Source organism: Acanthochromis polyacanthus, chromosome 1 (assembly GCF_021347895.1).
Source record: "Acanthochromis polyacanthus isolate Apoly-LR-REF ecotype Palm Island chromosome 1, KAUST_Apoly_ChrSc, whole genome shotgun sequence".
Classification (NCBI taxonomy): domain Eukaryota; kingdom Metazoa; phylum Chordata; class Actinopteri; family Pomacentridae; genus Acanthochromis; species Acanthochromis polyacanthus.
The window spans coordinates 44133199-44255094 of NC_067113.1; the positions used below are offsets into that span (position 1 = coordinate 44133199).

At 38.5% G+C, this 121896-nt stretch overlaps 2 long non-coding RNA genes across 2 annotated transcripts; both read right to left on the minus strand.

The window, feature by feature from the left end:
- Window positions 1-61796: 61796 nt before the first annotated feature.
- LOC127536800 (uncharacterized) lies at window positions 61797-64534 on the minus strand. The gene is made up of 3 exons (XR_007945989.1): window positions 64264-64534; window positions 62968-63517; window positions 61797-62224 (listed from the first exon to the last, which is right to left on the minus strand). It is a non-coding gene; the product is annotated as an uncharacterized LOC127536800 (long non-coding RNA).
- Window positions 64535-65820: 1286 nt separating this feature from the next.
- On the minus strand, window positions 65821-110493 carry LOC127536495 (uncharacterized). Its single transcript, XR_007945484.1, has 2 exons — window positions 110428-110493; window positions 65821-69977 (listed from the first exon to the last, which is right to left on the minus strand). It is a non-coding gene; the product is annotated as an uncharacterized LOC127536495 (long non-coding RNA).
- Window positions 110494-121896: the final 11403 nt, after the last annotated feature.

Sequence of the window (121896 nt, forward strand, 5' to 3'; positions counted from 1 at the left end):
CAGTTAGGAGGCAAGGAGAACCAGGGCTGAGCAGGTCTGGAGCTCCTGGCCAATCACTTCAGATGACTGCCAGGTGGAATCTGTAGCTCAGTCTTCATCCAGCTGTAATCAGTAAGGTCTCCAAAAGCCATCCAGGCACACAGAGGCTGTACAAAGTCCATTAACAATCACAGTAAGTAGCAGAGGACATAAAAAAAAGAGATGTTGTTGAAAAATCAGTTTTAATCTTAGATTTGGTGAAGTTTCCCAATGGAACAGCTTGTCACAGGTGATACTTGAAGGATCTTTGAAAAGCTAAAAATGTATTTGGTTTAGATAAATTGTGTAATCTGCCAGGTTTGGGGTATTTAATGCACCATACATGCAGGATTTTTCAAGTCAGTGCTTGGTAATTATTTGGAAATTCAACTCCTATGAGGACAGAAAGGCAAAACTCACAGGTGGCACAGTGATATGTAAATTTCCACTTGTGAAAAATGTATACGCATTCAAACAACACAAGATGCTTCCTGCCAGTCTGGGAAAACATAAATTACACATCAGGACGTAATATGAAGTGACACCTGTGTTTGGTGAGACAAGCAAGACTGCAGTGTTTGTAGCCGAGACGTGTTTTAATCCCCGGAGTGAATATAATCCAGCTAAGCCACCTCTGGATATGAAATGCATTTTGCAGCGTTGCCAGGTGTGGAAGAAACCTGTTGAGTCTGCCTGTCAGTCTGTCTCTTCTTCTGCCTTCCCAACAGTCTGTTATGTCTTTTCACTCTCGGTCTGCCTTCGTACAACCAGCGTCTCCATCTCCCATCTGCTTCAGTAACTCGACTCAGATTCGCAGGTTTAATTGTCTCCTGCCCTTTTGGACTCCTCAGTGCTCCCCTACTGGCAGATCGTCTCTGGGATTTTAGAGCTCCTTTACCCTTTTAAAACATTCATTCATCAGGGCCACGCTCGAGCCACTCTGACATCCTTTGGACAACTGCAATATAGCTGAGCTTAATACATTATTTAATCCCCTCCATTATGATAAGGACGGCACGGAGCAGAACGAACAGAGCGGGGGAGGAGAAGACGGACTTGAAAAGCAAGAAAGGGAAGACTCGACCTGACATGTTAGTGGCCGGTCTGAGCGTCTTTGATAGCGCCAGTGTAATGTTTGACCCCGGTGGGAGACAGAAGGAGGGGATGAGGGGGTTTGAGTGAGAGTGGGAGGATTTGTGTTTGACACGAGTTTGAACCCTTTCAGGAAGTAATTGGCTGCAGTCTTTTTCTTACACACAGACATGACAGAGGGGGCAAATGTGGTGGCGATAGGCAGAAACAAAACAACAATAGCAGAAAAAAGGAGAAGTAAAAGATAATTAGAGAGATATCTAAGAACTAGGGAGGAGGAGATTAGAAAAAAAAGTACCTTACAGATTATTATGCTATCAGCTTTAACCTTAATGGCCACTTCAGACAGTGAGACTGCAGGAGGTCCTGAAAATTAGCCAATATTGGCTCTAGTCGGGCTGCAAGAGAAGCTCCTGAATTGAAAAGAAGAGAGTAACTGGAAGAGGAGCAATCATGAAGAAATGAGAAAAGATGAGAAGCGTCTACACTGAAACTGAAAGTAAATAACACAGACTTGATGGCTTAGATTTCATTCTTATAAACAACCTCCACTACACACACACTCACACTTCACAGCTAAACAGGGGCAGACACGACTGAAAGCCTGAGAAATACGCAGACCTGATGGCAATTTTAGTGACCCGCCACGTGTGCACCGCCAGCATTTTCACTTCTCCGTCTCATGCATGCGTAATGCCACAGACACACTCCAGTTTTAACAAATCCGACTCCTTCCCCTAGCAACTCATTTGTGCTGCAGGCCTGTAAATTTGACCTGAAGCACATTTCTTACGCTCCAGGTTTGCTTTTATGCATTTTAAGTGCTTAACTACGGTGATTGATTATTGGGATCCGAGCACTGTTGGAGCTCCAGAGCTGCCGGTGTTCTGCTAATGTGCTGCTCACTCTGCGTCTTCTGTGGCGTTGCTGCATTCAGGCCAGCTTCATGGAAAAATGCAGTTTTGTCATTTTGAAGGTAAAATATGTAACATTGCTGCATTAAAAACAATTGGAAATAACAAGACCAATGTTATATATTTTACAACTCTTTTCCCACAACTGAACTGCATTCTTATTTGCATTTTGAAAGAAATGTAGAAAAATCTCACCTAGAATACTCGGGTTTGTGACCTGTTTGGAACCATTATTATGCTTAGACTGAAGTTCTGCTTTCACTTGTTCCGTTTTTGATCGTCATACTTCAATATTTTACCTTAAAATTACATAATGTGTCTTTATAATCTCATTCTGAATTCACTTTCACACCTATAGTTGAGAAAGATTAAATTAATTGGTTCCTTTTAAAGTTTGACTCCATTTATTCCTCATTTTGACTTCCTACACACCTAGACTGACATGTGTTGACATCGCGGAAATCACAAAGATTTTGTCGCCTGTCATCCTGCATCGTCACTGCATGAAGGAAACTCTGAACGCATTTAATTCCTGTGACTGACAACAAGTCAGACTGCAATTCATTGTATTTGAAAGCATCAATTATCTCCTCTAACGGTAACAAAGAGCTCGGATAGACGTTGATGTTTATGAGCATCATTAGCGAGTGCTTCAACTTGACCTTATCTGTCAGAAATGATGATGGACAAATAAACAGAGGATGAAAATAGGACATTTTCTCCCTGCTGCAAGTTTAACCGCTTCCAATAAAACCTGCAGGAATACATACAGCAGGAGAGCAATGCATCTGTTGAAACCAATTTTTTCTCTCAGTGATGTCTTGTATATCTTGACATATTAAAATGGGGACGCTGTTGTAGATCATCAGAAAACTACATAGGGGTTAACAAGCCTGAACGGTGCCATCATTATCAGACTAATTTAGATTTTCAATGACTTTGACTGTCACATACAGTCTTGTGAAGGGTCTGCTTTGAATCCCCACCCCTTCAAAAGGTTTTGCTTTAGTGTAGTTCCTGATTTTAACATTACTAAGTGCATGCGCTAAATTAGTGGGAGCGATACATCAGCATTAATGATTGGAAAGAGGTTAAAAGGAGACAAAAGGCAGAAAGGATGAGAGAAAGCTTGAAAGTAAAGCAAATCAAATGAACAAAGAGAAAGCAATAATCGGCAGACAGAGGGTGAGACTACAGACAGAATAGCAGGGAAGTGACTGTGTGATCCAAAGCTAACTTAATTGATGCTACGCGAGCACACTGCGGTCGACAGGGGTCTATCTGCAGCCATTCAATGGGGATTTATTAGCCAACACATAAATACCACACATAATATTAAATATCTTTCTGGAGACCTGGGAAACAATGCAATGAATTTAGAGTAGGGGAAGAAATATAGAGTAAAAACAGACCAAGTGGGAGAAATATCGTCATAAAAGAGAGTTAGTGGGGTTTATGACAATTTAGTGTTTTGGATTCATAGGTAGTTTTTACTTTTGTGTTGGTTTTACCTTTTTTTAAATGAACACAAAAGCACCTATTAACAAATAATCAATAAGATTCATGTAATGCCCTGTTTTCAGGGATTTTAAGTCTGTTTTGTGACTGTATTTGAATAGATAAATTTGTACAGTACTCATATACTCTGGAAAGGAAATAATTTTGTCCTTTATTTACCTTTAATGTTTGTTTTTTGATATTTGATTTTAATATCTAAGTGCACATTCAGTCACTGATTCAGCCTCTAAGAACTCTTATTCATGTGCCAAAATTTCATATTTAGAAGTTTTTCCCCTGAAAATAATCCCATCCTGCCTTAACCTTTACAAGGCCATGTTTCTGGAGAAGTACATATACTAAAACCACCTAAACCATAAAAATATCGATCAAATCTTGCGAGGTCGCATTGTCGTAGACGTTCGCCATTGTGAATTTTGGCCGTGTTATTACGGTACACGGCCCCGATAAAAGCTTCGTAATTACGGCTCATACGGATTTATTGTTTGAAATAAGCAAATTTGGGGCCAATGTTTATATCTTACCATTGGTCGACTTAAACATACGAGTGTGTGCATATTTTATGTTAATTAGCGAGCCGAGAATGTTCGGTTTCGGCTGTGTGTACGAGTAAGCGTGAACCGAGTATACTTGGTCCGGGCTTTTTAAGGGTTAACATGCTTTAGCTGAGACTCGATGCCGTTGTTTTTCTAAAATGTGCACATCTGCGTAACCCCTGCTTCTTTCTCTTGTCACCACTCTCCACTGGAGTGCAGCTCAAACACAGGAGGAACTAAAAAGACATGGCATTGTACTAAAAATCCCCTAAATTTGACCAGGTGTCAGAGCCAAAAATAGTAAAAAGGGAGATAATTGTACATAATAAATCTTTTTGAACAGTCTTTCAAATACTTAATTCTCACACATCTTTAAATTAATCCAAGTTGAAGCAGAAAACTGTGATATTAAATTAAAATCTTCTTCTGTATCTTTATTGTGCATGTCACTTTTAAGAATTTGCCAAAAATACAACTTTTATGCTAACCAGACACGTCACAAAACTCCAGACGCTGGGCTGAACTGCAGGCTGTGTTTTCACAGAACAGAGAGGAGACAAGTATGGGAACAAATTAAAACTGTAAGTAGTAAAATGTTGGCATTTAGAAAAAAAAATTGATTCCAGTTGTTTGTCAAATAAACAATCAAAGAATTTCAACTTAATTTTTTTATGATTTATGGCACACTGTTAAACTGCACAGAAGACATTTTTAATTGCCTCTACTTCTAGTCATAGTCGCATTGTTTCCATAGAGATTCAGGACTTTCTATTGCAACGAAATAGTTCTTAGAAATGTGACGGAAGCAAAGAAAACACCCAGAAAACTGCTTGGAGTTCAGAGGGTTAAACAATGTAATACTATAGGTCATCCATATGCAACCAATGCCACAGTTCATGGTGCATAATTGCAGTCTATTACAACACAAAGTAGCACAGTGATATCCAGGCACCTGTCGTTGGGAAAGTTTGGACACAGTGACCCTTGGTTACTAACCTGTCTGCATATTTGTGCCGGACACACATAATCCTCTAATTTACAGTCTTCTGTTCCAAGTGATGCACATCTTCAACTCGGGGACAAGTGGATGTCCAGATGCTCTTGTGCAACTTCACCCAGACTGCCTGTTGTATACACATAGTTTTAATGAGGGCAACCAGACAAAGAGGTGGAGAGAAGAGGGAGATGGAAGGGGAAAGGAATCCAGAAGCTGGATGCAGAGGCAGAGAACAAGAAGAAGAAAGACAGAGAGACAAGAGACAAAGCAGGAAAAGAATGAGGAAATGAGAGTGAAAATGATACAAGAGAGAACAAGCGACACGAATGTCAGAGAGAGAGAATCACATTGGCGGACAAATGAACGAGTGAGCAAGGACGGAGGAGGAGGTGTGTGGAGAGGGAAAGATGTTGGCGGTGTGCACATTTCTCCTCCATTACATTTTGAAAAGAGAGAAACAAGGGATGCACGGCAGAGATAAGACGAAGTTGATTAAAGAGGCACAGCCAAAGAAAAGAGGCCCTGTATTTAGCATTCTCCTGGCACTGTGGAGGCTTATTTTCATGCCCTAGTTTGTCAAAATGAGAGGGAGCCAGAGGGTAACGGCGGAGGAGATACAGGCAGCGAGCACACAGAGATAGTCATGTTGTGTGATTGAGACAGAGCGAAGGAACAAATGCAGAAAGGCGGACTGAGGCAGAGATAGCGAGAACGAGAGGGAGAGAGCACTTCATCTAATTATCAAACCCTCACCATCACTTCTCTGCCACACGCCAAGGGACAAAGTGTAAAATCACATTGTTACGCACAGATGTTGACAATTACATAAGAAAAGGCCCGAAAATAGGAGATATGTTCCTTTTTTTTTTTGCCTCATTTGTGACGACTGTATTGAATATTTTGAACCAGAGATATTACTTGGCAGGGAGGTTCGTCACGAGAAAGGAGCCCTGTGTGCGGTCGTCACCCTGATTTGATGAGACTGGGAGGAACAGAGGGGTGTTTTGCCATTGGCTTCACATTAATCACATTATATTTAGCCTTTAACACCCCAACTGCTGACTTTTTGGACTAATTTTTCTCTTAATTTCCCTGTATTTCTTGTTCTTTAATTTATCTTTTATCTAAACCTAAGAAAATCTTACCCACTGGGTTGTCATATCATGAAACAGATGGATTTTTCCACCGTTCTGTAACATTTTTGGGGTTGGACAGACAAATGATGCCATTCCCGAAGTGCAATGTTGTCCTTGTTTTGGCCCTGGTCTTCTGTGTGATGTCCGCGGTGTTTCTTGTGTCCTTGTTGATTTTAGCTCAGTCTTTATGTTTTTATGTTTTGTTGCTATTTCCACTATGGCATTGTGCTGCTGGAACGTCTTAATTTTCCCCTCGGGGATAATAAAGTTAATCTCATCTCGACAACTGTGTCTTTGACGTTGTTTGATAAATGTTGAGAACATGCAACTAAAGCATGTTAGCATTTTCCCGATAAGCATTTAGCCAAAGTCGAAGGGAGTGGATTGAGATTTTTGGTTAACATTTAAAAAGTGAATCATGATGAATTTCCATTTATCTTATTTTCTACTAAACCAACAATTAAACCCATTAACAAGCTGCTAAAACCTGAAAAAGTTTATTTCTTGGTGCTACATGAGCCCAGTGTAACCCCTTGGGAGGAGGCCTTCTTATGTTAGCTGTCAACCAGCCCGATCTCACGAGGATTCGTGAAACTGTCACGTAAATTTTTGTTTCGGCTTCGTGCGCACCAACACGATTTCGTCATGTTTTTCGTGCCGCTCACCACGAAATGCACACCAATGTATTTTAAACGGCGGACTTTTCGTGCCACTCAGAACGTATTTCAAAAGAATGTGTATATTATATTTGTATTGTAAAACCGCGGCGAATCCAACGCTATATTTTGCGTGACATCGTCCCTAAACATAACCCTAACCATAATCCTAACCATAACCTAACCATAAGCCGGTGGTACACTTACCAATTTGCATAGGAATTTCAAGAATGTCCGGCGGCCGGCGGCCGCAAACGCAATCACACAAGCAGTATACGCCGATGGACAGCTTAGATCGTCATGAATCCGCCGGTATAAACCACTTTCAGATGTGATTACCACAGCGAAAAACATTTCGTGGTGAGCGGCACGAAAAACATGACGAAATCGTGTTGGTGCGCACGAAACCGAAACTAAAACTTACGTGACAGTTTCACGAATCCCCGTGAGACCGTCAACATGTGTGTGGTTGAATATTTTGTCAGTGCTTTTTAAGTCTAGTTTGCTTATGTGATTAAATGTGATATACTGTAGCCTGAAAGTAGCTTAGGACTGCATCGGGTACCCTTAAGTGTCCTTTGTTAATGCACAGCTTAGTTTGATAGATCTATAAATTCAGTTAATGTCAGAAAACGATGGCATGAATCTGTAGCCAGATGTTCTCTGCTGGGTTCGTCACTGTTGCTCCTTTCAGGCAACGAGAAGATCAACTTCTAAGCTGTAGTTAATGCTGTGAAGGGATGTATTTTAAACAAAAATGTGTGTTTTTCAAAAACCAAACCAAGTAGTTTTGGTGCCTAAACCTAACCAAACAAGATAGAAGTGAAAAATAAATGGCTCATAAAAATAAATGGGGCGGCATGGCTCAGTGGGTAGAGTGGCCGTCTTGTAACTGGAAGGTTGCCGGTTCGATCCTCGGCCCGTCAAGCTCATGTTGAGGTGTCCCTGAGCAAGACACTGAACCCCTAATTGCTCCTGGTGGGTCGTGGTTAGCGCCTTGCATGGCAGCTTCTGCCATCAGTATGTGAATATGACATATCATGTAAAGCTCTTTGGATAAACGCGCTATATAAATACAACCATTTACCATTTCAACACCAGACAAATCTCAGTCCTATGACTTCTACCACCTCCACCATTTTCTTGTCAGCTCTGCAATACTTGTATACATCTATCAGTGTCCAATATTCAATATCAGCTTCTGTGCTGTCAAAGCAAACCTTGTGTATATGTCTAAGACGCTGGTGGCTTTGACAGAATGTCAATATTTGATTCTCTGGGAACAGGTTGTCTGTAGACCTCCATGTTGTCGAAGAACATGACAGTCCTCCTCAGGTGGCTGATTTAACCCTTATAACTCATCTCCATGTGCTAAAGTTACATACTTGAAGGGCTTTTTTTCCTGTTAAAAAGAATCCCTTTCTCCTATAAATTGCTTAGATGTGACTCTACTGTTCCTCCTGTACCTCGAGCACACTAGCTCACCTACAACAAACACTGTAAAACTACGCTACACAATGATCAGCTGTAATATCAATAATTCAAAACATAGCGCCATTTTTAAGGCAAAAGCTGATTCTGAAGAAAAATGATATGAAAAGTGCCACCCTGCAAGCGGACAGGATCGGTTCTTTAGGTTTGTTACGTATGAAACCCTGAAAGTCTAAATCTGGGGTTTGTATCTTTTTGACACACTGCAGTTTTAAGGTGGAAATGCTTGTTTAGCTCATGGTATGAGTTAAACATATGAAACACAGAACGTCAAAATTAGCCATGAAGTGACAAAAAAACAACAACAAATGAGATGCAACACAACATAAATCAATGCAAATGAAACAGAAATGGACCAAAGCGAGGCACAAAATGAAAAAAAACAAGACACAACACATTACAAATGAGACACAAAAGGACCAAAATAAGACAAAAATGATTAAAAACGAGACACAAAACGACAAATCTAGTAACCAAATGACAAAAGACAACAACAAACGAGCCACAAAACAACATCAAACGACACAAATGGACCAAAGCAGGACGCAAAATGGCAAAAACGTCACCCAAAACAACAAGGGGACAGAGAGTGACCTTGAAGAAACAAAATGGGCCATCTTACAGATAAAATCATTGTCTTCCAGCATATAAAAATACATTATGGACCTAGTACGAAGGTAAACAACTTCTTCCACCAGAGGAGGTCTTTAAAAACCCATCAGTGAGTCACATCTTTGCACTGTGTTCTGTTCCTTCACTGAGATGACTGTGACAGCCGCAGTTTGTTCTGAGTGAAACACAGTCCAGGCAGCAGTTACGCTTGCTCACAAATGTATCCAGCAAAGCAAATTAGTAGAGTATAAACGCAGTGTGTAGGACATCACTGCCACCTCAGTCCTCAACTCTTTCCTTCTTGCCTCTTCTTCAGATCTCCCCTGCTTCCTTTCATCCTCTCCTCCCACCTCCACGCTACTCCCCGCCTCACCTCCATCGTTTTCCCTCCCCTCCTTCCTCCCTTTGCAGCAGCAGCACCCGCGCCTCCCCTCTCCTCCCCCTGTTGCTCTCCGCTCGTCTCCTCATCCCCTCTGTGCAGCCTGTAGGTGGCACAGAGGCATGTGAATTGGCCATTTCTGCTCTACAGCCGTCATGAATGGCTCCGCTGTCATATCCCCTCCGTTCCACCGCACTCCTCTTAGCTTTCACTCTCAGCTTTGCTCATCCTGTCCTCTCTCCTCACTCCAATTATCTATTTTCACTCTCTGCTTTCTCTCCATCTCTTGTCACCCTCCTTTTTTTTTTCCATCCTCACTTGCCTCCTCTCATGTTCTCCGACATACACTTCCATCCTCTATCGACGCTTTCTCATCCTCCATTCACTCCCAGGTATTTGCTTTCCGTGTGACTTCCTTCTTCCACTTTTTGTCCTCTTTCTGCTGGTTGTCTGACTACTCTGGTGTGTATTAGTGACACAGTACTATTTGTGCATCTGGTTAGGAGGGGAGGGGGATGAGTGTAGGTACAGCAAAATAGATAAATCAAATGCCAAATGTCAATCAGACTCAATCAATCAGACTTTGTTAGCATAGCACTTTTCATACAATCACAAACGCAACACAAAGGTCTTTACAAAACTAAAAAAACAAAAAAGCAATAAAACAGCATCCCCACAGTCAAGATATCAAGAAAGGACTCTGAGGAAACCCTATCCTGGATAACACATGCAATGAGGAAACACCAGATGAGATAAAATAAAGTAAAATAAGATAAAATAAGCTAGATAAATAACTGCAATAAAATTAATGAAAAAATCTCATATTAAAATAGAGATATACATTAAAAAAAGACAAAATATATCTAAGCAGAATAAGAAATTATCAAAATGAAGGAGTAAATCGTTAAGTAGACTAAAATATGTAAAAGAAGAAGAGTAATAAATTCAATAAAATCTTTAAAATCAGTTAAAAGCCTGACTATAAATATCAACACCATTTGTTGCCGTCGGGTCTTCTGGTGACAAAGACAACAGCGATGATGGTTGTCTTGTGTATTTTTTCCACATATAATCTTTACTATTTTCAACAATTTCCATGGGAAAACGATGGAAAAAGCGCATTGAATTGGTAGATATTTCAATATTCTGAGGCCCCTACCTTATAAGAAGCACTCTGCTGAAGCTGAAGATATTTGTATTTGTATCATGTGCTAACAAAATTGCACAAGGGTTTTCTAATCATCAATGAGCCTTTCAGCACCATTAGCTAACACAATGTAGCATTAGAACACAGGAGTGATGGTTGCTGGAAATGTTCCTCTGTACCCCTATGGAGATATTCTATTAAAAATCAGTTGTTCAGAATAGTCATTTACCACATTAACAGTGTCTAGACTGGATTTATCATTCATTAAATGTTATCATCATTGAAAAAAAATGCTTTTCTTTTAAAGATAGGGACATTTCTAAGTGGCAGTAGTGTACATGTTTAAGAACAAGTTGCAAATATAATTCAGAATTTTAAACAATGTCCTTAAAACCCTTAAAAACCGCTGTAGTGTTAGCCAAACCTCACTAGCGCAAGACAAAATTGTAAATTTGATGGGGACCATTTTTCGGTGTTCACTTGAACAGTTTGATCAACAGTAGGTAAAACTGAAACAGCAGGATAACTTGATGACTTGACGTTAACTACAGTACCCAGTTCTACAGGATGACTCCTTGATGTGTGTTTAATACTTCAGTACCTCAGGCATCAATGGAAACTGCAGGGAAAGTGGAACAAACCCTATCAGGCTTACACAGTAGGATAAAATCACTGTTGAGTTTTGGTCTTTTCATGGGATCATTTGACCTTAATGATGATGTAGAATATTGCCAGAATTTTCATACGTATTTTCATTGAACAAGAGCACAACATGTGAAAAGCATAACTGAAAAAAATAGTTTTCAACATACTTCAACAACCAAAAACTTGACCCGAAATGAAACAGGGCCCACAGATACAGCTTGTATCCTCAAACAAATGACAGGTAAAAATCAACATTTTCTATTCATTTTCATAATTAAATTAAATAAAACCAGATCAGTCACATAGAAAATGAAATTAGGATACGAATGATTAGAAGTTCCTTGGAGAGTGACAGGATAAATCTGTTTTGTTAAACCCCTGACATTCACACTGGTGCTATTGAGGCATGTAGTGTTAATATCCCAAGATTCAAAGAGTTTTCTAAGGTCTTGATGAGACGTGGATTAAAGAAAAATCTGCAAATTATTTGAAAAAAATATCTTCACTGTTAGGAAAATCATCTACAATTGGATATCAGTGGCCATTCCAAATCTCCAAGAGCCCCAACATTTTTAGAGCACCTTAATGGACTAAAAGTGCATCTTTTCTTACTAATCAATTGGTTGCGTGTGAAAAAACAAATCTGCATGTTACATGTAGATTAACCAACCATAGTGCACAAGCTTTTTCTGTCAATGTGTAATTTACTCAGCCTAATATGGCTTTAGGTGAGTTGTACATCGACATAAAAAGCTCATATTTATACTGAAATGATGAAACTGTACCAGAGCAGAGCTCCACACACCTGTCCATGACTTTTAAAAGTAGAACTCTATCACATGTATCAACTCATGATCTATGTGAAGTGAGCATACTGTTATTCTTATTTGATATAACATGTTGGTTATTGAGCTGCTGTTTGCAAAGTTTACACTCGACTCTTTGGACATCAGTTATTATAAACTGCAACTCACTAGACTTGACTGGAACAAACAGGTAGAACAGGTAGTCAGTTCAGCCCATTTGTTCCACTGCCATAAAGTAATGGACTAATCCTAGACTGCTTTTAATTTAGCACTGACCAAAGCAACGCCCACTGTTTTCCAATGAATGAGAATCTGACACAATGAGAGCATATCATATATCAGTTGACCTGCACACTACGGCCCTAAAAACTTCATCACTGTATCTGTAGGAAACTCAGACAACTGTTGGAGTCAAAGTGCATGTGAATATGATTAGAAATAAATTGTTCAAATTTGACCTGTGGGGGAGGCGCGTCAGGAAAAAGCCTTTGATGCAACATTAGAGCAAAATCTCAGTCTGTTGGTGAACATGTACTGCAGGCAGATATGACGCCTTTTGGAATAGCGTGTTCTGAACTGTGAATTTTCAAAAAGTTTTACAAGCTGATGTCAGAGATTGGTGGACAGTTTTGCAAAACACATAGAAGAAGTAAGATCCACGTATTTTATGACAGTCTTGAGTTTCCAGTGACTCCCATAACCTTTTATTTTCTATGATGACTTTTGATTGGCACCGAAAACAATCATGCATTTTGGTTCTGTCACGTTTTTTACAGGTTCTCTGGAAATGGAGAGTTCCTCTGTGAAGAGTTGGTATCTGGGTGGACAACCAAAGGTCGCTCTCACCTATGTTACAAGGACATCTGCAACAGAGACATGAAGGCCCTCAACATCAACACCGAGTCCTGGGAGGACCTCGTAGCCGACCATATGAGGTGGAGAAGCACCCTCAACACCTCAACTCGGGAAGTGAAGCTGACTAACGCAGAGGCAGAAAAGAGTGCAACAACCCTAACAGACCGGGGACCACATACAAATGTGACTTTTTCAACAGAGACCGTCATTTCCGCATTGGTCTCCTTAGCCACAAGCGACGCTGCAACAGCCAAACAGACAGGACAAGCAGGATGTACACCCATGATCAAATCTGATCGATGGAGGCCTACTACTGGAAATGTGACAAAAATATACATACAGCAATGCTAAAATTTGTTTAAATGTCCCCTTGGCCGTTTTATTCTTTTCTAGTAGCCGTCCGCAAGCTTCTGGCCAATTTCTGGTTGTATCTTTGACCCTCCTCTTGACAGAACTGGTGCAGTGGAACTTAATTTGTTGGCTTTCCTACACAGACTTGTTTCTTCATCACACTCCACCTGTTCTTGATTGAGTTTAAGTGTGGGAAAGCTACTTTAAAACCTTTATTTTGGCCTGATGAGCCCTTTCTTTATCACTTTTGATGTGTGTTTGGAGTCATTGTTTTGTCTGAACACCCAACTACATCCAAGACTCTATCTTCTGATTCATGATTTTAGGTTTTCCTGAAGAATGTGAAGGCAAGCCTCTTTCGTTATTCTATTCATTTCATGTAAAAGCAGCTCTACTTGCAGCCCAACAGCTCCAAAGCATAATACTGCCACCACCATGCTTGACAGTAGGTTTGTGTTCTTCTGGTAAAAGGCTTCACCTTCACTCCTCATTGACTGCTTTTTGATGAATCTTTGTTGACTCTTGACTAACTGCCTTATATTTACAGTATGTGGCATTAAGAAAACCACAACCATTTTCCCACAACAATTTCTTTTCATATGACTGGTATTTACCAAGTAAGTGCAGATCTGAAAGCGTGTGAAAAATTAGGTTTAATTAAGTCACAGACAAGTTGAAAACCTAAATAGAAAAATAAATTAGTATACTATGCACAACAGGGGTCCATGTGTAATTCTAGATTAGTTTGATTGGAGTGTGCTGCTTTTCTTTTTAATTAATTAGCTTGTATCTTCTGTGCTCATACTTGTGGACATACGAGGAGCAAAAATAAAAGGAATTCACATAAAATGAGGCCGAGGGGAAGTCAAGTGGGTTAGCGAAACAGCATGAGGCGCACAAAGAGAAAAAAAATTGGTTAAACCGGGGAACCTCTGGATATCAGCACAGGAGCAGAGCTGGGCTTTAAGTTAATGGAGAAAGTTGAGAACAATGAAACGGCAGACAACACGGCGTGCAACCGCCTCTCACGGTCGTCCACGTCTTTCCCCCACTTTTATCCTCCTCTCTCCCCCACTTATGCTCACACTGCCTTCCTCTTCCCACCTTTATTTTCTGCTTTTCATCATCTCCCCCTCCTCGCTCCCCTTCGCTCCATCCCTTCGGTGGCAGCGCTGCCTTCATCTTTACTTTCGCCACCTTCATGTGGTGTACATCTTTCATCTCTCCATCCCCACCTCTTCTGCACTCCCTCCCTCCCTCTTTCTCTCTCCCCCTTCTCCCTTTTTCTGTCCGCATGCCTGCCCATTCATTCGTACACTCTCCTACCACCTAATGGGGTGCTGTTGCTATGGTAACGCAGGGCGAACATGCTTGCATTCCAGTATGGGAAAGACGATAGCTTGTAAAGTGTCTGTCTGTCTTTTTCACTCTGTTTCTCTTTTGCACATTACCTTCTGTCAAATTCACTTTTTGCATGGATTGGTGACGGCAATAGTTGCAGAAGGAAGTATAGGAGACGATTTTAAACAAAAAAATACAAAACATAACAACTACAAGAAATGAAGATAGACAGACAGACAGACAGGTTTAGGTAAATGCTGGTAAATACACACATATCTGTACTTTCAGTTTACAGAATTATTACACATCTGTTTCTCTCAGCTGATGGCAAATGAGCATTCACTTTTCTTTCATTTTTTTTCACTCAACACAATAGAGCAATGTATTTATTTCCTAATAAATTCAGTCACATATATTATGAAGATATAATGCTTGCTCAGTTTATACGTGGTTTTCCGAACTTATGAGCGAATTTTGTATTTCAGCTGAGAGTTAGACTGTATATACTTAATTTTTAATCTCATTTTGATTAGTAAAGTTCATTTCTTTGAGTTTTGCGGCTGTGGGTGGTCAAGATGGATTTAGCTGGTGTTTGTCGGCCAGCTGTTGGAGTACTTTGTCCCACAGCTTACTAATGAGAGTCTAAATCACGCGGAAAAAAGTGGTTCTTGATCTTTTTTCTCCTTTCTCTCAAAATAATATTGTAATCATTTGGAGGGGAAAAAAAAGTTTAGAGCATGGCTTCAAATCTGAATAAAACTCAACAGCCTGTGCGGGTGAATATCTTTGTTTAACTCTGCAGGTTGTGTTTAGGACAATAATATTAGGACTGATTAAGGAATGGCATTAAACCTGAAGTGGTCGCTTCAGTTTATATTTGAAAGTCATTTCTTTAAAGCTAGTCATGTCTTTTCAGGCAGCTTCTTCTTGGTAAACACAGTGCATTGTCCATCCACTGGTGTGTGAGCATTGTCATTCAACAGTAAAATTATAGGTCTGCATCTTTTCTGAAAGGCCATTACCATATCTCTCTCGCTTTTTAAAAACTTTTATATTTTCTCTATTTTTCCTCCTATTTTCTTCCGTCTTTCTCAGACATGAAATCCTATTATATTTCTTCAAAAGCAAGAAAAACACAAACACATTCCTGACACTAACCACAGGATCAATTAATACTCAAAAGCCTTTTATTTTGTCTTCAGCGTCATCGGCAGATTGGAGCAAATGTTCGAATGTGACTCAGGAGAACTTCGATGCCATTTCGATGTATTTTTGTCTGACAGGCTGTTATCTGAAAACAAAGTCAATAGTTTTCTAGTCACCAGACTCCAGGCATTATGCAGGATACAACAATGTTAAATATTGCCACAGTTTAAGCTATCAGTCAGCCAGTTATTTGAAAAGTTCATGATTGTGTGGCAGTAAAACTTCTGATGTAGGGACATTTCTGAAATAAATGATTTTGTTGTTGGTGCTATTGATGTACTTGAGGAAAAATAATTATTATACATGATAAACTGAATCAGTGAATGGCAACTGAAGACTTTATCGTGGGCACATTTGCCGAATAATAATATAGAAACTGATAAGAGGGTGTTTTGCAGCCTTTGTGGTAAAATAAAGGGCATTTTTTGTGTGTGTTTGGCTTCAATGTACGACAAAGAAAATACATTTTGTGTCACCTTTCTGTCTGGCACTTCTGCCACTGGCTGATGGAATGCTGGCTCTCCCCGAGGCTTTCACACCACAAAATGGATCAGTATCAAACCTCCTCTACTACCCACATTTTCTGACTTCAGGGGGAAAGTAGACAATACAGGCCTGCAGGTTGAGCAAACTGGTGTGTTAACTCTCAAATATTAATCCTTTTGTATAGCTGCAGGCAAACACACAGTTAGTAAATCAATCAGATGTAACATCATTAATCACTTTAGTAGCATTACCTAAAGGTAGCCACTGAAATGTTGACAGGTTAATGTATTATCATTATTTCTGTTGGTGTTCTGCCGCCTAACAGAGGGCCATGAACTGCACATGGAATTCAGTGTGGGAATTTTCTAGCCCTTATTTTTTTTTAAAAATCATACATATTTTTAGGATACTTATGTCATACAATGGGAGTAACCCAAGCAGCAGGCAGACGCAGGAAGATAAGATTCTAAGGATTTAATAAGGAAACCAAAACAGATTCTAAATAAGGAAGCAGGTGGGAAACAGCAACGAAATTGCCGGCCGCAGAAGACATGAGGAGTGTGACAACTTAAATGTGTAGAAATCAATAAAATACCTATAATATACCTATACCATGACTCAGGGCTGTAGTGAGACTCATTTTCAGCCCTGGACTTTCATGCCTCAGACCGGCCCACTTTAGATCACGACCTATTACTATTAAAATCATGTAATTCTTGCCTTGTCTTGTAATTCAGTGTGTTTTTCTAAAATATTTCAATTCAGTGCAAGTAAGGGTTGCTTCACAATGAGGATTTATTCCAACATGAGTGCACATCTCCAACATTATTCTTTACAACAATATCAGACTCTACATTCTGTTCAAATGAGTGTTCAAGGATATCCAAACCTTAAAAATGAAATAAAAGAAGAAATAAAAACATTACATTTAAAAAAATAAAACAAAAAATAAAAGGTGCTGCATTTTCTAATAACACTATCATCTCTTTTTCCTCTGCAAGGAAACAGTTCCATCACAACTTAAATTTCACAAATATCAGAACATCAGTTAAAGGGCTAATCTCAATCACAGTTCTTTACAGCATCACAATGTCCTTTTTTGCAGTATCAAATATCAAGCAAATTAGTGTTCACAGATATCTAATCCTCATAAATAAAGAATAATTATTGCACTGTTGTTTACAAGTTTGTTCTTCACAGTAAAACATAACTTTCTAATGATGCCATTATGGTCCGTGTATATTTTTCGAAATTGGACTTTCCGTTCTGAAACGAGTATTGATAAACAAAAAACGAGTGGTAATTTCATTTTCATCTTAAAATGGACAAATTAAAATTGAAATACAACGTGTTTTTCCTTTTCATGATCAAATAGGGATATATGAAATTTTAAAAATGCTTTGATTTTCATTTTATATTTACGATAACAAGAAAATAAAATCAGTAAAAGACAGAAAAGGTCCGTTTTTTATTTTCTGAGACCGGAAATGGTCATCAGCAAGTGTGGAGCCAAACTGTGCATAGACTGTATATAATTTTTTCATTAGTTTTCATAGTCAAAATGAGAGATCAGGTGGCCGATCTTTAAGTAAGGACACCATGGCTGGTTGGTGTCATTTCTGAGCAGATATGCAGAAAAAAAAAGACTGGAGACAAATGAAGCAGGAAGATACTGAGCTGCTCAGGTGTTCCTGATAACACCAAGCAAACTCCACTAACACTAAAGCCATTAAAACTGTACATTTGTGTAGTGTATTTAATGTTTTTCTGTAGTTTCTTGTTTGTGACCCCCTGGCAATACTTTTCTTTGTTGTTTGTTTTTTTTGTCTCTGTGTTGAATTGTTTTGTTCTATTTAATGTTCAATAAAGAAGGGAAGAAAAAAAAAACACCAAGCAGCCACCTGGACAGCCAATAGGAACGCAGCTTACAGGAAGTGCAGAGGGCTGGCTTAGTGAAGTAAAGTAGTGTAAAGTTGAAGCAGAAAGTTAACAAATTAAACAAGAGTTTAATCTTAGAGTTTGTAAAGCTGTTGAGTTTTTAGAGTCACATGTATTGTTTTGACATTTAATAACCGAGTCCTGAAATAAAATTGCAGTTGTGGATTTCTGTCATTTAGTCTGGACTAAACAAGTGACAGCAGCATAAATCTCAAACGTCATTATGAGGAGTCTGGATTGAGGTTTATCACTTGATAATGATCAAAACATGAAATTTAGGTTGGTTTAAAGGAATATTCCACCTTATATCTTTGAATGTTGACCTAAAAGGTTGGTTTCAGGAAGTATTCCACCGACAAGGTCCTCACACATCCACCTTAAAGGAACATTCCACCAGAAATCCCTGGACATGCACCTAAAATGTTGGTTTAACCGAGTATTCCATCCAAATCCTCAGAGAGACCTTAAAGGATGGTTAAAAGGAATATTCCACCCAAAACCTCAAATAAAGACCCGAAAGGGTGGTTTAGAAAAAAATCCTTCAATGTAGACCAAAAAAGATAGTATGGAGGAATATTCCACCTGAAATGTAGACCTGAGAAGTTGGTTTGGAAGAATATACCATCCTAAACATCCTTAAATGTAGACTAAAAGATGGTTTGGGAGAACATTCCACCTAAAATCCTCTAATGTAGACCTAAAAGGTCAGTTTAATGGTATATTCTAAGTAAAATTCACTACTGTAGACCTTGGAGGTTGGTCTGATGGTATATTCCACCCAACATCTTTTAACATAAACTTAAAAAGTTTGTTCAAAAGAATAGTCCACCTAAAATCTTTCAATGTAGACCAAAAAATCTTGGTGTAAATGAGTATTCCACCTTAAATGTAGACCTAAAGGATGGTTTGGAATAATATTCTTCTCTAAAATCTTCCAATGTAGACCTAAAAAGTTGATCCGATGGTATATTCTACCCAACATCCTGGAATATTTACTAAAAGGTTGGTTTAATGGTATATTCCCAGAAGAACCCTTGAACATTGAGCTTAATGGTATATTCCACCCTAAACACTTGTACATATACCAAGAAGTCAGTGTAAAGGAAATGTAGACCTAAAAGGATTGTTTAAAGGAACATTTAAACTATTGTTTTCATTATTTATATAATAATCTGTTATCAGTCAGAACCCTGGCAAACTTATTTTCATAATGTTTTAGTGGAAGTCACATATAAATTAACTCCTCTTTTTTCCCAGTGTTATTGAGTCAAAAGCTGCTGTTTCAACACAGATACGTTCACATGCATCCACAAACCTCTCAGCACTCAAACACCCACAGACAGGCGGCCGTCTGGGCCGAGGCTCGGCGGCGTCTTCAGACCCATGAGTCAGGGAGTCGGTGAACTTGTTGGTCCGGTTTGAAGACCTCCGTGTGGTCCAGTAGAAGTCCTCGTAGTGGGTGTCGGCTTTGAACCGCAGCGACTGGCCGGCATCAGGTGGACCAGCTCGTCCTCATAGGACTCGTCCTGTAGCCTTGAGGGAACCACAGGTAGCTGTTGGAGTTCTTCCTGTCAGGCTGGTGGTAGAACGGCTCTGAAGTATCTTGTACTTGTCTTATCTGGAACAATCTAACAGCCTAAACTGTTAACAGTGGTGTAAAGAAGCAAACACACAGGTATAGATTAGGACTCAAACTAGATTTATTTTAGAAAACAAATCGACTTAGAGGCAATTGTTCACATGTGGCTCAATAGGACGCCATCCAATCAGATTCGAGGTCTTCACTCTGTAGGTTGTTTGTTCGGTGAGACTCTTGGACCTCCATCAGCTGAAAATAGGTCATTTTCTTCATCTTTCTAGTGTTTTCTTTCTTTTTGCAATGATAAAGTAGCATTTACTTGAAATTCCCAGGTAAAATACAAATGTCAAAACTGTACTCAACTAACATACTTGAATGTAACTTTCTACCACTGAAAATAAGAGACTTGCTATGCTTTTATTTGCACCTGGCAAACTGCATCTAGGACGTGTGAAGTGTCTTTGGTTCATGCACTATCGCTGGTCTTTATGGTTGCACTGGTACAATAGCACTCTGTTAGCGGTGGTTGCTGCAAAGCTAACAATGGAATGATGGGAGCAAAAAGGTCAAAATAAGCAGGAGAGCTAATGGCGAAAAAACACAAAAGTTCTATAGCAAGACAAATTCATGATGGGCCTCCTATAATGGCTGTGGTCCCTCCCTGTTCAATGCAGCGCTGCCTTGGAGCTATTGTCATGCATCGGTATGGCAATGTAGAGTCCAAAGACAAGCTAGCAAATCACTGCAGATACAAATTCCATTATCATTGCTCGTATGCATTCCCAGTTCAATTTAAGATAACGGAGGTTTGCGCTGATTGATTTTTGAATGAATCACTTGGTGGAGACAGATGTGTATTTGTGACTCTGGATTTCCTCACCATTAAATGCATTTGTCAAGTATTTTTATTCTCCCTCGAGTGTAAACACTTTTTTTTTTTGAGAAATTCTTCTCCCTTTCCCTGTGAGTGTTTCTTTCTTCTTTTGGCTTGTTAAGTTGCAGCCATGACTCATTCACACCCATTCCAAACCAGCCTATTTTTTTTACATTTATTTTTGGCTAAAATATCCTTATCTCACCGATCCAGCACCTTCACTAAATGCACAAACTCCATTCATGTGTTGTCAGCAGTCACATTCTGCTGTGAGTCAGCATTTCTTCAGTCATGACCAACAACACAACCCCTTCACCTCTACGCAGGCCCAAAAAGACAGCCTGTACGCCCAAAGACGAGACAATAATACCCGCTAAGCTCAACCTTTCCTGCACTAGACAACCCCACTGGCCGTCTCTCTCACACACACAAACACACACACAGCCGAAGCAGACAGATCAGAGGGCAGTTTGTAATTCCATTAGCTGAAAGGTCAGTTTCTCTCCATTAGCTCCACACCATCTGTCTGGACACATAAACTCTGGTGTTAACTTTAACTTTATAAACAATCCATTAAAACATGAGTAACTACAAATAGACCGGCGCACAACAGCAACGAAGCAAGAAAATCAATGCGTAACATAACGTTTGCAGGAACACAGACTCGTGCATGCGTATGTGTTTGTCAAACGTCCGTCATACATCACAGATTGAATGTGCAGACATTCAAAGACATACTGTGACTCAGTTATTCCCCCACTTTTCTCTCCATCTCCAGCTAGGTGACATTTAATGGATGCACCTCAGCTGAATGCTAACAGAGCCCTGCAGCCACTGGGAAGGGATGGAGAGGGAAAAAGGAGGACAGTGCTGGCGTGGATGTGATTTTTTTATTTTATTTTTCTTAAACTTAAAACGGAGGAAGTAGAAATCCACAGGATGAGACCATAACCTTTGAGAGAAGGGAAATAACAGATATGAAAGTCAGAGACCTCTATCAAAGAGACGGATAGATGGATAGTTTAGGCAGGAAAGTGGAGAGAAAAGGTTGGAGGAGACTACTGACAAGAGAGAGAGAGTAAATTGAGGCAAAAGAGTAGGGTAAGAGACAGAAAGGAAAGAAAACAAATATAGAGTAGAGGCCTGTCAGGTTGAATCTTTATTTCCATATGCACTGTGTCCTATCTGTCAATGTCACAATTTCACAACCATGGCTCGAACTGGAAAAATTAAAAACTCCATTCACTTTTGCTTGGTGACAGTGATCCCTGACATAATAGTTAACTAAAAAGTGAAAATAATAATTACAAGAAGAGCACCCAGAAAATGAAGTACTCAAATATGCTCAGTCATATGAAATCAGATGGAGTCTTGAAAAAAATTGAGGCAGAAATCACAGCACTATAGAATGTGGACTTCTAATTTAGATGTACCCACAAACACAACTATCTTGCAGTGAACACAGGCATGTGTTTTGCATGTGTACGTTATGTACGGAAACCAAATTGCCTGATCTAAATATGTAGCGGGCAGCGGGAATTGATGGGAATCGGATCCTCCTCCACGATTCAATCAATTGTTCCTTCTATTATTCCCAACACAAGTCCTGAAAAGTTCACAGCAGTGATTTGCAGTAGGATCACAATCATGTAATCGCAGCAGGCAGCTGACATAGCGTTCATTTGTAGTCATAGTTACAATGACGCCATGCTGCTGTCCCGCAATGATGCAGAAATCTTTAACAAATCCTTGGATCCAGACTATAAGCCACATCACTGCCAAAATATAATCACTTGGTCCTTGTGTCATTTCTGACCTTTCCTGAAAATTTCATACAAATCTGTTGTTCCATTTTTGAGTAATGCTGCTGACAGACGGATGGATAGACGGACGGACAGACGGACCGACGGATGGACGGACGGACAGTCATCATTATGCCGATCATCATAACTCTGCCATTCCTTGGCAGAGTAATAATGACTTTATTTATACAGCACTTTTTAAATACAGAGTTTGCAAATTGCTTTACAGACAGGACAAAAAATAATAGAATACTCAGGAAGATCATCGAACAACAGAAGGCTGGTCAGTCCAAACATAATAAAAAGTCTGAAGATAAATTAGTCCAACAGCACCAGATAGTTTAATAAAAAGAATAAAATGCCACAACCAAGTAAGGAATAGAACAAATGGAATACAAAAGAAAAAATAGAGGGTAAATCCATGAACACAAGACTGAAAATGATAATAATAGCAGTGATAGTAAGTAAGGAAAATAATTACATATGTAAGTCAATAAATAAATAATGAAAGAGAATAAAATGAACAATGACATAAATAAAATTAAAAGCAATGAAATGGGGAAAATAATGATAATAAAAATATATAATGCTTACATGATGCTCTTTAAGACACTCAAAGATGCTTTTCAAAGTATCCAAGAAAACAAAAAAAGAACATAAGAAATATATAGTGGAGAAAAGAGCACAGAAAAATGGATGTATTTGTTGTAGGCGGCGTTGAAAGGATGTGTCTTTATGGACTTCTGCTATTAAATAAGGGCATCAACCCAAGGACTATTTTGATTATTTCAGGGAATAATTTGGATAATGATTATCACTATTCATAGGCTTCAAATCAACTGCCATCTTTTAAATTGAGCTTACGATTGATTTAGGCATGTACTAACTAAAAATAAATGCAATTAGGATGCTCTTTGTGTCCTTTTACATTTGCGGATGGGTGTGTTATTTATGATTTATTTGAGTTGCTGCAAAAACACTGCAATTTCCAACAACCACTTTCATTAAATGATGTTAAAACGTTGTCAAACCCAGCGGCTGACACCACATGCAGCACACTGGGTCGGTAAAGAGACAGACAGGCTCAGGAAACCTTGATGGATGTTTTGACATTCTGATGGACAGTACACCACTGCAGCTGGGTGTCTTTTTTGACGGGAGACCAGCATGGGCCAGAAATAGAAGACTGATGGCAGCATTAATGCAGGGCCCTATAGTTTCTATGGCAATTCATTGAGGACGGGTGCTCATCAGTTACGCTTCGTCAATCCAAGACTGGGCTACTGTTGCTGATTCGGTGGAAATGCAAATGTTAAATGACACTGATGACATTTCCAACCTTTACATCCATTTCCAGCCGAGCCACCTCAATGCAACTCTAGTTTAAAAAAAGCATCTTTCTCCATGCTTAGGCTCAGCCAGCCATAGGAAGTGCAATACAGTGGTGAAATCAGTGGATGATGTTTTATTTTCATCAGTGTTCCTCCAGTTCTCCTGTGCTGAATTAAAACTAAATTCAAGTTGAGGTAACATAATGAATAATAATGAGAACAGTAGGGAACTTGGTTTGTTAGTCTACAGATTGAAAGGTCATGTTGCTGGAAAAGAACATCGCCAAGCCCAGGATCGAGCTGATTGATTGTGGGATCGCTCATCAGATTAACCCTTTTGTTGTCCTTACCAAAAAATGTTGTTGCCTTGTCTGAAAAAAGTCCAAAAATTCAGAAAAAAACTTCCCCAAATTTATAAAAATTTGCAAAATCTTCAGGAAGAAAATTCCTGAAAAGTGTCCCTCAAAAGTTTAATTTTTTTAAATAAAAAAATCCCCAAATTTGACAGTGAAATTCACTGGATTTTGGTTGATTTTTTTCTGAATGTTCTTAAACATTTTTTAAAAATTTGTTTTTTTCCACCAAAAAATGTTCAAAAATTTCCTAAAAAAATTTTGGAAAAGGGTAAAGTTTTCACTGTGAAAATATATATATATATTTTCCACATTTTTAAAACTTTAAAACAGGTCAATTTGACCCGCAGGACAACAGGAGGGTTAAAGCAGGAAATGAGTCCAAGAACATCTTTAGAACACCAGTGTGTTGCTCTAGAAATCGGCAACTATGAGCCACTTGGGCGAGAGACGGATACGTGGAGCATCGGAGTAATCACATACATCCTGCTGGGTGGTGCTCCATCATTTCTAGGTGACACCAAGCAGGAGACTCTGACCAATATACACTATATTGCCAAAAGTATTCACTCACCTGCCTTTACTCGCATATGAACGTAAGTGATATCCCATTCCTAATCCATAGGGTTCAATAAGATGCTGGTCCACCCTTTGCAGCTATAACAGCTGCAACTCTTCTGGGAAGGCTGTCCACAAGGTTTAGGAGTGTGTTTATGGAAATTTTTGACCATTCTTCCAGAAGCACATTTGTGAGGTCACACACTGATCTTGGACCAGAAGGCCTGGCTCTCAGTCTCCGCTCTAATTCATCGCAAAGGTGTGCTATCGGGTCGAGGTCAGGACTCTGTGTAGGCCAGTCAAGTTCATCCACACCAGACTCTGTCATCCATGTCTTTATGGACCTTGCTTTGTGCACTGGTGCACAGTCACGTTGGAAGAGGAAGGGGGCAGCTCCAAACTGTTCCCACAAAGTTGGGAGCATGGAATTGTCCAAAATGTCTCGGTATGCTGAAGCATTCGGAGTTTCTGTCACTGGAACTAAGGGGCCAAGCCCATCTCCTGAAAAACAAGCCCACACCATAATCCCCCCTCCACCAAACTTTACACTTGGCACAATGCAGTCCGACAAGTATCGTTCTCCTGGCGCCAAACCCAGACTGGTCCATCAGATTACCAGATGGAGAAGCGCGATTGGTCACTCCAGAGAAGGCGTCTCCACTGCTCTAGAGTCCAGTGGCGGCGTGCTTTACACCACTGCATCTGATGCTTTGCATTGCACTTGGTGATGTATGGCTTGGATGCAGCTGCTCGGCCATGGAAACCCATTCCATGAAGCTCTCTGCTGAAGCACTGTTCTTGAGCTAATCTGAAGGCCAAATGAAGTTTGAAGGTCTGTATCGATTTACTCCTGCAGAAAGTTGGTGACCTCTTGGCATTATGCACCTCAGCATCCGCTGACCCCACTCCATCAGTTTACGTGGCCGACCACTTGGTGGCTGAGTTGTTGTCGTTCCCACACACTTCCACTTTCTTATAATACAGCTGACAGTTGACTGTGGAATATTTAGGAGCGAGGAAACGTCACGACTGGATTTGTTGCACAGGTGGCATCCTATCACAGTTCTGCGCTGGATTTCACTGAGCTCCTGAAAGCGACCCATTGTTTCACAAATGTTTGTAAAAGCAGTCTGCATGCTTACAGGCTTGATTTTATACACCTGTAGCCATGGAAGTGATTGGAACACCTGATTCTGATTATTTGGATGGGTGAGTGAATACTTTTGGCAATGTAGTGTATCTGCTATCAACTATGACTTTGATGAAGACTATTTCAGTAATACAAGTGAGCTGGCTGAAGACTTCATACGCTGTTTGTTGGTCAAGGATCCCAAGAAAAGAATGACTGCTGATGACAGTCTTGAGCACCCTTATATTAAGGTGATTAAGAGGTGTAACATGCGTCAGGAGGACAAAGACCACAAACCTGAGCGTCGGGTCTGAAGACCACTCGCCTGAAAGAGTACACCATCAAGTCTCACTCCCACATGCCTCCCAACAACACCTACATCTTCCATTCTTATACTACCGTTCAAAAGTTTGGGGTCACTTAGAAATGTCCTTATTTTTTAAAAGAAAAACTTTTTTTTTCCAATGAAGACAACATTGAATGAATCAGAATTACAGTCTAGACATTGTTGATGTGGTAAATTGATATTCTAGTTGGAAACAGCTAATTTTTAATGGAATATCTCCATAGGGGTACAGAGGAACATTTCCAGCAACCATCACTCCTGTGTTCTAATTCTACATTGTGCTAGCTAACGGTGTTGAACGGCTAACTGATGATTAGAAAACCCTTGTGCAATTATGCTAGCATATGAATAAAAGTGTGAGTTTTCATCGAAAACATGAAATTGTATTGGTGACCCCAAACCTTTGAGCAGTAATGTACAAATAATCATATTAGGCAGCAACTTGCATCAGATACTAATGTGCTTCACTAAGGTAAACATAATAATGTCTTTATGTCAGAGCATGTTGAGTCAAAAAAAACTTAATGCCAGCATGTAATAGAAAAAAAAAATATTTTCATCAGTTGTTGGCAATTATGTTGATTATGCATTGGATACCACCAATCTAAAAAGTAATGTTTGACCACAACAACGACAAAACTAGTAATGCAACAGTTTATACTGATCTTGCTGAGGTAAAACAACTTCTAATAAAATTCGGTTCAACCAACAAACTACAATTAGTTCGGGAAATTAGCTTTTCCTTTCCAGTCAAAGATATTTTTAATCACCATCTGACCAGGGATGCTAAGATAGAGGAATAGAATAATAGAATAGAATCACTTTATTCATCCCCGAAGGGAGATGAATAAAGGAGAGGACTTGCTTGCTCAATGGTCATCCAAATTAAACTTTGAATTTGTTGGGTTCTCTGTTTAAAATTTGTAAGTCTTCACATTACTTTGTAAAGTGCTATGAGATGACTTTTGTTGTGGGTTGGTGCTGGATAAGTAAAACTGAATTAAATTGAAATTCCCACATCAAGTCATCGAGCAAATTTTATTAAGTTGCGTCTACTTCAGTTTAGTTTTAAATCAAGCAACACAGAAATCTGAATTTAAATTGCACACAATAGTAAGTTGATGCAATTACCAACATTATTATGGAAACCCAGCCAATGTTTGCAACTTAAAGGATTATATAAATCAGGAATTTAGATCACGCATTTAATTAAGTGGTAGAAATAAGTCCCTTAAATTACTTTTTAGACTGTCTCTTAAGAGAATATACTGTGTATTTTAATAGCTTTCCACAGAAGATGGTTTGCACTCTGAATTATACTAACAGATAAATTAGCATGTTCATATTTTCATACTTTATGTTTGTTTGAGCTAGCGTTTCACAGATTGTTTTGATATTGACTTGACATTCTGTCTTTTGGGGAAACTTGAAAAGAACAGTTGAATATTCACTCACTAATGCACCAAAATTACATGTAAACAAGTTCAGGACCTATTTTTTTAAAATATCCCTTTGGTCCTATGGTGCTCCTGAAGGAAAGGATTTACTAATATTGAGGGTTAAGTGCAACAACAAAGGTCATTTTTGAGAAGAAATTACACGGAGTCCAGGAGAGTTGATCTAATTTCGTTGAGAGGAGGAAAGATTTTTATTCTGGGTTGTCTAATGTGACAATATTTTGTTTTCCCAAAATGGTCAGTGTCTTGTCCAACACCACAATAATACAATACAATATATGCAATACAATACCTGTGGGTTGTGGGGCATCCGTGGATTGGACTTGTTGTGGCGCATCCCATAGAGTTTCGATTAAATTTCGGAGGTTATAGGCTGGGTCGAAGCCTCAAGCGCTTGGTTGTGCTCCTCTAGCCAGTCCTGAGCATTTTTTTTGCATATGTGGGGTTGTGTGGGCTTGGTGTACAACAATCTTTAGGTCATAGTAACATCCACATGAATGCCAAGACCCAAAGTTTCTCTGCAAAACATAGCGTTGTAACAAAATACTTTATGGTTTTCACTTCACCTGTCAAGTGTTGCAGCCGATCAGTGTTTTTACACAAACCAAACTGCAAACATCATTACACAGACACAGTCTCACAACAACAGTATCAGCATGCACTCCCACACAGAAGCAAACCTCTTGCAAGCAAGTACCCACTGTACATACCTACCTGCTTGGTTACACATAATAAACCATCATATAAAGATAGCCTCGTTGCTTTCACATCCTAGTGAACCAACCACAAACAAAGCAGCATCATAAAAATAACAGCAGACATTATATATACCATACATAATACATCATTTCTTACAGCAAGCTGAAATTGTTAGCGGTCTTTTGATGATGAAGCTCTGAAGTTTGTGCTGCTAAAATACTTTTTCCAGCGACTAGCGTGAAGCACTCATGGTGGTTTTTTGTCACGCTTTTATCTCCCTGCGCATATACAAACACATGCATATTGATACATTTGGAATATCTGAAAGGTTGCGAGCAAAGGGTTTGTGTCAGAATCCGTCTGTTCTCTTGCCATTTATCAACGCTTTTCCCTCTGACTCTCATCTTTGTCGTTTTTAATTCCGTCTTTGTATCTGACTTTTCTTGTGAAGCAATCGCGCTGACATTTTTCATCCACCACGATAAAAAGCAATGAAATTAGCAGGATAAACGGGTCTGCTAGATGTCGCTGTTGGAAAAAAAAACATGGAGGGAAGACGAGTTGGCGAGTGACAGGTCTTGTGGTCTCTACATGGTACTGATTCACAGCCTCATATGTAGATTCATATTCACAGTGGTGCATATCAGCCTTATGTGTGCCTCTAGCAGAAATGAAAGGAAGAATATGTGAAGGAGTGCTGTATGCCAAAATGACAAAGACGGAGGGAGCGATAAGGAAAGAAGGTATAGAAGTCTCTCTTTTGCAGAGACAGAAATTACTGAAAGGAAGGGAATGAAGATGTGAGTGAAAGAGGAGCTGGGGAATCGGAACACCAGAGTGGAGGGTGGAACTCTCTTTTCAGTGCAAATTGATCCGAGCGGCTATGGGTTTTGCTGCATAAGAGGTCCATATGTGCAAGTATGTGTGTGTTCCTTATTTAAATAAAAATGTGTTTTATAGCCTGTGTGTGCTGTATGTATAGTGCAGTTTTTTATACTATATGAATCCCTGCTACCACACCCATATATCTGTGGAGGAGGGTTGTATTGGTGACTGTTTCTTTTCTTTGGGACTTTGTATGGTCCACATGTGAGTATATATGTTCTAGTGTTCCTTCATGAACCCATATGACTGTATGTGTGTGTGTGAGGATGCATGCGGCGTGTGTTGTGGACAGGAAGGAAAGTAGGGTCGTGGTAATGGGGAGACTGAGGGCTGTGGTCTATTGGTCTATTGGTATTCTGGTTCTCAGCCTGGCAGACGGAGAGAGAGTCTCTGTGTGACACAGGAGGAAGAAGATGAGACGAAAGAAGTGAGTGACAGAAGCAGAGAAACATCTTATCCTGTGAAGAAAAGCCTGAGAGACAAAGAGGTAAGGGCAGGAACACAGAGAACCAAAAAAATATTTCTCAGCAGAGGAACGTTAACAAGAATCATCCTGAAACGAAGAGAGATGGAAAATAAAAAGGGGCAGGGAGATTTGATATTAAACCACCTCAGCCATTATTGTAACTCCTGTTTCTCTGTCTATCTGCAGCAACTTGTTCCTCAACCAGGGGAGCAGCTAGTTTTGTTGCTACGTAAAAAAAATTATGAAACCGTCACAGACCGTTGAGCATAGGGCAGGTAGGTATGTTTGTCACACCTAAACCTTCACTTTAAAAAGATTTACAGGCAACAAGTTTGTGTAAAATTTGGAATGAATCTATTTAGTTTAACATTTGCATATTCTGATACTTAACCCCCTGAACCATAAGGAATTTCATGGAGTTTTTTTTTTTTTGCTCCCGTGGGCTCATTTTGCACTGCATATAAAGTTCTGCACCTCTATGGAAATGGCACAACCATGACTAGGAGTACAGAGAACTCACTTATGTCTTCCGTGCAGGAAGACAAAGGAAGAATGCTGTAAATCATTCAAAAAATACCAAAATGAAAGTGGAATATCTTTGATGAAAATGTAAAAATCCTGCAGTCAACATGCACAACATCTGATTAACTGCCCACAGGTCTTCCCGAAAAAATCCCAACTCTATATTCTGTAAGTATTTTATTGGCAACAGTCATATGACAAAACGTCAGGGATTCAGCTGTACTGCAAGCTGTGTACACCGAGCAGAGAAGACACACAAAGCACAGACCGCAAATCAAAATTGTAATAAGTAAATGCGTTAAAAATTGCTTGACAATCGATATTTTTTACTGGCATTGGCAGGTACTTGAAATGAAGTTGTACCTGTTGATTTCGGATTTTAAAATAATGAAACAACCTTTATTTTTCTTCTGTTTTGATTTACACCATTAAAAATATGAACTAGAGAAGCACTCAGAGAACAGAGTACTGTCAGAAATGCAAGATTTTTATTAGTTATTGATGATCTTAGATAACGGCAACATAGAATGTAGCCATTTAATAGAGATGTATCAACAAAAAAAATGATCTTGCACTGAGCATAGGCATGTGTTTTGCATATGTGACAGACTGGCGACCTGTCCAGGGTGTCCCCTGCCTTTGCCCGAGTCAGCTGGGATAGGCTCCAGCACCCCCCGCGACCCTAATGAGGATAAAGCGGTGTATAGAGGATGGATGGATGTATGTTATGTACGCACACCGAATCACGAGACCTAAATAGGTAGCGGGCAGAGAGAATTGATGGGACTCAGAAACACCCGCACAATTTAATAAATTGTTCCTTGTATCATTTCTGATGGATAAATCCTGATAAGTCCGCAGTGGTTTTTGGACGACATACGAAACTATGACGATTTTTTTGTTTTGACATTTTGGAAGACATACTAAACTATGACGCTTTTTGTCCATGTTTGGACGACACACTAAACTGTGACGTTTCTTGTCCATTTTCGGACAGCATACTAATCGATGACGTTTTGTCCATTTTCAGGCAAAAAATGCCATTTTTTTGTCCATTTTTGGGCAACATATTAAACTATGACGTTTTTTGTCAATTTTTGGACAACATACTGAACTATGACGTTGTTGTCCATTCTCGGACGACATACTAAACTATGACGTTTTTTGTCCATTTTCGGAAGAGAAATTAAGTGCTTTGTCCATTTTCGGACGACATACTGAACTATGACGTTTTTGTCCATTCTCGACGACATACTAATCTATGACGTTTTTTGTCCGTTTTCGGACGATATACTAAACTATGACATTTTTTGTTCATTTTTGGACCACACACTAAACTATGACGTTTTTGTCCATTTTTGGAAGAGAAATGATGTTTTATGTCCATTTTTGGACGACATACTAAACTATGACGGTTTTTGTCCATTTTCGAATGATATACTAAACTATGACATTTTTTGCCCATTTTTGGACCACATACTAAACTATGTTGTTTTTTGTCTATTTTTGGACGACATACTAAACTATTAAATTTCTTGTCCATTTTCATGCGACATACTAAACTATGACGTTTTTTGTCCATTTTCGAACGACATCCTATTCTATATAGTTTTTTCTCCGTTTTCAGAGGACATACTGTATTACCATTATTTTGTCATGTTTTTTGAAGACCAACTAAACTATGACAGTATTTTTCATATCTTCTGGACTGCGAACAAGAAAGCAGGGACAACATTGTGGTGAAGTATTCTGAGCTGGAATCGAACCAGTGACTCAGAGGCAGTCCTGTTTTTGAGTCAGCCTCTCAACCAGTTGAGCTACCTGGGACCCTGTTATCCACGTCTTGGAGGACGTACTAAACTATGACATTTTTGTCGAATTTTTGAAGCGAAATGATGTTTTTTATCCATTTTTGGACGACATATTAAACTATGACGTTTCTTGTCCATTTTCGGACAATATACTAAAATATGACATTTTTTGCCCATTTTTGGACCACATACTAAACTATGATGTTTTTTGTCCATTTTCGGACGACATACTAAACTATGACGTTTGTTGTTCGTTTTCGAACGACATACTATACTATGACTTTTTTGTCCATTTTCGGACGACATACTAAACTATGACCCTTTATGTCCATTTTCGAACGACATGCTAAACTATGACATTTTTGTCAATTCTCGGACGACATACTAAACTATGACATTTTTGTCCATTTTCGGAAGACATACTGAACTATGACTTTTTTGTCCATTTTCAGGCAAAAAAATGCCATTTTTTGTCCATTTTTGGGCAACATATTAAACTATGACGTTTTTTGTCAATTTTTGGACAACATACTGAACTATGACGTTGTTGTCCATTCTCGGACGACATACTAAACTATGACGTTTTTTGTCCATTTTCGGAAGAGAAATTAAGTGCTTTGTCCATTTTCGGACGACATACTGAACTATGACGTTTTTGTCCATTCTCGGACGACATACTAATCTATGACGTTTTTTGTCCGTTTTCGGACGATATACTAAACTATGCCATTTTTTTGTTCATTTTTGGACCACACTAAACTATGATGTTTTTTGTCCATTGTCGTGCAACATACTAATCTATGACGTTTTTGTCCATTTTCGGGCAAAAAATGCCATTTTTTGTCCATTTTTGGGCAACATATTAAACTATGACGTTTTTTTGTCCGTTTTCGGACGACATATTAAACTATGACGTTTCTTGTCCATTTTGGGACGTCATACTAAACTATGACGTTTTTGTCCATTTTTGGAAGAGAAATGATGTTTTATGTCCATTTTTGGACGACATACTAAACTATGACGGTTTTTGTCCATTTTCGAATGATATACTAAACTATGACATTTTTTGCCCATTTTTGGACCACATACTAAACTATGTTGTTTTTTGTCTATTTTTGGACGACATACTAAACTATTAAATTTCTTGTCCATTTTCATGCGACATACTAAACTATGACGTTTTTTGTCCATTTTCGAACGACATCCTATTCTATATAGTTTTTTCTCCGTTTTCAGAGGACATACTGTATTACCATTATTTTGTCATGTTTTTTGAAGACCAACTAAACTATGACAGTATTTTTCATATCTTCTGGACTGCGAACAAGAAAGCAGGGACAACATTTTGGTGAAGTATCCTGAGCTGGAATCGAACCAGTGACTCAGAGGCAGTCCTGTTTTTGAGTCAGCCTCTCAACCAGTTGAGCTACCTGGGACCCTGTTATCCACGTCTTGGAGGACGTACTAAACTATGACATTTTTGTCGAATTTTTGAAGCGAAATGATGTTTTTTATCCATTTTTGGACGACATATTAAACTATGACGTTTCTTGTCCATTTTCGGACAATATACTAAAATATGACATTTTTTGCCCATTTTTGGACCACATACTAAACTATGATGTTTTTTGTCCATTTTCGGACGACATACTAAACTATGACGTTTGTTGTTCGTTTTCGAACGACATACTATACTATGACTTTTTTGTCCATTTTCGGACGACATACTAAACTATGACCCTTTATGTCCATTTTCGAACGACATGCTAAACTATGACATTTTTGTCAATTCTCGGACGACATACTAAACTATGACATTTTTGTCCATTTTCGGAAGACATACTGAACTATGACTTTTTTGTCCATTTTCAGGCAAAAAAATGCCATTTTTTTGTCCATTTTTGGGCAACATATTAAACTATGACGTTTTTTGTCAATTTTTGGACAACATACTGAACTATGACGTTGTTGTCCATTCTCGGACGACATACTAAACTATGACGTTTTTTGTCCATTTTCGGAAGAGAAATTAAGTGCTTTGTCCATTTTCGGACGACATACTGAACTATGACGTTTTTGTCCATTCTCGGACGACATACTAATCTATGACGTTTTTTGTCCGTTTTCGGACGATATACTAAACTATGACATTTTTTTGTTCATTTTTGGACCACACACTAAACTATGATGTTTTTTGTCCATTGTCGTGCAACATACTAATCTATGACGTTTTTGTCCATTTTCGGAAGAGAAATTAAGTGGTTTGTCCATTTTCGGACGACATACTGAACTATGACGTTTTTGTCCATTCTCGGACGACATACTAATCTATGATGTTTTTTGTCCATTGTCGTGCAACATACTAATCTATGACGTTTTTGTCCATTTTCGGGCAAAAAATGCCATTTTTTTGTCCATTTTTGGGCAACATATTAAACTATGACGTTTTTTTGTCCGTTTTCGGACGACATATTAAACTATGACGTTTCTTGTCCATTTTGGGACGTCATACTAAACTATGACGTTTTTGTCCATTTTTGGAAGAGAAATGATGTTTTATGTCCATTTTTGGACGACATACTAAACTATGACGGTTTTTGTCCATTTTCGAACGATATACTAAACTATGACATTTTTTGCCCATTTTTGGACCACATACTAAACTATGTTGTTTTTTGTCTATTTTCGAACGACATACTAAACTATTAAATTTCTTGTCCATTTTCATGTGACATACTAAACTATGACGTTTTTTGTCCATTTTCGAACGACATCCTATTCTATATAGTTTTTTCTCCGTTTTCAGAGGACATACTGTATTACCATTATTTTGTCATGTTTTTTGAAGACCAACTAAACTATGACAGTATTTTTCATATCTTCTGGACTGCGAACAAGAAAGCAGGGACAACATTGTGGTGAAGTATCCTGAGCTGGAATCGAACCAGTGACTCAGAGGCAGTCCTGTTTATGAGTCAGCCTCTCAACCAGTTGAGCTACCTGGGACCCTGTTATCCACGTCTTGGAGGACGTACTAAACTATGACATTTTTGTCGATTTTTTGAAGCGAAATGATGTTTTTTATCCATTTTTGGACGACATATTAAACTATGACGTTTCTTGTCCATTTTCGGACAATATACTAAAATATGACATTTTATGCCCATTTTTGGACCACATACTAAACTATGATGTTTTTTGTCCATTTTCGGACGACATACTAAACTATGACGTTTTATGTCCATTTTCGGAAGAGAAATGAAGTGCTTTGTCCATTTTCGGACGACATACTATATTATGACGTTTTTTTGACGATTTTTGGATGACATATTAAACCATGACGTTTTTTGTACATTTTCGCATGACATACTGAACTATGACGTTTTATTTTCAATTTTTGGACAAAAAATTAAGTTTTTGTCCATTGTCAGATGACATACTCAACTATAACAATTCTTGTCCATTTTTGGACGACATACTAAACGATGATGTTTTTTGTCCATTTTCGGACGACATACTAAACGATGACCCTTTCTGTCCATTTTCGGATGACATACGAAACGATGACATTTTTGTTCATTTTCGTGCGACATACTAAACTATGACATTTTGTCCGTTTTCGGACGACATACTAAACTATGACGTTTTTGTCCATTTTTGGAAGAGAAATGATGTTTTTTGTCCATTTTGGACGACATATTAAACTATGACGTTTTTTGTCCATTTTCGTGCGATATACTAAACTATGACATTTTTTTTGTTCATTTTTGGACAACATACTAAACTATGACCCTTTTTGTCCATTTTCGAACGACATACTAAACTATGACATTTTTGTCCATTTTCGGACGACATACTAAACTATGACGTTTTTTGTCCATTTTCGGAAGAGAAATGAAGTGCTTTGTCCATTTTCGGACGACATACTATATTATGACGTTTTTTTGACGATTTTTGGATGACATATTAAACCATGACGTTTTTTGTCCATTTTCGGACGACATACTAAACTATGGCGTTTTTTTGTCCATTTTCGGATGACATACTGAACTATGACGTTTCTTGTCCATTTTCGGACATCATACTAAACTATGACGTTTTTTGTCCATTTTCGGACGATATACTAAACTATGACATTTTTTTTGTTCATTTTTGGACCACACACTAAACTATGATGTTTTTTGTCCATTTTCGTGCGACATACTAAACTCTGACTTTTTTTGTCCATTTTCGGACAACATACTAAACTATGACCCTTTTTGTCCATTTTCGAACGACATACTAAACTATGACATTTTTGTCCATTTTCGGACGACATACTAAACTATGACGTTTTTTGTCCATTTTCGGAAGAGAAATGAAGTGCTTTGTCCATTTTCGGACGACATACTATATTATGACGTTTTTTTGACGATTTTTGGATGACATATTAAACCATGACGTTTTTTGTCCATTTTCGGACGACATACTAAACTATGGCGTTTTTTTGTCCATTTTCGGATGACATACTGAACTATGACGTTTCTTGTCCATTTTTGGACAACATACCAAACTATGATGTTTTTTGTCCATTTTCGTGCGACATACTAAACTCTGACTTTTTTTGTCCATTTTCGGATGTCATACTAAACTATGATGTTTTTGACCATTTTCGGACAACATACTAAACTATGACCCTTTTTGTCCATTTTCGAACAACATACTAAACTATGACGATTTCGTTCATTTTCGGACGACATACTGAACTATGACTTTTTTTTGTCAATTCTCGGACGACATACTAAACTATGACATTTTTGTCCATTTTTGGACGACATACTAAACTATGACGTTTTTTGTCCATTTTCGGAAGAGAAATGAAGTGCTTTGTCCATTTTCGGACGACATACTATATTATGACGTTTTTTTGACGATTTTTGGATGACATATTAAACCATGACGTTTTTTGTACATTTTCGGATGACATACTGAACTATGACGTTTTATTTTCAATTTTTGGACAAAAAATTAAGTTTTTGTCCATTGTCAGATGACATACTCAAATATAACAATTCTTGTCCATTTTTGGACGACATACTAAACGATGATGTTTTTTGTCCATTTTCGGACGACATACTAAACTATGACCCTTTCTGTCCATTTTCGGATGACATACGAAACGATGACATTTTTGTCCATTTTCGTGCGACATACTAAACTATGACATTTTTGTCCGTTTTCGGACGACATACGAAACTATGACGAATTTGTCCATTTTTGGAAGAGAAATGATGTTTTTTGTCCATTTTTGGACAACATATTAAACTATGACGTTTTTTGTCCATTTTCGTATGATATACTAAACTATGACGTTTATTGCCCATTTTTGGACAACATACCAAACTATGATGTTTTTTGTCCATTTTCGTGCGACATACTAAACGATGACCCTTTCTGTCCATTTTCGGATGACATACGAAATGATGACATTTTTGTCCATTTTCGTGCGACATACGAAACTATGACGTTTTTGTCCATTTTTGGAAGAGAAATGATGTTTTTTGTCCATTTTTGGACGACATATTAAACTATGACGTTTTTTGTCCATTTTGGGATGTCATACGAAACTATGACATTTTTGTCCATTTTTGGAAGAGAAATGACGTTTTTTGTCCATTTTTGGACGACATACTAAACTATGACGTTTTTTGTCCATTTTTGGACCACATACTAAACTATGATGTTTTTTGTCTATTTTCGGACGACATACTAAACTATTATGTTTCTTGTCCATTTTCGTGCGACATACTAAACTATGACGTTTGTTGTCCATTTTCGAAGAACATCCTGTTCTATATCGTTTTTTCTCCGTTTTCAGAGGACATACTGTATTACCATTATTTTGTCATGTTTTTTGAAGACCAACTAAACAATAACAGTATTTTTCATATCTTCTGGACTGCGAACAAGAAAGCCGGGACAACATTGTTGTGAAGTATCCTGAGCTGGAATCGAACCAGTGACTCAGAGGTAGTCCTGTTTTTGAGTCAGCCTCTCAACCAGTTGAGCTACCTGGGACCCTTTTAGCCACCTCTTGGAGGACGTACTAAACTATGACGTTTTTGTCCATTTTTGGAAGCGAAATGATGTTTTTTATCCATTTTTGGACGACATATTAAACTATGAAGTTTTTTGTCTATTTTCGGACGATATACTAAACTATGACATTTTTTTTGTTCATTTTTGGACCACACACTAAACTATGATGTTTTTTGTCCATTTTCGGACGATATACTAAACTATGACATTTTTTTTGTTCATTTTTGGACCACACACTAAACTATGATGTTTTTTGTCCATTTTCGTGCGACATACTAAACTCTGACTTTTTTTGTCCATTTTCGGACAACATACTAAACTATGACCCTTTTTGTCCATTTTCGAACGACATACTAAACTATGACATTTTTGTCCATTTTCGGACGACATACTAAACTATGACGTTTTTTGTCCATTTTCGGAAGAGAAATGAAGTGCTTTGTCCATTTTCGGACGACATACTATATTATGACGTTTTTTTGACGATTTTTGGATGACATATTAAACCATGACGTTTTTTGTCCATTTTCGGACGACATACTAAACTATGGCGTTTTTTTGTCCATTTTCGGATGACATACTGAACTATGACGTTTCTTGTCCATTTTTGGACAACATACCAAACTATGATGTTTTTTGTCCATTTTCGTGCGACATACTAAACTCTGACTTTTTTTGTCCATTTTCGGATGTCATACTAAACTATGATGTTTTTGACCATTTTCGGACAACATACTAAACTATGACCCTTTTTGTCCATTTTCGAACAACATACTAAACTATGACGATTTCGTTCATTTTCGGACGACATACTGAACTATGACTTTTTTTTGTCAATTCTCGGACGACATACTAAACTATGACATTTTTGTCCATTTTTGGACGACATACTAAACTATGACGTTTTTTGTCCATTTTCGGAAGAGAAATGAAGTGCTTTGTCCATTTTCGGACGACATACTATATTATGACGTTTTTTTGACGATTTTTGGATGACATATTAAACCATGACGTTTTTTGTACATTTTCGGATGACATACTGAACTATGACGTTTTATTTTCAATTTTTGGACAAAAAATTAAGTTTTTGTCCATTGTCAGATGACATACTCAAATATAACAATTCTTGTCCATTTTTGGACGACATACTAAACGATGATGTTTTTGTCCATTTTCGGACGACATACTAAACTATGACCCTTTCTGTCCATTTTCGGATGACATACGAAACGATGACATTTTTGTCCATTTTCGTGCGACATACTAAACTATGACATTTTTGTCCGTTTTCGGACGACATACGAAACTATGACGAATTTGTCCATTTTTGGAAGAGAAATGATGTTTTTTGTCCATTTTTGGACAACATATTAAACTATGACGTTTTTTGTCCATTTTCGTATGATATACTAAACTATGACGTTTATTGCCCATTTTGGACAACATACCAAACTATGATGTTTTTTGTCCATTTTCGTGCGACATACTAAACGATGACCCTTTCTGTCCATTTTCGGATGACATACGAAATGATGACATTTTTGTCCATTTTCGTGCGACATACGAAACTATGACGTTTTTGTCCATTTTTGGAAGAGAAATGATGTTTTTTGTCCATTTTTGGACGACATATTAAACTATGACGTTTTTTGTCCATTTTGGGATGTCATACGAAACTATGACATTTTTGTCCATTTTTGGAAGAGAAATGACGTTTTTTGTCCATTTTTGGACGACATACTAAACTATGACGTTTTTTGTCCATTTTTGGACCACATACTAAACTATGATGTTTTTGTCTATTTTCGGACGACATACTAAACTATTATGTTTCTTGTCCATTTTCGTGCGACATACTAAACTATGACGTTTGTTGTCCATTTTCGAAGAACATCCTGTTCTATATCGTTTTTTCTCCGTTTTCAGAGGACATACTGTATTACCATTATTTTGTCATGTTTTTTGAAGACCAACTAAACAATAACAGTATTTTTCATATCTTCTGGACTGCGAACAAGAAAGCCGGGACAACATTGTTGTGAAGTATCCTGAGCTGGAATCGAACCAGTGACTCAGAGGTAGTCCTGTTTTTGAGTCAGCCTCTCAACCAGTTGAGCTACCTGGGACCCTTTTAGCCACCTCTTGGAGGACGTACTAAACTATGACGTTTTTGTCCATTTTTGGAAGCGAAATGATGTTTTTTATCCATTTTTGGACGACATATTAAACTATGAAGTTTTTTGTCTATTTTCGGACGATATACTAAACTATGACATTTTTTTTGTTCATTTTTGGACCACACACTAAACTATGATGTTTTTTGTCCATTTTCGGACGACATACTAAACTCTGACTTTTTTTGTCCATTTTCGGACAACATACTAAACTATGACCCTTTTTGTCCATTTTTGAACGACATACTAAACTATGACATTTTTGTCCATTTTCGGACGACATATTAAACTATGACGTTTCTTGTCCATTTTTGCACGTCATACTAAAGTATGATGTTTTTGTCCATTTTTGGAAGAGAAATGATGTTTTTGTCCATATTTGGACGACATATTAAACTATGACGTTTTTTGTCCATTGTCGGACGATATACTAAACTATGACATTTTTTTGTTCATTTTTGGACCACACACTAAACTATGATGTTTTTTGTCCATTTTCGTGCAACATACTAAACTATGACGTTTTTTTGTCCGTTTTCGGACGACATATCAAACTATGACATTTCTTGTCCATTTTGGGATGTCATACGAAACTATGACATTTTTGTCCATTTTTGGAAGAGAAATGACGTTTTTTGTCCATTTTTGGACGACATACTAAACTATGACGTTTTTTGTCCATTTTCGGACGATATACTAAACTATGACATTTTTTGCCCATTTTTGGACCACATACTAAACTATGATGTTTTTTGTCTGTTTTCGAACGACATACTAAACTATTATGTTTCTTGTCCATTTTCGTGCGACATACTAAACTATGACGTTTGTTGTCCATTTTCGAACGACATCATGTTCTGTATCGTTTTTTTCTCCGTTTTCAGAGGACATACTGTATTACCATTATTTTGTCATGTTTTTTGAAGACCAACTGAACCATGACAGTATTTTTCAAATCTTCTGGACTGCGAACAAGAAAGCAGGGACAACATTGTGGCAAAATATCCTGAGCTGGAATCGAACCAGTGACTCAGAGGTAGTCCTGTTTTGGAGTCAGCCTCTCAACCAGTTGAGCTCCCTGGGACCCTTTTAGCCACCTCTTGGAGGACGTACTAAACTATGACGTTTTTGTCCATTTTTGGAAGCGAAATGATGTATTTTATCCATTTTTGGACGACATATTAAACTATGACGTTTTTTGTCCATTTTCGGACGATATACTAAACTATGACGTTTTTGTCCATTTTCGGACGACATACTAAACGATGACATTTTTTGTCCATTTTCGGACGACATACTAAACTATGACGTTTTTGTCCATTTTCGGACGACATACTAAACGATGACATTTTTTGTCCATTTTCGGAAGAGAAATGAAGTGCTTTGTCCATTTTCGGACGACATACTATATTATGACGTTTTGTTGACGATTTTTGGATGACATATTAAACCATGACGTTTTTTGTCCATTTTCGGATGACATACTAAACTATGGCGTTTTTTCGTCCATTTTCGGATGACATACTGAACTATGACGTTTTATTTTCAATTTTTGGACAATAATTACGTTTTTGTCCATTGTCAGATGACATACTCAACTATAACAATTCTTGTCCATTTTCGGACGACATACTAAACGATGATGTTTTTTGTCCATTTTCGGACGACATACTAAACTATGACCCTTTCTGTCCATTTTCGGATGACATACGAAACGATGACATTTTTGTCCATTTTCGTGCGACATACTAAACTATGACATTTTTGTCCGTTTTCGGACGACATACTAAACTATGATGTTTCTTGTCCATTTTCGGACGTCATACGAAACTATAACGTTTTTGTCCATTTTTGGAAGAGAAATCACGTTTTTTGTCCATTTTCGGAAAACATACTCAACTCTGACGCTGCTTGTCCATTTTCTGATGACATACTAAACGATGATGTTTTTTGTCCATTTTCGGACGACATACTAAACTATGACTTTTTTTGTCCATTTTCGGACGACATACTAAACGATGACATTTTTTGTCCATTTTCGGAAGAGAAATGAAGTGCTTTGTCCATTTTCGGACGACATACTATATTATGACGTTTTGTTGACGATTTTTGGATGACATATTAAACCATGACGTTTTTTGTCCATTTTCGGATGACATACTAAACTATGGCGTTTTTTCGTCCATTTTCGGATGACATACTGAACTATGACGTTTTATTTTCAATTTTTGGACAATAATTACGTTTTTGTCCATTGTCAGATGACATACTCAACTATAACAATTCTTGTCCATTTTCGGACGACATACTAAACGATGATGTTTTTTGTCCATTTTCGGACGACATACTAAACTATGACCCTTTCTGTCCATTTTCGGACGACATACTAAACTATGACGTTTTTGTCCATTTTCGGACGACATACTAAACGATGACATTTTTTGTCCATTTTCGGAAGAGAAATGAAGTGCTTTGTCCATTTTCGGACGACATACTATATTATGACGTTTTGTTGACGATTTTTGGATGACATATTAAACCATGACGTTTTTTGTCCATTTTCGGATGACATACTAAACTATGGCGTTTTTTCGTCCATTTTCGGATGACATACTGAACTATGACGTTTTATTTTCAATTTTTGGACAATAATTACGTTTTTGTCCATTGTCAGATGACATACTCAACTATAACAATTCTTGTCCATTTTCGGACGACATACTAAACTATGACCCTTTCTGTCCATTTTCGGATGACATACGAAACGATGACATTTTTGTCCATTTTCGTGCGACATACTAAACTATGACATTTTTGTCCGTTTTCGGACGACATACTAAACTATGATGTTTCTTGTCCATTTTCGGACGTCATACGAAACTATAACGTTTTTGTCTATTTTTGGAAGAGAAATCACGTTTTTTGTCCATTTTCGGAAAACATACTCAACTCTGACGCTGCTTGTCCATTTTCTGATGACATACTAAACGATGATGTTTTTGTCCATTTTCGGATGACATAGTGAACTATGACGTTTTATTTTCAATTTTTGGACAAAAGATTTCGTTTTTGTCCATTGTCAGATGACATACTAAACTGTGACCCTTTTTTTCCATTTTCGGATTCCATTCGAAATGATGACATTTTTGTCCATTTTCGGACGACATATTAAACTATGACGTTTCTTGTCCATTTTTGCACATCATACTAAAGTATGACGTTTTTGTCCATTTTTGGAAGAGAAATGACGTTTTTTATCAATTTTTGGACGACACACTAAACTATGACGTTTTTTGTCCATTCTCGGACGACATACTAAACTATGACCCTTTCTGTCCATTTTCGGATGACATACGAAACGATGACATTTTTGTCCATTTTCGTGCGACATACTAAACTATGACCCTTTCTGTCCATTTTCGGATGACATACGAAACGATGACATTTCTTGTCCATTTTCGTGCGACATACTAAACTATGACATTTTTGTCCGTTTTCGGACGACATACTAAACTATGATGTTTCTTGTCCATTTTCGGACGTCATACGAAACTATGACGTTTTTGTCCATTTTTGGATGACATACGAAACTATGACCCTTTCTGTCCATTTTCGGATGACATACGAAACGATGACATTTTTGTCCATTTTCGGACAACATACTAAACTATGACATTTTTGTCCGTTTTCGGACGACATACTAAACTATGATGTTTCTTGTCCATTTTCGGACGTCATACGAAACTATGACGTTTTTGTCCATTTTTGGAAGAGAAATCACGTTTTTTGTCCATTTTCGGAAAACATACTCAACTCTGACGCTGCTTGTCCATTTTCTGATGACATACTAAACGATGATGTTTTTTGTCCATTTTCGGACGACATACTAAACTATGACTTTTTTTGTCCATTTTCGGATGACATTACTAAACTATGACATTTTTGTCCATTTTCGGACGATATACTAAACTATGACGTTTTTTGTCCATTTTGGGACGACATACTAAAGTATGACGTTTTATGTCCATTTTAAGAAGAGAAATGACGTGTTTTCTCCATTTTCGGACGATATACTATATTATGAAATTTTTGTCCAACATCCCATACTATGACTTTTTTTTCCGTTTTCCGATGACGTACTGAATTACGATGATTTTGTCATGTTTTTGAAGACCAACTTAACAATAACAGTATTTTTCATATCTTCTGGACTGCAAACAAGAAAGCAGGGACAATGTTATGGCAAGTTATCCTTAACTGGAATTGAACCCATGACTCAGACACAGTCCTGTTTTCCAGTCAGCCTCTCAACCAGTTGAGCTACCTGGGATCCTGTTATCCACATCTTGGAGGACGTACTAAATTATGGCGTCTTTGTCCATTTTTGGAAGGGAAATGACGTTTTTTGTCCATTTTTGGATGACATATTAAACTATGACGTTTTATGTACATTTTCGGATGACAAATTAAACTATGACGTTTCTTGTCCATTTTTGGGCGACACACTAAACTATGACGTTTTTTGTCCATTTTCGGACGACATACTAAACTATGACCCTTTCTGTCCATTTTCGGATGACATACGAAACGATGACATTTTTGTCCATTTTCGTGCGACATACTAAACTATGACCCTTTCTGTCCATTTTCGGATGACATACGAAACGATGACATTTTTGTCCATTTTCGTGCGACACACTAAACTATGACATTTTTGTCCGTTTTCGGACGACATACTAAACTATGATGTTTCTTGTCCATTTTCGGACGTCATACGAAACTATGACGTTTTTGTCCATTTTTGGACGACATACTAAACTATGACATTTTTGTCCGTTTTCGGACGACATACTAAACTATGATGTTTCTTGTCCATTTTCGGACGTCATACGAAACTATGACGTTTTTGTCCATTTTTGGAAGAGAAATCACGTTTTTTGTCCATTTTCGGAAAACATACTCAACTCTGACGCTGCTTGTCCATTTTCTGATGACATACTAAACGATGATGTTTTTTGTCCATTTTCGGACGACATACTAAACTATGACTTTTTTTGTCCATTTTCGGATGACATTACTAAACGATGACATTTTTGTCCATTTTCGGACGATATACTAAACTATGACGTTTTTTGTCCATTTTGGGACGACATACTAAAGTATGACGTTTTATGTCCATTTTAAGAAGAGAAATGACGTGTTTTCTCCATTTTCGGACGACATACTATATTATGAAATTTTTGTCCAACATCCCATACTATGACTTTTTTTTCCGTTTTCCGATGACGTACTGAATTACGATGATTTTGTCATGTTTTTGAAGACCAACTTAACAATGACAGTATTTTTCATATCTTCTGGACTGCAAACAAGAAAGCAGGGACAATGTTATCCTTAGCTGGAATTGAACCCATGACTCAGACACAGTCCTGTTTTTCAGTCAGCCTCTCAACCAGTTGAGCTACCTGGGATCCTGTTATCCACATCTTGGAGGACGTACTAAATTATGGCGTCTTTGTCCATTTTTGGAAGGGAAATGACGTTTCTTGTCCATTTTTGGGCGACACACTAAACTATGACGTTTTTTGTCCATTTTCGGACGACATACTAAACTATGACCCTTTCTGTCCATTTTTGGATGACATACGAAACGATGACATTTTTGTCCATTTTCGTGCGACACACTAAACTATGACCCTTTCTGTCCATTTTCGGATGACATACGAAACGATGACATTTTTGTCCATTTTCGTGCGACATACTAAACTATGACATTTTTGTCCGTTTTCGGATGACATACTAAACTATGATGTTTCTTGTCCATTTTCGGACGTCATACGAAACTATGACGTTTTTGTCCATTTTTGGACGACATACTAAACTATGACCCTTTCTGTCCATTTTCGGATGACATACGAAACGATGACATTTTTGTCCATTTTCGTGCGACATACTAAACTATGACATTTTTGTCCGTTTTCGGACGACATACTAAACTATGATGTTTCTTGTCCATTTTCGGACGTCATACGAAACTATGACGTTTTTGTCCATTTTTGGAAGAGAAATCACGTTTTTTGTCCATTTTCAGAAAACATACTCAACTCTGATGCTGCTTGTCCATTTTCTGATGACATACTAAACGATGATGTTTTTTGTCCATTTTCGGACGACATACTAAACTATGACTTTTTTTGTCCATTTTCGGATGACATTACTAAACTATGACATTTTTGTCCATTTTCGGACGATATACTAAACTATGACGTTTTTTGTCCATTTTGGGACGACATACTAAAGTATGACGTTTTATGTCCATTTTAAGAAGAGAAATGACGTGTTTTCTCCATTTTCGGACGACATACTATATTATGAAATTTTTGTCCAACATCCCATACTACGACTTTTTTTTCCGTTGACTTACTGAATTACGATGATTTTGTCATGTTTTTGAAGACCAACTTAACAATGACAGTATTTTTCATATCTTCTGGACTGCAAACAAGAAAGCAGGGACAATGTTATCCTTAGCTGGAATTGAACCCATGACTCAGACACAGTCCTGTTTTTCAGTCAGCCTCTCAACCAGTTGAGCAACCTGGGATCCTGTCATCCACATCTTGGAGGACGTACTAAATTATGGCGTCTTTGTCCATTTTTGGAAGGGAAATGACGTTTTTTGTCCATTTTTGGATGACATATTAAACTATGACGTTTTATGTACATTTTCGGATGACAAATTAAACTATGACGTTTCTTGTCCATTTTTGGGCGACACACTAAACTATGACGTTTTTGTCCATTTTCGGAAGACAAATGACGTATTTTGTGCATTTTCTGACAACATGCTTCATTATGGCATTTTCGTCCGACATCCTTTTCTATGACCTTTTTTGTCCGTTTTCCGAAGACACACTGGATTAAGATGATTTTGTCGTGTTTTTTGAAGACCAACTAAACTATGATGGTATTTTTCGTATCTTCGGGACTGCAAATGAGAAAGCATTGTGACAAGCTATCCTGAGCTGGAATTGAACCAGTGACTCAGATGCAGTACTGTTTTTGAGTCAGCCTCTCAACCAATTGAGCTACCTGGGACCCTGCTGTCCACGTCTTGGAGGACATACTAAACTATGGCCTTTTTGTCCATTTTTGGACGACATATTAAACAATGACAATTTTGTCCTTTTTTCAGACGATATACTAAACTATGACGTTTCTTGCCCATTTTCGGACGTCATACTAAACTATGACGTTTTTTGTCCATTTTTGGACGACATATTAAACGATGACTTTTTTTGTCCATTTTCGGATGACATACAAAACGATGACATCTCTGTCCATTTTCGGACAACATACTAAACTATGACATTTTTGGATGACATACGAAACTATGACGTTTTTTGTCCATTTTCGGACGATATACTAAACTGTGACATTTTTGTCCGTTTTTGGACGACATACTAAACTATGACGTTTTTGGCCCATTTTTGGACCACATACTAACCTATGATGTTTTTTGTCCATTTTCGGACGCATACTAAACTATGATGTTTTTGTCCATTTTCGCACGACATACTAAACTATGACCCTTTTTGTCAATTTTCGAACGAAATACTAAACTATGACGATTTTGTCCATTTTCGGACGACATACGAAACTATGACTTTTTTTGTCCATTTTCGTACGACACACTAAACTATGATGTTTCTTGTCCATTTTCGGGCGACATACGAAACGATGACATTTTTTGTCCATTTTCGGACGACATACTAAACTGTGACATTTTTGGACGACATACTAAACTATAATGTTTTTTGTCCATTTTTGGATGACATACTAAACTATGACGTCTCTTGTCCATTTTCGGGCAACATACTAAACTATGACCTTTTTTGTCCATTTTCAGACAACATACTACACAAGGACGTTTTTTTTCAGATGACATACTATATTATGACGTTTTTGGCCATTTTCGGACAACATATTAAACTATGACGATTTTGTCCTTTTTTCAGACGATATACTAAACTATGATGTTTTTTGTCCATTTTCGGATGACATACTAAACTATGACGTTTCTTGTCCATTTTTGGACGTCATACTAAACTATGACGTTTTTTTGTCCATTTTTGGACGACATACTAAACTATGGCATTTTTTTGTCCATTTTCGGATGACATACTGAACTATGACGCATTATTTTCAATTTTTGAACGAAAAATTACGTTTTTGTCCTTTGTCAGATGACATACTAAACTATGACGTTTTTGTCCATTTTCGGAAGAGAAATGACGTATTTTGTGCATTTTCTGACGACATGCTTCATTATGGCATTTTCGTCCGACATCCTTTTCTATGACCTTTTTTGTCCGTTTTCCGAAGACACACTGGATTAAGATGATTTTGTCATGTTTTTTGAAGACCAACTAAACTATGATGGTATTTTTCGTATCTTCGGGACTGCAAATGAGAAAGCATCGTGACAAGCTATCCTGAGCTGGAATTGAACCAGTGACTCAGATGCAGTACTGTTTTTGAGTCAGCCTCTCAACCAATTGAGCTACCTGGGACCCTGCTGTCCACGTCTTGGAGGACATACTAAACTATGGCCTTTTTGTCCATTTTTGGACGACATATTAAACAATGACAATTTTGTCCTTTTTTCAGACGATATACTAAACTATGACGTTTCTTGCCCATTTTCGGACGTCGTACTAAACTATGACGTTTTTTGTCCATTTTTGGACGACATATTAAACGATGACTTTTTTTGTCCATTTTCGGATGACATACAAAACGATGACATCTCTGTCCATTTTCGGACAACATACTAAACTATGACATTTTTGGATGACATACGAAACTATGACGTTTTTTGTCCATTTTCGGACGATATACTAAACTGTGACATTTTTGTCCGTTTTTGGATGACATACTAAACTATGACGTTTTTGGCCCATTTTTGGACCACATACTAACCTATGATGTTTTTTGTCCATTTTCGGACGCATACTAAACTATGATGTTTTTGTCCATTTTCGCACGACATACTAAACTATGACCCTTTTTGTCAATTTTCGAACGAAATACTAAACTATGACGATTTTGTCCATTTTCGGACGACATACGAAACTATGACTTTTTTTGTCCATTTTCGGACGACACACTAAACTATGATGTTTCTTGTCCATTTTCGGGCGACATACGAAACGATGACATTTTTTGTCCATTTTCGGACGACATACTAAACTGTGACATTTTCGCACGACATACTAAACTATAACCCTTTTTGTCAATTTTCGAACGAAATACTAAACTATGACGATTTTGTCCATTTTCGGACGACATACGAAACTATGACTTTTTTTGTCCATTTTCGGACGACACACTAAACTATGATGTTTCTTGTCCATTTTCGGGCGACATACGAAACGATGACATTTTGTGTCCATTTTCGGACGACATACTAAACTGTGACATTTTTGAACGACATACTAAACTATAATGTTTTTTGTCCATTTTTGGATGACATACTAAACTATGACGTTTCTTGTCCATTTTCGGGCAACATAATAAACTATGACCTTTTTTGTCCATTTTCAGACAACATCCTAAACTCCGACGTTTTTTGCCCGTTTTTCGGACAATAAATGACATTTTTTTGTCCATTTTTGGACCACATACTAAATCATGACGTTTTTTGGCCATTTTCGGAGGACATACGAAACTATTACGTTTTTGTCCATTTTTCGGACGACCTACTATTCTATGACGTTTTTTGCCGGTTTTTGGACGACATAATATATTATGACGTTTTTGGCCATTTTCGGACAACATACTATACTATGATGTTTTTTGTCCATTTTCAGACGACATACTAAACTATGATTTTTTTTGTCCATTTTTGGACGACATACTAAACTATGATGTTTTTGTCCATTTTCGGATGACATACTAAACTATGACGTCTTTTGTCCATGTTCAGACGACATACTACACTCCGACTTTTTGTCCATTTTCGGAAACGAAATGACATTTTTGTCCATTTTCGGACGACATACTAAACTGTGACATTTTTTGTCCATTTTCAGACAACATACGAAACAATTACATTTTTGTCCATTTTCTGATGACATACTAAAGTATAACGTTTCTTGTCCATTTTCGGACAACATACTAAACTCTGACGTTTTTTGTCCATTTTCCGACGACATCCTAAACTATGACGTCTTTTGTCCATTTTCGTACGACATACTAAAGTATGATGTTTTTTGTCCATTTTCGGATGACATACTAAAGTATGACGTTTCTTGTCCATTTTCGTACAACATCCTAAACTCTGACGTTTTTTGCCTGTTTTTCGGACAAAAAATGACATTTTTTTGTCCATTTTTGGACCACATACTAAACCATGACTTTTTTTGGCCATTTTTGGACCACATACTAAACTATGACATTTTTTGGCCATTTTCGGACGACATACTTTACTTTTACGTTTTTGTCCATTTTTGGACGACCTACTATTCTATGACGTTTTTTGCCGGTTTTCGGACGACATAATATATTATGACATTTTTTTTCCATCTTCGGACGACATACCAAACTAAGACATTTTTTGTCCTATTTTGAACGACATACTAACGTATGACTTTTTCAGTCCATTTTCGGACAACATTCTAAACTATTACGTTTTTTGTCCATTTTCTAACGAAATACTAAACTATGACGATTTTGTCCTTTTTTTGGACAATATACTAAACTATTATGTTTTTTGTCCATTTTCGGACGACACACTAAACTATGATGTTTCTTGTCCATTTTCGTGCGACATACTAAACTATGGCTTTTTTTGTCCGTTTTCGAACGACATGCTATACTATGACTTTTTTTGTCCATTTTCGTGCCACATACTAAACTATGATGTTTCTGTCCATTTTTGGAGGAGAAATGACATGTTTTTCCCATTTTCGGATGATATCCTATACTATGATGTTTTTATTGGCCATTTTCTGATGACATACTGAATTATGATGATTTTGTCATGTTTTTTGAAGACCAACTAAACTGTGACAGTATTTTTCGTATCTTCTGGACTGCAAACGAGAAAGCAGGGACATCATTGGGGTAAGGTATCCTTAGCTGAAATTGAACCAGTGACTCAGATGCAGTGCTGTTTTTGAGTCAGCCTCTCAACTAGTTGAGCTACCTGGGAACCTGTTGTCCACGTCTTGGAGGATGTACTAAACTATGGCGTTTTTGTCCATTTTTTCAAGCGAAATGACGTTTTTAGTCAATTTTTGGATGACATACTAAACTATGATGTATTTTAGTCCATTTTCGGATGACATACTAAACTATGACGTTTCTTGTCCATTTTTGGACGTCATACTAAACTATGACATTTTTGTCCATTTTCGGAAGAGAAATGACGTATTTTGTGCATTTTCGGAAAACATACTAAACTCTGACGCTGCTTGTCCATTTTCTGATGACATACTAAACGATGATGTTTTTTGTCCATTTTCGGACGACATACTAAACTATGACATTTTTGTCCATTTTGGACGACATACGAAACTATGACGTTTTTTTGTCCATTTTTGGACCACATACTAAAATATGATGTTTTTTGTCCATTTTCGGACGACATACTAAACTATGATGTTTCTTGTCCATTTTCGGACGACACACTAAGCTATGACATTTTTTGTCTGTTTTCGAACGACATACTATACTAAGACTTTTTTTGTCCATTTTCTTGTGACATGCTAAACTATGACGTTTTTTTCCATTTTCGGAAGAGAAATGACGTATTTTGTGCATTTTCGGACGACATACTTTATTGTGACATTTTTGTCCGACATTCTATACTATGACGTTTCTTGTCCATTTTCTGGCGACGTACTAAACTATGACGTTTTTTTGTCCGCTTTCGGACGACATACTAAACTATGACGTTTCTTGTCCATTTTCGGACGGCACACTATACTATGACGTTTTTTGTCCATTTTTGGATGACATACGAAACTATAATGTTTTTTGTCCATTTTTGGATGACATACTAAACTATGACGTTTCTTGTCCATTTTCGGGCAACATACTAAACTATGACCTTTTTTTGTCCATTTTCAGACAACATACTACACAAGGACGTTTTTTTTCAGATGACATACTATATTATGATGTTTTTGGCCATTTTCGGACAACATACTATACTATGATGTTTTTTGTCCTTTTTCGGACGACATACTAAACTATGATTTTTTTTGTCCATTTTTGGACGACATACTAAAGTATGATGTTTTTGTCCATTTTCGGATGACATACTAAACTTTGACGTCTTTTGTCCATGTTCAGACGACATACTACACTACGACTTTTTTGTCCATTTTCGGAAACGAAATGACATTTTTTGTCCATTTTCGGACAACATACTAAACTGTGACATTTTTTGTCCATTTTCAGACAACATACGAAACAATTACATTTTTGTCCATTTTCTGACGACATACTAAAGTATGACGTTTCTTGTCCATTTTCGGACAACATACTAAACTCTGACGTTTTTTGTCCATTTTCCGACGACATCCTAAACTATGACGTCTTTTGTCCATTTTCGTACGACATACTAAAGTATGATGTTTTTTGTCCATTTTCGGATGACATACTAAAGTATGACGTTTCTTGTCCATTTTCGTACAACATCCTAAACTCCGACGTTTTTTGCCCGTTTTTCGGACAATAAATGACATTTTTTTGTCTATTTTTGGACCACATACTAAATCATGACGTTTTTTGGCCATTTTCGGAGGACATACGAAACTATTACGTTTTTGTCCATTTTTCGGACGACCTACTATTCTATGACGTTTTTTGCCGGTTTTTGGACGACATAATATATTATGACATTTTTTTCCATCTTCGGACGACATACCAAATTATGACATTTTTTGTCCTATTTTGAACGACATACTAACGTATGACTTTTTCAGTCCATTTTCGGACGACATACTATTACGTTTTTTCCACATTTTGGACGACAAACTAAACTGTGACATTTTTGTCAAATTTTGGACAACATACTGAACTGTGATGTTTTCTTCATATTTTGGACGACAAACTAAACTATTACGTATTTGTCATATTTTGGATGACATCGTAAATGATGACATTTGTCATGTTTTGGATGACATACTAACAACAATTTCAGTTCTCTTCAGTATGTGCTGCCATGATATCTTCATGTGTCTTATAAAGTTGTGAATCCATTTATAACCATGCCTACTGATAATATATTACACTTACTAGCGTTATTCTTCCTTTTTTTAAAAATGTGTATATAGGTCAAAGTGAAGAATTTGGGTAAATTTAGACTTTGCGGTTTCCCACCGGCAATAATTGTTGTGAAGTATAAAACCTAACTTTTCAGTTACAAAGTCAACATGAAATGGAAAAATTCATACATATTATGTGTTAGGGAAGTCTAAGGAGTAAAACACATGCACTTATTTTGCAGGGGAAAATTTAGGATTAAACGGGTTCTTTGTCGGAAATGATACAAAGAACAATTGATTAAATTGTGGAGGTGTTTCTGAGTCCCATCAATTCCCGCCGTATTTAGGTCAAGTGATTTGGTATCTGTACATGGTATCATGCATCACACACACCTGTGCTCAGAGCAAGATAATTTTTTGGGGGTACATCTACAGAGTGAGTTTCCATACATATGAACATGTATAATGTATATTTTTTTATGTTTCAGATACCCAAGAAGATGCATTTGACGCTATCTTTGGTGGCTCTTGAAGGCCATGGTGTATCGGGTGAAGATACGAGACAAAGCATCTCAAGGAATGTATCACCAACGCCATTATAAGCATAACTTCAACTGTGCTAATGCAAGTTCAAGTGGAAAACACGTATTTTGTGTTTTTGAAACAATGGTAATCATATAGAACACATTATGTAAATAAAACTGGTTGTCCAACATAAAATGTTTATTTTTCCTATGCATGGAAACTTTTGGCACACTCTGTATATTAAATGGCCACATTCTATGTTGCTGTGAGTTCTGATCATCAATAACTAATAAACAAATGCTGTGTTTCTAAAAAAGAAATGCTGCATTTCTAAAAAAAAAAAAAAAAAAAAAATCATAAAGGCTGCATTTCTGACAATGCCAAATGGGGGAATGAACTCCGTGGCGGAGCACTGCGTTCTCTGAGTGCTTTTCTAGTTGATTTTACTTTCACAGTTCTCTCTACTTCTAGCCATGGTTGTGCTGTTTTCCACAGATGTGCAAGAATTTATATTACAGTGAAAAATGAGCTGACGGTGAGTAAAAATGTGTCAGGAGCAATGTATTTTTCACATGTATTTTAAATCAAATAAGTAATTAAAAAAATCATATTTACAGTACACACACAGAGAAACACCGTCTTTTTTAATGACTGCACCTTCACAGGCGTCACTATGGTCAGTTAAATCCTGACATGAAGGGACCTTCCTACTCTTAAATGTGATTATTTTCATCTCAGACTTCGTATGTCCCCAGATGGATGAATAGACTGAACTCCGCATTAAGTAGCTTTAATAGATGCATGCAGAAACACTTAATGCAAGACTGTGTCCATTCTGGCACATTAGCACACTTTCATGCGCTTCTCCTTCCAAATGAAAGAAACAGACGCTGAGAACTGCCACAGGGGGTTAAAGGTGACAGGTAATTAGCATGATCTCTTTCTTTATGCTTCCGCGCACTCACAAAATAGTTTCTCGCTTCCTCTCTCCCACCTTTGTCTTGGCTTCCTTTTTTCTGCTCTCCTCTGCTCTAACCTCCACCCCTACTTCTTTCTTCCTCCTATCCTGCAATGAACCCAGAAGACACTCAGAAACATGAGAGAGATGAGGACACAGCAGGAGAAAGTGAAGGAAGAGGAAGAAAGTGGAGGAAAGGATACATGTAAGGACCCTTCAGAGTGCACTTTAAAGAATCTCTCAGAAAACAGAGGGAGAGATACAGTAGGCAGAAGCACTCATTTTCAGAGAGGATTATCTGATATCCTTGTCATATCCGTGGTACCAAATCATCCAATAGATCCAAACCTGACAGCCAGGCCCGGGGTGGCTAATCGGGAGGACTGAGACAATTCCCGGTGGGCCGGTCTGATGTTTGGGCCGTGAGAGCCCTGACAGCTCTTTTCTTTTCTCTTTTTTTTTTTTTTGCAGACGCACCGTGATGTAACACGTCCGTGCACACGGTCAGAGGTGTTTGAAAGATGGAAAACAGGAAGAGCAATGGTGGTGTGGAGAAGGTAAGAATTAAAAACAGGAAATCTCTGGAAACAGACGCAGCCAAATGTGCAGAAATTGGAAACTTTTTAACTAAAGCTCGTGGTTTGAAACGACAAATGAGGACGAGGAAACGGATACGGACTTTGTTGAACTTTGCAAACCAACGTTCAAGTTAATTATCAAATCAATTAATTTTGTGTCATTGTGGCGTAAAACATAATGCTATATAATTTAAATAATATTATGATGCGACCACATAACTGGGAAACTTTGTCCTGTAGTCCCTTAGAGTCAGAAGAAAGATCCAGCACCAAGCAGCAGCCAAGAATCACAAGTCCAGAGTGGGAGGTAGGATTGTTCAATCAGTGAATATTATTAGAATGAATATAATGAAAAGTCTGGTGTAGACCTGCTTTATATGAGAAGATGATTCAGCACTACATTAATGAAACTGACCTGATGGCTTTGTAAAAAGGGGAGATTTGTGCTGAGAATTTTGACCATTTTAAAAATGTGATTTAGTGTCAGAGGCAGAGCCAGTAGTGATGAGGGGATTACTGCTATCAGTATGAAGGAACAGGTGAGCTGTTGGAACAGAGTGAACAAGCAAGCATTAGTTCCAATACTTTCTATGCCCAAACGATAGTAGTGACCCATTTTATTTTTTATCATTAAAAGACAGTAAATACACAAAGCCCACAATTGAAAGGGAACAGGATGAGATAAAAACATTTACTTTCATTTCTGATGTTGTCCAGTTTTAATAAAGTTCATGCTACTTTTATAAAATGATTAAAGTGAATAAATTGTATTTCTGTGATCTGTGTTTGATTTCTGTCTTTTCTCCTGTCATCCAGATGTTCAGAGGGAGAAGTTCTCTGACTGGCCTCAACTGAAGATGGTCCTCTCACTGGATTTAAGGTTCAGATGCTCAGGAACAAACTCCACCAATGAGCCAACAGGGAAGCTTTAGGTTTATTAAATGTTGCTATGAAGCATGAAGACTGAACTCTCCACAAGGATCCAAAATAAGTTGGACTTCTACATGAGAGCTTTAATTATTCTTCATCTACTTCCTGAAAGGTTTTGTCAATAAAAAAAACAAAAACTAATATTTTCAGCCGAACTAAAGACAGACTTTGTGATTTTTCTGCTCACATGTTGTGTTGTAAACATACTCTTTCAAAAAAAATAGCCGCCTATCCCCCTGGAAACCAGCGTTTGTCCTGTTTTTGTGTTGCTCCTCGACGACCCTAGACAGCAGGCTCATGTTTTTAGAGCAACACACCATACTATGACGTTTTTAGAGTGAAAGTTCTACTATGGAACCAGTTTGACGTGTTCAGGTGTTCTTTGTGTGAAAACTCAGAGATTTCAGGCATCAGAAGGTGGTTTTCAACTTTCTTTGTGAAGTTTCTGCTTCAACTTTAAACTAAATTTACTTCACTAAGCCAGCCCTCTGGACTTCCAGTAAGCTCTGTTCCTATTGGCTGTCCAGGTGGCTGCTTGATGTGATCAGGAACACCTGAGCAGCTCAGTGTCTTCCTGCTTTATTCGGCTGCAGTCAAACATTTCCTCTGCTTCTCTTCACTGAACTGTGTTTGGCTCTGTTGCTTTAGTTTGTTCTTTAGGCGTTGGCTTGCAGCTTCCAGCAGTAAAATCATCTTTAATGTGTTTCTTGGTGTGTTTTAGGGCTTTGTACTGGATAGCTGTCTTGGTAAATGTGGTTCTTTAGCCACAGTTAGCACATGGTGCTAATGTGTGCAGTGATTAGTGGATTTGGTGCAGCTGAGTTGTGTCTTTATCTTGGCTGTAGTGAGTCTTTAGAGGTTTTTGGTCCCATTCTGTATTCTTGTTTGTGAGCCAACGTTTGTTGTCCAGAAGGTAAGAGTTCCTGTCCTGATTCTCTGTTTAAAGAGGTTCTCTGGTAGGCTGCAGGAGACTTTAGCGTTTAGGTTGTGCGAGTTTGGTTTTTGTACGGTTTCATTTGGACGACTATCTTGAGGCCCCTCCATGTGGTTTAGTGAGGTTTTCTGGAACAGTTCTACAAAGCAACCTGCAGCAGAAGAGACTTTGAGAGTTTTTAGGAAGTTCTGGAGACCAGACTTCAGAGCAGCAGAAACATTTGTCAGCAGTTTGAGCAGCAGAAGATGAGCTTCAGAGTAGAACTAGGAGAAGGAAACCTTCTTGACGTGTGTGGTGAGGTCCTGTACCAAGAGTTTGAGCAAGTTGTGAAGAGTCTGTAGTTCTTTGGTCTGAAAGCACCAGACGAATCAACTGATTAAAGGAGAAAACAGGAGATTTTGTTGGTTCTTCTGTCGTTCTGCAGTTTAGTTTCCTTAAACTCCCTCCATCTCCTGGACACAACATATCTTATTACCATGTTAAATCTTTTTTAAATATGTTTTGGAGTTAAAATCTGTTTTTTTTCTCTTTGCTTGTCTAATTTTGTCATCTGTGTGAAAGGTGCTAAACAAATAAAGTTGAATTGATAAACTGAACAACTGACTAATTCATGATTGTGACAACAGAAGTATTTTTATTTTGATTTATGGATTTTTCATTTTAAAGGTTGGGGTTGAAATCTTGACAGAAAAAGATTAGGAAAAAAGCATTTAATACAAAAAAACTTTCAAAAAGAAAATTAAATGTTAAATACAATTAAATTATATTAAACAGAATATTTAAGATAATTAAACAGAAGATGTGAAACATGTAATTATGAAATTAAACATTTTTTAACAAAAATATTAAACATTAAAGATGAAATATTTCAGATAAACAAAAATACAATTAAACAAGAATATTAAACATTTAAAAAAAATACAAAACATTTAATTAGATTATTTAACCTTTAAAAAGACAAAACAATTACAAAATTAAATCTTAAAGACAATAAAACTTTAAATAGAAAATACAATGAAGCATTTAAAAGGAAATTAAACATTGAAAGGTGGTAAAACATTTAAAAAGAAAAACCTTAAAGATTTAATTTAGAAATGAAACACTGGGAAAGAAAAGGAAATTTTTCAAACAAGCCGATAAAACATTTGAAAAAACAAACATTAAAAAGACAAAACATTTCACAATCAAATATTAGAAAAGAATAAAAGGTGAGAAAAGAGCAAAACTAAACATTTAAGAAGAATCAAACTAAAGACAAAACATTTGAAAAGACACCAGTTAGATTTCACATCAAATTTAACAGAAGAGACAATAAAACGATCAGAAAGAGCAAAAACAGATAAAGGTCTTAAAGTGTTTTCTAGTCTGAAGTGAAAACATCAAGATATTTCTTCAAACATTTCCTCTTTCTATGTTCTTGATTTCATTGTGGACAGATTTACTAAGAGCTCATTTCAGAAAACTGCTTTCCAGGTAAAGTCTACTAGTAGTTGAAGGTATCGATCAAACTAATGTTACCTTCTGATCTCCACAGACTTTACTGTTCAGTGAAGAGAATCAAAGTTTGTTCAGGATTTCTAAAGAACCCACAGGTGAAGGTCTGAGAAGAACTCAGCTGGATGGTCTAAATGTGAAATCAAGACTCATGGTCACAAGTTTTAAGGCTTCAGAAAGTTCAAACTAACAGAGACGTACTGAGAAACTTCTAAAACTTCAGTCCTCAGACTGTCGAAAGGTTCAAACTAACACAGAACTACTCAGGAACTTCTAAAACTTCAGTCCTCAGACTGTCAAAAGGTTCAAACTAACAGGGAACTACTCAGGAACTTCGAAGATTTCAGCCCTTGGACTGTCTGAAAGTTAAATCTAACAGAGATCTACTGTGGAACTTAGAAAATTTCAGCTCTCAGACTGTGTGAAAGCTCAGGTCCTGAGGACTCAGGAGGTCTGGAGGCTTTGGAAAGTCTTGGAACTGAGGGTTCAACCCTCCAGCACAAAGGCTGAAGTCCAACCTACTGAGAAAAACAGTCGAGTCGAGACTCGAGTTAAAAAAAAACTTCAAAAATGACAAAAAAATCTATGATAAATGCGCAAAAAAAAGAAGCCTTAGTATCTGAGTGAGTAGCTCAGGAAGATAAGAGGAGAGAATACCAAGTGGAAGGTAACAGGTTCAAGACTGAGCATTGGCATTTTTCTTTCCTTGTCTTTGTCAGAATTTTCAAAAAATTTAAGAAGGGTCTGGTCTTGAACCAGCAACCTGCAACTCCATAGGTGAACCCTTAACTCACTGAGCTACAGATCAGATAAAAAAATATAATTTCGTCGTCTCTTTGACATCGTAGTTTCCAAGTGACCACATGGGTGGAGTCTGGGTGGAGCCAAGACAGAGTCTGGGTGGAGTCAGGGGGAGAGTAGGCGGGGAAGTGGGTGGCGGCCTCCCCCCTCTACTCCCCCACCTTCCCCCACCGCCCTCCACACTTTTCCCCCACCCGATGAGTTTTTTGAAAATCCGAGTCTCAACGGGTTTCCCGACTTTCCGCGAGGTCAGAGGCAGAACAAGTTGTCATGAAGAGGTGTGAAGTCGGTGAGGATGGAGTGACTTATTTACAGCGACTAGAAGGAAGACGACTAGAAGAGCAGGTCTTTAACCAGCAACACGAAAATCCATGGAGTCGGCTCCAGAGAAATGAAGGAAGGTCAACTTTTATCAACCTCCATCCAGCTGTTCAACTTGATATCTTTACTTTGAGATTTTTAGCACCACAAACCTTTAGTATGACACTTTATGATCGTTTATTAGGACTTTAATGGAATCCAGCAGCAGATTTAGTTTTTGTTGACAAACTTTATTCTCGTCGTCGTGGGACTGCGGTATTTAAAACTGTTCCTTCAAATTTGACCTCATGTTTATTAGTTTTAGTGGACAAAGTTATTTTAATTGTCAATTAGTCTCTTACGTAAAAACCAAATAATAAATTGGATTAGTCAAGAGGCTGAAATTTCTTACTTTGTTATATTTTAAATATGACAAAAAATATAAAAAATAAAGAATCTTTAGACAATTTGACCTGGAATTGGCATTATATAAACAAAATTGAATTTAAATTGTATGTATCTTGTAATGTTGGAGTAATTCAGATATGTATGTTGGAAAACACATTTTCTTTGTCCATTAATGTGTTGATTGTTTTCTCCAGTAATTTTCTTGTTTTGGTTTATAAAATGTCAAACCCAAATATAAACCAAAAAGATTTACATTTATGATGCAGGAATCCGGCAGTTTTCCACTTTTTAATCTTAGTTTAGTCAGAAAGATAGTTGATTGTTGCAATTTGTGAGTCGCAAAAGGTTTTAATCTTTGGGGCCGAGTGTCAAAAAACATTTAGAAACCAGCATCAACAAAACACTCAAGAACAAAGATTTGAACATCATTAAAGGGAAATCCAACTTTTGCATGACAATGTCTAATTAAAGGACATTTATTTACAATGTAAATGTGTGATATTCATCCTCTGGAGCTTCTCTTCACATCGTCTTCTGCCTGGACAGGTTTGGTCGGTAGCATGAGCAACAAACATCTGAAAAACTGCACTTGAACATCAACCAATGACACTGAAGTTTAATCTCTACATAAATGAGACTGAGTCTGGATGTGCTGCTCTGTCATTAACTCCTAAGTTTAGGGAAAGTTCAAACAAAAGAGGACAGTTCAGATAAGACTTGACAATGAGCTTATTTTGAACAAACATCTCAGACTTTCTGAGCTTCAGCACCTCTAGCAAGATATTTGAACAACAAGCAACGCAAGATATCCAAAAGTTGGAGAGAGTTAGCTTTAGCTGAGCCAAAGAACATGTGGGACGATAAACTAGCAAACATTTCAGACTTTTCTCTGTGAATTCTGAGAAATAATTTCCTATTTAATGACAGAGCTACACATCTGAACTCAGTCTCATTAAAACAGACTCTAGTTCAGTGTCATCCATCCATATTAAAGTGCAGTTACCCAAAATGTTTGTTGCATGAGCTCCAACAAAACCTGTCCAGGTAGAAGACCACTTTGACAAACAGGAAATGGAAGATTCCAAGCAGATTTATAGAAGGGGGAACCGGACTGTACTAAGTGTGGTCGAGTATGGAGGGGTGTTTTGTGGGTTTTTAAGGCTGATAACGATTATTAGTGAGACATTTGGAGGAGATATTCATTTGCAGTGAATGAAAGTATTTAAAATCTTAGAGTTAAACTTAGAAGAACACAAACTCCAACAGAAAATTTTGTTGATACGATTTTGTTTTGTTTACAGATGTTAAGTTAAAGGAGTTTTATTTGTGACGTAAAACCAATCAAATCACTCCAGAAGATAGAGTGACCACAGCTAGATAAAGGTTCAGAGCCAAAGTACCGCCATTTTTAAATGGATTTATTACTGTAAATCAGTAAAAACTAAAATACTGATAATCAGTAAATCAGTCAGCCCACAGTTACTACAATTCTACAGAGTATGTCTCTTTCCTTTGACTTGTTATTTATACAATATACTATACATATTTTATACTATACTACGTTTGTTTCCTCCTCTGTTGTTTTCTGGATTGTACTCAGCTCCATGCCTTCGCCCACCCGGCCTCCGTTGACTCGTCCCGCCTGCCATCTCTGGAGCTGAAGCTGGATTGGATCAGACCAAAGTACCGTCCAGTCACGATGCCAGCTGCCTCTCAAAGGCTCCTTCATCTGGCTGCACTTATTCTGAGGGGAAGCTGAGTTTCAGCAGAACTTTGGAGATGTGTTCCAGTGGTTGGTGGATGTGTGGGGAGACAGAGAGGAACCTTTGAACTGTTCAGAAAGGAAAACAGGGAACCCATTGGTAGTTTTAGTTTAGGGTGCTACTGCGGTGTGTTTTTGGGTTTTAAGAGGTGAACAGGAAGAGTTTTTTTTTGTATTGACGATCTTTTACTTTGTTCCTGGTTGGAATGCCCATCAATGTCAACGTGAAGTTCACTTTTAGTTCTGTTAGTTTATTTTTATTTTACTAACACCCATTTGCCTTTAACCCCTGCATACACTTTTTAAATTGACATATTACCATGATGTTTTTTTTGTTTTTGTTTTTTTGTTGTTTTTTAGCAACATATTATAAGAATTTGAACAGTTTTAAAAATTACTATACTTTTACTTGTGCAATGAACTATTATTCTTTGGCATTTCTTAGACCACGTATTATACTCTGATGTTTTCTTGAATAACACACTGTTTTGACAATATACTGCACTGACATTTTTTGAACCACATATCATACATGACAATTTTAGGCAACATCCTATCATTTTACGCTTTTTGAACCACATAATAATCTATGTTGTTTTTTTTGCTGACATGCTATACTATGAAATACAGGCCATACTATGTCATTCTTGAAAAGTATACTATACTTTGACATTTCCTGAACTACATCCTACACTATGGCGTTATACACAGAGTGTTTTGGTTACATGTTGATTTATAATCTAGATTTTTTTTCTGTTTTGTTTTTAGATGGGATTACCACAGACCTGACCGTGAACACCATTGACACCCACCTGAGGGAGACACTGCCTAAGATCTCCAGGCTGCTTGGTCCTGGTCTTTCTGGTCCTGCTCCAGAACGCCTTCATCAACTACGTCTTCTTTTGAAGAGGCCCTCAGATGCTGTAATCTCTGACCTTAAGGAGGAACTGCTACTTTCACTCTGTAACGAGACGGAGGTTATTTTAAAGACCCAGCTCCTGGCTGCTTTGAGTGAAAATTTAACATCGATAAAAACGGAACTGCAGACAGTTAAATCTGAATTGTCAGTCAGAATTTGAAACATCATATCCGACTCGGGTGTCCTAAAGCACGCTGTGGGTAAAACAGAAACTTCACTCTCCACATCACCGACGACATCGTCACACTCCAAAGCAGAGCACCCGTCTGCTGAACAGAGAATAATAAACTGCTGAAACAGTTGGTCTGTCCTTCTGTAAGTGAAAGCTAAACAGGAAGTGGTTCATTGAGGATGTCGTCCATTCAGTCTCCTTCTTCACAACCAGATGAGGTTTTCCTTCTGTTGGCTTCCCTCAGAACATCCTCACAGTGAACAAGAGACACCTGAGATGAAGAGATGTCACAGTATCAGCATCAGCAGCAGAGGTTCATTTTAAAGTATCCCTGGAAAGATTTCCTCTGTCATATATATTTTCCAAGCACTGAAAGACAGAAAGGCCTGTAGTCACTTTAGCTTTAGAGGAGAGGATTTTATTATCCAGCTTATCTGTGCTGTAATTCAAATGTAATAACTGTAGTGTTTATCATTACTTTGGACATATTCTGGGAGGTTATTTTTCCAGTCCACACTGCAGGAATATGTACTACAACATGTGAATCAGTCATTAAACAATGTAACCAGTTAGAGAGTAGATTTACTGTTTTCTCCAGTTTAACTTCAGAGACTCAGCAGATATTCAGGACTACTGACAACACAGAACCTTAACCTTACTGTTTTAATCACATTTTCTAAATGTTACAATAATGTGAACCTGCGTCTCCATGAACAGTTTTATTAACTAAAGGCACCACATTACAGTAACACAACACACTTCAGCTGTTTACATGAAACTCCACATCGTTAGCTTCATGTTACGTTAGCTTTCATCAGGCTACGACTGAGCAGCTAGCTCGGTTAGCATTGCTAAGATTAAAACTAATATTTACCGGATGCTAACTCTCTTCTCTGGTCAACACACACTAAAATAAACTCCACCAACATCTGGAGTGCATGGCACACATTATATCTGACACTAAAGCTGCATATGAAGTGCATTAAAAGCGGCACCGATAAGAAAATAAACACTTACCGACCAATCAGAGTCCTTTCAGTGTCTGCTGGTAGAATCAGCCGAAGGTAGAAAACTGGTTAAAACAAGCCGACAGGAAGAAAAACTGTCTGTGGAAAAGGTTCTGCTGCTCCACCGATAAATAAACCAACAGTTATTATATCAGAATTAATCCAAACGAGGATAACAGAGTCTCTGCTACCTCCTCCGTAGACTGTTGATCTTTATATACAGTCTATGGCTCCTCCATGGGACCTGTCAAATATTCCAGACCGGACTGTCAATCAAGTAGCCCCGCCCCCCGGCTTCGCAAAACTTTAACGCTCTAAGAAAAAAAAAAACTCAATATTGATTTATTTAAAGATCGGCCAACTGATCTCTCATTTTGACTATGAAAACTAACGAAAAAAAAATACAGTCTATGCACAGTACTCTGTTTGGCTCCACACTTGCTGATGACCACTTCCGGTCTCAGAAAATGAAAAAACGGACCTTTTTTTCGTTTTTGACTCTTACTGATTTTATTTTCTTGTTATTGTAAATATAAAATGAAAATCAAAGCATTTTTAAAATTTCATGAGCACATTGTGTTATACTGTGAATGACAAACTTGCAGACAACAGTGCAATAATTATTCTTTCTTCATGAGGATTAGATAACAGTAATTTGCTTGATATTTGATATTGCAAAAAAGGACATTGTGATGTTGTAAAGAATTGTGTTGTATATTAGCCTTTTAACTGATGTTCTCATATTCGTGAAATTTAAGTTGTGATGGAACTGTTTCCTTGCAGAGGAAAAAGAGATGATAGTGTTATGAGAAAATGCAGCACCTTTTATTTTATTTTTTTAATTTTTAAAAATCTAATATTTTTATTTCTTCTTTCATTTCATTTTTAAGGTTTGGATATCCTTGAACCACTCCGGCTTCCTCCCACAGTCCAAAAACATGCTGAGGTTAATTGATAACTCTAAATTGCCCGTAGGTGTGAATGTGAGAGTGATTGTTTGTCTGTATATGTAGCCCTGTGACAGACTGGCCACCTGTCCAGGGTGTACCCTGCCTTCGCCCAAGTCAGCGGGAATAGGCTCCAGCACCCCCCGCGACCCTAGTGAGGATAAAGCGGTGTATAGAGAATGGATAGATGGATGGATATCCTTGAACATTTATTTGAACAGAATGTAGATTCTGATATTGTTGTAAATAATAATGTTGGAGATATGCACTCATGTTGGAATAAATCCTCATTGTGAAGCAACCCTTACTTGCACTGAATTGGAAATATTTTAGAAAAACACACTGAATTACAAGACAAGTCTAGAATTACATGATTTTAATAGTAATAAGTCATGATCTAAAGTGGGTCGCTCTGAGGCATGAAAGTCCAGGGCTGAAAATGAGTCCCACTCCGGCCTTGCTGACAGCTATGCAGAAGAAAACATTGCTTTTACAGTTATAATCCCTCCTAAAAATAAAACAGGAGCAGCCTGTCAGGATTTTTATCTTCCATAACTCTGACTCAGCTTCCTCCACCAAGAGACAAATCATGTCTCCCACAAGAACAAGAGCTAGAGCACTTAATATTGTAATTTTTTATTTAACACACAGTCATCACACCATTACAGCCGACTCCTCAGGTCAGAATCACATGAAGTCACAACTGATGAACAACTAAAGCTCAATGTTCTTGAAACGCTGAGTGAGTTTAATGAAAACTCTGGGTTTTAATGTTTTGGAGAAAGAGCGAGAGAGGTAACTTTATACGTTACCATGGCAACTGACTGCAAAACTAATCTGCTGGCAGGTTTTCTCCAACAAACTTTTTCTCTGACCCCCCGCCTCCTGCTGAGCGTTAAGGAGCTGTATGGCACTCCGTTTCATTCCTTCATTCACAGAGTCGATATCAAAGTATGTATCAGAAGGACTTCATTTGCAGACATTGCTGTCTTTAGGAACACCTAAATAGATATTAGATTGTAACTTATCAGTTGCCTTTGTGAGGATGGAGACAGCAATCTTTCCAAGTCGTAGAACCATCCTCTGCTCAGAATGAAATCTATAGATTGTCCTTGATAACACTGTGACTCTGTAGACATGAAGGCAGCTGTCAGGTTGTCAGCTAAAACATTTACAGTAACACTATCTGTATGAAGCAAATAAGACACTGATTAAAACATGGAATCATGTTGGAGAATAGGTAAATATTTCTGAGTGGAATTCAAGTTTCAAGACTATCTTTATTGTCCCACCAGAGATATTTGTTTTGCATAAAGTAATACAAAGGGACAACAATAAATAACAACTAATGTAGAACAAATACAGATGTGACAAGGTAGAGCAAAGATGCAGCCACAGTGCTAATATCCATTGAGCAACTCAATAGCAGTAGGGATAAAAGAGACTTGGAGTCTTTTAGTCCTCAAATCAGTTGTCTTGAAATGACGGTCAGAGGGCAACAGCTTAAAGGTCGTGTATTGTGTCCATTTCCAGCAAATAAAAGTCTCACATGGCTCCAGAATGTTTCATCTCAAAATACTGTCAAGTTGGTTCATTTATCAGTTCTGGTTTTACCACCATACTAAACAGGCTGTTTCAGTCTCTAGCTTAAAATCCAACTGACCACGCCCCCTTCAGGAAAAAGACTCTCTCTGTGTCTGTGATTGGCATTACAGACCACAGCAGTTGACAAGAAAATGAGTAAAACCCAGGACTTTTTTTTAGTTGTCACTGTCTTTCTGAGTGATTATTTGACCTGAAAATGTTACCAAATTCATAGCACAGTCGTTTTTAACTCAATGATAAATTTGTCACACAAATCCTCAACATTACGGCAATAAACTCGCTATTTTCGCAGTACTGAAGTGTGGTAGGCCTGCACAGTGGCTTGGTGGTGAGCAGCTAGAAGATCCCTGGTTCACGTCCTGGCCTTCTCAGGATCTTTCTGCATGGACGCGTGAGTTTTCTCCAAGTACTCCAGCTTCCTTAGTCCAAAAACATGCTGAAGTTTACTGGTAATTCTAAATTGTCAGTAGGTGTGAAGGTGAGTGTTTGTCTGTATATGTAGCCCTGTGATAGACTGGTGACCTGTCCAGGGTGTCCCCTACCTTCGTCCTAAGTCCGCTGGGATAGACTAAGGGGCTTAATGAGGATTAAGCAGTGTGTAGATAACGGATGGACGATGAACTGTGGTAGATATGTGCATAGAGAGCAGGAGAGAAGTAAACATCAGTCAATATGAAAACACAGCAACTCTGCCAGTTTGTGCTTACTGCTGGTCTTATAGTTTCTAACATTTCTGTTTGTCCTTCAGCATAAGAACAGAGTTCTGACTTGTGGGCATTCGATTAAAGCTAATGGTAACACTAGCCACATTAGTTGCACAATGCAGTAAGACTAAGAACCTTTCCCATAGTTGTGTGGACATGCTATTAAATATAAAAGTACTCCCATGGCTCTTTAGTTCCTCCAATGCTGGGAGTGCATGAAGACTCTTGTGTTTGCTCTTGCAGCCAACAGCAGAACATTCAGTGTTTTGCTTGTCACCAAGTCCTTTTAGAGTTAGTAGAAGCGACTCTAGAAAGTACATAAACCTGGAGAACTGTGGGGCAGCTGCTCTTTCTAAATGACTCACCTAGAAACACTGAGCAGTTTGTAAAGCTGGGTGGTAATTTTGTTGATGGTGGGTTGAAGAAATGGCAATAATAATATTCTCACATTGTACATTTTATACCTACTAGTTGTGGAATTATACAGAGCACAATAAAATGACATTTTCACCATATGGTATGATTAAGCTCCCTATAGAGTGGATTGTCAGAATCTTCCTGTTACAAATGACCAAGAGCTTCTCCAGACACCTTTCACAGACGTTACTGACCATTCTAACAAAATTTCCAAATATGCTCTTATTTGACAATTTAAGTTTCCAAGCCAGGCACTCATACAAAAGGTTAAAACAAACTGAATGACACTTGTGTTAAGGACAACCGTCGTATTGACAAAAACATTAAAAACTTAATTTTCCTCTGGAAAAAAGTTTTTGCCCGACCTCTTTAAGGGTCGCACCGACATTGGATACGCAGTTTGTTATCAAGAACAGTAGCCATATATATACAATTGTTCAGTGTCAACACCTTTTTGGCAGCAGGTTAGGTGGTTACTTTTGAAATCGATGATCATGTCTTTAGTTTTTGACACATTTTGATGGGAAAAAAGACTCATGAGACCGAGCCACAAAGTCATCCACCGCCGGCCCAGGGTGACTGTGGTGCAGCTGAAGCACCTTTAACATTCTGAAACTGGACTGGATGTAGTTTAAAAATGCCTAGGCTGAATACAAATATAGTCATTAAATGCTATTAAGCCAGAATTTGAAATAGACAACAACAAATCTACTTGCAGTTTGAACCCAGAGACCTTTTTTTCAGCTGAAAATGACCAAAATTATTATTACTGGGTGACACAACAACCTGTTTGATCCATTTTTTCCTCTTCTGTCAGCTGCATTTAATCACTGTCAGATTACAGATTAAAAAAAAAAAATGAAAACGTAGAAACTGAATGTCATCTGCAGCCAACTAATTCCAGCTTTTTAGAAGTTGGGTAAACAGTAAATATGAGAACAACTTATTGACTCCTTCTTTCCACTTCTGTTTTTAAACTAAATATCAAGGTCAGCAATGATATGCATTCATATTTGTAACATTGTTGCATTATAAAGGAGGCTTTGCTCTTAAGTTACCCGTTGTCATGGCAAATTTCAGTACTGGAGCCCATTTGATAATGACTTGAAAATAAAACAAATATCTAGGAGTGAACATACTAAAATGAACTACATGTGATCAGCTTTTCTGGAATGAAAAAGTCATTAAGTCAGACAAAGTTAGACTTTGTTTAACCTGCTTTCTTAAACTGTGTTTTCTGTTTATTTATTGTCTTTCTATCACTCCGACATTTTATTTAATATTTGTCATAGCAGCAACAAAAGAGAAAAATACAAGGTGTCCATAAAGCCTCTTTAAAGTTTTAAGAATTTATTACAAAGGCAGTTATAAGATATCTTACCCAGATTTGTTTTGGTGTAATCAGTGATTGTCAGAGTTTTTTCTACCTCATTTAATACACCTCTATATGGGCACCATTAGTTGCACAAAGCACATCAAGACGGTACTCGATTTCCTGCCATGTTTGCTGTAGCACAGCCTCATCAGTGGTGGCAGTGGCATCAGAAATCTCTTGCTTCAAGTCAGTAATGTCCCGTATCTTTGTTTGATACATGATATCTTTAACATAACCCCATAGAGAGAAGTCCATCCATTATCCTCACTAGGGTCGCAGGGGGTGCTGGAGTCTATCTCAGCTGACTCGGGCGAAGGCAGGGGACACCCTGGACAGGTCGCCAGTCTGTCGCAGGGCTACATATACAGACAGACAATCACACTCACACCTACGGGCAACTTAGAGTAACCAATTAACCTCAGCATATTTCTGGACAGGGAGAACATGCAAACTCCATGCAAAAAGATCCCAGGCCGGGATTTGAACCGGGGATCTTCTTGCTGCAAGGCGAAAGTGCTGACCAGTACTCCACTGTGCAGCTTGAGAGAAGTCCAAGGGAGTGAGATCTGGTGAACGTGGTGGTTAAGGAATTGGTCCATCCTTCCAATCCACCGGTCTGAGGAGCAGCCATTTTTTAGGGCTTCATTTAACAGTACCTCTTTCACCAACAGGACACCTGAAATACACAAGTTCAATGTGATTACAAACTTTAATAAACACTGATTACAATAAAACAAATCTGGTTAAGATGTCTTATCAGCTGCCTTTGTCATAAATTCTTACAATTGTAAAGAGACTCTATGGACACTCTGTACATTTTTTATTATTTTTTTTGCAGGTGAAAGTACCCCAAGTTTTTTTTTAAATTTTATGTCAGTAAATCTCAAACATCATGTAAAGACTGTCTGTATGTGTCCACACTGCGTGCTTTAAACACATTTACATAATTCCGCCCCCCGTGAGTCGTTGTAATGCTTTTAAAACCTACATCGCCTAATATCCATGTGCGTGTGTGCATATGAGCAGACACAGTAAGCAGATTTCACTGTAGCTTTCTGGCCTGAGGGGCAGTTCTCTAAAAGGGCAGTTATAGTGATCTGCATCACAATTCAGACCCAGACGCATACAGGCACATTCACATGCATAATGAATGTCGAACGCACACACAAATTGAGCACCAATGCTTACGCCTTGTCAGTATAATGCCTGAAATGCCCTCATCCACCCACCCACAACCACTCATGTATCCGTTATTCCAGCTAGAAATTACAGTCTTTAACATATTTAGACCCACACACATCCATAAATAGATCTACGCCTTACATACAGTTAAAAAGAAACAATATATAAGAAGTGAAGCAAAAGCATACTGTTTTCAGCTGTAGGCTGAATGTTGCACGTATATCATTATAATTTAATGCACTTCACACGTTCCACAGTTCAATCAGAATTTGTGTTTCTAAGTCTGAAAAATGTCACTGAATAGTTTTAATAGGAGCCATTTCTTCAGGGTCTGTAGGTTATCCAACAGGTTTTTAGTTTTTTTTCCACGAGTTTTGTTTAATCCTGCGAGCACAATAAACATAATTCATTCACCTCCATTTCGCAGAGGTGGAAGCAGAAATCTTACAGGCAGATATTACAGCCAAAACCTATCTGCACAGAGAGACACCACAGGAGGAACGTTACATGTATTCTTGTGTGTTTTTGTGTATGCGCCGTTTCCACTAAGCAACTAAATACACGGCAGCTGGTTTGATTTATGAAACAGCCCTTCTAAATTGTCATGTGAGGCAGGATTAGGCTGGAAGAGCGAGCGGGTGTCAATGAGCCAGGTGATTCAGCAGATCATAGCGCCCGGGGTCTCGGCCTTGGATCATTTTGCAATGCCATAATTTGCAGGTTGTTTTGGAGTAAAGGCACACACACACACAAAGGTCTGACAAAAGGAAGGTCTTAGTTTTGGTGGTTGAGATGATTGTTCCACTACCTTTGACAGTGGATGCAGTGGGAACGTCAAGGGTCAGGTAGACGAGAACCCAAAAAGCAGACACCACAGGAGGCAGACTGGAGTTCAAAACAAGAGTTTATTAAACAAACAAAAAGCTTGACTTACAGGTCCAAGCGAGTGGCGCAGCAGACCAGAGCCCAGGCAGGGTGGCTGAACGGGAGTCAGCACAAACAACGAACCGGCAGGGACTGATAGAGCAAATGCTCTGATGAGCAGCGCAGCCAGAGGTGCAGCACAGAGGGGGGAGGAGCCGAGAGACAACAGGGGACAGAAGAGAGAGCAAGGGAGAGATGGCAGAATGAGAGAGAGAGAGAGGAGAAAAGATAAGGAAGCAAAAAGGATGGAGAAAAGAAGGGAGAGTGAGAGGAGAAGGGAGGAAAGAAGAGGACAGGCAGGGGACCACGGCTAGACTATGACAGGAAAATCCTACTTTATACTTTGATCTGAATGTACCTCCAATAGTTTCTCGAAAAGAAGACACAAGCAACAACCAAATTCTTTTAACTTTCAAATCATTTGAACACTGTAAACGACTTTATCTTCTATGTTTCAAAACCTAATATTAGTCATTTCTTTCAACTTTTAAATGGTTTCAGCACCATGAACTAAATCCTATTATGTTAAAAGGCAAAAAGAAGGTAAAGGCAAAAAATAAAAAAGCTGGTATATGAGGTGAAGGGATGACGTTGCCTTCAGGTCAGACGGTACGCCATCCATCCTCCACTGATTCCAACCAGCACAACTCGTTCTCTGTTTAGTAGACTGTGAGTTTTGATAATGCATAGCAGGAGTGAGCAGCCATTTCTGTAAAGTAACCTTTTTACTGCAGGTTTTCTACTTGTAACACTTGTGTGACTTGTGAAAATGTCGCAAATGAGCAATGGAGAAAATACTTTGTGTATTTTGTCAAATTTGGGTGAACCGGCCCTTTAAAAATGGGATTCTGGAGACACTATTGCCTTTTTAAAACTGCCACTTGCGGCTGAAATTACTTCAGATGAGCTGAAAATGTTTCCAGACAGCGAGAGCTCACCAAGCCACTGATAATGCATTGAAGAGCATCAAAAATGCATTGGTCTCAGTAGGAAAAATCAACCAGATCTCAATGCCACTAAAGCACAATCTCGCAGCGGCCCCAGCTCTCTGCAGAACCCTGGTAATACCTTAGCTTTGAAGAGCCATAAATGTGAGCTGTATCACAAATCACACAGATCCCATAGTCTGCCTGTTATTTAGTTATTTATGCCTCGTGGAGGAATGGCTCTTGGTTCCTTCCGAGCGGCACTTATTAGTGTCACATATGGAAGATTTCTCCCCTCAGGTTGTCATGCCAATGTGGAAGCGCAGTATGAGTTTTTAAATATGTTTGACTGGAAGGGAAACAGAGTGTGTGAAGGAATGTGCACGTGAGAATTTGTGTGTGTGTTCGAGTGTATTGGTTCGTGCATATTTCTGTCGCGAGCATCGGTGCTTATTACGCGATTATTCCAGTCATGCCCCTGTGATTTACCCCTGCGAGCGCGTCCTCGTGTCCAGAAGTGTACAGTATGTGCGGATTCACATACAGTGTGCTTGATGTGTGATGCGTGTCTGCTCGCATGTGCCAGAACGTCTGTGCAGATTCCAGGGAATCTCTGCAGAGTGAGACAGGGAAATGGAGGGTTAAGCAGGAGAGGATGCCCAGACATGAAAGCCCGCCGTAATGGAGATAATAGGCTCTGGATCGATGAGCGGAGGCCAGTAAATTAATGGGCCCTCCTTGACACAAAGTCCATTTGTTAGTTTTGAAGCGTTGTGACAGTTAATTACTGAGGGTTGGCTTCAGTAGACCACTCCACTTAGGCCGCCTCGGAGAAGAAAAACACTTCCTGGTGTGCTGGAAGACGGAGGACAGCTTCAGCTGCTGTTGTCGCAGGAGGGACTTTCTACCAGTGTGTAGGTTGTGTTTTTTCATGCTTGTGTGGTCATTCTATAGGTGTATCCAGGCAACCGGACTCTCAGTAATTTCTAAACTACTAATGTGGCAGATGAAAGACTTTGGAAGAAATTGCAACACTGAGAACACTTGGATTCATTTAGAAGATTTTCCCATATTTTTACTCCGCCAAGGAGGTGGAGCCTCGGCAGAATTATGTGACACTCAGCGTTGGTTTGTCTGTCTGTTTGTCTGTTAGCAACATTATTCAAAAACGGACTAAGAGATTTGGATGAAATTTTCAGGGAAGGTCAAAAATGACACAAGAACCGCAGACGAGACACAATGGCGAAGCAGGCCGGGGCTGCCGACGTGCGCCTGAGACGGGCGGCTGCAGGAATGCAGCGGGGCTGCAGAAGCCGAAGCAGGGCTGAAGGGGGAAAGTTTGTGAAACCAGCCGGGTAGGACAGAGCAGGCGGGGGGTCCGGCGTTGTAGCTGACCAGAGCGCAGTGGGTGGGTGGCGGAGAACCAGCAGAAGCAATGACCCAGCGCAGACTGGTGGGGCGAGTCAGGCTTTAACTGCCACTGATTGCTGATCAGCTCCAGCTGGAGCAAATGCTCTGATGAGCAGCAGCCAGAGGTGCAGCACAGAGGGGGGCGGAGCCGAGAGACAGCAGGGGGCAAGAGAGAGAGCAAGGGAGAGACGGCAGAATGAGAGAGAGAGAGAGAGAGAGAGAGAGAGAGGGGGGGGGAGAAAAGATAAGGAAGCAAGAAGTAAGGAGAAAAGGAGAGAGAGAGAAGAGAGGAAAGAAGAAGACAGGCAGGGGACCATGGCCTGACTGTGACAAATTGTAACCATAATTGTTAGGAGATGAAGTTAATCTGCAACTTTGTCTTTACCTTTAAGACAGTTGGTCTTTCTAATACACAGTTGTAACCTTGTTGATAGAGAAATCCTGTTAAAATGCTCCATTTACTCCAGTTAGCCAGAATGTATGAATTTCCACTTAGATCTACAATTTTAAAAAAAATAAATCCAAAAGCTTTGTTGAACTCACAGACAAAGGTTTGCTTTAAAAAACAAATGAGTTCTTCATAGGCAGGATTAAGAATGATCTCCATCTTTCTGTCAGACTTAGAATACATTAAGAAAAGAATTGTTGTTGTACTGTAAGTTAACTTACGGGACTGATACATCTTAAATCATGATCTTTCTTTTGTTCAGAAATGATGAACAGTAAGTTAATTATACTTCGGCGTCTCTGTCTCAACTGAAAATTACATATTTAGTTGAGTACATTTGTCACTACTGATGGATTAGACACAATATTAGATATCTATAAAGTTAAAAGTTAATCATCTATTTAGCTGCCAGCCACACTGATGGAGGTTATGTCATTTATCTGCACCATCTTCACTGTGGTTGATTTAACTGTGTTCTGTTTTCTATAAAACAGAAACTGTACTTTTACATTTTGTGTACTATACGATGCAAGAAGTATGGGAAGTTATTTAAATAATTCTTATTACTGTCAATCCAAATGTCAGAGTGTTAAAGCTGCTCGACATCCATGTGTGCTCCTATAAGACAATAAAATCCAACTAGTCTTAAATGATGCATTCATCTCCACTCCCCTTTCTCTTAAAACAATCACAGAGTAGTAATTTGTATTCTGGTTGAGAAACAGTTCCCCAAGAATTCCAATTAGTTTCAATTTTTTCATTGTGACTAAAGGCACAGAAAAAGGTTATCTCTGCCTTGGCATTCAGACCCCGTTTGTTTGTGTGTGGAGGGAGATTGGAGTAGTTACACTGTGACTTTCTGAACTTGGTTTCTCTGACTGGAGTTTCACAGTTGAGTCTGCACCAATAAAAGAAGAGAAATAAGTTTTTATTTCGATCTAAGATAATCGGCTAAGTTGGAGATCGAGGGCAATGAAGGATGACTTTGTTTAAAACTCTGTTTTAAAGTCCCCATGAAGTCAAATTCAGTGTTTTTTAGACATACTAAGAGGCATGATTTCTCTAGAAAGAAGAAAATATGTTGATAACCCTTCCTACACTCAAGGAGTATATTAATTTGGCGTCCAATGAACTCCATTTGCTCATCACATTGTCGCTTTCTCATATAAATTCTGTCCATTGCTGACTATGGAGCAGGGCCTGTTAACTAGCTAGCAGCCATGTGTTGCTGCTGCGTTTTTGGTTGTGTGAATTTCTGCAGTCTTTTCCCCTTTTGGGACTTTGGAAGTGGGGTTCTATGAGGTACTTACATTTAGTGAGTGTGTCTTTTTCTAAGCGCTGTGCTGCTGCGGACGGGGACAGCAGAATGGGCACAAAACTACTCTGTGATCTTGCACTCAGATTCTTTTCAAGCCCACCACACTCCATCGAGAAAAACAGCAATTTTGCGTTGCACAACACAGGAGTTGCCGCTCTGCTGTGTCAGTTGGTTAGTTTGTTTGTCCTAATGTGTAACCTTGACATGTTATTGCTTAACTTCAGATTATTATCACCGCCTATAAAAAAATAAACTCTCTGTGAGGTCATCTATAGGTTTCTTGAGGAGCATTTTTGAAGTCTAGAGTGGTGGCTCGGCAGTATCTGAGTCCACTTCATTCCTGGATAATCCAAAAAAAGGCACAGTAAAGCGCATGAATCGAGCAGAGACAGGCCATGCAAACTTTTCTAGGCCACTGACCAACACATCAGAATCAAACCATCACTAACGCAGAACTTTAAAACTTGATACTATTCTTTTTTAAAAATATTCTCTTTATTGAAAATCACACTGCAAATACGACATCGGCATTCACATCAATGAAATTACTACCGCAGGGTGATTCATTTTTCAATTAAAACAATATACCTGTGGAACATACAGGAAAACACGGAACCTGAGGTGTTCATTCACTTTACTCAAAAAAGAAAAAGGGGGGGGGGGGGGTACTTTCCAAATATCAGTAAATTACATGTGAAAAAAAAGAAAAACTAAAACATACAATAAATAAATAAAAGGTAATAGGACAAAATCATGTAAAGGAGGGGCGCAATGAAGAGATGTATGTTTTCCATAGTTCCCAATTATCTTCAAATCTAGCTTTCTGTCGCCTTAAAGAAAAAGTAATTCTGTCCATTACATATATTTGTAAGTGATATCGTACAAGTGCTCTATGGATGGACTGCCTGGTCTGAGCCATTTCCTAGTAATTGCTTTCCTCGCTGCCACACTCAGTATCCCAAAAAGGTATTTAGTTTTCATATTAGTCAGTGATGAGTCTGAAATTCCAAAAAGAAGTTCATCCCAGCCAGAAAACATTTTTCACCCAAATATAGCTCTTAATTCTGTACAGATTTTTGCCAAAAATATGGTTATGACAGGACAAGCCCAAAACAGGTGAAAGTGATTGGCTTCTTTTGAGCCACATTTCCTCCAGCAATCAGAAGAGCCTGACTGATGAGATTTCTGAACTGGTGTAATAAAATATCTGCAAAGGCTCTTCCAAGCAAAAGTCCTTCCAGTTTATTTTAGGAATGTGGAAAAAGGTCTGCAACACACCCTCATTCAGGAGTGCAGGGAAGTCATTATGATGTGTGATGCAGACAGGAGCTGGCAAGCTGGCCTCCTCATCAATTGAAAGGTCTTACATCTGTGGCATGATGAGATCCCATTCGCGGCAGCAATAGGACTCCACCTCTGTCGGCATTATTTCGCACTTGAAACAAGTACACCACCATTTATCAGTCACCCGGTGTCTCACGGCTCCAGCTGTGGCTCCAACTTCAACTTGTTCCACTTCTCTGTTCACCCTCTCTCTCTCTCTGCCCGTTCTAACTCCATCTGGTGAATTTCGGCTTCAGTATATTCGGGTTCATGAAGATATCCGCTTGGCTGAATGCTGAAGTCAATATATTCATCGTCGCTGCCGTAGTCAGACATGTTGTTGTTAACTTTACGAGCAGTAAACAAAGTGAAACCTGCGCGGCTGCCAGCTGGAGGCAGCGCGGAGTGATATGAAGGGAGAGAAAATAGTGCCAAGCGTTTACGAGGTCTGACTTTTTCGTGGACAACGGTTTTGTAATGCAAATATATCACTCTTTCGAACACATATTGGTTTGAGAAGAAAACGCTTTATTTTCGTGACACCAGCAAACTTGCCGGACTACCTTTGTCTGGACCAAAACCGGACCGGATCTCTGCTCACTGGACGCTGTCGGCAGTAAGTCTGTGTGAATGAACAACACTGCTGACGGGGATGCCATACAGATTCATGTCAAAAATCCTGAACTATCCCTTTAAAGATGTTTTTGTTAGTGGAATGAGGTGACTGAAGAAAGTGATGTAGCAACTTGCTGACAGCAACACTGTAAAAAATACACTGAGTACCTTGTATAACCCAATTTCAAATAATCAAAACTAACACCTTATCCTTTGTTTAAGAAGAAAGGGGCTGGATTTCACACATTTTGAAGAACGGAAGATAGAGTTACATCTAAGCCATTTAAGGCTGAAAATAAAACCTAAATGTGTAACCTGGATGCACAGAGATGAGTTTCTAGGTATTTCATTAATGCAAGACTTTAAGGAATTTGCTACAAATTAAGATCTTAGTATATTAGATATATATTTTCTCCTTCTGGGTAGCTTACTCTGAAAGCACCTTTAAAAGTTTTTCTTCAAGATATCAAATTCTAGCCCTGGTTAAAGCCAAATTCTTTCATCAAGGCCATGCTAACAAGGTTATTGAGTTTCTGTGGTGAATTTTATTTCTTTGCCTCACATCACTCTGCCAGTACGCATGACACTTTAAGAAGAAAAAATATGATATCTTATTACAGTAAAACTCTCCAAATGTCAAACTAAAGTGAAAGACTGACTGAACTCGTGTCAGAGTGATCTTGGCAAATAGATGCTGTTACAGCCTCCTGCTCTGTACTCACTGAGGATGAAAAAATCCCTGTGGAATGGAAAAAAAAAGGGAAGCAACCTGCTGGTAAAGCCTACAGAAACTGTTTCAGTGTAACAAGACGGTAACATGTGGCATTGCTGCTCCAAACAAACAGCGTTACTTGTGTTTTTGGTTCTCAGCTTTTTCAGATATTTGTGTTTCCTTCCCTGTTTGAATGGTTGCAGCAGTCATTTTATTTAGTCATGGAGAGACTCAAAACTTTCACACTCTCACTGTTCACTCTCAATAAATACACTCTATATTGTAGGATGTTTTACTCATAAGAAAATAAATCACTCTGTAAATCACTGTCTCCATTAACACTGAGAGGGAAAAAACCCCAAAACTAACTTAATATTCATGTGTGCAAATACCTCCATTATCCTTCTGTACATCTCTGTTCATTTAAGTTTCTTAAAAGAAATAGATCGTCTTTTTACGTGCGCAGTTCCATTACCTTACCGTAATGAAGAGATGAAACTGAAGCAGACCCAATTAAAAAATAATACACACATTAATTACATGTTAAAATCTGTTCCCTTTCCAAGACAGTCACAATTAAAATGTGTTTTTTGGTTTTGTTTTTAGATATATAAAATTCATGAAAGACCTGAAAGAATCAGATGAAAAATTCAGAAGTCAGTCGACTCAGAAAATACACTGGCACCTATTTTGGCGATTGATTAATTAAGAAAAAAACAAAATACATTGACAGATTTAAATCTGGAAAAAATGAACTAATCCACACCATTTACAGAGAGATGAAGTTGCTGTTTCTTCTGTTTTGACACGCTTCTTTGATGTCCTCTTATTGGTGTGCACATGTAGGAGGAAAAACAAAAGACAAACCAAATATGAACATCCCTGGATCCGATGTACGCAAACAATTCCACCACACAGAGTAAATGGGAGCACCTAAAGGGAAAGAGATTTGTATCCATCCCCGAGCTTGAAGGAAATCCAACAAAATTCTATTTATTTTCTATTTATCGCCTATAATAACAGACAACAGCCGATGTTTTGCCCGAAGCCATGAATGTGTGTGACTGAGAGATATTTACAGTGAGAAGGGGGAAGAAAAAGAGAGATCAAAATGTTTCTCTAACTACACAGTTTGAGCGGAAGCAAGAGAAAAATCTGAAGAGGGGAAGCTGAAGAGGGAGGAAATGAAAGAGATGCAAAGAGAAGAAGGAGAGAGAGTGAGAGAGATGCTGACAGAATTAAGGAGGGGAACTCCACTCATTATTCAGCAGGCCCTTCAGATCTCAAACACTGTCAAGCCTCCTCTGTGTTGAAAGAGGATATAACAGGAGAAAATACATTTGGGAAAAAGATCATCCCTGAATGCATTAGAAGAACCAGCCTGACCTCTTGCCAGTCAATTAAATGTCACTTCACTCCGCACTGACAGCGCTGTAGAAGTGACAAAACTTATGCTGATGACACAATCCTGTCGTATGTGGAGGAAACTTATAAATAATGGGTCAGTTTTCATATTCGCCCTTTTGGATCGGTAGTAACAGTCTGAAGTGCAAAAACCTGCTGAGGAGGTGTGTTTTCAATTCACTGGTGTAAATTTAAACAAATGATCCGTGTCCGATTATTTTCCCGCGCTACACTGTGAGTTTATTTCCATCAGGATGCCGCTTTTACCTCCTGACTCGGCACTAATACGTTTATAATGTCATTTATTCCATCATTGTGTTTTTAAACAGTAATGTGCTCCTGTTTGCTGACATTAATCTGCTGACTGGGACACTTTTTTTTTGCAATAATTGACATTTTTGCTTCACTTTTTTTCCTTACCACTATGCATTGTTATGCCATTTTACCTACCGGGGGACATTAAAGACCTACTCTCCCTCGTTCAAAGTGGCACATAATGCCCAAGCTTAGGAAATTGATTTGCCTGTTCTTGCCATCACTAGCAGCTGCAGCAGCATCCAGGGATGATTGTGTGAATTCTGCCCCCGTTGAATGTCAGGAAGCTCTTTGAGAATGCAGGCCTGCTGCTTGTTACTACCCTAAATATCTTGCTTGTGTATTCAATTCAGAATATTTGGCTTCAGGGTTGAAGGTAACGATTTACCAACTTCCTGGTTATCAGCAGCACATCGACCTCCTTTCTTCTTCCCGAGCTCTGCTTTCTCTCTGGCCGCTTATCACAGAACAACACCTGCAGTCCTGATGTTTGCAAACCACTGGATGAGACTAATGGCAAGCTCACTCCTACGTCTGGCGTATCTGCTGGACTATATGGGCAAAATGTGTGGCAGCCTTGGGAATACTCCCCATTTTAAAAAGCTTTTAAGTATGATTTAGAGTGTGAGGAGGCCTTTGATATACAGCTGGGTGAAGAAACGATATGGACAGTTCACTAAGTAGGATTATGTTCAATTTGTCATTTATTATTACAGGATAGCATTGCTTTTAAACCGACAATTCAGCAAGAAAGGATGTTTTACCTTGCTGATATGTTTCAACTTAACAAATACAAACATTATGGCTACACCCTACAGCCTTATTAATTATGGAGATCAACCTGACTAATGGTCATCATTTGCCGTTTGCTTTGTGTTGGAAGACTGTGAGGCACTGGCAGCTATAAAACATGAAAACACCTTCAGTAGCAGTTAAATCAATTCTTGACTGGGGACTAATTTCACTTACATGATCCTGGTGTTGACATGGAACAGTTTGGTCCCTGCTGTGTCCTAAATCTGGATCCACCTCGGTACATTTACAAACTCCCAAATCTCATAAACAAACCGGCTGCTGTAGCCTCTGCCAGGGCTGTTTTCTGCCCTCAGATGAGTCCAGAAACTACTTTTATAGGACCGTTTAAGGTAAAATAATAAGTTAATGTCCGAGGCGCTGCAGCTCCAGTCTGTGAGTGGAACGCTAGCGGGGAGCACCAGGGCTGTCAACACCAGGGAACACTTCCAGCCTAAACTGCATGAGGGCTGTGGAGCAGCAACTCTCCACTGACTGTACAGCAGTGAGTGATTTTACAAGGAGCAGCAGCGTGTGCAGGAGCAGCAGCACCATGGAGAGCTCCTCTCCTCAGAGTGCAAACACTTGCCTGCTGATCCATGGGCTGTCTCAGGACACTGACTCTCAAACAGCAGCAGGCAAACTTTTTTTCTACAGCGTCCCCGGCTTCCAGCGTTTCATACTTAGACACTGAATTATTATCCCGAGACAGGCGATGCACCAGGACAGTTTAGCAGAGCAAAAATGCTTTCTTTCACTGTTAAACACTGACCACCTGCTCTGGAATCTTGAAGCTATTGCGTGTCTAATAACTGCTGCAGGAACAGGAGAGCTTCACTCATTCAATCGAACCAACAACCTCTATCTTATGAGTATGCTTGTAGGCTGATATGATGCAACAGACACCACAGAAATACAAACTGGAAATAAACATACATACAGCGCAAAATGCAGTACTCCGCCAAGGCTGTCCATTCCCCCATGTGGAATTAAAAGAAACGCAGCATTTTTTCTTTTTTTCTTTAGAAATGCAGCATTTGTTTATCAGCTATTGATGATCAGAAATCACGGAAACATAGAATGTGACCATTTAATATAGATGTACCTACAAACAAAATGCCCTTGCACTGAGCACAGGCGTGTGTCATGCATGTGTACGTTATTTACGGATACACAATTGCATGACCTAAATATATAGCGGGCAGTGGGAATTGATGGGGCTCAGAAACACCGCCACAATTTAACCAACTGTTGCTTGTATCATTTCTGACGGTTAAGGCCGCAGCAGTGGATTTGTAGTAGGATCTTAATCATGTGATCGTCAGCAGGCAGCAGACGTAGTGTTCATTTGTTGTCATGGTTACAGTGACGCCGTGCCGCTATCTCGCAATGACACAGAAATCTTTAACAAATCCATAGATCCAAACTCTAAGCGGCATCACTGACAAAATCTAATCACTTGATCCTTGTGTCATTTCTGACCTTCCCTGAAAATTTCATCCAAATCCGTTAGTCCATTGTTGAGTACTGTTGCGCACAGATGGAATAACAGACGGACATACAAAATATACACCGATTGTCACATAACTCTGCCATGTTCCTTGGCAAAGTACTGATTGCAGACAAAGACTAAAGGGAATATTTCTTCAGTTGTATAATTTTAAGAAGAGCCATATTATAAAACTGCATATTTTACATGTGACAGGGATACAATTCAAAGCTGCATTTATTTATTTCACATCTAATTCACATTAGTATTGACATTTATATTGGAAATGCACGACTTACATTGGTATACTAAATATGAAAAAAAAAAACACTGAAACTGAAAAATCAAAGTGATTAAGCTGCTCCCTTTAGCCTGCTCTCCTGTAGTGACTCATTTATCCATCTGCCTCTGTCTTTCCATTGATTAATGGCTCTTCTCTTATGGCACTTAGGCAGATTTTTTTCTCCTGACTTGATCCTTGCTCGTGTTGTATCTGCTCTCAGATGTACGTTGCTTTGGATAAAAGCTAAATGAAACAGTTGAATTGTAGAATCAATCTTACCTCATTATTTCCTCATAAACCTACAAATAAAGGCAAATTTGCATGTGATGGGGGGAAAAAAAACACATCGTACGTAATTCTTGCTTAATTGTCAGCAATTTATTCTCTGTGGTTTCTTTGGACCTGCAGGAGATAGACTCATGAGTGACCTTTACAGAGTTCACACATGCTTAGAGGTCAAAACTTACAAAGGACCACCTAATTATTCCAACAGAGGAACAAGCTGACATTGATTGCAGACTCCCTGCAAATTCAGTCTTAATTGGTAATTTCCCCGACAGGCAGGATCCTCCTCCTCTTTTATTTCACTTTTATCTGTTGGCAAAGTGCTTAGTTTTTCCAGAGTGGAGCTAATCAGAATGACGACAGACAGAGAATTGATTTTAGTTATGGCTTAGAATCTTTAAAATTTCAATACATCATCTTATATTCCCAAACTCATCCGATTCTGTTGAAATCAGTCGTTTTTTCAGCTCATGTTTGACAGACAGTTGGATGAGCATTTTTATAGAGAAAGTCCATCCATAACTCAGAGGAATTGACAGAAAAGCTGTGCCTTTAATGTCAATGTAGGCTTTTGTTTTTGTATTTCCTGAGACTTCACACACACACATTCATGTACACGCACACTCTTAGCCATTTGTTAAAGTGATTCATGAATACCAGTATTGGGAACTGATGACTCGTAGCAGTCCCGATGTCATCCGAGGATCCTCTTTTTCCTTATTCACAGCTTCACACACGCAAACACACACACACACACACCACCACCATCCATTCATATCCACCTTCATGTTATCCATTTTCATTTGTAGAATTTATATCCTGGCCCACAGCTCGTGTCCTCCTCCTTTAAATCCATACGTTGATTCACAGCTGATGCAACTCAGTATAGCTGTTGTTTTTTTTTTCTTCCTCCAGTGATTGGTGGTTTACAGTTTTATTACTGGGGTTTAACGTATCTTTCTGGGGGGTGAGTTGGCTTACTACTGGATCTATTGTAAATCCTGGCTATGATTGGCAGAAGATCACGACAGCTAAGTCAGACTATAGAGGTAAGACCGAGCTGCTGGACACAGTTTGGATGTCAGCACCTTGTGGAGACGGTAATAGTTATTACAGAGCCATTGAGAACATTTAGTTTTTCTCTAAAAGCAGATTTATGAGTGCTATGTTGTAATTTAACGGAGTAGTTTGACATTTTTTATGCTTGTTTTTTTTACTACACAAGCTACAATGTGGAGATGGAGCTTAGCATGAAAAATGTAAGCAGGAGGAAAAAGCTAGCTTAGCATTTTCCATTTTCTCTCCAAAATGCATCCAACAGCATTTCTCAGCCCCCTTATTAACACCTTATATCTTGTGTATCAAATCTTTGCACAAATTACAATGTAAAAATGAAGTTGTGGTTTTGCAGTGAATTAATTCCAATAATTTCTCGTGAAACTGCAGTTAAGTGCAAAATTGCCTCGTTTCCACATAGATCTGTTTTTGTAACCAAATCAAACAAAACTCTACTTTTATTTATATTAGAGCTTCCATAATCTTCGATGTGTCTGCAAAACTCAAATTTATCTCAAGTACGTTGAAACATCTTAACTTTTGTAGTGGATGACGGTGAGATCTAACTATGTGCGCCAGGAAGTTGGAAAAATTAATTAGCTAGCAGGCTAGTCATTTATTTACTATATTGACAGTCAAACTAGTTTAGCTATTTTAAAACATGCTCGTTATTATGTAACATTTTAACTCACGCATGTACACGTCTTGTAGCAAAATATTTCACCAAACTGGCTCCACATGTGGCAGGATAACATCCTCCCTTATTTTAAACTTTGCATTATTTGTCCTGTTTTAGTGTGAGTAATGCTTCATGAACATATTCCATACAACTGGACGATAAACACTGATTAACTTCTCTTGTATGGCTGCAGAGAAGTTTCTACCTATTTGTAATGAAATACATTTCCTTGCACTAAACACCAGGGGGCATAGTTCTTATACTCTGCAGATTAATAAACATGAGGTAAAGCTGTGTGGAAAAGCATAACTGGTTGCCTTACAACCTATACAGTAGCAATTTATGCTAAGCTAAGCTAAGCTAACTGTCTCTACAGCAGAGGTCCCCAAACACTGGGACAGGCTATGGGTCATCTGGTACCAGGCCACACAGAAAGAATAAAAACATTTTATTTATTTTCCCTCGGAGTCTGCAGGGTGTTTTATTTTGAAAAGGGACTCTTCCCATCAGTTCCATCTGTGCCTATTTCCCACACTTGACTATCAGTTTTCATACCTGGCTGTGCCTTTAATGTCAATGTAGGCTTCTGTGTTGGATGACTGGTCCGCAGAAAATTGTCTTGCTTGAAACTGGTCCATGGTGCAAAAAAGGTTAGAGATCACTGATCTATGGCATTTTGCACCATTTTTATTTGTAGTATATTTCTGAGCAAGAGAATACAGAATACATTTTCTTCATGGTGTCTTGGCTTAACCCACTGGAGCAATTTGATATCTGAGAGGACCTCAGAGTCGAACCGTGGTTTCTTAAAGTAGCCAAATGAGGTGGTACAGTGACGGATCAGGATGGCTCATAGACACCTCCCTCCACGTTCAGTTGGGAGTGGACCTCGAACCTGAACCATAGCGTGTTGAAGGGATTACATATCCAATCTGGCCTGGGAATGCATCAGGATCCCTCCAGGATTTGCTTTATCCACAGTCAAGAAATGTAGTAACACGGCTTCAACTCGCCCCGGTGCACATATGTAGCGTAATTCAGATAGGGGCTCGCAGATTGTTATTCAATCTAGGTTAGAGCTAAAAATCAAAATTTATGTTTGAATTTAATTGTCTTGCGCTTTCATACTGTACCCCGATGACGATCCATGCAGTGTGTTATCTAATGGGCTCCAGTTGGTTGAAGGCAACACATAAAGAAGGAGGAGTGAGTGGAGCAGAGGTAATGAGTCAGGCAGCCCTGAGCTCCAGAGGGGGGGAGGAACCCATAAAGTCTGAGATTGATGGAGTTTTTTAATGTGTCCAGAGTCACATCTTGTTAAGGGCCCCTGTAATTCCTACCGGTGCCTGTGGGATAGTATCACTTCCTCAAATCAAACTTCTAGTTTATGACAGTGGCAGAAGGGTCAGGAAAGGACATTATGGCTTCACTGACTCGAAGGCAGGAGCTTGAAAGCTGTTGGAAATTATTCAACATATTTCAAAGTGTGGCTCCAAGTGAGAGATATGTGAGGAATAAAATCTATGTTTTCCTTCAGCAGCGATGGGATATCCATATCTACATTTGTGCACAACAGCATAAAACGCTGGAGTGTGGAATTATCTCTCTGTGGTTGTAAAGGGAGCACTGAATGGTACCTTTGCTGCCGTTATGAAATGAATGCCGATCACCAAACAAGGGGTCAAAAGTGAATCCTGCTAAGCATAAAGTGGTGAATAAAACAAGTGATGAACACGCACTAATCTCAAACAACTTAAGGTCCAGTGTTTGCATGGGGGGGAGGAATGCTATTTACTCTTAGTATAAGCATGTTTGTACACTCAAATACCACACACACATAAATGCCACTGGTAATGGTCTTTTTCAACTTCTCTGACTGTGACATTTAGAAATCTTCGGAAAGGCGAGGCCAGTTTGCCCCAGGGTGGCGCAGAGAACAGTGAAACCAGCCACACTATTGTTTGTGATTTTAATTGCTAATTTGATAGCGAGGGACAAGATTAGATTTGGGTTTTAATTTTTCAAAAGGGGATTGAAAATCGGTCGGCGCTCGTGGTTCCCAGCAAAGCATTCAGCTCCGCCATTCATTGTCAGTGGTTTTCTAAGCGGCATCGACTGTGGCACGACGGTACATGACTCAGCAGAACGGAGGGCATCGAGGGAGGGGAGGCGAACAGAGCTGCCGTCCAAAAAGGAGCCTCCATCCCAGACTTACATCTGTTTCCCCCAATCTGAATCAATATGAGGGAGAAAGAGCAAATGAGATACAGAGGAAAGTGATTGAGAGAGCAGGGCAACGACCGGATCCCGTCGTATTTGCATCCAACGCAACGATTTTGTAGTTTCGACACATCAAACTTTTACAATAGACTCTTTGTTCTCCACTGGAAGCTCAGGACTTTTCTCTCCGTCTATCAGTGAGTCAGCAGAACCAACTAAGCACCGACTGTTCGCCGACTGCGCCACACCGCAGGGGGAGGATGAGAAATGGTTTTAACAAAACGGTTTCAAGCACAGCCAGTCAGCTCATGAGTCGAGGAGGGCCTGAGTCCTAAAAATAATCAGTGTGAACTTGTTGAATAGGCCATCCTACATTAGGAGAGAAGGCTGAAATGCCAAAAAATAAGAAAAAGAAGTAAGAACAAGTGTGGAAGCATTCAACAAATGAGAGATGTTACAAGAAATGACATTTTTAAATGGCATTTTTGGACCATTTTGAAACACACTGGGGGAAAACTGAACTTTTGGTGTTAATTCAGATTTAATTAACGGCTAATATGTTGTGTTATTGCAAAAATATTCATTGAGAAGAAGGTGTAAATATAAAGTAAGCACTTTTGCAGAGGGTCAAAGCAGGTCTCAGAGTAATGACAATGAAAATAGGAGGGTTTCATGACAAACTGTAATGAAAAAGCCCTTTTCTGAATCTCCTCTCTGATATAAAATCTAAACTTCCCATCAGGAAAGATCAGACTGACTGTGTCACCGCTATCTGCCGTCCTTTGAAGTAATCTGTTTGTGTCAGGAGCAGAATTGGCAGCAAGATTAACATCTTAAACTTGTAAAATTTGGTTGCCAGATAAGCAGACAAGTTGCAGGAAATATGAACAAATAAGACTCACGGGGATCATGATGAATGTGCAGTGAGGATATCATTTTTATCTACTGACATATAAAAATGTTCATTACTGCTGAATTACTCTTTAGAGCTGCTTGACCTATGAATGATGGATGTTCACCAGTCTAAATAACTAGAAGGAGATCAGAACCCCTTCCTATCTCACTGGGGATATTTTGATCATTTGGAGCCTTTATATTGTTTGTTTTTTAATACACAAAGTTGGCTTTCATGACAGATTTTTGCTGTTTGATTTATGATGCAACAGACGCCAACAGTTAATCAAATTGTCAATCAGCTGAAAATTATTCAGCACCTATTGGCATTATCTTACAGAGGCTTATCAGTGACTTCTCAAATGTTTTCTGCTTTCTATGAATTCAAAGTTGACATTTTGGGTATTTGCACAGTTGATCGTACAAAACATGACATTTGAAGATGTCATGGGCACACAGAGCTGTGTCTTAATTCCAAGGAAGTTTGTAATTAATAGAACTTATTTTCATGTCACATGTCGTCATTTGACACAAATAACAAAAGTTCGGAAACTTATCCCTCAATAGGTCAGCATCTGATGTTAATTAAAGGTCAGTGGTCAGGAATAGTTGGCTATAATGAAATAGCATTTGTTCAACTCAGTTATAGATTTGAAGCAAATTCAAGGCAGTTAAAATAGTGAAAATATATTTAAGTCTACAGTGTGTCCCCAGAACTCATAATTACACCACAAACAGCACAGCTGGGCCTGTATACAATTGAAAGTTGCTCTAGATTTATTTCTAACTCCAACATTTTCCTGCTTAAATTAGAAACTGTGTAAGAGACAGAACAAGACACATTATGTATCTGTGATAAAGGGACCGTTTGCAAATGCTTTGCAGCAACATTAATGTGTGAAGTCGGCAGCAACAACACTCCCTGCAGCAGGCGCCATGACGACGACGACGACGTCAACAATATGGGAATGAACCACAATGAAACCACAGTCGTGAGGACAGGAGGATTAATCTGCCGCTACACTGAGCATTTAGTGTCGTAAAGAATTTACTAATGAACAGAGGATTTATTTCAAAATAGAAAATGTTACACTTCATATTGTTTTCAAGGCAGAAGCAGGGTCAGACTGGCTTGTCCTTGGGTCTGGATGCAAACTGAGATTTAGACTTTAAACTCTGAGATGTGAAAATATTGATCGACGCGGCTTTAAACTTTGCTTCCAATAGAGAAATTGAATTTGGCTGTTTGCTCCCAGTGAGGCCAATACTGTATTTGATGTACTGTGGGGAGACATTAATACTTGTTTTGGCCACAAGGCTCCAAATCAATTATTTTCATTTACGTCCACCCAAATTTTCTCCACATTGTAATCTCTTATTGTAACAGGAACAAATGATAAAGAAAATAAAGATCAGTCCAGCTCCTCCAATGCAAGAGAGAAAGACCTGGAAATGTAGAATCTGCTGATTTCTCCTAAAATTAAAGGTAACCAGACATTCTACATGATTTTGCTCAAACTTGATATCAGCAGGACAACTTTTTTTAAATTGTAAAAACACCAACAAAGTGCATAAAGGATCTTAAAACATCCAAAACCCAAACATTGTGGTTCATTATTGCCTCTGATAACACAGTTTTTAAAAATGTCACTAATATATGCATTACTCATCTTACACCCAAAATATCATGAAGCTAAAATTGGACTCCAAACTGCAGTGACTCAATCTTTTGCGCCGGCTACAAGCTACAGAAACACCTGTGAGTCAAAGTGCAGGGCACAGACAGATGCATTTGAGCAGAGGAGATGTGGGTGGGAAATAAACAACTCCAGGCTTTTTTAAACATCCACACCCACCCAACCAAATTTAAAGAAATAATCTGCAAAAGCATGTGTTAATTAACCCAAACCTGACCCATAACCTCTGCTGCAGGACGTATTAACCATAAATGTAACATTTAAAATTCTAAAAGTCCACTCTACTCAATTACCTTCATTATTTTGCTACTAAAACTGACTTATTATAGCTGTGTATTGATTAGCAAGAACATCTTCACTTTATTTAGTGCAAAAGGACATGTAAGATTCACAATAACAAGACAAAACCCTGCATGACTTCAACAAATACATGAAAGTAAATGTAGACAAAACCAGCTGATTCTACAGCATTCAGGTAAAAATCTTTCTCAGATCTGTTTTAAAATTTTACTCAAAACCGTATGCATTTTATACTGTGATTAGAGCTACTTCCACTTCAGTAAAATGCTACTTCAACCACCAATCTGATGGTGTAATGGGCAGAGGGTTCAGTTTTTTGGAAATACCGTTATACAGTCTATGAGAAATACTTTTTCCGAATCGGAATACTCTGTTCACGCCTACTATATGATGCCAATCAACCTCAAGAAGAGAACCTTTTGAGAGATGGAAAGAGAAGGTCGACGAGTAATCACAGATGAGTCGAATGTCAACAATGCAGCTAAAGTTAGTTGGAGCTGCTGCTTTGTCCTTTTTTTTGACCAAACCTGCCCAAACTTGTCATATTTTCATTCGAGCTTGCCTTTATGCTGTGCATGTAGTAAATGTAACACAGATTTATGCAACCACTGACCATATATACAGTCATGGATCACCCCTGTTTTCTTCAATTTCTTGTTCATTTCAATATCTGATACCACTAAAGGTATATTACCTGAAGGATACAATGAACACGACGAAAAATGCAGCTGATTCCATCATACTTTATGTCCTATTTGACATGCTTCAGCTTCATTGTATTCCCAGGATTTATAAGAGGACATTTCTTGTCATTAGCAGCACTGCACATGCAAAGGCCTAGAGTGGTTTCTTGCTTACATTGAAGTCGTAGCACATCTCTGAAGTTGTCAGTTCTCACATAATGCCTAAAACTAAAGAATTATGTGAAGCCACAAAGGCAGCCATCTTGGCACTGCTGGAAATTGGCATGAGTGAGAGACAGGTAGCTAAAAAACTGAAGATCTCCAAGACAGTCATTCATTACACCAAGAGAAAACAAGCCCAACACGGTTCTACCAAACTGCTAGCTGGTCTCCACAGGAAACGTCTTTCTACCACCAGATGACTGTCACTCATCTGTTCCATCTGTGGCAGGAATCATTGTCTGACATCCAGGGACCACACACTGCGCATCAAAGGGTTAAAATGAGTGGGCAGTCGAGAAATGTGACTTGTTCAGCAAGACAGTTGGAAACAGACTTCTTGAAGCTGGTCTGAAGTCACACAGGGCAGGAAGAAGCCCTTCATCAAGGAAAGGCAGAGGAAAGCCCGGTTACTCTTTGCTGGGATCACAAGGATTGGACTGTTGATGATTGGGCTAAGGTTCTCTTCAGTGATGAATCCAGTTTTCAGTTGATGCCTACTCCTGACAACTTACTGGTTAGGAGGAAGCCTGGAGAAGCTACAAACCAGACTGTCTGCCCCTACAGTAAAACATGGGGGTGGATCAGTGACCATCTGGGGTTGTTTCAGTTTGGGTGGAACAGGGCAAATGAACCAGGTCATGTACAGGACTACTCTTGAAAACAGTCTACTTGCATCAAGCTGGAAAACTCCTCCCTGCCTCGAATCGTTCAAACAAATGTACCTTTAGTTGTACCAGGCATTAAGAGGAACAAGAAACTGAAGAAAACGAGGGTGGTCCAACAGTTTTTTCCATGACTGTAGTTGCACTTGATAGGTTTTTGGTACGATGAGCCGTTTGGTTCAGTGACTGCGGGGGCACATACACATCTAAGAATAGAAAATGTGATAACAAGACATGAACAAAGAGAACTTGAGTGAGAAAAAAATGATGAGGAGGCTAGAAAGGAGGAAAATCTCTTGACTTAGAAGGTGTTAAGCACATTTTCCAGCAGTGAGAAGGAAGGCAGCTGCAGGATTTGCATTGTTTTTTTGGTTTTTTTTTCCATTTCCTGGGTCCGGTTCAGATCTGGCCCAGTCAGGTGTGCAGAAGAGAAAACAGCCCAGACTGGCAGAACAGGCGCAGAGCTGCTGTTCAACATCCAGAACAACAACGTCTCTGAAGCATTTTTCCTGGATCACTGGCTACTTTATGAATAGCAAAGGCATGGAAGCAGAACCCGAATTGTTACAAGGCGAAGAGTAGAAACTGAAAAAAAAAGAGACAGGTGGGAAGAGAGATTATGCTACAAGAAAGACTGAGATAAAAAAGACTGATAAAGCCAAAGAGTTGCACTCGTCAAGAGTCAAGGTGACAGAGATAGAGAGTGAGAGATTCATTCTGAGAGAGGATTATCTAACCAGACCTTAAAGCTACGCAGGTGAGAATATTGCTTTCACTGTAATAGTATAATCTGTAGATATGGGAGCAGCAGCAGCACACCAGAGCTGATCTTTTCTAACCTCGCTTGAAAAAAAACCCCCACGAGATATGGATCAAATGACAGGCAAAAGAGCAAGATGGGTTAAATGAAGTAGGAAGGCAGATAGTAGGCAGGTAGTCAGGGGAAAAAACTGTTGCTGGCAGATAGAAAATACAGCAGGAATAAAGCGGGACCAAATAACACAAAGAAAAACATCATCCATTTAGTGCTGATGCAAACACTTACTCCAATAAGTCCTCTGCCATCGATTTCACAGCCAGAGAGAATTTGTGTTCGATACGCAAGTTATTCAGCGCGACCATTCACTGTGACCATCTCAGCTGGGCTGAATCAATTAAAGTTAAAAATCAAATCTCATTTAATTTTGCCTGACCAACTCCCTCAGCAGGATTTTATGTCAAAAGAAAGTTAAAGGTTTGAAAGACTAGGGGGAACAGGCAGAATCCAACAAAGGCATGGAGGGATTTTAGGGGGGAAAAAGTCGTAGAAATATAAGGGAAAGCAGAGGATGGAAAACAAAGACGAAGCAGAAACAGGAAGAACGCAGTGGAGCAGGTCAAAGTTGAGTTTCAGCTTCAGAATTACAAAAGCGACTGGCTGCTTTTCCTCCTGGAAAACCTGGTTATTTTGAACAAGTCTGAGTTATGACAAGTGCTACATACGAGCCAATCTCCCTGCAATATTGGATAATTGGGAGCACAAATAACATGTCATTCTGTGAAGAAAGACACTGTAAAACAAAAAAAAAACAACAACAAAGAACTGTTCTCAACTAGCCTGAATCAGTTTTTCATTCCTGTGAAATCAGATCATTTGCAGACAAGATGTGGTTTCTAATTAGATTTAAAACATGACGTAAATATTAGCCTCTTTGAGGTGCTGTGATTCTGTGTAATACAGGGTCCAAAAGGTTTAAATTGCAATCACTGTGACCATTTTTGCAGGTTTGTATGAAAATTTAACAAAGAATCACACAAACAGCATCTTAATGGAGCGTTGTGGATCAAAGTTACATTCAAGCTTGTGTTACAAAAGTCATGAGTTTGGAAAGCTACTGCATTTGTTAATGCATTTTTAAAAAGTATCATAAACTATGTATATTTCAAATGATATCTGTAAAATTTTAGGTTCATACATCGTTTTTTTCTGAGGTGAGAAAAAATACAACACCCTATTTTTGCATGTTTTTTGGCACATTGAAACTTGAGGTTGTGTTTGAACAACAACACCTCAAGAAATTTTGAAGATAAAAGCGTGAAATTTCTACTGTTATTTCTCATTATGACACTGATTCAGAATCTGCAAAATTGAAATTCATAAAAAGTCCCATCTTTGAGCCCGCGTTAACAAAAAATTTAAAATCAGAGGTCTACCCAACCACCAGGCTGCACAGAAAGAAAAAAATGTATTTTTCATTTTATTCTGTCAGAGTCTGCATGATGTTTTATTTTGAAAAAATGACAAGTTCATCTTCCCATCACTTCCGTCTGTGCTTGTTTCCCCTACATGACTGTCAGTTTTCATGCCGGGCTGTTAAATGAAGCTGTCAATCTAACCCCTTGCAAAATTAATAAAAAACAAACATCTCTGGAGAGCGAGAGGAGAGAGAGAGAGGTTGAGACAGAAGAAAAAGCAAATACTTATTTAGCAATAAGAAAGTAGTTTTATTTGTTTTGGACATTTAAAAAAAAACAATAATGACAAAAAAAAAAGGATTGTTACTTGTTTTGTGCACAGTGACTGGTCTGTAGAAAATGGTCTTGCTTGCAACCAGCCCATGATTCATTAAAGGTAAGAGACTGCTGGTCTAAGGTATGAAATGTTTGAGTTTAGAATATTTTGATGACGGGTGTTTAAAATGATTGCAGTTCATTTTTTATTCATGACAATCATTTTGGCTGCTATATTGTCTAGCCATGCTCCCAGCTGATAACTCCGATGCTGTGAAGATGTGATGGAAATCTTTTTTTCTGGAGGACAACACATGCTCAGAGTTTTCAGTCAGAGACATTTAGACGTGCTGTGTTGAACTTTATCGCTGTCAGTGATGACGTTCTTATCAAACAGCTACGGGTCTGTGACAGTAAATACAGCTCTTTTAATTTGTTGTTTAGCGCTATATTCCTGTAGCAAACTAATGGCGCTGTACGGCTGTTCTCAGATCAGATGCTGGTCAGTAGATCAACGTTATAATAGGTGAAGTTAATTCTTTGATGCCCATGGAACACTCATTTTCCATTGGATATGGGTCACTTTTGACCCATGTTGTGTATCAAAGGGTTAAACACAGATGGGACAGCGTCAGTCTTTCGGGTTAGTCTGTTGGTCCGGTGAACGAATAGCTTGTTGGACTCCACCACCTTCTCCTCATTGAAATCTTCCTACAAAGTGTTCACTCCAAATTCTGGAGTCAAACCGCCATCAGACGAGTGCTGCTAGCCAGCGCATTTTAGCTTTCAGTTTTAACTGCAGTTTATGAAAGTAGTCTGTTTCATGGCTTTAACTCTATAAAAGTCAAGGCCTTCTTTTTGTCTTCTGACGACCTGAAGTTCCTTAGTCTCCATCTTGCACTGTCTCTGTTGTCCACAATCTGGCTTTCACAGTCTTCTCTCTAAACCTAAGCTAAGCTAACAAATCCTGTGACATCATCGTACTCCAAGATGGCAGCACCCTTTAGAGAAAAGACACAAAAAATTTTTTTTGCGTATGTTATATGCCTTCTGATCAGAGCGGAAATACGTGTAATGATTTATGCTAGCTCTACTGAATGCTTCTTTTCCCCTTTAAGCTCGATATATGGTAAAATGCTAGTCAGAGGTGCGGTTTCTCTGGTAGTATGTCAGGTGGATCATGTCGGAGCGGTTCTAACATACAGTTTAAACTGTAGAGTAAATGTTGTGCATTCTAAATCAATATTGCCTTTACTTTCTTTATTTGGTGATTTCAGACAAATCCAAACATACACAACCCTTCTACACAAATAAAATGTGCCTGAAGGAGTCAGATTGCATAAAGAGCTGCTGCTTTTGAAAATCAATAAATTTGCAAACTTAGTAATTAAGAAAGTTTAGGCAAATTGTCAATCCTTGTTCGGTACCTCCATCTTAAATCTTTGCATTTACTGTCTGCATGCTTGAGAAAATCAGAAAATCTAGGGGGAGGTAAACAAAGAAGAAAGCATAAACAAGCAAGAGAGATAGACAAGGTTGAAAGTGACATTCCAGAAAAACAAAATAGAAAGAAAGAAAAAAGAGATGAGAGTCAGTGAGACATACTGACAGTGGCAGGGACTGAAAGAAAGCATAGGTTAAGAGGAAAGAGAAAAGAAAAACACAAAAGTGACAGTAAATAAAACTGAAAGAGAAACAGCAAAGAAAATTGTAAGTGAAATGTGACAGATACACTCCTGACAAAGAGACAAGGTGAATTAAAGATGATGAGAAAAACTTTACAAGAATGGATGTGACAAAGTTCTGCTAACAAAGTTAATTACTGAGAAATTAAGAAGTGGTTGGAGGCAGAACATGATTTAGAGAAGAACTATAACACTAAGAGAGAATAATACAATCCAAAAACATAGTTTGAGGGCTAAAGAAACAAAGAAAAAGGTGGAGTATGTGAAACAGAACAGGCTTCAGGCTGGACTTGAACTATTTCAATCTGTCAGTCAGTTTACTAGTGATGAAACTGACGGACGCGACCAGGACACTAAAGTCTGTGCAGAGAAACTGACTTTACAAACCGATCTATCCTCCTTCAGCCATCAGAGGTTTCACTTTCAAGACTTCTCGTCCCATCCACAGCGCAAAACCTGCTCACTTGCACAGTCTTCTACTAACTGGAACACACTAATAATATATTTTTATGCTTTTCTGCGCCACCTTGAAAGAAATATCAGTAGACGTACAACTGCAAACACTCCAGAGGTAAGAAAATGCCACAAGAATCCGACGTATTGTTGTGTTGTGTGAAACTTTGTAGCGTTGTTTCATACAAACACCTTCTCTCATCATCTTGACCTCTGGGGGCCACCAGACCCTCTGGCTGTTTGGTAAGAAGACTGAAAATTTGATGTAACACATTAATAACTGAGTATAAAAGAAAGAAAGGAGGCCTCAGTGAAAGAAGAAGAAAATGACTACAAGCAGGGAAACTAAACATATGAATGAACAAATAAAACAGAAAAGTTGTGAGTAAAATTGAATAAATAAAGATCCCAAACCAAGGACAAAGTGTGTTTAAATGTCATGAAGGATAAGAACGAGAAAAGTCAATGCCAAAAAATGTTTAAATACCAAAATTGTGCATTAAAAAAGTTGAGGTAGTTATGTCAACAGGTTTAAACTCAAAGCTGTGAGGATATGAAGATGTAATTCTACCATTAAAATGTTAAATTGTTTAAAATGAAGAAAAATGAAAAACACAAACTGGTATTTTTTTTTCAAGGAAAACTCTCCAAACTGTCTTATTAAATGCTAAATTAAACAGTTAAGTTGGATTTAATCAAGTTATTTCAACTTAATTTGATACAAATTTTCAATTTTACAAATTATATTCATGTTGTTAGGTTTGTTCATCGTAAAACAAATCAAGCAAATAAGGTTCCATATAGTGAAAATTATGTAAAATAGTGAAACTCTGAGGTGTAAATTAAAAGCTGTGAGAATATGAAGATGTAATTCTACCATTAAAATGCTTCATTCTTTAAAATTAAAAAAATGAAATGTATAAATTGTTTTTTGTTGTTTTTTAAAAAAAAAAAGGAATCTCTCCCAATTGTCTTGTTTAATACTAAATTAAACAGTTAAATTGGATTAGTCAAGTTATTTCAATTTAATTTGACATAAAGTTTCAATTTCACAAGTTATATTCATGTTGGTAGATTGTTGATTGTAAAATAAAGTAAATAAGGTTCCATAGAGTGAAAATTACATAAAATGATGAAACTCTTAGGCATAAACTAAAAGCTGTGAGAATATGAAGATTGAATTAAAATGCTTTATGCATTTAAACAACATTTAAACAAAAATGTTTGTTTAGCTGAAGGCTTCCTGTTGTTTGTGGCAAAATTATATAAAAAAAACCAAAACAAAACAAAAAAGAGCACACAGAAGGCTTGGACTTTTTCAGATCAGGAAAACAACAATCGGCGAAACTAAAAGTTGTAACATTAGTAAACTGATGGCTACTTAATAGTTTGTAACCAGTGACATTAGTGTATAGTTTTGTGAATTTTAATTAACAGTGAAGTAAAGTTTTAAATCGGCTGTCTTTGTGGAGAAATGTTCCATGAGAGGACTGATCTAAAGGCATCTCTGCTTTACTTCTCGCTGTTTGCTGGTTAAAGTCGGAGCCAATTACTGATTGAAGTGTAGCCTTGTGTGATTAGATGGTAGCAGGATGGAAGCTTCAGTGTGAAAAATGAGCTCAGAAATCACAGTTAGTCAGACTCTCAATTCCCCACCAGAGCCTTGTAAAGTTAAAAAAAAGTGATGTAATGTTTTAAAAACGACTCAGTCTCCATAAAACATAACTATGCCGCAATAAATATCCTAAAAATGAGCCATAACTTTATGAGTGGCCCACGATGTGTTGTACTTTCTCAACGGTAATCATTTTGAAAACAGGTTTTCGCTTGGATCAAAAACGTGTCTCCAGGAGGCTCAAGCTATTGTGCAGATAATGGTTCTACTGTTTCAAAAGTAATGTTAAATCAATATTTTCTTCCATTTCATTCCGCTTACAGCCTGTTCTGGAACCACTGGTTCTACTAAAAAACGAGCCAAATATATCACCGGCTCCACAGAACTGCGAGAGGAATACATCTGTGGTGGTTTATTCTCTACATCATCTCTGGCTTTAAACATAATGGAAAAGATGAAGAGCATTTTAGACCCAGTATATCACATCTACGGGTCTTGTAAACTTCACTTTGACTTCATAAGTGTTGCTGGAAAGTCCTGATGCAGTTTTATTCTATTACAAAAGCAATGTGCAGGAAAGGACCTCACAAGCACAGAAATTTTAAAAACTATCCATGTTTCCTCTCTTTTCAAAGTAATCCTTCAGACAAATAATTTATTTCCACATTTTTCCGTCCTTTTGATATGCGTTGCACCAGAGTAAAGTCTGGCAGTAAATGCGTTTTGCCTCCCACAAAAAGGGGGTTAATGAAAACATTTCAAAGAACGCTTCACAAGTGGACCATAAAAATGCAAAATGAACATTTTGCTAATTGACGCCTGTTGTTTTCTCTGTAATCATCCACCGCTCCTCAAGATAGGAGAGCGAAGTCCACTGTTCTCATTCATCTCTGCCCAGTTTCTCTCTAGAATCCAGCATTTTACACTGTTCTGCATCCTGTCTTTCTCCACCCTTTTTCATCCTCACACTGCCTCCTTGTTCTGCTGTTCTTCCTGACTACAACTATCTCTTCGTCCTCATTGTTCTCAGGTCTCTTCTCCTGTTTTCATCCAAGGTTACATCCATACTACGACATATTCGTTTTCACAGAAAAACTAAATCCAGATTCCACACCAGTATTGCCGCTCTGGTTTACATGCCTCAAAAAGCAAACACGAGTTGGTCGAAAAAGTAAGCGGCTGTGCCTATAAACTGTACAAAAATGTAAGTCAGGCATATTTGGCTGCCAAACTAGTATCCTTGTGCAGCAATAAAGCATCTCCCAGCACCTCTGCAACTCCATGGAAGTCCTGTTATATTGGATCTCTTCAACTGTGTCAAAAAATAAGCAACCTTTCAGCTTGAATTTCATTTTCACAATTGTGTTGCTATGGCAAAAAAACATCTGTGTAGTCACCGAGGTGTGACTGGGAGCATAATGGAGGACTTCACGCCATAGTTCAGGTGGTTTGTGCTGAATGTTCTTCCTCAGAGACCTCAGCACTCTCGACAATTAGCTAAATAGTCTGACCCAAGGTCCGGGTGCACAATCATGAACGTTATAGAAAACAACAACCATGCTGCTGCCCGGATGTACCACGTCTATTTTTCTGGAAAATGAAGGCTCTTCTAAAGTTTTTGGCCTTTTTGTTGGCTTCATTGGACAGGTTAGTAGAGAGGCAGACAGGAAAGTAGGGAGAAGAATGAGGGGAAGATCTGCAGCAAAGGGCCGTGAGCTGGAATCGAACGCTACGTCTGGGACCATAGCCCCTGTTCATGTGTTGCCCACTCAACCAGTTGTGCTATCCGGGTGCCCAACTGAAGGCTGCCTCATTGTTAAAAATTACTGTTCCTTCTCTCAGTAGTAGCCACAGACCCCTTGCCTCGTCACCAGGGATGATCCTCGACATGAAGGTTGGATTATCTGGCTACTGAAAGGCACACAGTATGATGCTTTCTTCACTGCTACAGTTTGCACACATGCTCCTACCTGTGGTCCCAAAAACATCTGTAGCACGGCTCCTGATGATAATATTGTGGAGTCATGCAACATCCTAACTATGACAGGAACTGCTTGCAGATGTTGCATTCGTTTGACCGAGACATGCTCCTTGAAGATGCGCCAAGAACAGTCTCTGATCTTTTTGATCAGCCCTTGTATCATATGACCATTCATTAGTTTTTTAGTTATAGAAAATTCTATGCGATGGCAAAAGTCAGAGATTACCTTAAGTTCTTGTGCAACAGCAGAGAGCACAAGGTCAACAAGAAAAGCACTCAGAGAGCACAGTACTACGCCAAGGCTGCTCAATCGTACGATTTCCGACGGATGAAATCTTTAAACAATTCATGCTCCACAGCGGTCGATTCGTGGTAAGATCGCAATCGTGTTCACTTGGAGTCATAGTTAGTGACACTATCTCACCATGGTACAGAAATCTTTAACAAATCCATGGATCCAGATTATAAGTCACATCACTGCCAAAATCTAATCACTTGGTCCTTGCGTCATTTCTGATCTCACTCGAGTCATGCCATGATTAATAACATCGCTCGCCAGCTGTGATTTGTGCTGTGGCAACATCAAATTCAACAATACAACCTAAATGGGAAATCACTTTCATTTGTACAAGTTTTCAAGTTCTCATTCGTCTGCCATTTTCCTTTATGCAATGTATGATGGCACATATTGCTTGATTAGTGAGCATTGGTTGTACACTGCCCTTCATGGCTCATTGTGGGATATTTTGAGGGCACTGTATATCATTTAACAGTTGGAGCTGAACATCTGGACAGGACTACAAAATGGGGATCACTCTATATAGAGGGGATAGTGAGTGATTTCGATAATTAAGACCTGCTCTTCCTGTCCATCCAGACTAAAATTCAACAGTAGAGTTTTTAAAGTAAAAAAAACAGGATCGGCAGACTGAGTTTTAGAAGTCCTAAAATGCCCAGGTTCCATGATCATGTGGCTTCAACGTAAAAGAAGTGATGATGTCATGTGAACCTGCCATCTGATTTCCTTCCCTGTAATTCCTGGTGTCTGTTTTTTTATTTCCCCGACTCTCTTCCCATTCCTGACTAAGCTTGCCTTTCATCTACTGCACTTGTCATCTTTGACACTTGTTAACTTCCCTTCAACGCATCTCCTTAGGGAAATTGTACTGCCACCCTAAGTGCCTTTCCATGTCTGAAAGCTCAGAGGAATTCTTTTGAGATCGAGCCTTCGAGGGATGACAAGAATCGACAACAAGGCAGCCTCAAGGGATGCATCGTACCCACAATTTGTTGTGATCAGTCAATTTCCTCGGTACAATAAGAAAAGACAGATCCAGTAATGTGCCGTTGGAGTGTTATAGTCAGAGACAATAAAATATATTCAGTGGATTTAGACAATACGTTTTCACTTACATTCCTGATTTTCTATCCAGTTCTCATTTCTTTTGTTTTCAGAAATCAGCAAAATACAACTACAGCAATGCATAATGGCAAACCTTATTTCTCCTGTATTCTGCTGCCAAACAAATCCTTCCTTTCCTCCATAATGCACCTTCAAGAAGATCCTCTAGAAAATTCTAAGGACCGGGGGTGTGCAAAAGCAAAATACAAAACGCATAGCCAACCTGCTGTTCTTCCTGCAAATATGCTTTTTTGTTTTTTGCATGAAGCAGGAATTAGCTCTCCGTCCTCCTCGCTGCTTTCCTCTCCTCCTCTACACTTCCCTGTCAGGTTTGAACCAGTGTTTCCATAGAGACTAAGTTCCTGCCTGACAATTTGTGGTCAAGGAAGTGCGAGACGGAAAAAAATAAAACAAACAAAACAAGTCAGTCAAACGTACAGAGGTTCTATTATTATTATGCTTCAGAACTCTAAACAGAAATTTTTGCATGGAATTTTAGTTTGGAAATTGCAGACACAGGATGCAGTAAAATGAGTCTGGAAATATTAAAAGCTGGCAACAACATGTTAAGTGATGCAAATTGGAAAGTAGTGATGATGGTAGAGCTAATTTAAAACAATTAATACTGATTTAACTCATTCTATTACAGGGATGTCAAACATGTGGTACGTGGGCCAAAAGCGGCCCTCCAGAGGGTCCAGTCCGGCCCGCAGGATGACTTTGTAAAGACATGACATCAACGGCAACTTGCAAATTTGTGAAACTATAAATTTAAAGTAATTTCTAGACCATGACAAGTTTTTTTTATCATAACGTAAAATACTAGACTGCTCCTTGTTTGTCATTTTGTTTGTCATTTTTGATATTTTGTCTTGTTTTTGTTGCTTTATGTGTGACTTTTGTCGTTTGTCTAATGTTTTTGTCTTTTTGTATCTCATTTTTGTTGCTTTGTGTTTTGTTTTTGTCTCACTTGTGTTTTTTGTCTTATTTTTGTCATTTTATATTTTGCTTTTTCATTTTGCGAATCCTTTTTGTGGTTCTGTGATTTTTTTTGCCTCATTGCCTCATTTTTTTAAATCATTTTGTTTCTCTCTTTTGTCATGTTTGGTCTTGTTTGTGTCATTTATGTAATTTTTTGTCTCATTTTTGTCATTTGTCCATTTTTTGTCACTTTGTAACTTTTTTGTGTAATTTTTTGTCTCTTTTTTGTTCTGTTTCGTGTCGTTTGTCTCATTTTTGGTCGTTTTGTGCCTCGTTTTTGTCATTTTGAGTCTCATTTTTGTAATATTTAGTTTCGTTTTGTCTTTTTTGTCTGACTTTTGTCATTTTGATCATAAAGTAAACCAGATGAGCCCTCAGTAGAGGGCAGAACCACGCCCTCTGCTGGCGAAACCCTGTCCTCCCTATACAACTGATGCAATATGTACCAATTTTGATCATGTACGCATCTCCCTCCCTACTTGATCTGCTGACCTGTAACTCCACAACTGTGCAGGGGACCTTAGACTGATCTTCAGTGCCAAGTGTGATCATCCTGACTTCAGCGGTTGCAGAGATATTGGACCGGACATAGCCACATACATACATACATACATACATACTTACCCAGCCAGATACCGCACCGAATGCAAAAACCCCGCTGACGTTCGTCAGGCGTGGTTAAATACTATGTAATTCAGTTCCAGATAACTGTGACTAAATGTTGTGTTCTCTGTAGACACTCTGTGATTTGTAAGTTGTAATGTGTAAATGATAAACTGAGGAATAACGTTGCTGGAATTGAACTTACTTTTCTAAAGAAATTTCAGGTTGTTCATAATGTCTCGTAAAAAGACAATTCCTTAAATGTGAACATTTTCAGAATGTACTTTTCTGCACTAAAACAAAGGATAAATTTGGAATTGTGGTTTTTTTATAGCTTATTATGCTCTGGTTTTACTGGTCCACCCCACTTGAGATCAAATTGGGCTGAATGTGGCGACTGAACTAAAATGAGTTTGGCATCCCTGATCCATTAGAATGGATCAGACATAGGTAAATGCTTGCATGCTAAAGTTGGTAATTGCCAAATTATGGCACAGAAGGAAGTTGTCAGTGTGTTTGGTTTGAAATGAAAGTATTTGACAAAAAATAAATAGAAAGTTGAGGCATCCCCAAATCCTGTAAAAGGGGACATTCAGGTCTTTTCCAAATTTCATGGTGGTTAATCTTAACGCTTGTGAGACTGAAAATCAAAAATATCAAATTCACAGAGAACAAGACAAGAAATTCTATCCATTATAAAATTAAATCACTAGTGCTCATCCTTGGAAGACTATGAATTCAAAAGAAAACAGAGAAAAATGTGACAAATTGCCGAAAGATATTCAAGAATGTGTAATGAACAGCGGTGAAAGTCATCATTCTCACTTTTTTTTCCCAAACAAATATTGACTCAAATCACTTGAAGCGTTTCTGTAATAAACTGTAATTAGACCAAGTTAGTCACATCACACATATTTGAACTTGAAGAGGATTAATCAAGGGCATGACTTCCACATGCACTTGAAACAACTTACTTTGCCTCCTGGTCTAGCGCCAGAACACGCTGACTGGCAATCAGCAGCTTCCAGCAGCTGCTACCTCCATCCAGCAGCACACATGCACACATGCATCCACACACAGGGCTTAAAAGCAAGCCGCAGGCCTGGTTAAATGTCTCACAGCACTTACGTGGGTAAAATGGTTTCACCTGCTGTTGAATCAAGTTGACATCTCCCTTTATCTGGCAGCTTTCCCCTCTACTGCATCAGTACCCGGGGTCAGTGTGGCCTCTCACCAACGCAAGGAGGGGTTGGCAGCAGAGCGCTTTGTGTGAACGTGTATCCGAGCTTTACTTAAGCTGCACACTTGAAGAGCGCATGAATGCTACCGAGTGCATTCGACCTCACTTCAAGCACACACATCGATACCTGGAGTCTGATTCAAGCATCGGCTCAAGTGCCATGAATGCCGCACTGCTCTCAGGGTATTCTTCTGAGATTAATATCTGACCTGGGAAGAGCCTCTCAAACATACATATTTAGATTTTAATTTCATGTTTGTGGAGTCAGGAAAAACTTTAAACTACTTCTTTTGTTTGAAAGTGTCTTGTCTGTGAACTGCTTTGAGGGGGACCTGGTTTCTTAATTTTATGTGGAGTTTTAGCATTTTGTTGTTTGATTCATTCAATTCATCCACTCTCCTGGGTCTGTGAAGAAACTAAAAATGCCTTTTCACAATTGGAAGCTCAGGGGTAAATAATATATATCATCATATTTAAACTTTTAATGTTTTTACGGTGATTATTCTTCTTGCGTTGCTGATTGTCTTTCCAGTTCAGTCCTGTGACATTTCCTGACTTCCTACATAGGAAATTTGGCCTCGAAAAGTCTGAAAACTGAGATTGAAAAAATGACCAAAACCATATTCCTGATCAGAACCAGCCACAGGTTCGTCTTATTTTGTAGAGCTGCTCCCATCAAAGCCATCCACTGTCAAAGAAAATGCTGCTCTGAGCAAAACTTGTAGTTCACCAAGATGCAACACAGACTCGGATGACAATTTAATTCCACAAACACGAACCAGCTAAAGGAACTCCTTTTCTCCTTTTTGTGGAATTGTTCTCTCCCTTTGGTGGTAGCTTCAAATTCTGTTAAAATACAGCCAAATTTACAACACAGCCGTCTTTAACTTCTGTGATTTGTCCAACAACGGATGTGAATGCCGGTTAACACGGAGCTTTAATTAGCTGCATTTCACTCGCTATTTCACACTTGTTCCTTCTCCTGACAACAGAACCAGAAAAATATGTAAATGAGAACAACTTTACTGGGAATTTCTCTGTAATAAAGTATAGTACACGTGAGCACAAAGAGCAGGAAACAGACGCTCATACATTGCAGTGATGCTGCTGTATGCATGCCAGTGTAAGTTCTACATGGTGTACAAACCACCTTTATGTTCTGATATAACTTCAACTACTGAATCTTTTACCTTTACCCCTGAACCAAGCTGGGCAACTGGCATTATTATGTAGTGGTATATAAGAAAGACATTTGCTACAATAAACTACATCCTTTTAGAGAAGAATGCAAGCATTTTGATGCATTTTCAGAGTCTTTTGCATTACTCTCTTTTGCTAATCTCTCTTTTGCAACATCGCCTGAGAGGCATGATCACATGACTGTCGGTTAAAAAACATAAAGGTAAATCTTACATGAGCCCACATATCAGCAAAAAAAAAATCCCAATCCAGATAAGAAGGATATACACAAAGTATTTATTGTATGCTCTTCAATCACTACAAATCCAGCAGCGAAACTGTCTCAGAATGAAAGCAGTAGTGTAACTGATAGCTGTAGTCTGATGTGTGTCTTCAGTGTGAATGGACGGGGGTTAAATCACTGAGGAGGGCCTTTCATTGAAGTTGATTTACTATATATTACAGAGCTGACATTGCATTGATGTGAGGTTACATGTGCTCTTTCCATCATGACACTGGCAGACTGGTTCTGCCGCGGTATGATGTGGGAGGATATCTGCTCTGTGTAGTTTGATGCATCGATCCGCTGCCTTAAAGTAAACAAGCACACAGAGAAAGCGTTAAAGACAGTTTCCGTCGTGTTCATGGAGTGTTATTGTATGTGTGCTGCTCTCAGGGCACACAGCAGCTGTAAGAGAAACAGGGTTTTGTGCCATGATTTGAGTTATTCAAATGATGTGCCAATGTTCACTGTTGATTTATTACACATGTGTAATAGTGCTGCATACTTCCAACCCCACTGCTTCCTGTTTCTTGGACATTTTAAAAATGAGTAAAATATGTTTCCATTTGTTGCCTTGCAAGCTACAACCATCAGTCGTCTTTTCTGAGCCAAACATCTACACTGTTGTTATCAAACCGGACAGAGCTGCATACATATTTGCAAGTGCGCAGTTTATTTGACATTCAAATGTGAGAGTGCAGTTATGCAAATAAGTGCAACTGTGTTCGTGATCTCTGCTTGTGTCCATCAGTGGGCTACAGAGCAAAGCATGTCAGCTGCTGAACATGTGCTGTTTCAAAGTTTAATTATGTTTAAATTTACCACCTAATCAATGTTTAAACCCAGAGGAAAGAAGTCATTCTTAACCCTCCTGTTATGCTGTGGGTAAAACTGACCCATTTTAAAGTAAAAAAAAGAAAAAAAAGAATTGTTCCAAGAAGAATGGAGGGAGGACCTGTAGCAAAGGGCCATGAGCTGGATTTGAGCAGCCGACCACCGCGTCAAAGACTATAGCCCCAGTTTATGGGTCGCCGCTCAACCTGTTGAGCTGCCAAGGTGCCCGAGGTGTCTCATGTCAAAATTCAAAATGTAGACGTATTTTATATGTAGGTCTATGCAATTTGCATTAAAATCAAGTTTTAATATGCATGTTTCTTCAGAAAAGCGAGGAAATGATCCCTATTGACTCATGATCTGTGTGGGGTACAGAACACCACCACACTAAATATTGATTGAAATGGTTTGTGATGAAGTTGATGAGCTATCAACAATGCCTACTGCCATTTTTGGTTAATGAAACATGTCCCAGGTCAAACTGGAACATCACTGGTGCTCCTGAGAAACAAACTGAACAGAAGGGTCAATCATACTTACTGTACTCCACACGTTGTTTCTTTGTATGCATGTACTGTTCACACATTTTTATACTGTGAAATGAATGCAGCATTTAATTTAAATGTTTTAAATAAAGCTGTCTTATAGAAAGTTAACTCAGCGATTATGTATCTCTGTTTAAGTTCATCTGATTCATGTTTTGACAAGAGTCTTCTGAAACTGTTGTTTAACTGAAGAACACCTTCAGATTTTGATTACATGAACGAGTTTAGTTTTCTGGTGCTTTTTAACTTCACAGCTTATACACCAGAAGTCTGACCAAAAACAGTTAAATCTGCCCATAGTATTGTTTTTGTAGTTGGAACTAAAGACGTAAACTCACATCTAAAAATGAATTTGCAAACTTCGGATAGAGAAAAAAAAATCTCTGTGACATTTCAAATCCCTCAGCAAGTCCAAAGGTAAATATTCAGCAAAAACAAATTTTTGATGAATTTGCACGCTGCTTCCTGATACACAGGGCTCTGCACAGACATGTACAGTGTGTGCCTGGTGGCTCTATTCCAGGTAACAAGATTTGCATAATAAACACATGTAGCTCTCATTAGAGCAGTATTACTGGTGACACATGTCCAACCATGGCGTGCTATGAAAACCTGCATGTTTCATTCTGTATTTTGACATTTTGGAGTAAAAACACCAAATATAACATGATAAAAACCTAGTTATGTAAGTGGACTATTAATAGAAATGAACCCCATTATAGATTTTACCAGCTGCATAATTCACTGTACAAAAAGTTTCTCTATGCAGGACTGCTTTATCTAAATGTCTCCAAAAGCATGAAGATGTTGGACCTTTTTGTCACTTCCCAGTGGTCATCTAATCTAAATCTGTAATCTGTAATATACATGATTGTAACCCCTTGACGCCTGAATTTATTTACAATTAAATAAAAAACTTCTTTTTTTGTGTTGTTGTTGCTTTCCAGCTGATGCTAAAAGTGGAGATTGTTAATTTATCTATTACACCTATAGCATGGATACATAGATATATAATAATAACAACAGACATATAATAATTAGGTCTCACTCCGACCGGTCCTACTAGAAACCAGTGCTTGCAAAAGGTTCCGAGGTACGTAGTGAATATGCACAAACCGGCATTGGGGGAATGGATACGCTATCTTGGCTGAATGAAAATGATATGTTGCGAATTCACGACAACAGGTGTCAAGGGGTTAAACTTTTCCAACCAGTTGGGACATGTCCTGTACACAGCACTAAAAGGTACAGTTACTGATCACACACTACACATAAAAACACATGACACACTCCAACAGCTCATTCCAATACACTTTCATTCATGCATAACTAACTTGTAGATATGTTAAAAAGCATCAAGACAGCATGAAGATGTTCAATTAATGTTGAACAGAAAGCACATTTAATTGTGACGATAATTAAACTCTTGGTGCACACTATGACCTGCACGGTTCACAACCGAGAGAGATGAAAGGAGATTTTGTGTAACAACATTCAATTTTTTTCTGTTCTCTATACAGAGAAGCCAAACTCTGCTCAGAACTATCAGTGTCAGTGAGATAAGTGAGATAATACCTGTAGACTTCTGCGTGCACAGGCCTAGTTTCAGTGATGTGAAGGTCTCATGCACAACACCAACAAACATTTATTCCTTGGGAAGGAGCAGAGTGATTACAAATGGAACCAAACTGTAATCTCTTAAATATGCATATACAGCAATTAGATTTTTTTTGTTAGTTCATTTTGCTTTCCAACTGACAAAATGAATCATTTTAAAATCTTATTATTTTATCGTAACCCATTTAAAACATGTAGCTTTAATTTGACCATATTAAGTCATCTACATAAACTGCTTTTTTGCAATCCTGTTGACTATGAAAAAAATTACTACGAGAAATATAATAAATGCAAAACATCATGTTGTCTGTCCCAGAGTTTTGTGCTTATCAGTAATCTAGCAGTGTTGTGTTTTGGAATTTGCTAATGACATGCATGCAAATAATTTTCCCAGGAGACACAGTTATTGAAAAGAGGAAGATGGACTGCATAGACAGGTGGACTCTTTGTTTGTCTGAGCTGCACAATAATTCCACACTAAACTCTTTAATTCAAACGTAATGCCAGAAATTTAGAAAAGTAGAGTACATTGAACACTTGTCAGTTATCCAGATAAACAAGCGTCTTCGTCACAAACAGCAATAATGCATTTTGTTTTGTTGATAAATTAGGTCTTCTGGAAACATGGCAAATTCTGCTGGGTTAAAAATATAAATAGATCAACTTGACTTATTAGTTTTAGGCTACGTTCAGACTGCAGGCTAAAGTGACCCAAATCCGTTTTTTTTGCCCCTCTGTGACCTGTATCTGATCTTTTCATGACAGTCTGAATGACACAGATCTGATTTTTTCAAATGTAACCCAGGCCACTTGGATATGTGGTCCTAATTCCGATACGTATCGGATCTTTTGCCATGCGACTTCAGTCTGAACGGCCAGGTCACATTTATCCGACCTATACGTCATTGGTACACGACAAACGTCACTACTCTTTGTTCAAGCAAAACACGTCTTCGGGCTGCCGAAGACGTGTGTCTTGCCGTGAGTGTTAAAAAGAGGCGCTCATATACGCAGGTAAAGGTCGCCCTTGTCATTCGAATATTCTGAATGAAGTCCGCATCTGTGAAGCCTCTCACATCACTATCCCACCACTCCTGGCTGCGACTCCGCACCCACACAGTTCTCTGGACAGACGTTGCTGCCACTGCCCCACAAAACGCCAGGGCCAAAATCCTGGCTCTCTTCCTTCTTGACCTTCTCCTTAAAACAATTAAGTTATAAATATGCTGGCTCCAACTGGACAACAACTTTAAAATGGCCAGACATGCTCTACTGTTAGCGTCCACGTTTACTTCCGTAAACACTGAACACGCTCTCTGCGGGTCGTTTTTGTGTCCTCCTCTTCGCATGCGGGACACTTTTGGGTCGTGTGAGGTTCACACAGGAGATCACATACAAGTCGCATTTAATTGGAAATGTGAACGAACTCGCAAAAAAATCGGATTTCACAAAAAAATCGGAATTGAGCATTAAGCAGTCTGAACGTAGCCTTAGTCATATAGAAAGTTGTGTTATTTAGCGCTGACAAAGTAAATTAAAAAAAAAAGGGGGGGGGGGGGGGTGGTGGTTGGCAATTCTTCTGCAACTGGATGGCAACACCTTTGACCAATCGCACTTGAAGCACTTTTTGCACTTACTACAGGTTTTTCCTTATGTCTGAATTCTTGCTTGTGTTGTACGTCGCTTTGGACAAAAGCGTCTGCTAAATGAAATTGTAGAATTGTAGAATTAAAGGGTTAATCACATTTTCCTGGTGGCAAAACCTCTTAATGTCTTGTGAGTGATTACCACTATTGTACTGACTAAAGCTGGTGAGTCCTCAGAGCCAGTTCAAATAAGGCCCATTTGAGGCACCCATCAAACTCCACCACAAACACGACAGTAGCTCAACGCAGATCTAAAAAAGCAAATCATGGACTTCAGTAACTCGGGAATGTCAATTGGAGCCATTCCAATACAGTTTCACATCCCCAAATCAACTCTGCACAGACTTGTTTGGGAGTACACAACTGTGGTACAGATGTGTCACTGCCATGGTCAGGAAAAAAAACAAAAAACAAGCAAGCTATCATTTTCTGCTGAGAGACAATTGGTCCGGATGGTTAAGAGTTAAACCAAGAATCACAAAAAAGCAGGTGAGCAATAAATTAGAAGCTGCAGTCAGGAGTGTTCTACTTCACCATGAGCTTAGAGTCTGCCATGCAGGACGCAGCACCTAAAAGCTCGACTGAAGTTTGCTGCTGACACATGAGCAAAGAGAAAGCCTCTTGGAGGACAGGTCTGTAGTCAAACAAAGAAATGAATATTTGGCTACAATGACCAGACGTATGTTTAGAGGAGTGAAGGTGAGGCCTTTAACCCCAAAAACACCCTACCTACCCTCATGCATGGTGGTGGCAGCATCATCCTCTGAGGCTGTTTTCCTGCCAGTGGAACTGGTGCTTTAAAGAAAGTAAGTGAAAGAATGAAAAACGGGAATTACATGAACATTCTGCAAGAAAATCCAAAGTTATCTGTCAGAAGGTTTGGTCTGGGCATTCAAACAAGACAATGACCCCAAACATGCTTCAAAATGGCAACGAAATGGATGACTCAGGCGAGGATGAAAATTTTAAACTGGTCTCGCAAAAGACTGTGTCAGAACGGCAACAAAGTTGGTTGAACTGGACAAATTCTTCAAAAGAGGTGGCCAAAAATACAGCTAGAAATTTGAAAGAAGCTTGTGAGGGCTAACAAAAACACCTAGTTAAGGTGAAAATGGCTAAAGGGACATTTAGCCAAATTTCAGAATGGCAGTTTGTATATTTTTGACCCAGCAGATTTTGTCTTTTTTTCAGAAAGTCCGTAATAAATCTATCGAAGACCTAAAATGCATGATTGTTTTTAGTGATGTGTTGGAAATTCTAGATTGCCACGTTATTTATGGTCTTAACAAGTGTAGAAAAACTTTTGTTCACAACTGTATGTATACTTTTGAATGCATGCGTTGGGCTGGATTACTGAAAATCTTCGTGACATATTTACCATAGCTTCGATCTTCTCTTTACCATTTCTGAATTGTTGCATCACTTTTCTTTGGGTTCTCTGGTCAAAATTAAGTCAAAGTTTTTCCCTTGGTGAGGTATTCCATAAGAGAGGGTGTTTACAGAAGGACAGTTTAAATATCATCCACACTTGCCAGCATTCAGCTAATCATTAAACTCAGGACTTCACTGCTTTCACTAAGTACACATATGTAAAATAAAACACCTGAGCTTACATCACCTTCAAAGAGTACATAAGTGCTGTGGCTGCGACTGACAAACTGACAGCACTCGACTCTTCAGTAGGTAAGAGACATTATTAAATTTAAAGTGAGTATATGCACAAGTTAGTTAACAATGAGGGACTGAAACATTTCTTCATTTCTGATCCACGTACAAAGATTTTGTTCACTTTTCTAAATGACATCATCTGGATCTCTCCCTCTGATTAGAAATCCTCAACTCTGTCTTTTCACAACATGAATCTCACCACAGCTGTGATGATGATCCTTGTTTTCTTCCTGCTGTGTTCAGGTAAGGGCTCCTTTCCAGGTCTTGGTCTACATTTGATTTTGTGTAGATGATTTGTCAACATCAGTATATACATGGTAGAGTTAGAGATAAATCTCTTTAAGTCAGTATCTTTTGCTATCACTACTTGAGTTACTTCTACTTGTTGCTGCAGACATTCTTATTTTAATAACAAGCAGCAGCTGCACACCAATGAAGAATGAATCAATTTATTGCTCTGTGACATCTAATATTGATGATATTTATAGTAGTGCACTTCATTTCAACAGTCCAACAGTCTGTAATGTTGTTTTTTTTAACCATACATGTTGGAGAAATGAAAAATAAAATACAGTTTATGTTCCTTTTTACAGGACTTTTTCAGTTTACATTTGCATCAAATCATCTACGAATGTTCAATTATACGTCGGAGGACAAAATCTGGACTGAAGCACGACGTGTATGTAATGAGAGAGGTCAATCATTGGTAACTCTGTATGATGATGAGGATGCCTCGTTCATGCAGAACTATGCGAAAAACCATTCCATAAATACCTTCTGGCTTGGTCTTATGAAGACCCGAACAAATGTTACTACTTGGTCCAATGGTGATCCGTTCAATTTCAGTAAGTCCAGTGTAAACTTAACTGATAGAGAACAAATCTGTGAAGCCATGGACAAGGACACATGGAAAGGTTTCAATTGTTCAGACAGACGTTACTTCATGTGCTACAAAGGTAAGTTCCAGCAAACAATGTTTGTTCTCATTTACATAGTTTCCCTTGTTTTCATTTCAAATTATAAAATAGTTTCAATGTCATTCAGCATATTGCAGTACAGTACCACTACATTCACATTAGACAGTCCAATATTTTGTTCACATCTGTGATCACAGATTCATGTTAAACTGAACCAATTTTCTATTAATGAAGGTTTAAAGGTTATTTGTTGGTTGTTAACATGACAATGAAAAATCACACAAAAAATATCAATTTGCACACATTTATATGTTTAATATGCAGTATATGAAAATATGTTCTTAATTCAGCTCACTTTTAGTGTAATTCACCTGTGAACACATGACCATCAGTCTGTCATGATTTACAGCATTTACTTTTGTTTAAGTGGAAAAAAAAGAATAAAAAAGTAATTTTACCATTTATACGAATAAGATTCATAAAGCTAAAGGAAAGCTTAATGTCTCCATTGTAAATATCTATCCATAATAAAATAAATGCTATATTTTTGTTTTTGTAGATAATCAATACTTCCTGATTGAGAAGGAAAAGGACTGGTGCCAGGCAGAGCAGTACTGCAGAGAGCATTACAGTCATTTAGTCAGCATCAGAGATGAGAAACAAAACCAAAAAGTGATTGAAGAAGGAAAGAACAAAACCTTCTGGATTGGACTCCTGCATGATGAATGGGAATGGGTCGACAAAACCTGCTCCACTTACAGAACCTGGGGTCAATTATCACATGCTGAAGATGTAGATATATATGCAATTCAGTCCTCAAAACTGATGCTACTACGTGGGCCTTCAAGCAATGCACCAGTATTTTGCTCCACAGGTAGGCAATACAAAGGTTAAAGAATGGGTCATTCCGTGTGGTTTCACCAGATGGTGGGATTAAACATGTTAAATTTAATTGTACAATGTCATGTTACAAGCAAAAGAACTGGACTGGACTTTATCTGAGAGTAATAAAGAGAGAGATGAAGAATGTACAGATCAGGAATTCTATGATCCCCCAAAACTGATGAAACCACACAGATGTAGCAATGAAGTAACAGTAATTTGCTCCCAAGATAAGCAATACAAAGGTTAAAAAATGTATTCATGGAACCATACTGGGCTGTATTAGTTAAGATTGTTCTATTTACTAGACATGCAGAAACTCTAGACAACTTTTTCATTCATTAATTTTTTCGTCTTTCCTTTAGATCAGTAGAAAACTAATTATAGTGATGATGTCAGTGAAAGACAAATCCTGAGTAAGGAAATGATGTCATGGTCATGATGACAGAACAGATGAGGACATCACACGTCCACTAAGAGGCAGAATGTTGATGATGTGACTGAACTTGTCACCTGTAATTCTTATTTGTGTAAATCTTACTTCTGCCTTTTATCTGCTTTTCAGGCGATACGAGAATCAGAGTTATCAACCAAAATGCAACTTGGGAAGAAGCTCTTGACTACTGTGAGGAAAACCACACAAGCCTGCTGTGGATCAAGGATGGCAATGACCAGGAAGCAGTCAAGCAATGGCTGGAGGTCAATGGAATCACTGGTACATTCTGGATCGGTCTGAGGCAGAGTACTCTGTTTGGATTCTGGATTTGGAGGGACAGTCCAGTGTTTGAGAGCAACTGGAAGAATGACACAATGCCTGCGATGCCATTTTCCAACCAATGTGGGGTCATCAACGCGGACTACACGTGGAGTGATGAAGACTGTTCTCAGCAGCTCCCTTTTATTTGTGCAGAGAACATTTTAAAATATTAGAGTAGTTTATAGTCACAATGCTTTGTTGACAGATTCAACTATTATGTAGAATGGAGATGAAAGTCAGCAACAAAACCTTTAAGATTCTCCTTTACTGGTCAGATTGATTCTTCAGAGTTTTTTGTCTTTAGGTATAGAAAATAAACTGACATTTATCAAGTTGTTGTTTTTTGTTATTGCATGCTGTAATTTTGGTGAAAATGTTGGTTTGCATTTGAGAAATATATCATCATTTGTAAGTAATTATAGATTTTAATGTACAACAGAGAAAATGTAATAATGTGTTGGACATGAATTCATTTATGTTTGCTGAAGCATTTTTGTGATGACTGTGATGTTTATTTCCCATTATCAAATAAAGTTTAAGTTCCATCACAACGGGCTACACTTAACAAGATTTGCTTTTTAAGTCAGTTTGTTTCAGGCAAAGAAGTCAAAGATCCAACCAGGAATATGCCAGAAGCTTGTTCACAGCTGTGTGTAAACGTCTGAATGCATGTCTTTGGACAGATCAGTGACAAATGAAAAATTGACTCTTCTATAATTTTGGTAATATATTTACCATTTATCTTCTCTCTATTATTCTGACCTGTTGCTTTGCTTTTTGAGGGTGTCTCTAGCTTACACAACTAAAGATTCAACATACGAGTCCTTAACAAAACTACGATTTAAATTGTGTTTTTTTTTATTTAAAGGGTGTAAAAATCACAATCAAAAGCAGATATCCATGCGAAGAAACACATTAAGACTGTCGCCATTTTCCTCTAATGTCAGAGTGTAACATGAAGTATTATCTGACATTTTTCTCATTGGTGTTGATTTTTCTTCTATAAAAATATATCAGCATAAAAACCTGGATTCTCTTGGTGCGATGTTCCATTAGAGAGGATGTTTACAGAAGCACAGTTTGAATATCATCCACAGTGGATCATGAATGTCATGCCATGTCCACATGCAAATACACACATGGGGAAAAAAAAGGCAGACTTTGTATATTCAGTGAGCTTACATCACCCTCAAAGAGTACAAAAGTGCTGCAACTGCTAAAGACAAACTGACGGCACTCGGCTCTCCAGCAGGTAAGAGACTTAGCTAACAATGAGGGACTGAAACATTTCTTTATTTCTGATCCACGTACAAAGACTTTGTTCACTTTTCTAAATGACATCATCTGGATCTCTCCCTCTAATTAGAAATCCTCAACTCTGTCTTTTCACAACATGAATCTCACCACAGCTGTGATGATGATCCTTGTTTTCTTCCTGCTGTGTTCAGGTAAGGGCTCCTTTCCAGGTCTTGGTCTACATTTGATTTTGTGTAGATGATTTGTCAACATCAGTATATGCATGGTAGAGTTAGAGATAAATCTCTTTAAGTCAGTATCTTTTGCGATCACTAATCGAGTTACTTGTACGTGTTGCTGCAGACATTCTTATTTTAATAACAAGCAGCAGCTGCACACCAATGAAGAATGAATCAATTTATTGCTCTGTGACATCTAATATTGATTATATTTATAGTAGTGCACTCCATTTCAACAGTCCAACAGTCTGTAATGTTGTTTTTTTAACCATACATGTTGAGTAAAAGTAAAATAAAATACAGTTTATGTTCCTTTTTACAGGATTTTTTCAGTTTACATTTGCATCAAATCACCTACGAAAGTTCAGTAATGTGTTGGAGGACCAAGCCTGGAATGATGCACAAAGTAAATGTAATGGATCACTTGTGACTCTGTATGATGATGAGGATGCCACGTTCATGCAGAAGTATATGGAAAAGAGTTCAGAATTGTTTGGGTACATCTCTTCCGTCTGGCTCGGTCTGACTAAGACCCGAACAAATGTTACTACTTGGTCCAACGGTGATCCGTTCAATTTCAGTAAGTCCAGTGTAAACTTAGCTGATGGAGAACAAATCTGTGAAGCCATGGACAAGGACACATGGAAAGGTTTCAATTGTTCAGACAGACATTACTTCATGTGCTACAAAGGTAAGTTCCAGCAAACAATGTTTGTTCTCATTTCCATAGTTTCCCTTGTTTCCATTTCAAATTATAAAATAGTTTCAATGTTATTCAGCATATTGCAGTACAGTACCACTACATTCACATTAGACAGTCCAATATTTTGTTCACATCTGTGATCACAGATTCATGTTAAACTGAACCAATTTTCTATTAATGAAGGTTTAAAAGTAATTTGTTGGTTGTTAACATGACAATGAAAAATCACACAAAAAAATATAAATTTGCACACATTTATATGTTTAATATGCAGTATATGTAAATATGTTCTTAATTCAGCTCACTTTTAGTGTAATTCACCTGTGAACACATGACCATCCGTCTGTCATGATTTACAGCATTTACTTTTGTTTAAGTGGAAAAAAAAGAATAAAAAAGTAATTTTACCATTTACACGAATAAGATTCATAAAGCTAAAGGAAAGCTTAATGTCTCCATTGTAAATATCTATCCATAATAAAATAAATGCTATATTTTTGTTTTTGTAGATAATCAATACTTCCTGATTAAGGAGAAAAAGGACTGGTGCCAGGCAGAGCAGTACTGCAGAGAGCATTACAGTCATTTAGTCAGCATCAGAGATGAGAAACAAAACCAAAAAGTGATTGAAGAAGGAAAGAACAAAACCTTCTGGATTGGACTCCTGCATGATGAATGGGAATGGGTCGACAAAACCTGCTCCACGTACAGAACCTGGTCTGATTATTCATCATTTGAAGAACCAAACGAAAACCTTACAATTCATGATCGAAGCCCAAAACCGATGAAACCATTCGGGTACTACAGTAACGCAAAAGTAATTTGCTCCACAGGTAAGCAATACAAAGGTTGAAAAATGTATTCATGGAACCATACTGGGCTGTATTAGTTAAGATTGTTCTATTTACTAGACATGCACAAACTCTAGACAACTTTATCCATTTATTTTCAGTCTTTCCTTTAGATCAGTAGAAAACTAATTATAGTGATGATGTCAGTGAAAGACAAATCCTGAGTAAGGAAATGATGTCATGGTCACGATGACAGAACAGATGAGGACATCACACGTCCACTAAGAGGCAGAATGTTGATGATGTGACTGAACTTGTCACCTGTATTTCTTATTTGTGTAAATCTTACTTCTGCCTTTTATCTGCTTTTCAGGCGATACAAGAATCAGAGTTATCAACCAAAATGCAACTTGGGAAGAAGCTCTTGACTACTGTGAGGAAAACCACACAAGCCTGCTGTGGATCAAGGATGGCAATGACCAGGAAGCAGTCAAGCAATGGCTGGAGGTCAAAAACATCACTGGTACATTCTGGATCGGTCTGAGGCAGAGTACTCTGTTTGGATTCTGGATTTGGAGGGACAGTCCAGTGTTTGAGAGCAACTGGAAGAATGACACAATGCCTGCGATGCCATTTTCCAACCAATGTGGGGTCATCAACGCGGACTACACGTGGAGTGATGAAGACTGTTCTCAGCAGCTCCCTTTTATTTGTGCGGAGAACATTTTAAAATATTAGAGTAGTTTATAGTCACAATGCTTTGCTGACAGATTCAACTATTATGTAGAATGGAGATGAAAGTCAGCAACAAAACCTTTAAGATTCTCCTTTACTGGTCAGATTGATTCTGCACAGTTTTTTGTCTTTAAGTATAGAAAATAAACTGACATTTATCAAGTTGTTTTTTTATTTGTTATTGCATGCTGTAATTTTGGTGAAAATGTTGGTTTGCATTTGAGAAATATATCATCATTTGTAAGTAATTATAGATTTTAATGTACAACAGAGAAAATGTAACAATGTGTTGGACATGAATTCATTTATGTTTGCTGAAGCATTTTTGTGTTAAATTACAAATGTAAGACAAGTTCTGGTTCTCTACTTCAGTGCATAACTTTAGCCTGGTCCCAACACAAAATGCTCGAGAGGATTTGCACTTTGATCCAAAGTTGGTACGGCATTTTAAAATCCGAGCACTAAGAGTTCTATTAAAACCTAAAAAATGTGTGTTTATGAATGTTACACAAAAATCACTGAATATAGCAATTGAATCAATTTTTTTCATAATTTTGTATGCGTCCACTGATATTTCCTGCAGTTTATATTAAAGGGTAATATCAATGAGTACTAAATAAGGCCTACATTAAAAACACACATATATTGTTTTTTGCACCTTTCTCATTTCTACTCATTGTGGGCTAATTTTTACTACAATATAAAGCCCTGCCCCTCTATGGAAACAGCACAACAGTGGCTACAAATAGAACTAGGCACTGGAAAAGACTGGTGGCTCCACATACGAAGAAATTAATTTTTCTATCTGCCTGCACTTTCAATTTGTTTTCATGCTCGTCTCTTACCTTCTCTAAATAAACACTGCCTGCACTTCAGCCCAGCTCAGCTGAAAAGTCCCACAGCTGAGTCAGTAATTGTTTCACAGTTGTCAACGTAAACTATATTTTTTACAAACCTTTCAAAGAGGCACGTAGAATATAGTGATTTTGAATAGTTCAAGGACAGCTAGAAAGTTGAAAATGCCACAGTTCTTTCAGTTTTTCAAAATTTCTGGCTCTGATCAATAGTGTTTTTTTAAGACAACATGCCTACATGTTTTGCTCTTCATCTCCACAAGTAAAGAGTTTGTTTTGGCATAACTGTTGCTACTCCTATGGAATGCAGTGGATTCCAGTGTGATTGAATAGTGAAGATCATAATGTTAGATGCCTGGCACGAAGCCGATCGGAATATTGTGCACTCATATAAGTTGAGTGGTAATAAAATGTCAAAGAACAAAGGGCATTGGGCTGGCGTAGACTGACAGTGAACCTTTTAATAACCCATAGTGGTTCCACTCCAGTTAAATGTCAATAATATTGGTCTTTGCTGCATTTAACGGAAACATAAAAAACTGTGAAAAGTCGAATATAGGAAGAAACAACACAGTAAGAAGCCGGGTTACCATTTCACAAGACTAGAGGAAAGGGGAGGGGGGGAAAATATGTAAATACAGCTTTAAAATGTGGGATTTGGATCGAGACAAATAAAAACAGTGTAAACAATCTGGAGAGAAGAAGGGAAAAGTGAGGAACGAGAATCTTGGACAACTTCCAGGGCCGTTATTCAGACCGTGGACAAACTTGGAATGAAGGCTCAATCCGTCACACCCTCACTCATCATTACAACTCATCATACTGTGTGAATGTGTGTGAGTGTGAGTGTGTTTGTAGGTCTCTTGATCATTGCTCACTCCAGGGGAACAGACTTTCTCTTGACTTACTTCTCTGACTGTTATGTGATGTACGTGTACAGGTGAGCGATCATAGCTCATCGGAAGGGATCGGAGCTTCTCGGGAAACACGCTTCGCCGCAGCATAAATCACCACCGAGGATCCTCTCTGACCTGCAGCCAAGCACATTTCTTGTTGCAAAGGCAGAACATTTCCACTGGCAGGGAGCAAATAAGAAGCTAAGATATGGTCCCATTTGCGGCCGAATGCCAGCCACAAGTCTGGTGTCCGTTCAAGCAGGCCTGAATCGTAACGTAGTCCACCAGGAGGGAGCCAAATGCCACCAGCTGATGTGAGCCACAGCTCAGTCTGATGCAAAATGCTCTGATAAAGCTGGACAATTTCAGTCCAACACTTAGTCAGGCTGGCACCATATATAAATACAAGCCAAAGAGTCCACACGCACTGATGTGTAGTAACATTGTGTTCATAGAACAATACATAACTACTCTCAAGTGTTTCAAACTGACACAAGGTTTTAACAGCTTGTTTATATCAGTGCTCGAAAGTCAGTTCTATGGAAAATTATAAAAATATTCAGCATATAACAAATGTAGCAGAAACAGTCGATAGTCTTTGCAATTATATAAAAATTCAGTCACAAATATTACTGATTTCAGTGAAGAAAAGTTAAAAAAATATATAAAACTGCTTACTTTTCGCAAGAATGTGCCCTTTCACGGTGTTACAATCTTATTGCTATTAAAGCTCACGCATTTATCACTGTATTTAAGTTTGTACGCATAGGTTTACGTACTTTTTCTAGGAAAAACAGTTCATTTGAAGGATTGAAAAGTTTTGGTATCATGCCAGCGACAATATATGTTGAAATATGGAACATTTTAAGTAATCCATCAACTTCCTAGCAACACGGTACGCCTAGCTCTGTGCTGGAAAGGCTACCTGGAAGATATAATGTAGAGACAGTAACTCTATGCTAAATGAAGCATCATTTCACTGAAGCCACCACTAGAGAAGCTACAACAACACTGAAGCTACTTTCTTCATTTGAGTTTAGTTTTACTGATTTGCAGCCAACTGACAGTGAAAAACACACAGCTAACTAGTAGTTACCTATTGAAAAACACTGACCATCTTGTGGTTCATGTGGATATTACTGCAAGATATACCATCTGCCAAATCATGGTTCCAAACTAGTCACACAGAACGCCATTGCAACGGCACATTGCAAGAACTGCTAAGAAATGACTCAAGGAACACGGCCAAGAGTCCATATTGGAAGAAACCTGATTCCCTAAGATTCTATCCTGCAATCCAAAGGATCTGCTGCCAAACTCTCAAAATTAGACACCACAGAACTCCACCACATGTGTCCACCTTTGTCTGGTCCCCGAAAGGTCATGGCTGGTTCTGGCATCACAAGGTGGACCTACACATTATGAGGCAGGTGGTTTTAATGTTGTAGCTTGTGTATGTCCATGTATGGTGGAGAAGTCAAGTACTGATCCTTAGTTTTACTTTAGACAGCGCTGAAAGCTCCAGAAATGCTCAAAAAAGAAGCATGTGTGATACTGTACTTCTTGATCAATTAGAGCTTCTTGACAAAAACCTTTTTCATTCAGAAAACAGTTTTTCCACCACACATCTGAGAAATGGAGTTAAACTAGCAATGATGCTACTTAGAGCAGTGCTTCTGTCCAACGGAGATCCAACTTAAAGGCTGCATGTGGCTCGAAAGTACGCGATAGCAAAAAAAGTACACAAACAGACACAGTGGACAGGATGACATCAACCTTAAAGTTCTGTACCGAGTAAACTCTACACACACACCAATAGTCAAAACAAAGTGGGACAAAGAACACGTCCAAAACTTGACGGAGCACTTTGACAATATTTGCTTAAACGTTAAATAGAAAAAAAATTCAATACTTTTCATTTTCAATTTTCTTCCCCATGCAGGTTGTATCATAGCTGTGACCAGCATTTGTCCGCAGGCACAAAGAGATAACAAATAAGAGCGTAAGCGACACAAAGTGACGGAAAGAAAGAGGGAAAGAGCCAGAGGGAGGGATGAGAAGAGGAGCAGATGGAGGGAGGGAAAGCGAGACGAGCAGTGGGGCCTGTCAAACTATTAACGTCATGGTGTGAGCCCGGGGCTCTCGGTGACACCAGAGATGAGTGGACATATTTAGCATAGAGCTCCAATCACACACAAACCATTCTGTAGCAAATAGCCAAACCATTGCATCCTACAATCAGGTCTGAACTCACAGTATTCAGTGTCTACATGCACAGATGAAGCCCTTCTGACCTGCAGTGACTGAAAGGGATATCGCTGATGAGTTGGTGGTAATAATCTGCGTAATTGTTGGATTCATATCGAACATTTCTGGAGCAAACGAGGAAACTAGAAGTCAGTCCACTGGTTGAAACTTTATTGGACCACATTCTACTTTTAACTCTAGTACTTCTTTCAAAACTATACTTACTACATTTGGCAAATCGACCTCAGCAGCCAGCGAGTTGCAGACTCTCCCTTCC